Here is a 144179-nt window from a genome sequence, read left to right as displayed (position 1 = left end):
CGTTTCCACTGTAAGCTTTGCCATCGTGTTTCAGGCTCGTAGTAGTGGCACAAAGGTTCGCCCCCATCACAATTTCAAACAAGAAGTCCTCATCCTCATTGTGATACCCGATCAGATGAGTCAAGGCAGCGCGAAACTTCGCCGTCTTCTCGCGATGGATCAAAATCTTGGGGATCCATTGCGCGCCAAACAGCCGATAACCGAGAAGCTCATGAATTATGGCGTGAACCGAACCGTGACTGATGTTCAGACGATCTGCCAGTTCATCGATGTTTATCCTCCGTTCTTGTTTCATCAGCTCATGAACCTTTGAAATTGTGTGGGGGGTGATTGCACGATGGTTTTGGCCCGGTCTTGGAATGTTTTTGCAACGTCCTTTGAACCGTTTGCTCCAACGCTTCACAGTGGTCAATGAAATACAGTGTTCAACGTACAAGGCAGCCATACGGCGATTAATTTCTGTTTTGGAAACACCTTCAGCTGTCAAAAACTTCGCGACACCAAGCTGTTCAATTTTCGAAGTGTCCATTATGTGACGCAACCATATTCAACCCAGTGTATGAGAGCCTTAAAGAACATTTATCTTCACACCTGCGTTCACTTTTGTAAATGAGACATGCCGTTCTCCTACGCGCATGCCTCGCAGATAATGAACCGAACCATTATTGCGCGGTTAGAGTAGGCTCACTTTCATTTGACTCGCCCTCGTACATTAGAAATGCAAAGATACAATGGGATATACAAATGCGAAAATACGGCTTGATAAAGCACAAAAAAGTGTCACTGGAAACAAAGTTCACTGCATGTATACACAAAACCTCGCAACAAGATATTTAAGTATAAGTATAAGTCTCCAATGAGTCTGTGTATGTAAGAAAAAGTAACTGTGTATAATGCGTCAAACAAGGCAAATAAAGATGTTGCACAATCATAGATTCACAGAATCCTAGATTCCGCCCCCATTCAATCCACTCTCCCCGATGTATTGCGCGCGACGGAAGGCTGCACGCTTGCTCCCCGCTTTTCTTCTTTGCGCACACAAGACTGAGCCACCATCGTCGGCTCACCCATTCCACCTCCCCTCCTACGCTTTCACTCGCACATACAGCATGCAGCGCGTGGTCACGATGTTATTACCCTTGGACTTTATACGAAACATGAGGGCGACGGTGACGGTTGGAATGCGGCTGGAGTGTCCATATAATTGTTCTCGCAATAATACAATAAACGTATCCGGCAACTGAAGCGTCCCGTCGCCCATTACGTTCCGCAAAAGAAGTATCAAAATCGAACTTTCACCATGCGACAATTCGCTGCGCCGTAACAGTGTATTTTTTTTTTTTCTGTGGGGCGGAGGCACCGAAATGAAAAAAAAAAAAAGAAACGCATAGGAAAGTATGTTGGTCAGAATCGAATGCCTACTTCGGGCACTTAATGGGGCTACGGAAGGAATGCCGAAGAAAACATGAGACGCTTGGTCCACTGAGAACCATACGCATACTGCTCAGTATCCTACACCGGCGAAACAAGACTTTCCGGAAAGGTTCCGCTCAAGGAACGCGGTGCAATCCTTCGATTCCCCACAGTGATGGCGGCGAGCGACCATTGTTTTTTTTTTCTCGTCTGCTAGCCAGAAAGCGTCCAGAATTCTGTCAGGTGAAAATCCACTCGGCCAGAGCAAACCGAACGCGCACCGTAGTGCACCGCGCGGTGGTCGGGGCCATACGAGAAAAACGTATGCGCTCTGGCTGGCTCTGGCAGCCCGCGGGTAGGGTAGCGAGAACAAAAAGAAATTGAAGCGGCTCAATGTGAGCTCGCGAATAAAAGTCAAAGTAGAAAAAATAAATAAGAACGTAGTTACTTCGGCTGGCTTTAGTGTCTTGACATGGATGTTCTGGCGTAGGTTAAAAAAAAATGTTGATATTTTTTTATGTGACATGACGGCACAAATGAACCACCCCAACGCTTCGTCTCATTGGACCTCACTGCGTGCTTTGTCAACTCGTCTGCCATTGCTTTGATTTGGCTTGTCTCATTGTATGTTCCGATGTAAGACTTTAGAAAAGTCAATGAACCTTTGGCGTCAAATGTTTATAACAACATTAAACCCCCAAAGTTCCGCAATTGAAAATCTAAAGCACAACTTTGGAAATGTCAATGCACCTTTCACATCAAGAGCTTATGAGATTTATACCCATAAAGTTTCGCAATTGATATCCATGCGCTCCATAGATTCCGTGGCCTCAGTGAGATTCCGCGGCGAGCCCGCTCACCATCAAAGCGCCCTTGAAACTTTGTGCTCGGATGGGACTGCTTGGCGTTATGTGACTCCCGGTGTATGGGCGTGGCCACGAAATCCAGCCCGAGTTCGCAATCTTCGCGGTCAGATGTCTTTTCGAGCGCCAAAAGGCATGCTAGACAACATCCAGTGTGATTTCCGGCGCCGGGGGTCGCTTTGGTTGGCGGTCCATGGACAGCCCGAAAAAATTTCGGGGGGGGGGGGGGGGGCTGAAGCCCCATAAGCCCCCCCCCTGGCTACGCCCCTGCTGATCCGGTTATCTACTCGCACTCATTTCGACATGGCTCGGACCCAACAAAACCCTCTGGCCTTATTCATTCTCCTTCCTTTGGCAGCCAATTAGATCAGAAAAACGTGTCAAGGTAGGCAATGCTACTTCCTTCCAGAGCAAAAAAAAAGAAGAGAGAGAGACCTCGTATAAACGAACAGACTGTCTTATTGGGCTCTTCAGAGAAGGCTGCGGGTCACCGCCCGATGAATAAATTAAATTATGGGGTTTTACGTGCCAAAACCACTTTCTGATTACGAGGCACGCCGTAGGGGGGGACTCCGGAAATTTCGACCACCTGGGGTTCTTTAACGTGCACCTAAATCTACACGGTGGTTTTCGCCCCCATCGAAATGCGGCCTCCGTGGCCGGGATTCCATCCCGCGACCTCGTGCTCAGCAGCCCAACGCCATAGCCACTTAGCAACCACGGCGGGTCCGCCCGATGATTGCGTAGGCGGTTACATAAGTTTGACGTCAGAAGATTGAAATGAAGTCAGAAAGGAGTAGTCCTACTTTATACTGCACCTGGTACGACACTGGTAAGGCACAAAGTAGGCTACGCAGTTCTTTTAGCACGGATATTCCATATACGCTTACATTTTCCACATCGGTGGGTTCTTGCGATATGGAAAATGGAATATGAGATATGGAGCAGGACACACGAAGGTACTCTTAATATCCCTGCCGTATTCCCCGACTCGATCCTCTTTTTGCGCATGAGAAAACGCCGATAAGAATTTGATAGCAACTCACCCAAACCAGTATTCTGCTTGGTTATTTTTCGTCATGCCTCGTTGCCCTTCCGCCAAACAACCAACTCTACCACTTATCACTTTCAGATGGCTTCGTTCGTAGCTCGAGGAATCTATCACGGCTATCTAAAGCGGCCCGTGATTTTATCCGTGCGTGACTGTAACTCATCCACTCCAACGAGCCCAAAAAGGACGTAATATTAAGTAACCACTCTCGTAAAAAAAAAAGAAAGAAACAGTGTTCCAAATGCATTAGCTGGAATATTCTTTTCGCGGGTCCATTGGGTCAGCGTGTTGGCACACACAGACGCTGAAAAGCAGCTAGTCGGTTACAAAAGCAAGCTCTGCTTGTGATTCCATCTTGCACGCTAGAAGACCGATATAGTGAATGCAGGTGCGACGAGGTCGTCTCTCATCTCGTCGTAATTCGAGACGATTCGACTGACAGCGAGATTTATATCCGTATGTATACATAGCTGGCCAAACCTGGTGGTCTGACTAGCAATGCTGAAGTAGTTATATACCGAAGTTTACTGTTGAAGTCGCGCTATGCATAATACTTGCACAGTACTATGCAAGTACTACGTCGAAGGTGGGTAGGGTAATGTGTCCAACGGCGCGAGCTGCTTTATTATTTCTTATTTATGTTCACCTTGGCATACAAATGTGGCGTACGCGCGACTCTAATTAAAACACCAAGAAAACGCGCTTCGCTGGCTCCACAAGGTCAAAGACCGCGCGTACTCGCTCCATCCACCAGACGACTTCTGCGGAACGCGTACAACGCGAAGCTCACATTTCGCGGTGCAATCCAGATGCAGACAAAACGAATCACTTGCGCCACTCTGGTCCCGCATTCGGGTGCCGAGTGCGCCCTGAATCTTGGCTTGAACGCTTAGGGCGCGAAATATTTGAAACATTTCTTTTGTATTTTCGGTGCCAACGATTTTTCGGAACATATATTAGGAAATTACGTACATTTACTCTTACTTCTGGCACACAGCCTGGATTTAGCAGGCGCATTGAACGCTCGGCTTACACATCTACTGACAACAATGCACCAGAGTTCTCACACGTGTCGTATCAGCTGCCTGAAAAAAATTACGAGATACTTTGCGCAGAATCCGTGTCCCACGACGTTTTAGCAGCAGTAGTGTATTTAGAAATGTGGTGGCGCAGAAATGACCAAATGAAGCGATTACCAAGCAATGCTTCACTCACCAACCCTTTCCATCGGAATGCACAGCCACTCCCCACCGAGGTGACGCCGTGCCTATGGCGTTCTGCTGCGTAAACGCTCGGGAACTCATATTTCGGCTCATTTTAAAACACAGTAAAATTTATCCAGAGCCATCTACTCGTAACGTCCTCCCAAAGCCAAGTGTTGCTTGGGGACGTTAAACCAAATAAATAAATAAATAAATAAATAAATAAATAAATAAATAAATAAATGTAGCCACTGCGTCAGAAAATTTAACATCAACCACGTGCTCAGCAGTATAACGCCATTCTGTCGACACAGCGTGCGTACGGGCTTTGGAAAAGTGATACAGATGCAGATAAGCCATCAGCTGTAAAACTCTCGCGCTCCTGTACAAAACACCTTTCGCGATATGCGTCATTCGACGCCCGTACATTTATCTCCGTGTTCCTTCATGCAGCTTCGTCATCCTGCAATAGACACTTCTTGGACTTCTACCCGCAATATTCAAAAACCAAACCACTGATCCATGCGCTATAATGATGTGAGTTTGGTATCAATGCGCGCGTAGATCCCAAGTCGGTGATCTGGTGGTGACCGCACTTATGTGAAATTTTTCGCCAGGCCGTTGGGTCACTTTGAGCAGATCCACCTTGTCTGGGGTCAGACTAAATCAGATTCCTGGAATCCTGGGGTAGAACGTTCATTTTTTTTTTTTTCTGAAAACGCGTTTATGACCTCTGAGGCGTTCCGACAGGTAGAAAATAGCTGCGCTTCCACGACACGTCATCGTGTTTTCATAGGACCGAGCAAATGACTTGCGGTTACAGCTATTAATTACATTTTTATCCTTACTAGGGGCGCTATAACGTGAAGCTATTCCAAACTGTTTCTATTTCATTTCTGCAATCAGCCCTCCACGATTGGTCAAACACTTTTCGGGCTTCCCTCGACGTCACAAGAACCACGAAAACTCGTCTTATAAGACGTGTTCACACTGACTATATGCATGACTAAACCGAACGAAAGAAAAATAATTATTTTTGATTGCAGACTTTCTTCGCCCTAAGCCCTCCCCCTATTGGTCAAAATGTTTCGGGCCGTGCCCACTTCGTCTTTTTGCCACGCCACATTACAAAACCACGAAAGCTCGCCATGTCAAAGGGATGTGTACGCATTGAAAATGCATTAATATGCCTAACAAGGAACACAAATGCACTTTTTTTCGGTATAGCTGGAGACTGCCCAGTTTCGAAAGAAATAGAAGGCGTCTGCCCACCGATGGCCCAGGCACTGGCTGCTCGGAGTTGTCGGGAAGTAGGGATTTATTTGCGTATAATAAAAAGAGAAAATAAATTGGCTGGGGCTTATAGCTAAGGTTAAGTCTGGATATCTCGAAGCGAAAAGGTTCGGTGATGCTTACGGTTTAGCTTATGGTTATGCTTTATGATTTAGCCTATGGCTATGCTTACGGTTTCACTTATGAATATGCTTTGGTTAGCTCATGGTTATGCTATACGTGTGCCTTGTGTAGTTATGCAAATTGCTTATCAGTGATATATACCATAAGTTAAGCAGGATTATAACCTTCTTTATTCATCATTGTTGGGCACGTTGCCTTGCGATTTATGTACAGCCATAAACACAGCTCTCTGTATCGGTACTATCACTCTCTTCTCCTTCCATGTTGAATGCGCACGCCTATTCTCTGGCAAGCGGTTATACAGTCGGCCTCCGGGATAAACACGGGCTTGCGGCGAACGTCAAACGATGACGCATAGCGCGCAGCAGTGGCCACCTGCGCCGACTTCGAACACGCTTACGGAGCCAATTCCGACATACGCCGGCTCGCGCGAAGCGTGTTGTTGACTAGCGTAGTGAAGCTTTTCGCTTCAAAAACGCGGTAGTATTACGTCGTCGAACACTTTTGGCACGATTACGACATCACTCTGCGAACTCTTGTTCTCTGAGGTTCCGTTTTAGCGGCATCTTTAACCTTCCTTTGCACGCCGCCGCCATTTTCGATCAGCCATCGCAAGTTAAGCAAGGGGAAGCGGGCCAATCCCAGACGCCGACACCCCACTCCTCATCCGGTTATCTACTTTCAGTGTGGTAGCCTGGCCCCACCGAAGCGCTCTGCGCTTTTGCGTGCTCCTCGCTCCTTTTGAGCCAATTAGGCAAGAAAAACGTGTGAAAATTGGCACTGCTATTTGCTTTGAAAGCAAACAAAAGCAGCCTCTTATAAACGCAAGGGGAAGCGGGCCAATCCCAGACGCCGACACCCCACTCCTCATCCGGTTATCTACTTTCAGTGTGGTAGCCTGGCCCCACCGAAGCGCTCTGCGCTTTTGCGTGCTCCTCGCTCCTTTTGAGCCAATTAGGCAAGAAAAACGTGTGAAAATTGGCACTGCTATTTGCTTTGAAAGCAAACAAGCCTCTTATAAACGAGGAGCGGATCTGATTGGGCGGTTGAAGCAGCGCTGCGGATCGCCGCCTGGTGCTTGCGTCGGCGGTTACGTTAGTTTGACGTCAGGAGATTCGAATATTTTTTACGTTATGGGTTCCTAGAATTTGAAAGTGGAGGAATGAGGACACTCATATGGCAATGATGAAGTTATGCCGCGGAAGCAGTAATATGACTAGCAAATCTATTTCGATAGAAAGCGTTTCCATTTTTTCTTTCTGCACATTTCATACGAAAAGACTATTTCAAACGCCGGGAGTTCTACGTCTGCTCCAAAGCACACGCACCACGTGACGCTAGCGTTTAAAATGATGCTCCACGTCCCCGTCTTGGCTGTTAGCGGCGCCGGCTAACCCGCACAGGGCTTGTATACACTTACCACTAGAACTCCCCGAATTGGGGGGAAGGGTCGCGCTATATACCGCAGAACAGTTGGTAGAGCACCGCAAGCATAAAGCGGAAGATGTGGGTTCGGTCCAGGGGTTTCGATCCAAACTTTTCTCAGGTTCGGTTCGGGTTTGCTTTGGTTCAGTTCGATTTCAGCTCCGAAGCGAAAAGTATTGCGGGTAGAACCGGTTAGGAGATTAAATGCGGGCTCAAACGGGTTCGACGAAAAAGAAAAAAAGAATTCGCGTGCCTCCGGCTTTCGGGAAAATGCGCAGCGCACTTGAACAAATATCGAAATTCGCTTGGGTATATTGTAGAACTTCTGTGAAGTATTTTCCCTTGCAAAAGCATTAACTCGAAACAAATCAGAAACATGAGGCGCCGTGCACTGTCGTTCATGTGCATGTCGCAACTTGCGCAATCAGGACACTTAGCGGCACCCTGTGAGAGTTTCCAATACGCTACCCACTTCCTCGCCCAAGTTTATATAATGAATTTAGAAAAGAGCACTGACAGAAAATTTTCGCATGTTTTTTTTTCTTTTTTCTTGGTTTGTTAGACACCTGCAGGCTCCTTCATCACGATATATCTGACTTCTTCGAAGGTGTATTAACTCATGAATTATATTTCATCTGAGGGATTCAAAACGCGCGCCAAATAAAGCGCTGTTGTCGCAGGATTTGTTCGCAAAGGCTCTCCGCGATGTCACGCAAATTGGAGATCGGTGGTTATGTGGTACATCACTGATGCGGGGTCTCTGATAGGGTATCTGATGGGGACAGGTTTTCCTAACTTTGAGACAATAAATAATCATGAAGGATGCTTAACAATGATACATTATTACTGAATCACTGCACATTTTTTAGCAGAAATTATCTGCTCCATGCGTTCGCTCAGAAACTGGGGCTGAATTCACAAAGCTTTTCGTTTCTTAAGCGCCCTTTGCACGTCGGCCGTGCGGTCTCGAGGGTGGACGGGTTATTACATGCCCACCCTCAGGATTGGTTCGAATTTGCTCTCGCGAACAATTCCAGTGCAAGAGGTTTCTTGGGAACACGGGCCCTGCACTGGTCGTTCTGTAGCAGAACAATTCGGAACAGTCCTATCTTTTAGTCGGTTTCTCTCCGTCAAGACTCCAGTAACTGTTTTTATCCGCCGCTCGAACAGAAGTGAATATTCGGCAATAATAGAATGGTGAATTCTCGAATTGAATACGCGTCGAATAGCAAGGACCTGTTTGACTCGTATTCGAAATTTTCAATATTCGCACAACCCCAATTTTTTGTCGTTCCATAACGATACAGGTTCCGTCCTGGCTCTATCCATAGCACTCGCGCAAGCTGCCTCACAAATAGTAATGCTGCCTAAATGTTCTACAGGGAGCTTACAATTACATAAATTCGCGATCCGCTTACTAGTAGCCGAACACCGCGAAAAAAGTAACTCCATTTTCACTTTTTATTCGAGTAGTCGCCGTCTGCGCTTTTCCGTGGAGAATCTCCATGACGTTACAACGCCGGATTAATAGAGCTGCAGAAGCAGCAGCATTTACCGATGACATGGCACGAACTGAAGCACACTTATGGATCAGCGCAGCTAGGGCACTACTACTGTGGAACACAATAAATACCTTGAGCCAGAAGCCGTATCATCCACAATGACGCTGCACCGGTGACACTGTCTAGAACAACGCGCGCAGACCATGTCCAGGAATTTTGGACAGGGTCGGCAATCTGTTGTACTTCACCACAATATACCAGCGTAACTCAATGGGTAGAAGTTAAAAAAACTATGTTTCAGAACATTAGGCGAGTTTCAACAAATTTCAAATTGTAACGCCGAGAGGGTACTTCTATTTAATACCATACGAATTCACGCATTTAGTGGCCAATTGGTGCGGCATTAGAACAGGGTTTTGGTCAGAAACAAAACACTGTTATAACGCGATACCATGCAAATGCCCAATATGCGCCGTAAACGCGCATCTTATTAGAGGGAAGTACGCCCTCGACGTTGTTAATGAAAACGTGTTCAAACTGAACGATTTCCTCGAAATATAATTTTTTTTAAAATACTGTCCATTGAGTTAATTTGGTGTATCACGGTGAAGCTCAACAAATTTCCGAAGGAGAAATGACCGAAATTGCTGCGCATGTATGTATGCGCACAGTGTAAAGCTGAGGTGACCATGCCTGCAGTTCAGGGGGACGCAGCAGGCCGCACACTTCACCGAATAGACGCAAGAGACTCCGTCTGCTCTCGTAAGATTTGAGCAACGATGACCCTGCGCTGTACCTCAAACCCTGCAGCGATTTTCTTTCCTCGCAGATCACGATACTGAGCGATATTTATTTATTTATTTACTTATTAATTTATTTATAGATGCTGCGATATTTTAGAAGATCTTAGCGAGGTATGAAGAAACAAGTGCACTCATACAGACATACATAATAAGCAATCTTGCCGACGCTTGAATCCAACATGGCAAAAAGGACAGAATACAAGCAACAAGGAGCAAATAATGTGCGATAGAGTAAAGAATGCAGGTGCGCCTGAAAGCGGGAGAGAATTTAATGGAACGACTTCACCAGGAAGTTTATTCCAATCAACTATTGTTCTTGTAAAATAAGAGCATTTGAAGCAGTTGTTATGCGACGTTTCTGCTAGGGAGTTTTTAGGACGAGTAGCATAACCAGTTATAGGTGTTAAGATGTGCGAGGTATCAATATGGTCGTGGGCATTCACAAGCTTGAAAAAAGAATTTCAATTGGAAAACACGATTTTGTTCTGTAATCGAAGAGAAGCCACTACGTCTACGGAGATCTGTTATAGAAGTTCGACCGTAAGAATTGTAAATAAGCCGGGCAGCTTTCTTTTGAGTACTTTCTAATTTTTCAGTATATTTGTTTTTCTGTAGGGCTCCGAAATGATTATTGCATATTGTGAAGTAGGAGGAACTGTTGCACTATGTGCCAGAAGGCGGAAAGCTGGTGTCGACAATTCCAACGACCGTTTTGGGGTGAACAATTTGCGAAGATAATATTACGAGAATATTATGATGAATGCAACTTTCTCATTTCTTGCACGAGACGGGTTTAAAAAAGTTACACATGAAAACATGATAGATAATCTGCATGGCGATTTGCATTGTCTCTGTGACGCAAGGACGACACCTTATTAATTCTACCGAATCAATAATTGAATATTTCATCAAATCGCTGATAGTGTATTCGAGACTATTATAATACTACCAAATCTGCCCGTTTACATATAATTAAAATCATCTTTAATTCAGTTTCTTGCAAGTAAGATTGTTTCCTAACTATTAAACATTTCTACCTTACCCGTACTTACCTTCTATTTTAAGTTTTCACTCTCCCTCTTGCCTATAACCGCCGGCTTCTTGGCCAATCCCCCGCAGTGGGTAAGCACCACGAGATGTGGAGCAAGCAAGCTGCCGCTCGTGGGCGCGAGAGGATTACGTGTGAATAAAAGGCAAAGAAGAAGCTCGGCACCCTGTTCGATCCCGCACGAGACGCCAGCGCACAAGACAGGTTATGTCTCGTCCAACCACACTGACGTCCTTCGAGCCTTCCGGAATGAGTGTAGGCAGCGTCGCCGAAGGCGTCATCGGCGACTCGACTTCGTCCAGCGTCCTGAACCCCTTCCCGTCCTCTTTGGAGGTGACAGCGCCCGCGACCCGCCGTCTGGCCAACAGCATTCAACCCTGTCTCGACCTCACGAGGGCTGCAGCAGGTCTCGCCACGTCTTCCACCGCAAGTGTCAGCATGACGTCATCTCAGGTGGCCTTTTTCGGATCAGCAGCAGTGTCAGCGCCTGGCATTCCGCTACGCGTTACCGGAGGCAGGAGCGATGCGAGCCTCGCGTGGGTCCTTCGTCCTGGCACCTCCAAGGTCCCACCGCTCTCCGGGCTCCGGAACAAACGGCTGCGCCACTGCGAAAGCTTGCGTCGTTGGAAGGTAGGTTGGCAGTTTCGTCGCACGTCAGCAGTGAAAACGGTGGCTCTGGCGTCACAATAATTTGATAGGCACAGATCGTGCCATGCGTCACCCGTAATATTTCAATTCATTTTGAGCTGGATCTCGATTACTTACTTTTTGTAGTTCGAAATACCTGAGGTTCACATTATTCGCAATTATATACGTAGTGGCTTACCACAAGTTTCCATTCATTACCTTTTCATTTTTTTTAATCCCCCGTGTGAATGCAAAAAAGAACTATCAAAACTGCCCCTTAGGTGCTTGATCCAACAGGCCAAGCATATACGAGCTGAATCTATTTTGCCGTTTTATAACAAGCTCTTAACGGTGCCAAAGGCAAGGAAACGGACTCTAATTAGCCAATAGTCGAATCACTGCACATTTCTCGACGTCAAGTGAGCTGCATGGTTCAAGAGTGTCGGGCGAACATTGCTGGAGCTTCACGGTGAGGCATGGATATCTCTAAATTAAGAGGAAAGTACATTGCAAGTATTGCCCCTCACAATCTACGAGACAATAAATCCACGTTACCAAACGATTCTCTCAAGTGTCGGAAATGGCAATGTCCTTAAGAACATTGTAGTAATTTTAATTCAGCAGAGTCTACAAGCAGCCCTTCACCAATATTCAAAGGCGACGCACCAAACCGAAATATCATTTAATAAACAAAAGGCAAACTCAGCTTGATACAAATACAGTGCTCAAGATTTGAAACGTGAACGAGTTCTAAACTATCCCAATGCGTTGTTTCGTTTCCAGATTCACATGCATTTGTAACGGCGGCCTGTACACATACGCAAACACACACTAGGGATTAGTTCACTCTTAGAAATCGGCTGCAGAGTGACTGCTCGTTGCAGTTCGATGTAACGACCCGTGAAATGCGCTGGTTGCAGTTCGTTGCTGTTCGGGCTCCAAATTTTGAGCACTTTGCCAAACTGAAGGTTTTTATTAAAGAAAAGTGGCATCCTGGCGAAGTGGCTATCCCTGGCCCCGCTCGACTATTCCCGAGCGACTGGCCCCTCGAGGCACTTTGTGTGTATTCGCGGGCTTCTTTCACGCTCGGAAAAACACTCTTATGTAACACGTATTGAGCAAATGAAAGGTGTATGGGGATTTTTTCATGTCGCTATACAATTTTCTCATTCACACATTTACTATAATTGAAATGTTTGAGAAGGTGCATACTTAATTCAGGCTAATATCTAATTAGGCGGAACGCAAAAGATCTGAGTGTCTCCAAGCGACGACAAACAACATTGCCTCGATTTTGCCAGGCTACGTGGTATTTGCATATTTTTAATCTTGGTGCAAGATAGTTGGGACACCCTGTATATAGCGAACGCCAGTCAACTCTCCAGCTCATCCCCAGCTCAATTCTCGTACCGGTGAATCATCACCACGGCTTGTAGCGACCAGAAAGTGATGGTGTCCGCAGTAACTGGTATAGCGACCTCTGTATATAGGAAACAGTCATCGACTCCGCACATTAGATTAAGCAATGCATGGAGTATACGTGTCCGCATGCGCAAATGTTACGCAAGATGACGCGTAATTGGCGCTCAGTGATGCCTTCAGTCGACGTTCCAGCAGTATACAGACGTTCCAGACGTTCCAGCAGTATTCGATGGCATTTAGGTCCAACAAATGGGTTCAAAGCAAGCAGGAAAATGGTGCGTGTTGCTCCGTATTCGCTAGCTCCGTATACGCTGCGAGCAAGTAGCTCGCAGCGTAAGAGTGGTCAAACTGCGACTTGGAAGCTGCATATTCTGGAGGGCACGAAGGCTAATAGCAGTAAGTGTCGCAAGACTCGGGGTCACCATTCAGAAGTGTATAGCACGTTTTATATTGCCTGTTACCGTGAGTGTCTCCCTGCTAAAAATCGATCAATACCCCGGGAATAATTGGGCCATCAGCCTGCTTACTTCGAGACCCGTATCCATGCATTTAAGAAATTTTCATTCGGCATGCGTTCGGCATTCGCTCAATTCAAGCGCCAGGGTTACGGCTGTGCTTCTGTTGACTGTCGCAGTGTCCCGAGCTGCCGTCGCGCTGCACTGTCGGCGACGTTGCGGTGGCTGCTCAATGCGGATGAAACACAGGCAGCAGCGCAGGATCACGGGCCGCGTCCATCACCAAGGGCTTCGGCTGCGGTAGCTGCGTCATCACCGGCGGCTCAGCTGTGCCGATGCGCTGTCGTAGACTACTGCGCCAGGGAAGAGTGCGCGCGCCCGTGACGCGTACTTTTTTCTGGACGCTTTCGTTTTTATGTACTGTCACCTCCCGCGGATCAAGTTCGCGCGGTTCTTTATCTACCTGCGTTATCTTTTTGATTAAATAAGGATTTGATTGTTCATTGCTGTGGTTTCTTTGCTGGAACATTCTCGCTATGCTACGTGGGGTATAATTTTTAGCTGTGCCACCAAAATATCCTATCAAATACGCAGTACAAGAATAAAAAAAGTATAGGAAAAACTGCTGCACTAACTCCATTGTGCCTTGCGGTCGTATGCGTGAAGGTCGGCGGACCACAATAGAGGGCATAGAATGTCAGGTGGTAGCTCTCAGAGCGAATTGCCAAGCGGCCCTTGAAAAGGATCTTGTTGCAAAAGGCAAGCATTTCGCACATCTCACGAGTGCTTTCAAAAGTGAAGCACTCGAGCGCATCTCTCCGTGCTTACATTTCTCGCTTTAACTGAAAAATTAATATGTGTCGCGATAAAAAGAAATATGGCTGTTTACGTTTAAAAATATCTAATCGCACATAAATGTCTGATTCCATTGCAGTTTTGAATTAAATGCGAGTGCGCTTAACACTTTAGCACTACACTTTTGTAATGCACGTAGAAACGAGAGTTGCCCGCCACGAAGTTTGCTTTCTACTGCACTACCCCGATTTACTCCGATGAAAGTGCAAGCGCAGTATCAGGTTGGGCGCACAGTAAAAGCGAGGGCGTTGTGGAGCATGCCTCATGTTTCAGCAACACGGCGATATGTGAACACGCGTGTTCGGCTATCGGCGGCTCAGAGGAAATTATGCTTAGTCTTTCCCTCAAGTGCGCGCAACAATAGATAAGGCCTGCGTGAGGTCTTTCCTTTATTGCATTGATAATGATGATGATGGTGACGATTCCTTCAACAATGGCGCATCACGGAAATAGTGTTTCACGTCGCAGGAGCTACCTCATAGGCAGCTCGATCGTCAGTTCACTGTTTTGAACATGGAGTCTACAAAACTGAGTGCATGCACCAAGCTTCACCTAAACTTTTCTCATGTTGCTTTGTTAATTTATACACTTAATGATTTTTATAAACTGCTCCATAAACGCGGCTGTGCAGCGGCTCTGTCATTCGTGAAACACTTCATTACACGTCCCGATAACAGACTCAGGCGTGCATGGACCGTCTTTTGTGACTCTATATACCAGCCTCTGCGCTTAGACGAGGACTTTACATTAGTGGCTTGTTCACGAAGTGGCCGAACTGTACCAGCCTCGCCTTGCGAAATGAGTATTGCTGCATACCATTCCAGTGGGTTCCCGGACACTGCTGTGCTGATGGAAATTTGCTCGCTCACGAGAAGGCTAAGTTGGCTCTCACTAATAATCCCTCCATGTCGGCCCTGAAGATACCTTGCTGCGTTTCAATTAAACACGATTACACTTTGAAAAGGTACACTTTGACCGGTGGGTATTCGCTACATTTGGCATCAACGCATCGATTCGTGCGTTTTAATTACCTGCATATGCACATATAATCACTCACGTTTGACAGGCTATTGTATACGTATTCACTTATTATACATCATTGAACGCCGAATCACTGCGATGGCGAGGAATGGTCGGTCAAAAAAGCAGGTCACCTCCGCGTGAGCTGTTAGCAAAATCTGAGGTGCTCTTTTAGGTCGCTACCGTCGTGTCTAAGCGTTGCACGGAAGTGAACACCACTATTGATTTCTGCGGTTGCTCATTTGGAAATATGAAACAGCCGCTGTCCGCATGACTCTGGTTTATGCTAACGAGGTAACATGGGCAGCCTTCTCAAACCGCTCGTGTTTCGCATTGGAAGAGCGTGTCCTGGATCAAGCGCGTGTATTTTACACGAACTGGCACTTGCTCTACAGGAAAGAAAAAAGCCAACAGAACAAAGCAAGGACCAGTTTTAAGGCGGGATCTTTCTCCGGGCACGCGCTGTAGGTGCAGCGCAAATCAGTTGCGGCTCGGGTTGGTGTAAGCAGCGTCTGCCGTCATCGCCTCCCACCGTAGTCTCAATTTACTGCCATGTCGGCATCCATCTTCCTCCGCGTGTTCATCTGGATTGGCTGCCTGGTCGGCTTCCTGTACCAGACCAGCTCCATGCTGTCGCTCTTCTTCGATTACCCGTTCTCCGTGACGCTTGTCGAAGATGTCCGCAGGAACCTACTCTTCCCAGCGGCCACGGTGTGCCTGCATCGATGGTCAGTGGTGGACCCCGCCTGCTTGCGATATTTACTGTCCAAGGCGCCAAGCTTATTTGAATGGGTTGGCACTCGTACAATATGGCCGCAGGGGTCTCGTCTTGGGGTTCTGAGTAAATTTTGTCCAGGTTATTCGTGTACATTGCCACATTCAAGCAAGACAGAGTGATTAGCCCCCAACCATTCTCCCGCAATGCTGTTAACACGGGTGAATCCGCTAATGCCGTGCGGCCGGCAAAATTGGGACATTCTTGAGAACATCGCCGAGATACGTGGCTTTAGTGAAACCAAGAGAAATAGTTCTCTCAGCAGCTGAGAACGAGATGTCGAAAGCTTGGCTGTTATCGGGATAAGCGGCGGGGAAATCTCCATGGGGGTCGTCAGCGCATAGTTACGGCGCTACAAAAGGGCAGCCATGTCGCTTTGTACGAGCAACGCTAAACGTACGCACGTGCATAAGTGAACATATGTTTTTTAACTCTCACTTTCACTTTATTATCTTAAAGACGCCTTTAGAGGGTACTAAACAAGAAGTGGGGTTACCGGATTGCACCCGATTGAGTACACAGTGATCAAATTTACGGAATAATGATAAGCTAGCAATGAAACGGTGACGGGAAAGGGTTCTCGTACCAGAATATGCTTTTGAAGATGTTAAGCTGATATAATATAATAAAGCGGAGTTAATAAACCAGGTGGCATGATTCTGAACGGCTTCAAGGGCTTTTGGGAGGTAAATATACCGAGGGTTCCAAAATGATGGAGCGTATTCTAGTTCTGGTCGTATTCGTGTCTTCTAAGCTAGTAGTTTCACGTGCTGTGGGGCCTTTCGTAGGTGACGACTTAAAAGACCGAATGATTTGTAAGTCGATGAGATCAGGTTAGTCACGTGGTCACACAAGTGGAGATCATTTGAAATGGCAACATCTAAGTACTTAGTAAGTGTCCCAATAGGCACGTTAGAAATTTCATACGGGAAGACTAAGGCGTTGACATTGCTTAGTATTTAGTAAGATTAAGCATCATTAACTAGCACTGGCACCAATTTTGAATGTTGCGTAAGTCCTTCTGAAGAGCGAGCCGGTCATTATTGTTAATGACTGAATGGCAAATAACACAATCATCAGCAAACATGCAGATTTTGCAGGAGTCATGCAATGGTAGATCGTTAATATATATTACCAACAGGAGGGGGCTAATACAGATTCATGGGCACCTGATGTTACGGGAAGAGAATCTGAGGTATTCTTATTGATATGTAATGAAATTCGTGCGATTAGTAAAAAAAATTATATCCACGTTAAAACTGCAGGTTGAAAATTTAACCGTGAAAGTTTTAGTAGTAGGCGTTCATGACAAACTTTATCAAATGCTTTACCGAAATCAAGGAAAACTGCTTTGGTCTGTTCGCTAAAACCAAGATTTGAATGCAGGTTGTGAAGAAACATGGCCGACTATGTTTCGCAAGACATCTGCGACTTCGCGAGGCTTCGCAAAAACTTCTGCGTCATCACTCATCACAACACGTGTTCCTTGCGTAATACGTGTTTTGATGGGTGATTAAGGCTGTGATAGGTGTTATTAAGGAAATTGATCTTTAGGTTCGTGGATGACTTTCTTGTAATTTTTGACAAAAGCTCCCTGGCACACAACCTGGTGTTGATGGCAGATTGACAACTTTAGGCAAATTTTAGAACTATTGCAAGTGATTCATGAACTTCCATCGAGTGGACCCGTTAAGTTTTTAGAATTATGAATCACGTTTCAGAATGACCAAGCGTGCTGGGGTTACCAGCTAATATCAAGATAGCCGGTACTGCCTTATGGATAGGCTCATTCTAAGCTTGTCAAAAGAAGCGTTACCAACTTGTGTTTTAAAAAAATCTTCCCTTCACCTTGTACAGCAGCGTTTTTCGGAGCAAGTATACGTCACCTGAAGGCGTCTGGCTACCCTGACGACGCGTTTGCTTCAGTAACTGAGGCGGAACGTAAAGGCATCGGAAAGCAATTTCTCTGTCAGCAGAGAAGCGATGAGACAAAAGAAGAGAGAAAAGGTAGCGGTAATTCTCCACATTCATCGCCTGTCACACAATCTTAAGAAAGTAGCATAAAGTTCGAGTGTTAAGGTAGTATTTCCCGCTCCCTTGAAGTTGTCCAGGTTGTGCAAGTTAACAGAGCCATAGACAAAGATGATAACTGTTCCCATTCCCCTCTTGGCTGGCGAAATCAAGATATGACAGCGCGGTGTGCCATGAAGTTCTTGCTCTTGATTTGAATAAAACTTACAGTACCTGGAAATCAGCAGTCACTTTATTTGCGTAGCCCAGGCAAGGACCATGCCCGCTCGTCCAGTCACCAGTAGGCACGCGCACTGCCCTCTGGCTTCTCTGCTCGCGCCATTATCTCGGCATAGCAGCTGCCGCCATCGCTAAAGGCTGCGCGGTCGCGTGTTACGGCAGTGGTTCCGGTTTCTCCGATTTTTTATTTCGCCAGCCGAGAAGGGAAGCGGGACAGTTATCTTTTCCAAGGCTTCCGGCCCGTTGTCAGCCTAAATGCCGCACGCAACAGCCGCGTCAAATCAGGGAGGAGCTTTGCGCCGATCCTAACTCTCTTGCATGCGTAATCATGCGAACGACAATTAAAATTTGGAGTTCGATATCTCGGAGTACAGACACGCTAGAAGAATTCCTCCAACTAATACTCTTGTAGAAACACGACTACATCTAACTTTTCAGTACAAACATAACCACTTACTGCAGTCAACAAAAAATTAATTATTCCGTTTTAGTTAAGTGGGCTGCTCACAGCGATAATTATCGTCTCGCTTTGTGCCCCCCGGCCACATAACTTATTTGCACAGATGGTCTTCGCGTGCCTCCCAGTGCCTCACTTTAAGAGAACCGTAAGGCTTAGTTTTGAACAAGCTGTATATCGGGCAAAGTGGTCGCTGCCTAAATGACGACTTACTGCAATAATGTCAAAAGCGGGCGCAACGGGCATCTCGCCGCCTACTGCACAATGTGCACCTGCACTCCAAAACTTGATAGCTGCCCCCTTATAGCCCGGAATCTTAATCAATGGGCGAGGCTTATTATCGAAGAGAAGTCGGCATGTGATGTAATAGGAAAATGTGTCAGTGGAGTGTCCCTGACGTTGACAGAAAAAGAACTTTGTTTTTTGGATGTCTAATGAGTGCACTGCACATGACAAGTGTCACGTGTACATGCGTATAGAAGTGACAACCGGATTTCCCGAATAAACGAGTTTTAAGTGGCGCTGTGTGTGCTTCTCGTCTTCACCTATCGTCCACGTCATTTAAGCTCATTTACAACACCGTCACGCTAAACCAACTTGTTCAACTAGGTGCAGTGACCGGCAATTCGGGTTTTGCTTAGCTTCACGAAGAGGTGCTTCTTTCTTTTCGAGCGTTTCCACACCTTTCGGAACAATGCTTTATAGTGGTGAGCACGAATCGATGTTATGGGTGTGTATTTTTCAGTTAAGTAAGTCAATTTTCCCTGAAAACGTGGCCAACTTTCCTGCACAGAGCGGGACCGAAAGCAGGCATTTATTTGATCGTATACGCTTTTTCTAAATATTGATTCATTGCCCAGTAGTTACCTTTATTGTAAACGCGAATTTTTTTCTTATGCGAATGACGTAGGGAAGGAGCTAGGGTAAAGATGGCGAGAACTACTTTGTGATCGCTTATACCACGGTTGTAATTGATAGAAGAGAGAGCTTCATGATGGGAACATAATACAAGATCTAGAATGTTAGCAGTGACCTGTGTGACACGAGTTGTTTGAGTTACCAATTGCGTAAGGTTAAAATTCAGACCAACAGTAATGAACGCTTTAGATTCTGTACTTCCGATAGCTATATGAGGGTTAAATTAATCGATGCTTGAGCAGTTAAAATCGCCGAAGAATAGGATGCACGTGATAGTGTATTTTCTGAATAGTTGACTTAGAATATTAAAAATGCTTGAGGGCAATTAGAAGTGCTCTTAAGTGTTGTTTTTTTTGGGGGGGGTGGGGAGGGTGGAGGGCTGGCGTCATACATCAACGATGAGTAGTTGTGGTTTAGCTACGACTATAGAAGCCGTAAAATCTCTAAATATGAACGTATGTCAACGGCAGGACACGACAGTTGCTCAGTATCAGGAAGAGCATAGGTAAACCATGTTTCCGTTAGTATGAGCAGATTACAGCGCAATGATGAAACAAGGGTCGCTATACCGTAAAATCATTCCAGCCTGTCTTTATTTCAATCGCCCCACGTCAAATTTTGGCACTGCCGACGTAAGCATCAGGCGGTGACCCGCAGCCGTTGTTTGAACAGCCCAATCAAACGCTCTGCTCGTTGATAGGCGGCCACTATTGTTTGCTTTCAAAGCGAAAAGCATTGAAATAGGTTGACAGCTTTCTCATATCTAATTGGCTGACAAGAGGCAAGGAACGCGCAGAAGTGAAGAGAGTGTCGGCCGAACTAGCGCCGTATAAGTGGATGACCTAACGTGGAGGGTGATGCCGGAGCCCGCGATTGGCACGCTTCCCCTTGTTTATCTTCCGGTGGCTTATGGAAAATCGCGGTGGCGTGCAACCGGAGGTTAAAAATACCGCTAAAAAGGATCCTCAGCAAAAGAGAATTGGCTGAGTAATGTCGTACACCTGTCTAAATGGCTCGGCGACGTAAAAGTACCACGCTAAAATTTATATTATAGGCAAATAAATACGTTCTCCCACGCAGCCCCGAGTAGCCAGTGACAGAGTAATGGACGGGTAACGATCTTGTTTTCCACTCGGAACGGGGCCGTCTTTGGCACCTCCGAAAGACGTTCAGTTTTGTTCGGCATAATAATTAACGCATCTTTAATGCGTACACGTCAGTTTTACGCGTGAGTTTTTGCCGTTTTGTGACGTCACGAGACAGGCAGGCGAAGTGAGCGCAGCCCGAAAACGTTTGGCCAATATACCGCAGGGATTATGGCAAAAAGCCGTAGAATGAGAAAAAAAAATGTTATGTTCAGTCTATTTACGCATAATCGGTGTGTGCACGTCACAGCGAATGGGGAGTTCTCGCGGTTTTCCTGACGTCGCGTGACAGACAGGAGAAGTGGGGTTGCTCGACAAGTTTTCGACGAATTGTGGAGGGCTGATTGCGAAAATGGAATAGAGACTGTTTGGAATAGCTTTACGGTATAGCGCCCGACATTTGATACGAGTTGCCGTTTGGAAAGGACACTTCATGCATTAGTAAAGATAACTAAAAAAGGAACAGCTGCATAAGTGGTAAGTATGGCAATGTAGGCCGTTTGACGTCGCGATAGCTATGTTAGTTCCTGGACACACTTGGATGATTCATCAAAGAGATATCGTTTCGAGTTCATCTGCAAAGTTTTGCAGTGAAGCACAAATGGCATACTATTTGTTTTTCGCAAAGGCGACAAGCTGCTTGCGCGCAATCTAGAAGCGGCGGGGGAGCAGTTTTCATCAATGCTGAATAGGGATTAATGGAACAACTGTGGCATTATGGAACAGGAACGGAAATATGAGCCTATCACAATTTCTCCTAATTTCCTGCCGGCTGTCGCAACGCCCACGTACACTTGCGGAGTCGACCGTATGCCTACACCACACGGGCGTAGAGCGGTAGTTGAAGTAGCAAGCTGGCTTAGTTCATTGTTTGAATTGTGCGACATGTTCTCAGAGTATGATAGAGAACAAAACGTGAAATGAAGAGGACTGTTTCGCTGCGCCTTTAGCGCTGTGAATATGTCGCACGTGTAGAGGGCAGACGTTACGAGGAGTGCACTGCTTCTTTTCTCACTTCGTTTTACGCGGAACCAGATGAACGGATTTTCGATGATCTACTGCTCTGAGGGCGCACGAAGTGCCCCGCCCTCTCACGTGGTCCTATGGCTGCCGCGCACACCTGGCTCTCACCATAACTAATCCCATCACACCAAGCCCACCATTATCAATATTGACTTCAAACGCCGAAGAAAACTGACGGCGTATTTATCGGGATTCCTGACAGATAAAATCTTGTCCTTGACGTGAATTGTTACGGCAACGGATCTTTTTCGTCGTCCAGTACTCGTATGATTTTGCGTTTCATTTAATACGAAGAGTTGCCGCGAGGCATCCCTATACTAAAACGTTCCATGCGCACTTCAGTAATTCCAGTCGATCGTTTTTGGTACGATTCTTATGGAAATGACACGGAATTAATATGAAATCCACATCGATTTCATAATAATTACACGGAAAGCGTGCAAAAAACACACAGGCCTATTGGACTGGCATACGAAACGTTTCAGTAGGGATATAAGTAAAACAAAAGAAATTTGAGAAAGGAGAAAGCTTGTAGCTCTGCATTGTGCAAGGGTTTACCGAACTAAGATGAATATTATACGCCTAAGTATACGATCGCGTGGTAGAGGCTTAGGCCTAAATTCGTTTCCGTATACTGCGCTATTGCTTCATGAGGGTACGTGCCACGCACGGAATAATTGCGCTTAATGTCGGAAGCCAATTACAGCGCCGAATTTCATTTTCTTTTTTTTTTTCAGGATTGACATATCCAAGCTGTGTCATCAATACATCAGCCAGTGTGCAGGAGAGGAGGACGTAAGTGCGACGTAACGTTGAGCGGTTCACTTTTTGATCGCCGTATTGCTTTGATCTCATTTCCTTCGTTCAGTGTGAGCGGTCTCGATATCGAAAGCCCTACACGCCTGGCGTGACAAGCCTGATTACCGGAACCCGCCGTAGTTGCTTAGTGGCTGCGGTGTTGGGGTTGCTAAGCACGAGGCCGCGGGATTGAATCCCGGCCACGCATCGGCCGCATTTCGATGGAGGCGAAAAGTAAATACGCTCGTGTACCGCTTTTGACCGCCTGTAAAGAACCACAGGTGGTCAAAATTAATCCGGAGCCAGCCACTACGGCGTTGCTCGTAATCAGATCGTGGATTTGGGGCGCAAACCGCCAGCATTTGATTCAGTGTTTATTGCATACAATAGCCGTATCTTGGCTGATGTTCAAGAGCTCCGGAATTCCTGTCGACCGATGGTCTTCGCACAATCTCCTGCTGAATCATTCGGTATACTGCGCTGAGGTTTGTCGAGGAAAACTAGACAAAGTCATCTTTGTCACAGAAAGAAAATCATGGCAATCCCAGAATCAGAAAGAAAAGAACTGAAACATTATGCTTAGGATTACTCAAAAAAAAAACAATTCTGTGAACTCCAACAGATACAAAACTATTTCAGAAGGCAGTGTGTTGATTCTGGGCACCTCAGTAAACCTTATTAAGGGGGACAAAGTCAATACGTAAATATGTAGCAGAATACGTCAGAACACACGGTCGGTTCGATTTCATTAACAATGTTTCAGTGACATATTCTATTATTTATTTATTTATTTATTTATTTATTTATTTATTTATTTCGTACGAATTGGAAATGTTCGCAAGAAGTATAATATGTTGGCTTCTCCACTACGCTAAATTGTTAGACGATTGAAGAATGATGGTAGCTGAAAAGAAACCGTGCGACTAAGCATATATATATTTCTCTATGAAATATCAAACATGGGGGTCCAATAACTTGCAAGTAATTAAAAAGACCAAAAAATATACCGCAATCCTCGTTGTCTTATAGGTGTTCATACCTGCATGCAGTATATTCTGGAGCTACATATGATGCTAGTTTTTGTCCTTTTTGAAGCTTTTAACAGATGTAGTCTGCATGACCGATATCTTTGCTGTCGGTAACGATATTTCAGTAGTGTTCTTTTTTTGCGGCTTTATTGAGCCACAGTGGTATAGGAAGGTGCAGCTTATAAAGACAACGTACGGTTTTGTTCAAGACCGAAGCCAGTTTGCCCACGTGCACGTTCCACGGCATGTTCTCCTGAAACCAGATACCAAGAAAAGTGTGTTTTTGTACGCTGAAAAACTGTTTTCATAGGTTAGAACTATTTCTGCGTCGTCTTGTTTATTTATTTGTTTAAGTACAACGTATTTTGTTTTGCATAGATCAAGCTATATTTATTCTCCCGTAATCATATGGTTCTAACTGAAGTAGGGAAGCATTCCCATCGTGTTTCATATCAGTAAGGTTCTTGCAAGAAAAATATTTATTTGTGTCATTTGCGTACCCAATAACCTCAGGCGAGTCCGCAGTGTTGCAAATGTCATTGATACGTATTATTAATAATAGAGGGCCCAAAATTGAACCTTGCGGCACGCCGTATTTAAGACGTATTGCAGCGGACTATAATTTGTCAATCTTTACATATTGAGTTATCTTAGAAAGGCAATCTTCTATTAGGTTAAGGGCGGTGCCGCGCACCCCATAGTCAGAAAACTCAGCTACCTTCGTCATTGATGAGGGCGCCACCACATGTGCCACCACTATATCGCTGGGACGGGCCACTCGGCGCATCCGGTGATAAGCAAACACGGAGAAAATGAACTTTAGTCCTTTAGTACGAAGGGGATGGCTGAGGGGCTTAAACATGGGTGAGGGTCAATGATGGGCATCCTAAAATAACCAATATAAAAGAAAGAGCCCGTTCATAACATGTTGTTCAAGCTGGCCTCGCGCACAATATCCCATAGAGAGTTGATAGTTCGCCGGGCAATGCCCTGAATGGGTGACGTAGTCCATTCCTTAAGCAAGATAATGGCGTGTCCACTGGGTTTCTCTCTTGCTATCGCGAGACTTGGACAGTTCCACAATAGGCGCCTGTCTGACGATCGCCGCTGGTATACAAGTATTGCGCGTCACTGGCAAAGACGTCACGTTCGGCTCGGTCTTTTCCTCTTCCACGTTGCAGAGGCGTTGCCCTTGATGAGCTCGCGTCCTGCTGACGCCCCGTAGCCAGGACGTCCAGGCTAAAGCCCCTTTATGTGCGGTGCCTTCGCATTGAGCTTCCGCTTTGCTTGGAGTTCGACTCGCTCGATCTCCTCCCCTGGGTGCGAGCGCACAGGAGCGAAAGACACTGGGTCCAAGGAAACTGAGCGGGAAAATAACAGCTCGCTCGCTGCACCGGGGGCCACACCGATGCCGATGCTGCATGCCCGAGCGCTCGGGACCCAGTCCACTCTGTGCCGTAATCCCGACGAAGGAATGCGCATCCCATCGTGTCCCATCGACGCCTTTGGGGCGTCGAAGGATATCTTGTGGGACACGTGGAACCAGCTTACATTAGGTGGGCATCGAGAATGGCAAGCAGCACGTCGACTTGTTCAAGGTACGGAACAATACAGCGCAGGCGCGTCGTTGGTGCTAACGAACTTGACCGAGAACAATTGCGCCTCGTTTGATGAACGGAGGGGGCCCGCGGAAGCTGTGGTCCACTTCCAAAGGCACGTCTCGAAACAGATTATAATGATTCCTGGATTTTATTGGCTCACGAAAGGGCCAAATATGGCCAAGGAGCGCCAGTCTGACAACAGAAAGAAGCCCAATACCTCCAGGATACTAATTCTGGCTACGGGCTGTTTGCCCCTTACCATTTCGAGCTGAAGGCAGCGCGGGCTTTCTTCCCTCAGCCAGACGTATACCTTCTGATGCCAAATTTTACCAGTACGGGGTTTCCACGTTGGGCAGACATCTAATCGCCTTTTACTGTGCGAGAACCCACCGTGGCTCTCGATTCTGTTAACAGAATAGGAAATTCTACAAAAGTGAATCCGAAATTAATTTAGAAAAGCACAGTACCAGTAACAAGCATAATTGATTTAGACTTAGTTATAGAGATTACTGATTCTCCTTAGGCTTTATAAGAAGTTCATACGTTTAAGTATGCTAAAATTAGGCGCCTCAGCTGCACCTTTGGAACTCATCCACGGAAAGCGCTTAAAATTTCTTTGCCGTTGTATGGAAAGAATTTTCGAATCATTCGCGACCATTCTGCTGCACACACTTGTGATCCAACTTTAAAATCTGCAAGCTTCATGAGTTCACAAAAGCATACTGAATTTGTGACAGATGGCGTTCGCATATAGTGGAAAAATATGCTGCGCAAATTCTGTTGGCTTACTCAGTTGCGTGAAATATAAATGCAGTATACTTTAAAAGCAAAATTCGAACCAGAAGGTGTTAAAAGAAGAAAAAAAGAAAAGTTATGCACATCCAACGCACATTTCGGAAACGATGTGAAGCGAAGCTTTCGTGAAGATGTTAATTAAATGCTCTAATTTTGCCCGTTTCATCCCTGCATATTAGGCATAAAAATAAAAAGGAGGCGTACGTGCGTGTGCTCTTGCACACCCGCGCTACCCAATGTGACAACTCTTGTATGGTCTTGTATTTCTACGCGTCTTTTTATTTATTTTAAATGTGCGACCCGATTACACGCATTCCCTATACTTAAGCTGTGAATACCAAGGTGTCTTTAAGCCTGTCCGCCGAACGTACATACTTAATGCCACCAGGTGTTAAAATTTTTTTTTCTTTTTAATGCACACAGCAACCCTCCAAGTTAAAACACAGTTGCAGGCAAGAGGTTGTTACGTGCCATGGACAACAAATTTCCGCTTACGTCTACGTGAAGACACAATCAACTTCTGCTTCATAGACTGCAGTGATTTCATTCTTTTCCTCTATCCGTCCACGTGAAGACACAATCAAATACGGACTGCAGGCTTGTCATTTTTTTCCCTGGGACATCATTCGTAGAACCCCGAAGAAGGATGTCGACGAAAGGCAATTCTCATTTATATTCTTGCCTTTCAAAAATTGCGAAGGTCACCCAGATGAGATTCTCGTATTAATTCATCTACATATGGTCTCTGGAAAATTAGGATGTGCGACAGACATGCAGAAGCCCCGCGACCAATGAAATAGTTTTTTTTTTTTTTAATCCGCTGCATATGTACGCAGTATATATATATGTACGCAGCTCAAGAGGCCGCAACCAGAATGGATGTTTTTCTTTGTATTTGCCTGCCTGTCTATTTATTGTGTCTGTACCAGAACTTTTATAGGATGTAGAGAGCTACTATCCTTTTTTCCAATAAATAAAAAAGAAAAGAAAAAAGAAACGTCGATTGAGGCCTAATGGTTAGAGCATCAGGCTGATGGGCTTAGAAGGACGAGGTTGGATTCCAGTATCGGGAAGGTAAATTCCGTTTTCTTTCTTCTTCCCTCTTTTTTTTTTTTTTTTTTTTTTAGGCTATTCGGCATGACAGAAGCAAGCACCCAGGTGCACGTTAAATAACTTCAGGGGCTGGAAACTGATCACGAGTCCACAGCTACGGCGTATACCTCATAATGAAGCCTTGTTTAGGGCACGTAAAACTACACCATTCATTTTTTCTTTTGTCGAGATCTAACATTCGGTATACCGCGTTGGTTGTCGCAGACGCTGATGGACCCTGAGCGGTGGCACTTCCTGAGGAAGGAGGTGACGGCGCGGGTGGCAGTGGCGCATCTGCCGAAGGAACTCTTCCAGTGCAACATGCGCTCCAAGGTCACCGAGTGCGCCACCTTCGAGTGCAACTCGGCGTGAGTGCGCGCTTTTCGTCGGCAACCGGGGCATCGCTGTGTTTGCCGTGCGCTCTGCAATGATCGCAACACTTTTCACTGCAGGGAGCTCCTAAAGTCAGGATGGCGCCCAACTTTTAGTCAAAATATCTCAACACGCACTAGGGTGGGCACGGTTACCTTGCATGCGAATGCGAGGCAGTAATCGTGTGGCGAAGTTAATCGAGGTGCTAGCACGAACCGTGGCATGAAGTTGCTCAACGCCGTTCTAACGAAGCGACATGCAAACGTAAACTGGCCGGTTGGACGGATCCGGAACGCTGCACAATAGCGTTTAAACTGAATATGCGAGAATAAAAAAAAGAAAGAATACATGGAAAATCTACGTAACGTTCGTGACTTTTGTCGGACATATATGACCAAGCTTCATTTCGTTGAGATTCGTAGACTTATAATTAAACTAGCCGGAGTTGCCCAGCTGAAAACGGCAGGTTCTTATGTTATTGTTAAACTTAGTGTAAAAACCAGATTGCATGGAGCAGCGGGAGGGAAACTAGCGCCTTATTCACACAGTAAAGGCGCCTGACAGTTTTCGCGGATGTTTCTTTCTATAACACCACCATTATGACCTATATACTAGTGTTCCTGTATATGCTGGAACACTACTATATACAGACCGGGTGCGCCATCTGTTAGTGATACACAGCACGAATGCTCCGACACGCGCTGTACAGCGATCCAGCTGTTACACTTTCTTGCGACGCAAATTAGGCTGACGCATTCTATGCAATGCTAGCAATTACAGCATAGTAATTACTAGTTTTGCACGACTTGCGGGCACCGTCGATGCTATGGAGTCCAGGGACCCCTAAATATGTTGTAGCGCGTTTTACTGTTACTAATTTTTTTTTGCGTTCTGGTTCTCCTTTTTCGTGCAACGGGAATAAAATGAAACTATGACTTCAACTGCGTCTGACGCTCCGGCTAGCTGTGCCGCTGGGGTAGGACGGCAAAATGCCAGTTTGCAGAGCCGCCATGACTCACGGGACAACAGCTTCGATGGACGCCACGATGCACGAGACAGTGATCAGCTATAGTACCGGCGCTGACACGCAATAAGTTTAGCGAAGCCGGCGGCAAGAAGTGAAAGGCGCAGTTTTCTGCAGCGCTCTGCATTTGCGAGCAGCTGCAAAATGTTTACCGCAACCTGAACTGACACGTAACGCAGCTGCAAGGCTTATACAGCATGCGCGCATAATAATGCGCTGGCAATCGCTGTCGCCGATCCGCACTTTGGATGAAACTGAAACGTTCCTTTGTTTCTGTGTCTCTCCTTCCATTGAATAAAACCCCTCCTCGGACCATCAGGATTCGGCTGACCTACTACAGGTACCCGAACGAAATGTGCTACACAATCGACAACTACCAGTGGACAAACTCACAGCACCCGCTTCAGCAGTGCGAGTCTCCTTGGAACTACGGTGTGTATTCCTTTGTCCCTTTCGAGGTCACGCACCTGCGAACAGAATGTATTGATCGCGCTGGCAAGGTAACATCGCCGTTTCCTGCCTCCCGTCTTGAACCCCACCTCCCCGTTCGTTTTCTTACTTCTCGCCTGTGCTGTTTAATGTTCCCAGCGAATAGGCCGGAATTCACGAAGCTTTTCGTTTGTAAGAGGCTAACTTCATTGGACGGTCGCTTCAGGTAAACGTTCGCTATAGAACACGACAGGCCGATGCCTTTTCTTACGAACCGCTCTAGCGTACCATCTGCTTCGTGCACACGTGCCGAGCTTACGTTAGCAGGTACTGCTGCGACACGGGAGGGTCTGCATGTTCGTGGACTTTGCTAATGCGAAAAAGGCCAGAGCGCTAATAGATACGCAAACGACGCGGAATAGTGACGAGGACAGGATTAGCGGCACATATAAAACGCACACAGATGAGTGCCGCGGTTTCTAAAGTTGTTTCTAAAATGCTGTTGTTTCTGAAAAGTCGTTTCTAAAACTTTGTTTCTAAACATGCTTTTTCTTGCATGTATATATCTTCTGTAGAATAAGAAAAGAATGGTCAATTCTTCTTTTTCGCCACAGAACGGACATCGCGGGGAGGGAGCCAGACTTTTTAGCTGTTTTTTTTCTTCGACACTACACGCTTAGCACAACGAGAAAGCACTCAACAACCGGCCTTAATTGGAAACGTTATGCGTGAAGAAAAAAAAATGACTCATATTTGACTTAGAGCGCGGACAAGGACACAACAAATGAAGACCAGGCAGGACGAGCGCTATTTCAAACTAAAGTTTATTCTCGGAAAAACACGTCTACTTACCAGTTGACACTGTTACGGTTCACTTCGTGCGGCAATGACTGCAACGGATGCCAAACGCGTGAGACATGACGTGCCTAACAGTCACGCTCGTCAACATGAAAAGACTTGTCCGTCGGGTGAGTGCGACGGGATTGAGCGCCAATGCAAATACTTTCCTCTGTCCTCCGTTCTCCGCCTCTACGCAAGAGAGTGGTTTCTCTCCGAATTCCTCTGTGTGGGTTGACCAGTGGGCTGACAAGGCACCTCTACCAGGGAGCAAAAGAGAATAAGGCTGGCCGCATGGTGTAGTGTATAAGAAGGCCAGCGGGACGTCACGGACAGATCTTCTCTGTTCTTGCGCGCAGAAACACGCACGCCGAACGTTTCTGCACTTTCTGTCTTGGAGCGCACTGCTCATCCGCAAGGATCTAATAAACTTCTGTTATTTATTTTAATATCGTCTCGTCTTCCCTTCCGTACCCCCTCCGATGGTCAATCTGGTTCGAGCTCCAAGCAGACGCTGGTGAAGGTCTCGAAACCCCATCCCCGTAACAACTGGTGGCAGCCTTAACAACACAGATCAAAAGCAATGTACCTCATTGCGCAAGTGTTCTCTTTGGTCTTTTGTGGTGTTGTGAACATAGTCGCCTCTAGGATTAAATTTTGCAGCTTTCGTAAACATCTTTTTTTGGGGGGGAGGGGGGAGGAGGGCGCTTGCGCAATGACCCACATTGCTTGTGATCTGCGTCGACTAATAAAGACGCGTGTTTTTCCGTGAATAAACTTTAGTTGGAGCTGTCTTGTGTGCTTGTGTTGTTTGCGCTCTAAGTCAAAAATGGATTCTTACAAACTCGCCCGAATTTCAGTTCTTGTAAAATAGTGACGGTGACTGCCGCACGAATATTCTCAATTAAAGCAGCCACGTTCTGCGGATGTCCAGAATGTGGGTAGATTCATGAAATAGAGAGGGTGTCGTGCAAGAAACCACAAAGGAAACGAAACGGAAAAGCTCCGCAGTTGAAGAAACAATTCGTCCTGGTCGAGCATTCAGCCCGAGGGTACCATTCGACCAAGGCAACCTGTAGCTATGGTAGGAGTGTGGTGTAGTGTTGTAGCTGCAGGTGCATTTAGCCGGCCAATCGAGGCTGGCAATCACTCTGCCTGGGCGTCTCTTGCAGTGTCACTGCGGTATGTTACCACGAGTTGATTACGAGGTACACCGTAGAGGGCGACTCCGGATTAATTATGACCACCAGGGGATCTTTAACGTGCCCCCGATATACGGGACACGGGCGTTTTGGCATTTCGCCCTAATCGAAATGTGGCCGCCGCGGCCGGGATTTGATCCCGCTGCCTCGTCCTTAACAGCGCAACACCATAGCCGCCAGGCCACCACGGCGGGTGTGTTACCGCCTGTCGAACCTGTTAGAAAGTCGCAATTTCGTCCAAAAGGCGAAGCAGCGATTGCGATAGCAAACTATTAAGACAGCTATATGATTTAAGGATAATAGTTTTATTGGCCGTATAAACTTGTAAACATCCGCTTACTAACTAAATCAACTAGCGTGGGGCCACGCGTGCACAAGCAAACATGAACACCTCTCACTCGATGACCGCGGAAACTCGCTGTCAAAAATGTTCGCGAGAGGAAACGCGACAGCAGCAGCGAGAGAATTGACCTTCGTGCTGTCTCTTGCTTTAACGCGAGAGGCAGCATGCGGCGAGAACACAGCGCACACTAAACTAGCAGCACTCGGGCACTTTCTCCCCATCGCAGATCGCTTTCATGAAAGCGCTCGCCAGCGCGGCTCTTCACCTTTCTATCCCCCCGCCCCCTAATGCAGCGCGGTTGAGGTGTCCTCCTCTGAGAGGCAGTTACTGCGCAGCACATTATCCTACCTTTCACCTTCCACAAACTAAGAATCACTCACCGCCCGCGTACCGGCGCTCGGCCGCGCCACATACGCAGCCGCTGCTGGAGTGGAAGGCTCCCCAGTGCCTTGCGCGCAATGGAACACGAGGCGCTTCCTCTCCGCCTTCCTCCCATGCGCGCGCGAGGTTGAGCCACCATCCTCGGTACAGCTTCGCATGCTTTCACTTGCACCTACCGCGTAAGGCGCGCGGCCAGTATGTTATCGCACTTGGACTTTATGTAGCACATCACGACGACGCCGACGGCGATGGCGGAAATGCACCTCCAGTGCCCATATAATTGCTGTCGCAATAAAATATAAGAAGGCGTGAACTTTATTTGCCGGCTATGGAAACACAAGATATGGACTCATCATTATGGAAACGCAAGATGCTGCAGGGACGGATGTGGAAGGCGTTTCTTTTTTTTTTCTTTAAGCTCTTTCACGACGGTAGCTGGGCACGACGTTTGAAGCTAATACCTGTAGCTTAAGCGTATATCGACTTGTCTTTTTCGGGTGAACGCTTTTCACCGTCTAGCAAATGTGATCGCTCAGTGCGGGACGCGCCTGCATGTATCGGAAGTTTCTGAAATGTTATCGATGGTTCTATCCACTGTCTGTTGTCACCGAACCTTGTGTAATCTGATTGCATGTATGCGCGACGCGAATGGTGTAGAACTTTCTGGAAGACACGTGGGTACCAGCGATTAGTCTGGAATGTTCGACTGCTCGTGGATAAAAGCCGACGCTCTTGACAGGCAGATCAGGTTTCGATGATCGCCGACTGTGTTCGCCCCTATCGTTGTGCTTTAAGTGTAGCCTGTTCTTTTTTTTTTTGGGGGGGGGGGGGGGCACAGGTTCGCCCGATAAAAGCTAGTTTCGTCATTCGCAGTATTTCTACTGTGTTCTTTAGCGTCACTACTACGTGGCAATATACACTGCATTCAAAGAACTTTACCTCACGTAGAGAAGAAAAATCCCTCCCACTGGAGAACTTGACCACGAATTACCAGAATCCCCTCAAAGTGTACTACACAGATGGGTCCGCATAGCGAACGAGTACCGCTGCGCAGGTGCTTACGGTGTACTGTCTTTGAGAGCTACGTATGGTCTGGACGGCTGAACCGTCTGGCCTCATCAACAGTTATTGAGGGCGTGACAATAGCTGCTGCCCTACGCAAGCTAAAGACTTCGCCTACACAACATGTCGTGACCCTCACACAGACTCGAAGTCTGGCATCGTGACAACTTCGTCGCGGTTTACCATTCAGCGTGTTCCCGCGAAAGTCACTATCGTGCATGAAAGGCTTCAACAACAAAGTACTCACATTGAAGTTTCAGGGGATCCCCTCTCACTGTCTCGCATTGGGATCGCTGGAAATGACGAAGCTGGTGGTCTTGCATACACAGCACTCTCACAACACCCTAAAGTCGACCAAAAAGCAAGCAAGTCATGAAGTCGGGCATATCTACTTAATTTCTGTTGCCTTGCACCGACACAGTCACTCTGTGCCAACACAGTCGAACGCTATAACATCCTGCTCTAGTGCAAATTATTCCATGACACGTAGGGATGGGGAAATGATTGATTAAATGAAATCAGTTTTATTGCTTCCATAGACTTACATTTGGGTCCCTCGCACATCCATGCTCTCCCTGTACGCTGGTGGCCGCAGAGCTGATGCTTCGGGCCTCCTGGGATCGAAACGCGACTGTGGCGCTGGCGGAGCCCGAGGCACTACCGCTGGTATTGCACAGCCCGTACTCGTGCCCACCCGACAAGCTCTCTTCGGTCATGATCAAGCCGGGCATGATGTACACCATCGCCATCTCGCAGGTAAGTTAAGGGTCCGCACCACTCTTATGTCTACGAACATGAGCCAGTGAAATGACTCGATCGGTAACAGCGCGCGTGTCTCTTCGCTGCATAATCTCGCTTACTGTGGCGACTTACTGTATGACCCGCACGCAGACTCTTGACAGTGACTGCACTCAGTACGCAGATTAGAGTCAATGGCATTATTTGGTCGAAGTCGCCTGGGGTCGCTTCAGTCGCTGTATTACGTCGATTACTGCCGTATTCTTCTTTCCTTGTCAAAGTGAGTTCCATGCATACCATCGATGTTTGCTTTGCCTATGAAGAGCAGGGCCGCGTAATGCTCGAGAGACAGAGAGAGAGAAAGAGAAAAGTTTAATGATACGAAATGCAGAGAGGCCGGCCTGAGGTACGTTCCTCTACGTCAGCTACTCTGCGCTGGGGGAACAGAAAGAGGGAAAGAAAGAGGGAAGGAAGAGGCGCGTGATGGATGACGATGACGAGAGAAGCAGGATGTAAAACATATAGCAAGTAATTTGGCCTACTCAAAGCCTACAGACCAGGCCCGTACTCTTTAAAAGGTCAAGTGAGGCCCGGATGGCCTTAAATCTCGATTTAACGTCTGTTAAACGGCATGAAATGACGTCCTCCGACAGCGGCGGGCTGTCGAGGCGCGTAAGGTCATTACTCAACGTTTGTCGCTGATCTGTACGTACTGCGGGAAGTCACACAGCACGTGACCAATGGTCTCATTCACAGTTCACAGTCTGGAGGCTGGGTGCGTCGCACGAGGTGTGCGTACCCGCACGTAAACGCCACCCCCAGTCTTAGTCTGTGCAGAAGACTGGCACAGCTGCGGTTAATTTTTGGTGGTAGCCTAAATTTCATGGTAGGGTCCAATCTTTGGAGTCATCTGTGGCGATTATCCGGATTGTCCCAGAGCTTTTCTGTCGCTTTTTGCATGACACTTGAGAAAAGGCAGTTGGATTCCGCTCTTGAAAAAGGAATTGCAAGCAGTGGCTCTGGTTCTTCGAGTGCCTTCTTTGCTTCGGCATCGGCCAGTTCGTTGCCGTGTACAGCACAATGACTTGGAATCCATTGAAATGTTATGTGGTAGCTGTTCTTTTCCGCTAGAGTGTATAGCTCGGCAGTTTGAAGAGACAACACTCCGTAAGAGCTTCCTTTCATTAGAACTCTAAGTAGCTGCAAAGCCGATTTCGCGTCACTGATGGCTGTCCATACATGAGGAGGCTGTCGTGAAATATGGTGAACTGCCTCTATGATTGCCACTGGTTCCGTGGATGTTGGTGTCGTCTTGTTACGCAGGCGAAATCGTCGTTTTGCTTGATGTGCAGGCACAACGAAAGCCGCACCTGACGCATGCGACGAGACCGATCCATCTGTAGAAACCTTCACCGATGAGCCATATTCTTGCGACGTATATTTAAGTGTTAGGTGTCTGAGGCCCACGGTATCTATTCGCGATATTTTAGAAATTCCGGGAATAGAGAGACGTACCCGTATTTTGGACATTACCCATGGGGGCCATACGTGGAAGGTTAGCAGGTGCAAATTATGATGGTCTGGCGGATTCTTGACATTTGATGGCTCTAGAACAAGTAGAGTCCGGCCTTATGTCGGGAAGTGTCGATAAGAAGTGGCGTCGGTGCCGGCGCAGCAGCCGCAGGAATATTCGAAGAGGTTTGCATTGTAGAAAGGCATGTACAGGGGTGACGCAAGCTTCCTCAATTGTCTCAGTACCTGCAGTGCCAGTTACTGCAACTGGCCAGAGACAAATGCGCTGCGATAGCGTTCACACGGAAGCTTATGTGCCGGTGTCGGATTATTATCAGCGGTAATGTCGCTCCCTATATCACCCACCTCAGATACCTGAGCGTTGTCACTGACCGCTATGTTTCATGGTCGAAGCATGTGGCAATGTTAAAGAAAAAATTAACTGGACTTTCTGGCCGGTATGAAGTGGGGCCCATCTCAGCATTCGCCACTCCGAATGTACCAGGCTCTATGTATACGTCGGCTAAATTTTGTATAGTCTGCCAGTTTTATCAAGTATGAGCCTATCACGTTTGCGACAGCTGTAAAGTGCCCATGCACAGATGCTGAGAACATGTCTAGGGGCTCCACGTTGTGCCTCATGTTGTGGTACAATTGCGTACGCTCGAGAATATGTTGGCTACCACTGAATGCGTGAAAGCCGAAAGTACTGTTAGCTTTCCTGTGTCCGCCTTGTAATAACGGTCAGTTGTAGGAATGTGAAGTTGTCCGAATGGAAGAACATGCCTTTCATGTACAATCAAAAAGCTTTACATTGAGTACTCGCTTCATAGTGATACTGTACAAAGGAGGAAATTTACCTGAAAATGGTTTAACGCAATGTTGATTATGTGACACAGGTGGCGTACCACTGGTGATATCAGTGAGCATTACAGATTAAAGATAACTTGCTTTGGCTACCACGGCTGTTTTTGGGATCTGATTGAATGAGTTCGCCACTCGTGGAAAAGTCGGGGATGTCGCCTCCGCATCCGCGCATGTGACGTGCTGCGGCGCGGAGACGGTTTAACGGATTCATTTTTCTTTGCGGCACTCTCTCTGCAGTTGGTGCGCGCGCGATGTCGCCTGGTTTAGCGCCCGAGTGAGAGGGAACGATCGTCGGATTTCTCGCACCCGCTATGCATCGCTCTGGTGTGTTTTCTCGGCGCGGGAAGACCGGCGTTCTTCCGATTCTTCTAGGGTAAGGGACGCGTTTTGGTGGCATTTTCAAGAACCTTTCATTTACAACAGCGGACAGCAACGCATCACTCTTTCCTGGCAAGAAGTGGGCATGCCAGTGCTGAACATAGGACGCGCGAGGATGCAGATCCGGCTATTCGCTTACTTCGATAATAATGTCCGATTGCTTCCGCAATGTTCTTTTTTCTGCTACAAAAAAGCACGAATATGACCGATATAGTTAAACACACGCGAGTGCGCGTACTTGTCGATCAGACAGATTCAATTCCCGACCACGGCAGCCGCACTGTGACGCAGGTGATATGAAAAGTCCCCAGTGTTAAGATATTATCATCATCATCAGCCTATTTTATGTCCATTGCAGGACGAAGGCTGCTCCCCGCGATCTCCAATTACCCCTGTCCTGCGCCAACCGATTCCAACTACCACCCGCAAATTTCCTAATTTCGTCGCACCACCCGGTCTTCTTTCGTCCTCTACTGCACTTCCCTTCTCTTCGTACCCGTTCTGTCACCATAATGGTCCAATGGGTACCTACTCTACGCATTAGATGACCTGCCCAGCGCCATTTTTTTTCTCTTCATGTCGATTAGAACGTCGTCTATAACCATTTGCTCTCTGATCCAAACCGGTCTCTTTCTGTTTCTTAAAGTTATGCCTTGCATTCTTCGTTCCATCACTCTTGGTGCAGTCCTTACCTTGTTCTCAAGCTTCTTTGTCAGTCTCCAAGTCTCTGCCCCATATGTCATCACCGGTAAAATGCACTGATTGTATACCTTCCTTTTCAATGATAACGGTAAGCTTCCAGTCAGGAGCTCACGATGTCTGCCGTATGCGATCCAACCCATTTTTATTCTTCTGTGAATTTCCTTCTCATGGTCAGGGTTCCCTGTAATTAGTTGACCTAGGTAAACGTACTCCTTCACAGACTCTAGAGGCTGACTGGCGATCCTGAATTCTTGTTCCCTTGCCCGGTTATTTATCATTATCTTTGTATTCTTCATATCAGTCTTCCAGCCCCACTCTTATACTCGCTCTGTTAAGGTCCTCAATCATTTGTTGTAACTCGCCTGCAGTGTTGCTGAATAGAACAATGTCATCGGCAAACCAAAGGTTGCTGAGGTATTCGCCGTCGATCGTTACTCCTAAGCCTTCCCAGTTTAATGGCTTGAGTATTTCTTCCAAGCACGCAGTGAATAGCATTGGAGAGATTGTGTCTCCTTGTATGACTACTTTCTTTATAGGTATGTTCCTACTTTTCTTGTGTAGAATTAAGGTGGCTGTGGAATCTCTGTAGATATTTTCCGGGGTATTTACATAAGCGGTCTGTACTCCTTGATTACGCAATGCCTCTATGACTGCTGGTGTCTCTACTGAATCAAATGCTTTTTCATAAGCTATGAAAGCCACATAGAGAGGCTTATTGCACTCTCCGAATTTCTCGATAACCTGATTAATGACATGGATGTGATCCATTGTAGAGAATCTCTTCCTGAAGCCCGCCTGTTCCCTTGGTTGACTAAAGTCCAGTGTTGTGCTTATCCTATTCGATATTATTTTGGTAAATAGTTTGTACAATACTGGGAGTAAGCTAATAGGCCTATAATTTTTCAGTTCTTTAATGTCTCCCTTTTTGGGGATTAGTACAATGTTTGCATTCTTCCAGTTTTCTGGGACCCTTGCAGTTGACAGACATTTCGTATAGAGAGCTGCAAGTTTTTCAAGTATTATGTCTCTCCATCTTTGTTTAAATCGACTCTTATTCCATCTTCTCCTGCCGCTTTTCCCCGTTTCATGTCTTGCAAGGCCCTTCTGACCTCATCTCTAGATATAGGAGGAGTTTCTGTATCCTGTTCATTATCGTTTCGAATGGAGCTCTCCCGAGTCCTCTGGGTACTGTTACAAGTCAGTATAGAATTCTTCCGCTGCATATCTTATACCTTCAAGATTGCTGATGATATTACCCTGCTTATCTTTCAGCGCATACATCTTGGTTTGTCCTATGTCAAGTTTACTTCTCACTGATTTCAGGCTGCGTCCATTTTTTTACGGCTTCCTCAATCTTTCTCACGTTATAATTTCGAATAACACTTATTTTCGCCTTGTTGATCAGTTTTGACAGTTCCGCGAATTCTATCTTATCTCTTGAGTTGGACACTTTCATTCTTTGTCGTTTCTTTATTAGTTCCTTTGTTATTTGGAAGAGCTTGCCTATTAGTTGCCTTGGTACCTTGCCTCCCACTTCAGTTGCTGCCTTTGAAGCCAGCCTCGTTACGGTTTCATTCATTACCTCTTTGTCACCATCATCATCTCTCTGTTCTAAGGCTGCAAAATTGTTTGCAAGTAGCAGCCTAAATTTGTCTGCTTTTACCCTTACTGCCCCTAGGTTGACCTGTTTCTTCTTGACCAATTTAACTCTTTCTCTCTTCAAATTGAGGTGAATCCGAGCCCTCACTAACCTATGACCACTGCACTTCACCCTACCTATCACTTCTACATCCTGCACAATGCTGGGATCGGCAGAAAGTATGAAATCAATTTCATTCTTTGTTTCACAATTAGGCGTTTTCCAGGTCCACTTTCTGTTACTACGCTTCCTGAAAAGGTGTTCATTAGTCTCAGTTTATTCCTTCCTGCGAATTCTACCAGCACCCCTCTTCTAGCGTTTCTAGAATCGACGCCATAGTTTCCAATTGCCCGTTCACCCGTCTGCTTTTTCCCCACTTTTGCATTTAAGTCACCCATTACTACTGTATACCGAGTTTGCACTTTTCTCATCGCTAATTTAACATCTTCATAAAACTGATCTACTTCCTCGCCGTCGTGGCTGGATGTTGGAGCGTAGGCTTGTACTACCTTTAATATATACCTCTTATTAAGTTTGATTACGACTGCTGCTACCCTCTCATTAATGCTGTAGAATTCGTCAATGTTGCCCGCTATGTCATTATGGATTAAGAATCCTACTCCGTATTGCTTCTTGTCAGGGAGACCTCTATAGCAGAGGACATGGCTGTTATTCAGCAACGTATAAACCTCACCAGTTCTTCTAATCTCACTAAGGCCGGTGACATCCCAAACAATGTCTGATTGTTCCTCAAACAGTACTGCTAAGCTAGCCTCACTTGACAGAGTTCGGCAATTAAAGGTTGACAGGGCTACTTTCCATTGGCGGCCTGTCCGGACCCAGAGATTCTTAGCACCCTATGCTGCGTTACAGGTCTGACCGCCGCCTTGGACAGGTGCTCCGCAGCTGCTGGGGACTGAGGGCCGTGAGTTAACTGTAGATATCATTGGGGAGGTTTTGTCTGAATACTGCATCTGGGAGGCCAATTCCTGTTCTGGTGCGGGAGTGTCTTTGTTCAAGCTTAGTGGGCCTTCCTAATTTGGTTGTACTTGGATAAGTATAGCCCCACTCGCTCTCGGCAGCATTCGCCGGTGTCAGGCGCCACTCCAAGCCTGCAGATGTAGTGCACTGGAGAATGTCATATGCAGATACACCATCGTAGATTTAAAAAAAAAAAAAAGGGGGGGGGGGTGGGATTTGAACTACCGACTACCGTAATCGAGCATACGACATAGCTCAGTAAGATAATCCCGCAGGCGGCTAGACTACCTTGACGCCGAAAAGTGCGGCCCAGAGGGCCCTACGTGCCTAAGATATCCACTGATTGTCATAGGTCGCACAATATATTATCAATTATTCCTGGTCCTAACATCTTGTTTCCAGAATCTCACGCACGCACGCAGTCTTGAACGCGCCCAGGTATACACAAAATATTTTCGCTGAAATTGAACAGCACTTAAAACACTTGCGTGTAAAAATAAAAAAGGGAAAAGTTTTTCAGCGCTTACCGGGAGGCCCCGGGCCACGTATCATTCGTTCGTCGCGTCTGCGTGTCTCTTGGCGTCCGAAAGCTAGCGCTCACGGGTATCCAGAATGGTGAGTCCTGTCGCCGTATCGATACCGCTCTGAGCCTCGCGCAAAGGAAGCGACCTTGAGAGCTCCCTGTGGTGTCTCCACCCTTTTTTTCAGCTTTGGACAGCGGTTATAATAGAGCTAATGAGAAGGAGGAAATGGGGGGGGGGGGGGGTAACTGAACCCGTAGTTTTTCTGGGAACGCTGCGGCCCTAAACGCTAGAAAGTTGGGAATTGTATGGCTCCTTTAATCTACAGTGGTGCCTCCTTCGATCAGTCAGACATGGTTTGGACATTTCACGCTTTTAAACAATTGGCGGAATCTGTTGCCGCCGCGGCCTCAATACAGTTATCGGGATTACAAACGAAAATAAGCAAGAAAGAATCACTGAAGATCCAGACGAAAGGAATGGATGCATATACGATCGTTCTGAGGTGCTGAAAATCTGTGTGTTCTGTGTGTTAACTTTACAGCTAGGTGTTGTTGCTACATGCGTTTCCTTCTTGTTTGCGTGAATATTGTAAACAAAAACCTTCCCGTCATTTCTCTCTATTCCTCTTGAGCGGAAATTTTGCATCCTCATAGAAAGCCCGTTTTGGCGGCGCGCCTCGTAAGTTGCTGCGGATAAGTTCTAGAAGATTTGTAGGGTTAAGGAGTGTGTAGTGCCAACACCTATACGCGTATTAGGTTCACCCAATACGCCTTCAAGATCTGTATAAGCTAGCTTCTAAGGATGCGTTTAAAAGATCCCCCGCTAGCTTGAGTCTTCTAGCAGTACGGTGTCTCTTATTGTCCAGGTGTATAGCTTTGCGATGCCAACTCATCTATTTTTCTTTTTTTTCGGCTTCACGTTACAATTTTCTATCACTTGGTAGAACAACGCAAAACTTCCTAATTACCTAAGCGACACTTCAATGACGCTTATGTTCGGGATGCATTCATTTGCGCGCGCGCGCGCCCAACTGAAGCGCTTGCACAGTTGCAGGAACGGGAGCGTAAACCGGACCCAACGTTACTTGTCTAGTAACAGTGGGAAGACCCACATGCGAAACAGCCATCATGTTTGTGGTTTCTGTCGTACACAGGAGAAAGTGGAGCGATTGCCTTCTCCTTACAAGTCAAGCTGTAACGACTACATCTCCATGGGCATCCAAAAAAAGTACTTTGGGTACTACACTCAGGACGTAAGTATGATGATGTTTCTAACACCCTTCTGTACTTCTTTTTCATTCGTGCATGCCTTAAACTACATAAACTTCGTTGAAAGACACATTAACAGAGATGTTTCTTTTTTCTTGTTGGCCAGGACAGCCGGCTCATGTTTGTACGGCACGCCGGCAACATGGGTATACTTCAGCGAGAACGCAGCTTTTTAATTAACCACATTACCTGTATGCCTTCAAGGAATACTCGTAAATCGACCTGTTCTATACTCGCGGACAACTTTCTGTGGCTATGAAGCGAAAGCTAGGGGCGCGTGGCTGTTGCACGTGTGTTACCGCGCCAAGTAGTCCGGTAGTCCGGCAGCGTTTGACAGTGCTTTTTGTTACTCGCAACAAACGCTGAAGCTGCGCAGCTTCCACGTGCGACGGTTTCGCGTTTGTCCCGACGCGGAAGGGAAAATCCGCAATATAAGTAAACCTTTACACTCCGTGGTGTGTTCTGTCTTATTAAACTGTTGCCGATAAGGTGCTTTTGTTTTCTCTTCCTCGTCCTAACTTCGCGTGGATTAAAACGCGGGATCCTTTTTAGAAGCGCTGTGACTTGTGCGCGCTTTACCTCCGCTGCTTTCCCTTTCCACAGAAAATTGTCCGCGAGTATAGAGACTCCGCTGGTTCAAGTATCTTTGTATTTTTCATGGAGCCGATCACACTAATAGGACCGTTCGCGAATGGAAGTCAATTATTTTTTTTCTTTTTTGCGCTCGCATAAAATTTATCTGGGCCACTAATAACAAAAATTCTCATTCCTAAGTGCATTCTGCAAATGACCATCACCGCGGTGATTGTCTTGTTACGATGCCAGTCGCTGTCATGGCCATCGTGCGACGAAAACGTCGGAACGCTGGCCGACGAAGGAGGGCCCTTACGTGAAAGGATTTTCCTCAATATGGGGCTGAATGAGAGTGATTTTTCAGTATATACATGCACAAGTTCCTGCTGCAGTGTTAGAAACGGAGTGACAATAACTTTTGCAGCGCGGAATGTTTAGGCATTTGTTAAGTGTAGTGTTCATAACGTAAGTTGTAATATCTAATGTAATTTAACGCAACGTGCATTTCCACCATATCGCACGTGGTGGTCGGGGCACGGAATAAAAGCTGTCGCAATGACATGCTGACAAGGCAATAGAACCCGCATGGCAAACAGAGCGGACGTAGTAGCCACATATTTAGGTAGCAAACCATGAACGATAATGAATAGAGACTGCGGAATGAAAAGCTGTGCATCATGAAACTAGCGCTGCCGCAACAAAAATGAGTTTAAGATTTAGGTTGCGAAGACGGAGTCATTCAGTTCAGAAAAATAATTGCGCAGTGCGAATACTGGCTATAGTTATTGCGTACCGTACACACAGAGTACGTCTAAGCGGCTGGTGCCGAGACTCGAGTGTGCTTACGAGATCCTCTCTAAACGCGGTTTTCACTCTCAAGCCCCGTCGCTTCTGAGCGTCTCGAGAGGTCGGCGGAGTATATACAACATCGTATACGCCGACAAATGGCTCAGCACAAATGCAGCGCGCTCATACTACGCTGCCGGTTCCTTTTTTGCCCGCCAGTGGCGCGTCGACACGCGAGAGAGCAATGCCAGCCGGAATAAGGAGTGACGCGTGTTTGCAGTTTTACATGGGCGATGCAGTGCGAGCCGAACTACTAAGGGAAGCCGAGCTGCGTGGCAATGCATGCTGAAGCCGCAACCTCCTTCGCGGTCCATCGCGTCGTCACGTGACGACGCGATCATTTCTGATCAAGCATCGATCACGATCGATTTCTCATCACGATCAAATGATCACGCGTCACGTGATCATTTCTGAGTTTTCCGAAATTTTAAATGATCGCCTGCGGCAGGTAGCATAATTCTTGTCCTTGAGTTGGACTATTCGAAGAGGCGGACATTACAAGAACGATAAATGGAAGCACATATTCAACTAAACCGCAAAAATGTACTGATTATTTTCTTAATTAATCACTTTACCACGCATACTGCAATTTGCGAATTCTAGCCGGTGAGTTTGCAAGACGTATCCACTTGAATCTCCAGGATGACACCAGTTTCCAGATATTATTTCCCAAAAAGCGCGGGACGAAATACATGGGCATTCCACTTACTTTTGTGGTTCAATGCATGAAAGAGCGTTTTTTTTTTCTTTTTTTTTCTTTTTTTAAGGTAAGTGGAAAAACAGTGCATCTTTATGGAGAGTTTGATAGTGCACATCTCCAAACTGGTATCATTCTGGAAGTTCATTGCAAGTGAATGCGCCTTGTAATCTCATCGGTTACAATTAGTAAATTGCAATATGTTCCGTAAAATAATCCTCTAAGAAGTTCATTAGTCAATTCATTTAATTAGTTGAATAAGTGTTTCGATTTCTCGTGAAAGTAAGTCCGCCTGTCTGAATAATTCAGCTGAAGGACTAGAATTATGACATCTGCAACAGGCGTTCTTATTTTTTAAATTCCAGAAAACTTAAATGTCATAACCCATATACTACGGGGCAAGCCAACAACGAGGTGAGCCTATAACCGCAAATCTATAACTAACCGTAACTAGCAAATGACGCTTCGTTCTTGGCATTTATCGTGCCTGTACTTCCTGTATGAAGTCTGGCACATCGTTCCTCCTACGACACCATAGCGCTCGCCCGTCACGCAGTTCACAGGCCCATGGAAACCAGTGTTGAGAGCCCAGAACTGATAACAACTGCCTAAGGCGTTGGTAACGTTATTGAACTGTGTATGTACGCATAGAGCATCACTTACGAGCAATGACAAATTTTAGCCAGTGTTCGTGCTACATCTAGAAACTTTGGTTCACGCTATAGTATAACTTAACCTCGTGCGCCTATAGTGCGTACTGACGGAGACCATTTTGCGCGCTTGACGCTTCCTCCTCGCCCGCCTCTGCCTGTGCTCCTCTTCTTCTTTCTTTTTTTTTTCTCCCGCCTCACCAGATATGCGTCCAGGACTGCGAAATGAACCTGGAGATGAAGCACTGCCAGTGTGTCCGCACCCACCACGAGTTCGCGGCCACTTTCGGAGGCATAGTCTGCGATATCATCAGAGACGGTAAACAGCCGCGTACATTACATGGGCATATGTGCAGCGTCGATCGAAGCCGATTTCTCGCTCGTGTCAGCTTTTTTTTTTTTTTTTTTTTTCTGAGTTACCCGTCACGGTCGGTGGCCAATGCTCGAGCGTAAAGAATGGGAAAAAGTATAATTGCGCGTGTACGACTTTTGATTGCTGTGATGCAGCTGTCAGCTTTTGTTTCAGCGCAACAATTCGTTCATCCAGACCAGTTTAAATACCAGCGAATAGTTCAACGGCTGAAGTTTGCGAATGTGCTACTTCGTGTCGCCCATAGCCGAATCAACGTTAAGTTATATTTCATTTTATTCTAATTATTTTTATTTTGTTTTGGAAGTGCAATTCAAACAATATTGTTCTCATAATGGCTTTTTGTTAAATCGTGGTATGGGTTTTAGCGCTATGCTGTGACGCGTTAAGCCAAAGTATAGTTGAGTAAAACTCTTTTTTTTTTCAGTTTAAACTGCTCAAGCGGTGGTCCTGTATTCTTGCCTCGTCTTAGTCCGTTCGTGCTTGCTTTTTTGAACATTTTTTGTAGTGCCTTATATTAGTCGCCCTAACTGGAGACCCCCGTGACAAAATTAACATCCTGATCTGCGGTTTAATAAATTATTATAACGATAAATGGCGATGTTGTGTGCTGGTGACGGCAGTAATTGCAGTGGCTGCGGGGCTGAGAGGTCGGCAGGTTTATTTGTGTAGTGTGGCCGAAATTCGCTCCGACAGAGCTCTCCTATTCGGCGCACATATAGTTTGCGCATAATTATCGCGCATTCATAAACACGCCGACATGCGAGCAGCCATTCTCCCCATATCCTCGAGTCTTGTGTAGATATTAGCTGCTGCTCTTGCACACATTAGGGTGCGCGTTCGAAACGGTGGTCGCTGGTCCTCGGGTCCACAGACGGAACAAAGTGAACGACGCAAAGCGTGATAATCTGGTCTTGCTGTTGATTCTGCGTCGAACGGCCGAGTATACTTGGCGACTTGTGGTGCAGGGGGTTTGCTACCGAGTTCAACATGTGTTTTTCTCTCATGCTGGCTGGTCTCTGAATTGAATTGAATTATATAAAGTTTCGAATGAAGCGCACATTTTGGACGGACGAGGGCGAAAACATATTGCTGGAAGTTGTGTTCAGCAACTCGGATTATTTCTTTGTTGGTGTATTCTTTTTTTCTTCTTTTATTTGCTATGCGTATCGTTAGCTAATTAGTCGCGTCTACTTATGCAATAAGATATACATGTACATGGTGCTTTTTTTTAAAGATTATACAGATTTTTATAAAACGGCTATGAGTGTAGCGAGTGTGCCTTTTTTGGAGAGGAGTTGTATAACAAGGCGCGGACATACTTTGCGGTAATAATATGAATTTAAGAGGGATATTGACCAAAAATTCGTTAATTAATTGTTGTATTAGAACTGTGGGACAGTTTAGCTATTTTTCTTTCTGTTTGCGATACTGCTACTCTCTTTCGAGAGCATAGGAGTTGGGCAATATAGTATATCATCATAAATGTCAGTACACAAGGGGAAGGTTGGCGGGGAGGAGGGGGTTAAGCATAAAGCGTGGTTAAACAACATTTAGTCAATATAGTTAACGGAAAGAAGCGAAAACAAGAAAGAAGCAACGATATACCAAGGACGGTAATATAATATAGTTAGACGCTGAGTTTAGGAATATAAATGTAAATCTTTCTACATGATAATTAACGCACGTCATATTCAAAACCATAAAAAGAGATTTTAAAAAACGAACATTTAAACACACGTACCTAATCAGTTATACATATAATAAGGAGCGGGAAAATACCGCTTAACGCGTCAAAAAAATTAAACAATTGTGTGAATAGGTAGTCTGGTAGATATATAACACGTAAAAGAAAGAAGAAAAAAAAAAAGACGGAAGAAAAGAAAACGTGAGAAGAAAATTTACCCGAGGAATAATATAGAATATTCAGAGGCGGTAATGTTTCACCCTCATTTTTTTTAATGATGATAATCGCACCTAACCTGAGGTTATTTATATATAATCGACTTTTCACGCTGATTCCAGGCACTATCGAAGCCGGGCGGGCCGGAAGCATAGAAAAGGCATCTCCGCTATACCAGATCAGATGGAATACGTCCTGTAACGCCGCAGTATGTGGGGAAGTTTAAATGATGGAATGTGGCGGCAGATACAGCTACGGCACGTCGCGGCAGCTGCTTGACAAGAAAAACATGCCGTATCAGTATCTGCCCCGACTGGCCTCGACTCGCCGCCACGGCGCGTTTCCGTCTGATCTGATATCGGAGATGCCTTTGCTAGGCTCCCGGCACGCTCGGTTTCGTTGCTGCCACTGGATTGACCATTGAATTTTGATTATGCATATATCGAGTCAGGTGCGATCTTCAAGATTAAAAAAAAAAAGTGAGGTTGGAATAAAGCACTGAAGTGAGACTGCCTCCAAATGTGTTATATAAACTGCCCCCGAGGTTCTAATAAAAAAGTTCGTTAACATTTGTTTTTATTTATACTTCTCAAACTTACGTTATTCGTGGCAAACGTACATCTGGCGTGCCTGTAGGAAACCCTGTGTAAAAGCGCCACCTTCCCTATACGCTCATAGACTTTCGATTAACAAAAATGTATATAGTCTAAAACAAAGCTCTGCATAACAGGACCCAAGCGTCAATCAGAAGTGTGTAGAGCGCGTTGATGAACTCTCGATGAGTGCACTTTTGGAGTTCATGATTCTATAACTCACTGAATCCCACCTCCCCCTGCTTTATTTTTTTATTGCTGTAGAAATCTCGCGAAATAGAAAAGGATGACATCACTAAGCACTTGCGCACCTAGGGCCATGTTGACGAAGCTTTTCGTTTGTATCGTCCGTTAGAGCGGTTTGTATAAGAACAGGAGCCGGTCAGTCGTGATAGCCGCAGCATATCAAGAACGAAATGAGCGGGTCAACAAGAGGCGGTTATCTTTAACAAAAGGCTTCCTGTATTTGTGCGCTCAAAAAATTTATCGGGCGTAATAAGGTTTGCATAGGCCAGTTTCAACAAACGACCGGTCCTGCTAAAACCAGCCAGATAGCCTACGTCAGCCACTACATATCCAGCTTATCGCTTGCCATCTGCAGTCGGAAATGGCAAGCGATAAGCTGGAGGCCAAAACTTATCGAAACTTTATCAATCAAAATTTAATTCTAAGGTATTACGTGCCACAACCACTATCTCACTATGAGGCACGCCGTAGTGGAGGACCCCAGGTTTGTGCATTTAGCCCCTTTCGAAATGCGGCCGCCGCGGCCGTGATTTGATCCCGCGACCTCGTGCTTAGCAGCGAAGCACCATAGCCGCCGCTAATCCACTGCGGATGGTTGAAACTCTTTAAATCGCTTCTTTGTAGCCAGCCTGCGGGCCTTGATCGTTGAAACCTTGCTTGAGAGCGCCTTAATTTCATGCGCGGAGGCAGTCAGTAGCATAAGTTTTTCGCATGTTGCTAGCTTTCTTCAGAGTTCCGGAGAAAGAACGCGCTCCACAATGTTTCATTCAACACTCGATTCCTTAGGGAAATATCCGGAAAATTTCACAATTAACCGCAGTTATTCATTATGCAATTGGCACATTATAAAAAAATGTTTGCTCCAGTTGCTGAATGCATCTTCCAACAAGATGCCCCCTGTCTCACCCGTGTTCGCGACGTGACACTTAAATATGTTAGTTCGAGCTATTATAGTATAACGTCGACAATTAGAGACCCTTGACTAATTAGCGTTGGGAAGCCACCTCCCAAGCGACTGAGCGATAGCGATTCTCCAACGATTTTATTCTTAGAAAGCTCTCCTGCGAAGCTTTTCGTGAGACTATCAGATATTTAGTCACCAACAATTGTATCGATTGTCTTAACGCAAAGCTGGCAGGATCCCGCAACCCCTTCCATTATTCCGTTGATCAAGCGGGTCTTGTCGCATTAATACTACATTGGAGGAATAGCGACCTTTGCAGTAGCCGTCAATGCGTCGAGGAAGCAGGCACACCGACTCGGACCACGTGAGATATCTGACCTCTTGGTTGAAAGTTGTTGCCACGAGCATTACATAACTTAGTCCAGCAGAACCACATAAAGAGCAGACGCAAACTATCATGCTAGTTTTTGCCTTTAAGCCGTATTGCCCGACGCGACGCACCAATTTTCGTTGCGTAGGAGATGGGCTGCGGACGAGGGTACGTATATAGGCACGGTGAAGAGGAACACCACAAACGCGGGGGCCCCTTGAAGGTGGTCTCCGGTATACATTTTTCTCCAGATGTGTGTTTGCCGAGGGATCCTTGCAAACACGATCACCGGTCAGCCGACTGGCCTGCACATTTGCCAGTCCTTTGCACCATCAAAAGTACTGTTTACTACGGTTCACGAAATAATAGGCTCGGCTGAAGAAATGAGACCGAGTGGTCCTTTATTTATTTGGGTCTGCCCCGTTCGGTACGAAAGATGGCCGCCCTACTTGCCCATGTTCACTAACTAACCTTTAGCATGCATCCCTCTCGAAAGGCCTTTACTCTACCATCAGCTTGAAATGGGAATAGCCAATTTTTTAAGGACAGCACAGCGGAAATAGTTCTCTTTCTTTTTTTTTCTTCCTAATAAAACCTTTACTTTTTTGTGGCACAGGTTGCAGTTGCATAATTGAAGCCAATCAGTACCCCGGCATGTCTACTTAGGAGACAACCTGAGACTGGAACCACTATTGAGACATTGGTCCTCAAAGTATGAGGTTGTTCCGCCTGGCGTTGTCCAGTGTCATACGAGGAAGGTCTTTTGTGAATAAATAAACTGGGCACCAATGGATTCATATGCGTGTATATGAATGATATATCGCCACTGGTGCTAGTGTAAGCGGTGTTAGCGCTAAATTTTCAACAGGATTCCTTTGTGCTTTCTGCAACAACGGGCTCCAATTCCGCTATTTCATCGTGTGTACTAAATTAATTAGTTTAAATATTCATCAACTTTCAAGTTTATCTAAAGGTAAATTTAAATCTAAAGTTGAATCCATCGAAAACTTTCTTAGCACCTAATTTTGCAATTTATGTTGTGGCTTTTACTGTACCTTTCGCCTTTGTATAAGTTTTTTAATCTGCTATATGGCATTTGTGTAACGCCATGTCAGTGGTACTGATACATAGAATTGCACATTTTACAAGCTTCTGAGCTAAAACAGTGCCTTGCGGTGTCTCATTGTATAAATTAATTATTAAATAATTAATTACGTTGTAAGACACAGCTGCAGTGAAGCGCCACGGAAATCACCATTACACGCCCAGCTCTTTGAAGACACCACAATGGGCTGATTGTATTTTTAACCTTAGCCCACCGTTACTATGAGTAGCTGGCTTAAGAGGAAGCTTTAGCTCGGGCCCAACTCCGACGCGGCCTATTCAAATACATGTAAAACGCAAAAACGTTTTTATGAGATAACCCCTGGACTGATTTTGATGAAATTTGTGGCATTTGAAAGAGAAAGTTAAATTCTAGTGACTGTTGGAAGCGGAATTTCGATTTAGGGCTTGAATTTTCTTAAATCGATTTTCAAATATTTGACCGTTTGAAAAAAATGGAAGCACGAAGTTCACAAATTCATAGCTCTGCATCAAGAACTAATATCGCGGTTCTGTAAACGGCATCCATTAGATCATTCAAAGCGGACAAATTCAATATGTCATTTTACATCTTACGTGAATTTGTTACGTTGGTTACAACGGTTTTGCAAAAGTTGTATTTCCCTGTGATTAAATTTTTTTATATTCATGTGTAACATATCAATTTTGTCCGCTTTAGATGTACTACTAGATGCAATTCACAGAATTGTATTATCATTTTTAGTAGTTGAGTTACAGAGTTGTAAACTTGATAGTTTCGTTTTTGAAAATTTTCGATTTTTGCCAATTTTTAATAAAAAATTGACGACCTAACTTAAAAATTCGAAACGAACAGTCACTAGATTTTAAGTTTTTCTTTTAAATGCAACAAACCTCGTCAAATTTGGTGCAGTGGTTGCCGAGAAAAACGAATTCTGCTTTTACATGTATTTAGATAGGAGCACCCGAGCTAAAGCTTCCTCTTAATGACTCTTGTTGGTTAGGTCTACCGATTCCAAAAGGAAAAATGCCCACGGCTGTGCTGATCTTTGTTTTCCCGGGCACCGAGTTTCAGTACCGTTTCCGTAGTGTTCGTGCTCTTACGCGGTGTCGGGGTATAGGTGTACTTTTTTTTTCTTCCCCCACGCAATATTCCCGTATACTACCTTTATTGACGCGATAACGAGTGCTCTTTCCTCGTCCCCCCCCCCTTTTTTTTTTCTCTAGCCTCTGCTTCGGGATGGCGTTTGTGGGGTTCTTGCGCACGTTAACTAAGATAACCGCAGCTGTTCACACTATTCAAACCTTCCTTCTACGACAGACATATGTACGAGAAAAGTTGAGAACCTGGGCGCCTACCAGCTGTGCCTGACCCGCTGCCGCGTGGCCTGCCAGTGAGTACGGAACTCTCGTCCTGTGTGCCAGCTTCTCGGCGCTCCGTTATAGCAGTGAGCTATCACGAGAACCTAGCGAACTGTTGTTTTGGTGGCCAGGTGCTCTGTAGACCGGAAGTCTAATGCTCTCCACACGCCCGTTTAGACCTAGCGCCCTTAAGCTCAGCCCTCCGCTGCCTGATGTCAGCGAAGCCTGCGCAAGGGGTCGCGGTTCGATTACGGTGCAGTCGGCGACAAAGTCACCAACCACTGGGCAGCAAGCGTTATGGCGGTTGCTCTTTCGTTCTCTCTGCCAGTACCCGCAGTCCCCGGAAAAAGATGGCTGCTCCCTAGAATCGCTGCAAACGCTCCGATCTCTAAGGATAAAATGGTTCTTCCTTCGTCAAAGTTTCTCGCACCCGCTATTGGGCGACTCGATGGCCATTGCGTTCGACCTCTGAGCACAGATCGCGAGTCAAGTTTCAGTTTCAGTGCGATTCAGTGGCATCATGCAAGTGCGAAAATGTTCGAATCCGGGCCGCTGAGAGCGCATTTCGACGAACGCGGAGCGCAAGAACGTATATCCGCTGAAATTTGGGTGGAAAAACCCATAGTCGGAAAGTCTCTCTACTACGGCCATCTCTCACAGGCGCGGTGGAATTGTATTTCAAATCCGAACGATCAGTATAGGTCAACGAGTCCTTCTCCTATTGTGTCTAAATAAGCATTGAGGGAAAATTCTTGTATCGTTAGCGCGATATACCACCTCATTTATTTTATTTTTTAATTCTTTTCTTAATTCGAAGATATCTTTTTATTTGCCAGTCGCAGATAGCGTGGTTCCGCCACTTGAGGTGCATTTACGGAAGAGGCATTGCATTAGCATCTATACAATGCCTGAATAAATTCTTCTGTGTCCCTTTGTGCGGACATTCAATGAACGCAAACTCATGTTTTCACTCACTCACGTAAGGCTTCGCTGTATATGGATTCCAAATCGCTCGGTCTGCCGCACTTTTTTTTTTTGGTTCGCGGTGGTTGAACATTTTTTACAATTTAAATATATTTTATTCGGATGTTCATAATACATGTTGCTTATTTTTGTTTGTTTTATTTGACAGTCACATTTCTTTGTTTTTCACAGCCCAGTAGGAGACAACGTCCACGCACTTACATGCTTGACGTGAGTGTAACGTGGTATTTCAGGTGACCTTCAAATTCGAAGTCTCTTTGCACAATTTTTCGCGTTCCATTATTGTGTATATCAATATTTAGGCCGCAAGTGAGTGGACAGTTGCTCTGCTAAATGCTTCTGGCTTTTAACACGATCACTCGTTCGGGCGACCCGCCTGTAGCTTTCTAAAACTTATACAACTGATAGCACGAGTGAAATGACGCACTGCCACATAGAAGATTTGAGCGATTTCATTTTCTCTGTACATTTTCAGTACTAATATATAGGCACTTGGCACCTGTGAATACTGCGAGCTACTATGCAAACTACGCGGGCATTGTCGTTGTGACGTTGCGGTTGGCATTGACGTTGAGTGGTCGTCGTGTCAAGAACAATTTCTATGCGACGCACATACCGTATTCCACGTCCAGTAAAGAGTGGCTCCTTATGGACTCAGAGATACGCGCACAGTTGCAACTGCGCTCAGAGTCCACCATCATTGCGTGATAGATCGCGGGACTAGGGCTCTCGTCTCTGAAATGTATATTGCTTCACTGGCATGTGTTCAAATCCCAGCGGAGCCGGTTGTGGAGAAGTTTTATCTTAAACTCCACGTTATATCTGAAACATTTGATCGGACATAAACACGCGCACACACATGCACGCACATGCACCCTCTTCCCCTCCCCCCACCTCCCCGTCCCTTCCCTTTCGTTGAGCCTCTGGGAAGTCAGAGATTGCGAAGCGGACGCCCCGTGTTTAAGGAAGCGCTGCAGTGGAAAACTTCATGCGAAGCCATCTTGCCCACGTTTTAAACCGTACAGGGGCATCAAACCAAATCGTGGGTTTCAATGTCATAAAGCAACGCGCACGCCACAGGAGGGACGCCGTTTTTGGGGGCTCCGGATCAACTTCGTCCACCCGAGATTCCGTGAAAAGAGTGTTTACATTATGGCCCCATCGGAATGCGGCCGCCGCGGCTGGGGAGTCGAACCCGCGCGACCTCGTGCTGGGCAGTAGAACGTCGTATCCACTGAACCACCGTGCGGCGGAGGCATGGCGCGCATCGTCATGATGTAATGTGTTTGTTGCTCGGTTAAAAGGATTGACACAGTTTCACCTCTTTGTTCCACGTTGCCCCCCTGCGACTGTCGTTCGAAGGGAGACGAAGTACGACGTGAGACTCAGCAGCCTCGCCGTGGACAAGGTACGTTCAAGCTGTGCTAACGCTGCCCGTGTCATCGGTGCCCTGTGCCGTTGACCGGGAAATATCTCGTGCAGTTAGTGACACGAACCAATGACTGGTGGTTTGTAGCTGACATTGTTCTGCTATAATGAATCTGCTGAATTTTCTTCTGCGGTCAATAGCGAAATGTCGCAAGTTCGTTTTTGTTTAGACTGACATTTTTGACGCTGCTATCCAATCTGCGGTTTGTCAGTAGTGGTGTGTCAGTATAACCCTCCATTACTGCAGCTAAGAAACAAATATTTTGTTTAAGGAGAAGGTAACGCGCATATTCTATCTACATATAATAAAGAATACCAAAAAAACAACACTGAATGGGTTTAGACTGGTATTCTTTCTAAACATTATTTTCAATTCTTGATTATATTATTTAATGGGAAAAAGTTGATTAGCGCCGTTGCGCGTTAATGTAACGTCGCGGATTTGAGAGTATATTCTCATGTTTGAGCCGACATTGCCACTGAATATAAGTTCTTTAAACCTGCTGGGTTAAAGGGGTGGAGACATGAAAATTTTCGTTCATGCGTTCTTCAATTCAAGCGTTGCGTACTGCTTCAGGAAGCACGATACACACCGAGGGATTCATATATACCCGATAAATAATTTAATGATAGCATTATTATACCGAGCGCTTTCGGTCTCCGGGCTCCGGGTGATGCTATGACGTCATAGGAGAGGAAACGCAACACGGATTGGTCACGTGGGTCACAAAAGAGTGTGACGTAGAACTATGCTGCGTCGTCTGCTCACGCATGCGCGTGCTCTGCCAGCAGAGGTAAACAACTGGCGATTCGAAGTGCATGTCGCGATTATTATAATTGTCGCGAAGAGCGACAACAACGGTGAGAAAATATTGCGGCTTGTGAGAGTCGGTGATTCATTCCGAAGCGCCGTAAGCTTTAGCTTTGAAGTGAACCGGAAAAGGCCTAGCGACGATATCGGCGGCGCCGAACGATCAGAGGCGGTGAGGCTGCCGTCGGTGCCAGAGTAACCACTCCTCGGTCGCTGATTGGCCGCTTCGCCGTACGGCTGCCGTACAAATAGGTCCCGGGCCTGTCCTCTCTACGGCAAGGAAATCTCGCCGTTCGCGAACAAAACCGCCGTCGCACGGGGGCCCGCTAACGGCAAACGGCGAGTTTTCGTGCCGGTAACGTGGACGGGCCTTCACATTGAGAGAGGCCAAGCGAACGAGAGACTGCTCCGAGCTGCCGAACTATGCGACGCGGAGAGCAGTTGACGTAGCATCTGCCGATGCTACGTCAACTGCTCTCCGCGACAGCGCTGTGCATGTCTCGGTTATCCAGGGGCCAGGGTTAGCTCGGTTACAGTGTTCTAGAAGCCTGTAGCATAGAGAAAGGATATTTAGAATGACAGGAAGCTGAGCTAGTTGGTTAGGATTCATAATGAAAAGAAGGTATAAGTCGTTCAGACACGGACACAGGAGGAGAGAAGCGGACAACACGAACGCCGCATATCCTGGTCCCTTTCGGAGTTGGCCGGTTAGTTTTACACTCAACGTGTAAAGGCCCGTCCACATTACCGGCACGGCAACTCGCCGCATGCAGTTTGCCGTTCGCGGGCCGCCGTGCAGCGTTCGTGTTGTCCACTTCTCTCCTCCTGTGTCCGTGTCTGCACGCCTTACCCCTTCTTTGCATTAAGAAAGGATTTCTATATGCCTGTAGCTCGGTCATGGTGTAGGCTATGCTCGGTCGCTCGGCTCAGCAGGCTCCGTAATCTGCATTTCATCGCTGCTCATCATACGTCATGTTTTTGTGCTAGTGTGCTATGACGTCAATATTTTCGTTCCTCCGCTGTGACGTCATAACTGCCGCGCTAGCGATGGGTCTTGACCACGAGAAGGAGCTTTTAATGACTTTTTGGAGCTGAATTAAAATTATTTTGAAATGTTTGCAGCGTCCAATACCTCGTTGTGGGTGTGTCCTTGCATATGGAAGCAGCCTACAACAGACTTTTTATAGCCTCAAAATTTGGGATCCCAACCCCTTTAAGCATTTGGTTCCTTTGAGTATACTGTGTTCCCCTTCTTTAATTAACGATAACACCAATCAGACGCTATCAAAATCTATGACGTCACGGCGAGATTGTGCGGAAACTTTGGAGAGTCGTTGGCGCCCGTCTTTCGTCTTTCTCCATGGACTCCTTAACGAGATTCCATACCTCGATGCAAGAAGGACCGCTTTGATAATGCAGAAGTATTATTTATTAAAACAGTTTGACTTTCCCGGTGATAGTGTCTCTATGTCACATACCTGCGTGGCTTCACTGTTTTGAATTATCTTATTCAATTTCGTCCTATTTATTACCCCCTCCGTGCATCCTTAATTATCTTAATGTTAATATGCTCAATATTATCGGGCCACCTTTCCTTAGGATCATCCCATTTCCTCTTGCCACCGGAGTGTCACTGCGCTTATATGTCGTATTAAATATAATTATTATTTAGAACTTAATTTGCTGCTCCTAGAATTTTTTCTTTTTTTTTTTTTTGCAAGTGAAGAAGTAATGCACTAATCTATCAAGTAAGTCTAGCTTTAAGAGGAAGCTTTAGCTCGGGCCCAACTCCGACGCGGCCTATTCAAATACATGTAAAACGCAATAACATTCTTCTGAGATAGCCCCTGGACCGATTTTAATGAGATGTGTTGCATTTGAGAGACAGAGGTAAATTCTAGTGACTGCCGGAAGCGGAATTTTTATTTAGGGCCTCAATTTTGTTAAAATAATTTTCAAAAATTCTAAAGTTCGAAAAATATAGAAGCACGAAGTTTACGAATTAATATATCTGCATCAAAAACAGATCTCGCGGTTCTGTAAAGGGCATCCGCTAGATCATTCAAAGCGGACAAATTCGATAAGTCAATTTATATTTTAGGTGAACTCGTTACATTGTGTACAAGGGTTCTGCAAAAGCTGTATTTCCAAATTACTACATATTTTTCTATATTCATGTGTAACATATCAATTTTGTCCGCTTTAGATGTACTATTAGATTCAATTCAAATAATTATGATATCTTATTTCATTGCTGAGTTACGGAGTTGTAAACTTGATAGTTTCGCTTTTCGAAAATTTGCGATTTTTGACAATATTTAATAAAAAAATGACGACCTAAATCAAAAATTCGAAACCAACGGTCACAATATTTTAAGCTTTTCTTTTAAATGCAAGGAATCTCGTCAAATTTGGTGCAGTGGTTGCCGAGAAAAACGAATTCTCCTTTTACACGTATTTTACACGTAGCTAAAGCTTCCTCTAATGTAGTTCTTAATCATCTTCCAAATTGTAGCCAGCGGTAAGAAAAACACGTTATTTGCTGTGCCGCTTGGTCCAATACCGCTGAACAAAAAGAAAGATAACAAGGTAGACATGAACATAATGTAGCCCCGTGTATATTTTTTTTTTTCCAGTCTATGCCCGGAAAAGGAACGTGAGTATGACCAACTTGTTATTCAATTTTGTAGATGTAGGCAGCTGCTTCTCTTGTCTCATGCGTTTTCTTTTTTCTTCATTTATTTACTGATGTTGAAGGTTTAATGGCGTCGCGGCAACCTTAAAGAGCCAAATGCATCAAAATTTTCGACGGCGTAAAAAGGCTAATCTCAGATACTGTTGCTATAGAGCTGCGTAAAATTATAAGGTTGAAAGACCGGGTTGAAGTACGTAAAAATAAGCATTATTGGTACTGAAACTGAAAAAAAAAAATTACTCGCCGAAAATGACGCAGAACATGGAACTTTGAAAACAGGCACGACATCTCGACATAACCTCCGAGATTTGGCGACGCTCGTGGCGCGTGCTTAATATCCCGGAGGCCATATTACGCATCATCCGCTTCGGTCTTATTTAAAGGCGGTTAAAAACAGTGTAAGACAATTACCAGCCGTGCAACATTGCCAAGATTGGTTCAGTGGTATGCAAATAGTACCACTCACTGACGGCCAGTTTAGCCAAAGTGAACTTTAATTTCCGTCGGCCTTTAAAAAAATCTTACAATGCACCAAATGCCGGGCGCAAGCGACATCATGTATAACGTGCAACTCACAAGTCTCATGCAACCACATGACACCAGACATTGCAACTTCGACAGAAAATTAAAAAAAAAACTTAAATTTATTTCTCTTCCCATAAAAGAAAAAAGAGCGGCGCACCAGGACCAATACGGCTACATATAGCTACACGGCAAACCAGAAAACATCAATCGGAATGTTTAACTCCTTACCACGCAAGCAAAAATTATAGTAACTTTTTCAAATTTTCTTTTACCCCTGCACAATGGGCGAATAGAACACTCTACTATTGCCACTGCTAAGCGGTACTGATTCTTTAGAATGCATTAGTTACTTATGTTACACTTTTACGGTTGGAATGTGATTTGTTTGTTTTCTCAATGCTTCGGTGCATTTTTTTTGTTGTTGTTGTTTCGTATTTTTACGACCTCCTGGGTGGCCCCAAGAGAGCGCGCAGTACATTTTATTTATTTATTGAGTGATTCATAAACAGATAATAAGTATTTACATTATTTATTGATTTGAGGGTTAAAGTGAGCGCCCGCGAAGTTCATCCGTCGGCAGGCACCAACACTGGTCAGAGGTTCAGAACGTGTCCTAAATCACTGCGAATGTCTACCTTCTTCCCGCAATTAGGGGTTCGACACACTGCAGTTCACAGCTTTTACCCACTGCCATTAGAAGGTCCAGTTTGTTCACGTAGTAATAGGTTAGTAGTATAGAGATGCGAGGAAATAAAAAAAAGGCGTTTGTGGTTGCTTTTCTTGGACATCAAAACCGGCAAAAAAAAAAAAAATCATTCCATACAACGAGGCCCATTAGCAATGTTAAGCCGGTACTATCGACAGTTTTTGAGTACAAATGCTCAAGGCAACCAGCATTTCATGCAATAGTATATACTTAGTGTCAAGTTGTGTGTCGTAGCCACAAAGTTCGTCCCCCTAATTAGCAAATTCGACAAGCGCATCGCTTGGCATGAGATACGGGATCCGACCTTATACGGGGAAAAAACAAGATAACAATAGATAACCGAAAAGGAATTGAAAAATAAATGGTAGTAGTTCGAAGGATGCGCGCTTAAAATATTGTCCGCGTCTCTGCGTGATTCGCTGAATATAACGCCTAAGCGCGGAAGCGTGGTTGTGCCATGAGTCAGTGCACGGCATAGGCATCAGGTGTCGGCCTTATAGCAACAGTTTCATCTGAGCTGCCTCCCATAGTTTTGCCACTTGTCTATCTTTTCTCGGCAAAATGTCCGCAGTATATAGCCAAGAAGGGAAGCGTTGCAGGGGGCGGCAGAAAGTTACGTGGGCGGATGAGATTAAGTCTGCAAGGACAACATGGCCACAATTAGCACATGACCGGGGTAGTTGGAGAAGTATGGGAGAGGCCTTTGCCCTGCAGTGGGCGTAATCAGGCTGCTGCTGCTGCTGCTGCTGATGATGATGATGATGCTGCTGCTGCTGATGATGATGACGATGATGATGATGATGATGATGTGATGATGATGATGATGATATAGCCAAATGAGCGCTCACAAAATTACTTAGTCACAACGGTCGGCCCCAACATCCCCACGAATAATTTGCTATATCTGCAGCCGTTTATGCAGGAACGCTAACTTAAATACATTAAAGGGACACTAAAGGTTACTATTAAGTCAACGTGGACTGTTGAAATACCATCCCAAAAGCCTCGAAACGCTTGTTTCGTGCCAAGGAGAGACTTATTTTAAGAGAAAATGCGTTCTGAAGCGTCCGCGTACCTCTAGCGCAGTTCAAATCACCCGCCCTCCGATCGAGGAGTACTGACATCATGGTCTCATAGTGACGTTGCGCCATCGGTGAGTAGAACGGCGTCCGCAGACGGCGCTACGGCTTTTCTGCGCAAAACGCAAACGCGCGGCCAGAAACAGAGCCAAGACAGAGCCGACAGCAGGGCGAAAATGGGACTATGGTGGCTAGCGGAAGGAGAAACGCGCGACCATGAGCTGGTACTTCATTCTATGACGCAAACTTCGACGCTCGTCGCAATGGACCCTGACAACGACAGATTGACTCGCGATGCTGCGCTCAACTTCAGCGATTTGAGCACTGACGAGCGCGACCTGCTGCTGAGGGCTCGCGCTGCCGGCGTCGTTGCGTACTACGACGGCGGCCTCGACACCGGCTCTCCGGAGCGGGAAAGCAACGAGGGCTTCCCACGACATCACATGGACGTGACATTCTCGCTGCTTGTTCCAAATGAAAGTTTCGCGAGCCAGCAGAACCTGCACAGCACGACGCGATAACGAAACTATTGAAACTCCAAAGCGTGCGCGGCGCAGAGTCGAGCGTGCAGTGTCGAGCGAAAACGAAACCTTTCGACCACCCATACTACTGAAGGGCAACGTCAAAATGTTATTTTTTCTTAGAATCGAACAGACGTAGACAAGCAACATTTTCTTCCGTCTTATAATCGAATGAAATGATATTTTTAATACGAGTAGTTGAGTATTAGTAACACAAATTATGAGGAGTGCTTTCGTCATCGGGCTAGTACCGGAATGTCGCTGGGGGTTCTCAAATCGTGTCATGCATTTACCTCAATTTCTCGGTTACTAAAGCTCTGTTCACGATTATATTGACGCCTTAGACGTTCTAGAACATTGCTCTACCACTTTAACTTGAATTTCTGGTAACCTTTAGTGTCCCTTTAATCAGCCTTTATGACTGAGAAAGCTCGCAACCTCATCATTTTGGTTGGAAAGAGTCCTACGTGAACTTGCCAGAACGACATCGCAGAATCAGGGATCTTCTCCCGCACTTTTGGCATACATCCAGTGAGGTGCGATCATATTACACTTGGTGTACTGTCAAACAATAAAGGGTCGAATTTTTTTATTTTTTTTAAGAGAGCACTTCGCTTAGGTAAGCTGACCTTGATGTCGCTTATAGCTGATAGAAAACTGTGGTGCAGGCGTGTGGGAGAAAACAATGGGACAATCTGCCGCGCCCATTCGACAGCGAGTGCGTTCTTTTCCAGTATAGGCTCAAGAACGCACGCAGCCTTTTTGCAGGCTTGGTTCTTCACGCGAGGCCAGCACGTGAGGCAGCAGATGCTAAGCGTGCGAGGGCGTAGCCTCATGGATGGCGACGAAAGCTCGCATATATATACCGGCTTATCGCATTAAATGTATAGTGCGAGGGAGCGCATGTGTGCTCTTCGTAATAAAGGAATTCGTGGAATAATACTTGTGCAGATACAGCACGCCCTTAGGTTTCTCTAAAGCACACATACCTGTGAGTGTTAACGTAAAACCACACGATATTCAACATTTTCGCTATAGTAGTGTAACATTTCAGCTGTTGCAATACCTTAGATGTTACATAAGAACTCGCCAAACTCGCTGAATGGCATCCAAACAAGTGCTTACACGCTCACAAAAAAAAAAAAAAAAAATTACGCGGAAACTCCTGCAGGAGTTGTGTAATAATGCGTAAGCATTGTGCAACTTGCTCATCACTCCACCGCCCGGTGTCATTATCAATGTTATGAAACTTAATCTGGCCAGTACAAACGACAGCGCTGCGGCGACTCGAACTGAAGCGCACAGCGGAGCAAGGTACATTGATAACGCAAGCAAAGTACTGCAGGTGGCAGCGCCTGGTGCGCTGATGACGTTCCGATCATTATAAGCCGTTATCGCTCTTTAGCGCCTTATCCATCCGCGTCGAACTATTATGAACCGTGAGCAAACGCACTCCGGCGGCGGCTGCGTATGGCACGGCCACGCGGAACGTATTTTGAAAGCGATCTGCGATGCGGAGACAGAGTATCGACTGCTGATAGCTTCGTGAGCGCTGTGTTTTCGCCGCGCGGGCCCATATCTTAACGGGCAAGGTGCATATCTAAAGGGGCAGGGTGCGGCGAAGTGCTGAGCTAGAGCTTCGTGAGCGCTGTGTTCTAGCCGCTTCGCTCGCGTTGCAGCAACAGGCAGCACGGAGGTATATATTGGAAGCGATAGTCTAACCTGACGGGCGGATGGTTTTCCTCGTTGGCTAAGCAGAGGAATGCTTACGCATTTAAAAATTACGCAGGTACAACTCAGACCTTGGAATCCGGGAAATGAAGCTTTCGTGAAGGGGTAAAATAAATGCAAACCAACTGATCATATTGCCATAAAGATTACGTGCCTGCAACGACGACAAGACGCGGAGACCCCCCCACCATATGACTCACGTGACCCCGCGCTATATAGTGTCTCCGGTACTGGCCGCCTTTGCAGTGACACTGTATTCAGGGTCGGCACGCCGACTACAGCCCCCGATCCTGGAGATAATGCAACAGTAAAGTACATTTTATTCGCCGAAGGACCAATCAAGCAGATGGACAAACCCCAACCCTGCAAAGTAAGCATAGAAAGATTCGCTTTATTAAAGTTATCTTGCATGATGACGTATATTTTGTTGCGATGAGCACATTTAGCTTTCATCTTTTAATCACTGCGTAATTGCGTAGAAAACATGCAAAAATCAGTTCTTCGCACACAATGGCGTGCGCTCAGGAGAAGGAAGAAGTGAGTATACCGTCACGTGCACGCAACCGAACGTGAGCGCGCGAGCGCAGCCGCGGAACGAGCGAGGCAGCGCGAGAACCCGGCAGCACAAGGGCACACGCAGACTGGGAGCACACCATCAAATGCGTGAGCTGAGCGAGTGTATAAAAGGCGCACGGCATAGCCGGGAGCCTCCATGGTTTCACTGCCTGATGATGGCGATGACCATGAATGAGCCGGTTCATGCACTGGACCCAGGCCACTTTCACGAGGCGCATCTCGAGCGCCGCCCACACGATGGGTACCATACAATGCGGGGTGGGTCGTGTGACCGAACACACTCACCCCCACGACACACCCTGGTGGTAGGCTGGTGACGGCCTTCACCATTCGCCCCGGCATAAGGCGCATCTCGAGCGCCGCCCACACGGTGGGTACCATAAGATGCCGGGGTGGTCCTTGGACCGTTGCGCACACACTTACACAGCATAAGACACGGTCCCACATGACGCACACCTCCCGCATAAACATCACAATACACAACACCAACATCGTAATGAATCAAAAAGGAGACTCGTGTAACAAGCTGCCGGTTGCATGCAACCGGCACCTTGCCGACGGTGGTGGCGTTGCCGTTCACCGGGGCCAAGCCTGTGACATTCCCATAGGTGGCACGCGACGCTAGCGCTGCCTGGATTCTAACGGTAGTGCAGAAAATTTTTTTACTTACTAATAACAGATAATGTTTCGAATATTATTCACTTACAATCTAAATTTAGAAATGACAGGCGACGTCTGAATAATTTCTAGTAGCTTAGAAAGTTAAATGTGTGTATTGAAAGCGCAATGACGCTTTGAAGACTACCGCACAGCAGACGACCGACGCCGGCGTCGTCTGTTTCTGCTATTGCTCTTGCGCTGCCCGCTTGCTTTGGCCCGGTATATATATATATATATATATATATATATATATATATATATATATATATATATATGTATTCTTATTTAGGACTCAGAATTAGCTTGTACATTTACCTTTAAAGGTTGGCGCTGCTGCATAGGCCGGGCGAAATCGCGACGCTAATCACACTAACTTGCAGCCAATAGACAGCTTTATCATAACATCATCGATGTTTACATGCAATAAAAAGCACGTGAATAGCGTTTCAGAATATATGCTGGTGCGTAACATGCATAGTTTTTTATGTGCAAGAAGATACAACGTACATTCTTGCCACACATTTCTGGTGAACACAAGCTGTCCGCCGCTGAATTAAGAAATACATCCGACCACATAAAGCCGTCACACGCTGGCATGTTGATAAAGTTCCTCCACTTTTGGCTGAAGATGTCCACGCCACTTCGTTCACAATATTCATAAACTGCAACTTGATTTGAGCCAGTGCCTCCTTTTTGAGCAGAAACGCCTAGCTTTCACAAGCGCGAATTCTTTCGCGACTGTTGGTCGTCTGGTCCAGAATGCCTGCTCTCTCTCTTGCAGTTAACCATTCGAGAAGTCACGTTATAAAAATTTTCAGCGTTTAAGCTGAATTTGCTTCGAAAAGTTTATAATTTCAGATAGAAGTGTTTTTCTGTGCGTGCAGGTTTGATGCGTTGCAAATAAAGTTTACATAATAAAGGCTTAGCTGGCGTTTAGATTACCGCTGCCGGCGGTGCGCTGTCGTCGTTTCGATGTTGGTGCCACCCCAAGGCTTGGACGCGAAACACGCCACACGCCAGTACAGGCTAGCCGGGGCAATCTATTCGCAAAAAAAAAAAAAATTCTTACGCTAGAACTGAGCTGTCAGTCACTCGTGATGTTGGAAATATATGATTAGCGAAGGCGGACAGTCAATGAAAAATACCATTTAAGAAGGGAAAGGTTTGTGAATTCAGTTCCTGTTCCCGAAACTTTTAAAGCGAAGCTTTCTTTGAGAACCCTCTTGGGCTTTGCTGATCGTGGCTGCGCTTGCAGTAGCGCTGAATAGCTCAGACATACAAAAAATTACGGCCGGTTTATCACTTTTCCTTTCGTTCCAGTTAAATGCTGTGCAAAGAGACGCATGATGTATGAAACTTTAGTTTACTTCCCAACGACGCCCCCCCCCCCCCCCTCCCGAAAGAAAACAAAAAAACTTCGCGCTTTACCATTTAGTCGCAGTAGTATTTTGTCATTTGTCTTCGCGATAACACGCATGTAACTGTTCTTGTTTTTCACCGAGTCTAGCAGCATAGCGAATGCGTGCCTACCCTTGCAAGGCGCCAAGAACGCGGTTACAAAAATCACTAGACTCAAGTGACCCACGGGCCCGCGGATTTAACTGTCTCTGAGATCGTCCCACTTTTCGTTACATCATCTCCGGCATCGGCCTATACGTGTAGCCTTTGCACCATCTCTGGGTTTGGCCCACTTTAATCGGTGTGAAAACGGCCGAGCAGACACGCCAAACACCCTGTATACGATGGCACATGCAACATCGCTTAATATTAAGACGCATACACGGCGCTGGATATGTATCTTTACGTTCATCCTTTGTTTTTTACGCGCTGGTATTTGGCGATTATGACAAACCAACTAGCACGAATTTCAGCTTTAATGAAGAGGAACCTTTAGCTCCATCGCCAACTCCAATTTCCTTGCTCAAACAGATGTGAAACGTACAGATGCTTTTTTTAGACATCCACTGGAACCATTTAAGTGAAATGTGTTCTACTTCAGGTAGCTAAAAAATGTAAGTCCTATTGACTCTAGCCTGGAAAATTTTGATTTAGGGGTTGAAAGGGTTCGCGAAAGTTGCTAAACTTCGGTAAGCTGTAAAAAATAAAAGAAACTGAAGCACGAAATTTACAAAGCTGTAACTTTGTACCGAGAAATTGATTTGGCAGTTCGATAAACAGCATCTGTTAAACAATCTCAAGAGGAAAAATTTATACCTGAATTTTCAGCGTTCCTAAAACTGTTACAATGTTTAGGAGGGTTTTGCAAAAGTTCCGCTAACAAATTAGTGGCATATCCCAGAGCAGCCTGTAATACATCAATCTTGTGCGCTTCACAGCTAGTATTAAGTGCAGTTGATAGAATTGGGACATCGCTTTTATTGCTTATTTAGACTTGTAAACTCCATACGCTATCTTTTTTTTCAATTTCGCGATTTGGAACAATTCTTGTGAAAAAAAAAAAAAAAAAGCTCGATGGCTTAAATTAAGGAATGCGTTTCCTACAGTAACTTGATTTTAACTTTTGCGTTTAAATGCTAGACACCTCATCAAATTCGGAGCAGTGGTTGCCGATAAAAACGACTTCTCCGTTCCCGTGTATTTAGATAGGAACCCCCGAGCCAACGCTTCCTCTGAAATGAATGATGCGCTTCGAGGCGTACACTTGCTGCACTGATGACCTGCCCCTTTCGAAGAAAAAAAAATATCATTCATCGAACCCTAAATTCATATTTGTTTGAGGCAGTTCACAAAACAAGAACGATAATGACTGCAATTTAAAGCGCGCGCCTTTAGGGAGTCCCGTCACGGGGTGTCACGGTTGGTGAGCTGTCGGATCGGCGCAAGGAAATCCCAAGCTACATCTCGGTGCAGCCATCTTGCGTCCTGGCTCTTGTTCAACAGTACAAATCAGCGCTCACTTGAGGCTCGACAACGAGCGCTGCCGCTTTAAAAAAGCGTCAGGTCAACGGCGCATGCGTTGACTGCGCAATTTACGCCAGTGATGTGCTTCGCTCGCAGCGGTTCGTAACAGCGACGATAAGCAGATCGGGCAGCGCATGTACCAGGATGAATGCGGTGTTCGTTCATACGCATGCACGTTTGAGAGCGCTGCATTCGATGCGCGCAATCCGCGCACGTACGGCACGTGCTTTGTTTTATTTTAGTTTTTTTTAATATTTGGCGGGCTTTCTTTACGACGCAGAAGAAATTAATACTTAACAGGCAGGACGGTAGCAGCTTCTCAATTGGATAATTTCAAAACGCTGCACGACTGTATCGTTGAAAGGTTGACCCTAACGTTAATATTTGCCAAGTGGCCTGATTTTGCTTGATTATTTATTCAATTAGGCAAAATACCAAAAATAGCGTGACTTGCTACGTACAATATAGCTAACAACGTGGTCGCATCCTCCTAGAATGCTTCGGCGTACTTTTTGGCCGCATTCTTGTCGGCGCGATGTTGTAAAGGCTGTCATCGAATTCTGGCACCAGAGCGGACTAGACTTGAGAGTGTGAAGAGTATTGAATGCTCAAGTTCACCCTATCACCCCCATCTTCGCCCTCATCATTAACAGCTCTCTCTCTCTCTCTCTCGCTATATATATATATATATATATATATATATATATATATATATATATATTTATGTTACTCAAGGCTTCCTTCTCCCATGCTGAGTAGCAGGTCAGAACTTTGATTCAGGCCGACGTCTAGATCTGCTTTTCAATCATAAGAAATGTTTCTCTCTCCGTTTTGTACCTCAGCTAAAGTTATCTGCCCCCCCCCCCCTCCCGTATATATCATCATAGTTCCGAGTCGCTGTGCGGCGCCTTTGAAAACACATGTGAGCGCGAGGAAGAGGCATAAACATTTTAGTCTTATAACTCGGCTCTGATTAAGCCGTATCAGGTGCTTAGATTCATGTTGCCAGAGGTGTGATGGCGGCAGGGGGCCAGCGGAGCTGAACGCTGTGTTGCTGCACCTATTTTCTGTCGTCTCCCCGACTGTTCGTGCAATTCACATGCAATTCGTGCCGACTTGCTGCGAACCAATTCTCATTACAGCTTTTCTTCTGTCCTTCCAGAGACAAGTTCACCTTCGTAGTAAAATTTTCCTCCGATACGCAACGAGTCCTGCAGTATCAGCCTAATCTTTCGGTAAGAACGGAACAAAACCTCTGACGTAAGGCACGCAGCTAAACCGCGCAAGTGTGTTCTGTTATGTTGCCCGCTATATGCACCAGGAGCAATGGTTCGCGTGATTTTTTTTGCTCCTCATTTCATCACGAGCCGTGGCTGGCCACGTCGGCTCGTCGGTGCGGTGTAAATTCTGTCGCTTGAAAGTCCCAAAACTGCACAGTGTGTTGCGAGGGACGCTGTAGTGGAGGCCTGTCCGAATTGATTTTAACCACTCGTGGTTCTATCACGTGCACCCAAAGCACGCTGTACGAGCGTTTTCCTCTTTTTTTTTTTTCTTTTTTTGCATTCCGCCTCTATGTGAACGCGGCCACCGCAACCTCGACTTCAGCAGCGGAGCCACGGCGCCACCGCGGCGGGTATTGGGCAGTTCTGAAAGGTGTGCGCGTTTCTTTTTTTCCGCTAAAGCCAAGAAAAAGAAAAAGTCAACGTATAGGGACTGGCTCTGCAATCATCAACACTGGGCCCGTATGACATGCCAAAATAGTTCGTTCGAGGTATTTAGATATGCTGACGTCCAGCATCTGTGTATGTTGTATCTCTGAACTACGTACCTGTAGTACATACTTTGGAGACAGAAATACACTTATATTTAGGTGTGTCCCTCGTCGACTGGTTCGCGAACTGCACAATGGAGAAGGTCGAGGTTCAAATGGAACCCATTTGGATACCCATGCGGTGCTTGCTTACCACGGCCGCTATTTCTCCTTAGTAATAGCTTAGTGGCATCCATTGCGCTGCTGAGGTCGCGGGTGTTCTTCCGAGCGCGCAGCTGCCTCGTTAGACGGGGATGAAATCCAAAGATATGCCGAAATACTGAGAACTGTCTACAAATGCGTAAGCATTCTTTTGCTCGCGGCTGTCGCTTTTGCTTTTGTTTCCCAAATTTCAGTTGGCCCAACCCCAAATGTCAAGTTGGCCCACCCCTACTATAGGCTTCCCCATCCATATTCTATGGAGCTCTATGTATCCCTATGAGTAAGGTGTCACGCTTCTCACGTTATGGACACAATTTTGTTAACAAAATTCTCTTTGATCAATTCATTTTTAGTTTTCAATTGTTACTTATCGCTTATAAAGCTACCGATCATTTACATTTACACTATTATAGCGATTAAATGTCTTCGTAAATTACGCATGTTCTGCGGACACTTCTCGCGTGACATACAGATTTTTCTGGGGTACACGCGAATGAATATTTATACGTATTAAAAAATACTCGTCTAAGTTAGATTAAGGTGCCCGTTAAATATCCCCTGCTGGTAAAAATGAATCCGGTGTCCCCCACTACGGCGTGCCTCGTGATCAGATCGTGGTTCCGACCTGTAAGGCTGCAGAATTGAATTTTAATTTCTGCTTCCTAACGTAAGAATACAAAACAAACGGACAACATCAAACCGCGTGTATTCTTGCCTGCCGCTTGATCTTTTGAACGTTGGGACTGCGGCTTGAAAATTGCGTATATAAACGACTGTAATGAAGTGGAAGTATGCTCGCTTCGCGGTATATAGGTCATATGCGAATTACGGGTTTTGACGCCCCAAAGCAACATCCGGTACATGAGAGACGTCGTAGTACAGAAGGAAATAAGTCTTTACCAACTGGTGCCTCTTTGAGGAGCACCTCAACTGACGCTCACATAGGCGTCTTCGCATTTCTCTCGCATCGAAACGCAGCCGTCGCGACAGGGAGCCGAACCCTCGACCAGAGCAGCAGACCGCCTTAGCCACAAGCCACCGCGCCGCCGGAAATCGGTGTATATGCGAGGCACGACGAACTGCCCGAAGCGCGATGATGCTCGCATCCGGATACAGGCTCAGACACGCGCACTAGTAGCTCGAGCAGCTAATTAATAATTTAATTATGAGGTTTTACGTGCCAGAACCACTTTCTGATTATGAGGCACGCCGTAGTGGAGGACTCCGGAAATTTCGACCACCTGGGGTTCTTTAACGTGCACCTAAATCTAAGTACACGGGTGTTTTCGCATTTCGCCCCCATCGAAATGCGGCCGCCGAGGCCGGGATTCGATCCCGCGACCTCGTGCTCAGCAGCCTAACACCATAGCCACTGAGCAACCACGGCGGGTCTCGAGCAGATATGCAGGCAGCTATAGGCAACTGCGCGGGCAAACGTGCCCATAGCCGCTGAAATGCAGGCGCGTGCGTAATTCGCACGTTTTACAGAATAGACGAACCTCTGCGTGCGCGCGCGCGCGCACACGCGGATCAAGTCACGCTGAAAAAAAAAAGCTTAGGCTAGCGAAGCGTCAAATTACGCCCCTTTGGCGCTCGTCGGCTGCCTACGTAGAAAACGGGAGCGATCGTTCGACACCTATGCGAGCGAGTCACGTACTGGGCGCATGGTGTTTCTGCGCGTGCGCTGATCCGGCACAGTTAGCGTCCACATCATGCCGAATAATATATGGGACTCCCTTGGTTTCGCAGAGTGCCTCCTACGACAAGGAAATGCCATTTATAAAATTCGGCGGTTTCTGGCGAAGATGTGGCAGCAGATGTGGCAGATGTGGCAGCAGATTCATTCATATGCTTTGCGCATATGAATGAATGAATCAGTCAATCAATCTTTTATTTTTGTGTTCAAGCACATCCAGAGGTCTGAATATACTGATGCACAGAGAAATAAAGAAAAAAGGCAAAAAAGCTATGTGACAAAACTATGGAATAAGGAAAGAGAGTAAAAAGTGAGGGAGAATGAACTTGAATGGGAAGGATGGCTCCGATCAGAACGAAGACAAACCGTTTCGACAGATATAAAGAGGGACAATATTACCGTTGTACAGACTTCGCAGTCTCTGGAACGGCGAGTGCCTCCCGAAAGATGCAGGAGCGTGAAATAGCGTAATCAATTAACCGATAGATTGAATTAAAGTATGAGGTTTTACGTGCCAAAACCACGATTTGACTATGAACCGTGCCGTGGTGGAAGTCTCTAGATTAATTTTGATCACCAGGGCACCTTTAATGTGTCCCCAATGCATGGGACACGGCCGTTTTAGCATTTCGCCCACATCAAAATGCGGCCACCGCGGCCGGGATTTGATACTGTTACGTCGGCGATGAGCATTCCTTGGACATTTCCCCCGATGCAGTGCCAGACCCCGACTGTGACGAGAAACAAGCGCCGCGAGTCGTCAGTGCGCATTCTTTGGGTGCTTCCCTCGCGGATTCATCATCGCCCGCCTACGCGGAGACGGGGCCCAACAACGACTGTGATGCACAGGCAAAGAAGCTCACTTATAAGCGACAACATTCGCCGCCCTCCGTGGAAGCGGTGTCGTGCGTGAAGACCAGTCTCCTGACCCTGACAAGAGCGTCACGGAGAGCAAGGAACCAGCATCACGACTTTCGTGGTAGGAGCACGAACACCTGTTTCCAGGCTGCCTCGTCCTTGCTTCGAAGTTTGGATATCAGAGGCAGAGTTCTGTGAACAGTGCGACCCTTCTGATTGGCCACAGCAAGGTCATCGAATTCCCTTGTGTAGGGAACTAGGAAAGAAGAACTGCTTAAAAGAAGACACCTTTGAGGTGTGCTGACGGGCCCTGAAGTCTGCAGGCGTGTGCATGATGATATCTGCAGACATGTGTGTCCTGACTAGAATCTGACTGCATGTCTCAATATGTGAATAATGTAAAATAAATCCCTTATCTTTCACTCTTACTCCCGGACGTAGTCACCCCTATGGCATGGAGGATCCCTAGCCTAAGCGCTACCCCGAGTGCCAACAATACCACGACCTCATGCTTAGCAGAGCAATACCATAGCCGCTAATTAAGCCACCGCGGTGCGTGGCGACATCGATCGCTCGATGGGTCAACTTATTTGTGTGCCAACGAACAACACTAAAGTCTGAGTGCTGGGACGCAGTGAAACAAAAACAAAAGAAGGCAGCAATTAAGGCAACTCCAACAAAATTTAAGGGGTAAGAAAAATTTGACGAAGCACAAACGTAAAAAACAACATGATAAACAGCTACATAATTAATCAACAATGCACCAATAACCTACAATTTCTGGATGGAGTACACATACGGAAGAAGAGAGAAACTATGTGAAGACAGGAGAGCAGTGCAGCTAGAAAGAAGGCTCAAGAGAAAGGGTGAAGCTCGGAACAGAAAGAAGATAACGCGTTTTGAAATACATCAAGATGGAGAAAATGAGTTATACAGACTTCCAATTCTGTGGAAAGTGCAAATGCCTGCTGAAAGAGTCAGGAACGTGCAAGGGTCAATGTTTCCTGATAGTCTTCTGTGGAACCCGCAGTGAAACAGAAGCTAGTAGATCCGAACATTAAACAACAACAACAACAACAACAATAATAATAATAATAATAATAATAATAATAATAATAATAATAATAATAATAATATTTCCTAAAGCGCATAATGAACCTACGCGCGTGCGCATGCCCAGATCCACCGCGGGGGCTCCGCGGCTGTAGAATTCTCCTGCTGTACGCGAGGTCGCGGGTTCGTTTCCCGTGCACGGGCGCATTTCAAGGGGGGCATAAGAGATTTCATTTTAAAAAAAAGTTATGCTATATGACCTTCTCTTGAAGTTTCATAAATATATTTGTGCAATGTCGGTGTACGTTGTGTATAAAATCTACTCGCAGTCTGGTATGTGTGCTCTGAGCTTTCTTATGCCCTGTGCAATCTTGTAAAACGTTACAGGGAACAAGTTAACTCAGTACAATTACAATTAGTTCGTTCAACTTGAAATGCAACTGCTCACCGTCACCTGTTACGGCCATAAATATAGCTGAATAATTCTTAAAAATGTAAATCGATAACTTATCCATTACATTACAAAAATGGCAGTTTCACCCCGATGGCGAAGCACTGAAAGCAGTAGCAAGGTGTAGCGACCGTCTGTCACTGATTTGTCCCCTGCCAGCCACGTTGTACGGGCGTCGCGTCTCGACGATGCACGAGACGAGACCGAAGGAAAACTGCTGGCCTTGGTCAGCGCCCAAAGAAAAGATTCGATAGATTTAGCTCGACGTTCATACTACTCTCTGTTCCGCTCAGACTAATGTGTGTAGCACCAGTGTGGTGCGTGCACAACTGTTCAGCAGCAACGATAATGTCACGTGTGCGTCCAGCATCGGAAGCCAGAACGCTGCCCTGGCTCGGGTATAGAGTCGATTCAGCGGAGCGTATAGAATGGTGCGCCGCATTTGCAGCCGTGTCTCTGGAGGCCTAATTCGCCACGCGCGGGTCACGCATGCGCTTTGATACCGTGAAAGCAAGACGGTGCGATTGCCTCTCGAGCACTCGTATAGTTCCTATCGCAGACAGACAGACAGACAGACAGACAGACAGACAACGAACTTTATTTGATCCTGAGGAATTCCTATGCAATAATTTTTTTTTACGCGCAAGTGTACACGCCCGTGTGTGAAATCGGCGAAATTATGCGCGTTGCCGCGAGGGAAGTTAGCGCTACAGCAGGAAGGTGCCTGGGCGTGGAGGAGGGAATGGCGCACCGGGTTCTACCGGGTTTGTCTCGTCATCAAGACGCCGAGCGAGAAAGGCGGATTTTTTTTTTTTTAAAGAAGAAAAAAAGTGAAAGAAAGGCGGAGTAGCGACGCAAGCGGCGGCTGGCCGAGCGCCAGCGTACCGACCCTGAAGTGGTCGCCTATCGCAGAGCACGAGCTGAACAAGTCCGGCATTGGGCGCGTGCTTGGCGTTCCCAGGAGACTCCAGAAGAGGAAGAAGGATAATAAGGGAAAATTAATAGTGCGAATAGTACAAATTGCTAATAATAAAGACTGTGCTTTTTTTTTTACAGTGCCTCATCTTTCCTAATGCTACTTTACACTTCATAAAGATTGAAAAACGGAAATAAAACAAACAAAGAATAAGCCTTGAAGAAAACCACCACACTTACACACAATCAAAGCATTTTTAAAACATTCTACGCACAATACAGAAAAAGGGATTATCAAGCGTACGCTTGGGCGCATCCTGCTCTCGGGAAGTGAAAGATCACGGTAACTTTCTTTTTTAAAGTCCGTCACATTCATAAAGCTCTTAGTCTGAGCACACGATTCCGTGATTGTGAGTTAGCCCACGAGTGCGAGTGATCCAGCTGCCTGAGTCCGGTTTCCGGTACATTTTAGTCTGAGGCAGTGCGGCTGTTTATTTTGCCAATTTATACAGCTCATCTATTTTACATCCTTTTTTTCTTTTATCCCCCTTTCTCTTGTAAACTGCAGATAGTAGAAGCGTTCGGCTATTTCGGAGGATACATCGGAATATGGCTGGGATTCTCGTTGCTATCGGTGCTCCTTAATCTTGAAGCGCACATGGCCAAAATATTAGCGAAGCGAATGCAGAGGTGAGTGGTATCCTTACTATTTGCTGCAGGACATCTCGGCTGGCGGTCATTGTGATGTGAAGCACAGAAATTATCTTGTATCCTGTGGTTGCAAGTGTAGTGTGCATCTATACACCCCCTTCTTGTGGAAATGTTTCCACTGGGCGAAGAGCGTGTTGCCTAAATGAGCGGCTGGCGCGAACATTACAACAAATTGAAAGTATAATACCCTGTTCGCATCTCTGCGCCGATTGTACGTCGTTTTGTTTGTCCACACATGCGTGTTAACTACATATAGAGACGAAAAATAAGTGGGCGTGGCAACGAGATCGTGCGAGTGTTTCCACATTGGAAAGAAACTCTGATAATTTGGCATCAGTGTCAATTATTCCGAATGGGAAACAGATTTTCGGAGCAAGCTTTTCTCTGAATGTGTATGTGTACGCATGCTCTGGTTTTGTATTTGCTTTCCGTTATTCATTTTTAAAAAAATGTCAGTTAGCGTCTGTCCCCTTTCCTCATGTGTTTGCTTATGTCCCCGTTTCGCGGCCAAAGAGAAACGGATGACAACCGAATGGCCCAACTGCCGACATTGCTGAGGTAGAAGGCCGTCTCAGGCGTCATTGCACAGCTGAGCCGTAACTAAGCAGCAGTACAACAGCGTTCTCTCCATAATAAAACAGTTCCCAATCTTTTTACTAGCAAATGCGTACTGCTCGACTAAAAAGAAATTAAATATGGCGCTATATTATGTCTTTGTCTATATATAGACCCCATACATAACTTTCACCTTTCTTTCTTTTCTTCCCGGTAAAGCGGAATGGAATCTTTGAAGTATAAACTTTTTTAACGAGAAAATATTGACATAAATATTTAAAATTATCTTTAATGCCTGCTTTATACGGTACGCATTTCTGTGCCAGTGAAAAATCGGTGCGAAAATTGTCGCGCACGCTGCGCATTATATTAGATTCTACGTCAAAATAAATCAACTTGATTGGCTAATCAGCGCCGTTGATCAGTACATTAGCTGTTGTCACCTTTTTTTACTGCCTGTTTTACATTTATGGATGGTTCCGTACGTTAATATGCATTGAAAACGGAAGAGAACAACGAAGGGAGACCGAGATCGAGAGAGAGAAAGAGAGAAATAAAAATGACACTTGTTATGATAGCGTGACAAAAAGAGAAGCATAAAAAGTTTCAGTACTGGGCCTGTGCGCGCCTCAGTTAAAACATTCGTTTCGAGTATACATGTAAGCGTATGTACGTTTGGCCTGCAGATGCGTCCGTTTGCCCCCTTTCCGTTTGTGCAGAGGGAAGACAGCTGACCAAGCCGTGATGGTCTTCCGGCTGAAGCAACGCTTCTGAGGCCTTCGCACGCAGCCGACGTCGGCTGGAGGACGGCGGAACCCTATATCCGCTCGCATAGATCAAGCGACGCGCACGCTCGCGCTTGTACGCCTCAAACGCTCGGCTGTGTGACTAGCAAGAATGCACTTTGTGAAACAGCTGCCGCGAGTGCTTTTTTTTTTTTTTTTTGCGAAACTGAACGAGCTTTTCTGAGCAAGCGAGCAGCGCTGTCTCACGCTTCTACACCTGCTGATACCACATAATAAACTGATGGATATCCACACTGAAACGTTTTACTACGGAGTTATATACCGCCCAACCAACGGCCGGAATTTTTGTACGGCCCGAGCTACAGATAGAAGTTCCTGCTCTGTTAATCGAGTACTTCTGTTCTGCAGTAGTTAGTGTGCGAATGGTCCTCTGGTTCCGGGATATTACTTCTCTCCACCTTGAGGGCTTCCGCAGAACTATTACGTCAAACTCCTGCCTTTGCTTCTGAGTGGTTGATAAATTAGACTTCGACTGCTATCTGCTAGCCGCCTGGTTAGCTCAGATGGGCTGCCCCGGAAAGGCGGTGGTCCCGGGTCCCGGACCAGGACTAATTTTTCTTCAACTGCGAAGCTTTTCTTTCGAGGAACCCGTATGGGTTTCCTTTGTAGCACTTAGCTACGGTTAGGTGGATGTCTCATTTTCCCTTTATTAGAAACGACGTTTTGTTAACAAATTAACTGAAACGCCAATGCATTTCGCCGCAAAGTTCGGGAATTTATATCTCGTAGCTTTTGTCTTCTTGAAAATTCGTTCTAAGTTGGTTCGCCTTGCGAACTCCACGGCTATAATTTGAAAATTGCAATATGGGCCATAATGTAATTAGTATTAAAATGTGATTAGTGAATGCTTATTAATTAGTCAATTTCTCATCTAAATTTTTTGTGCAAGTATCGTCCGCCGCTTCGAGTAGACCAGCTCATGAACTGGAATTGTGATACCTGCCACAGGCAACTTTTATTGAAGATTTTTGAAAGTGTTTGCTGAAACACCCTGTGTATATTTTTATATATATATATATATATATATATATATATATATATATATATATATATATATATATATATATATATATATATATATACGTGTGTGCGTGTGTGTAAAGACCGAGAAAAGCAGAAAAAATTTAAAAAAAACGAAGAAGAAAGCACCTGAGGGAGAGAGTCGCGAGCTAAAAAGATTACACTACGTAAATATAAAACTGCGCGTGAGCTAATGTCTAATAGCTAATAAGATAATAAGATAATAAGTGAGCTAATAAGATAATTGCCCTCGGCAGTGGTAGGTGCGCCTGCGTGTGGGAAAGAGAATATGTACTCTTCTCGCTGTCCTTCAAATAAAGTTAGTAGCGCCTGTGACGTGTTCTGTGTCTTCTGTGTAATTGTGTCTTCGCGCTACATTATCTCGGTAATACGGGATGGCTTTCTTGCAATGTTGTCGATGGCTGCTTTTGAAATGAAGGTAATGTTCGCGGTCTGTTGGCTGTTTACATAAGGTTGTGAATATTCAATTATCTATAATTTGTACAGCGACGTCAAGAAAGTTTAGAGTTGATTTATAACAACTGTGTGTGAAAGAAATTGATGGATGAGCTTAATTATTATGTCCTACGAATCTAACGAGAATTTCTTCGCCGTGGTGCCACATAAGGAGTATGTTGCCTAAGAACCTTTTGTATATGAGCGCCTTCGAAGATCTGGCCGCAAGAAAGGGCTCTTCGGGCGATGCAATAAATATATTCGGATAATTAGAAGCCGTCTTTGTTTCCATTGTCATTCCGCTTATCTGTAGAAGCTGTTTCTCCTCAAATTCGAAGTAATTGTCATCATCATCATCATCATCAGCCTGGTTAAGCCCACTGCAGGGCAAAGGCCTCTCCCATACTTCTCCAACTACCCCGGTCATGTACAAATTGTGGCCATGTCGTCCCTGCAAACTTATTAATCTCATCTGCCCACCTAACTTTCTGCCGCCCCCTGCTGCGCTTCCCTTCCCTTGCAATCCAGTCCGTATAACCCTTAATGACCATCGGTTATCTTCCCTCCTCATTACATGTCCTGCCCATATGCCCATTTCCTTTTCTTGATTTCAACTAAGATGCGATTAACTCGCGTTTGCTCCCTTACCCAATCTGCTCTTTTCTTATCCCTTAACGTTACACCCACCATTCTTCTTTCCATAGCTCGTTGCGTCGTCCTCAATTTAAGTAGAACCCTTTTCGTAAGCCTCCAGGTTTCTGCCCCGTACGTGAGTACTGGTAAGACACAGCTGTTATACACTTTTCTCTTGAGGGATAATGGCAACCTGCTGTTCATGATCTGAGAATGCCTGCCAAACGCACCCCAGCCCATTCTTATTCTTCTGATTATTTCAGTCTCATGATCCGGATCCGCGGTCACTACCTGCCTTAAGTAGATGTATTCCCTTACCACTTCCAGTGCCTCGCTACCTATCGTAAACTGCTGTTCTCTTCGGTGACTGTTAAACATTACTTTACAGTTTTTGTCACCTAGTAATTGTACCCTAGTACTAACCGCAGTAGTGTTGACAGCGTGTCCTCGTCTAAACTTTCAGGCGTGTTTGCCTTCACTCTCGCGTCAATGCCATCTGCTTGTAGTAGGTTTGTGTATAGAGATACAGCGTCCATTGTAACTAGGAAGCTATCTTTGGGGATCTCTAGTCCACTTATTATGCAAAGAAATTTGTTAGTGTCCTTAATGTAAAACTGAATGATCGGAACTATTTCCTTAATTATGAAATCCAAGGCACTTGAAATTGTTTCGGTTACTGTGCCGTTGCTTGAGACAGTGGCGCGACCGGGGTTGTTAGTATTGTGGATTTTAGGAAGCAAATCAAAACGACCTGGGCTGGCTGGATCGGCTCCATTGCTATATAGCTCTATATATTTTTCCTTCCTCATGCAGTGAACTTAATTCGCTGCCTATTTCTGATTCAAACAATTTAGTGGGGACATCTGCGAGTTCTATATAGAAGGCCTTATTTTCTAATTGTCGGTATCCTTCTTTAAGCTAGTCAACTTTATCCAATATTGCTATTGCGCCACCTTTATCCGCAGGTTATTCTACCACATCTGATCGGCGGCTCACAACTCCAATGACTCGCTCTTCATGCGACAAGTTGTGTCGAAAGAGTTTTAATTTTGAGCATGCCACTATGATATCTTTTTGGATGGCAGATATATACATTTCCAAATATCTGACCCTCTGATTAGACAGCGACCACGTTTTTCCTTGTGCTCCGGGGAAGGCTGTTATTATTGAAATCCTGATATTACTGAAATTCATTACATTTACCACTTGCCGGAAAGAATGTGAGGCCTTTAGACAGTAGAATAACTTCGGAAACAGATAACGGGGCAGACGAAAGATTAGCCACCGTTGTTTCTACGCCATTGTTTATATTTGCGATAGTGGCTGGCACATTCGCACTGATGGAAATTGTCTGAGGTACGCCAACCCACTCTAATTTTCGACTCTTACGCTCTTTTGCCTCTCTTACTTTTTTTTCATGCTTAACTAAGTCGTTACCCTCATATTAGGGAGTGGTCAGCTCGTTCTAGTTCGTGACATTTGCGTCTACGGTGGTCAATAATGATTTTCATGTGATTTAGCGGCGCATCTAGAAGTGTTTTGTTCCACTTTGCCTCTGCATCCCGATCTATAAATATAATAGTGTTGTCATTGCCGGATTTAGCTTGAAGCACAAGCCCGTCGGTACCAAATTAGAGGCTGCGTATCTGAACCGTACCTGAACCCTGCAAGTGTCAGTTACCAAGCGGCTGCCTCGGTCGCCGAGAGACGTCGGCATTGCTGCGAAGGTTCTAGGCCGTATGCGGCAGTGCTGGAGGGGAGACCGGCTTCTGGGACTGGGGAGGTGGCGCGCGCGGTGAGTCGGTATCCGTGGCGGTCGCGTTCCCGGTAGGATGTGGAGTCTGCTGGCGTGGGTGCCAGCGGCTTGGGCTGGTGGTCAGCAGGCGCCTGCAATGAAGCGCCAGCATCGTCACGCCTTCAATGCTGGGATGAAGACCGTCGGCGGACAGGACCCTCCAAGGCGGCGTCTCTTGGAAGACGTGGTCTATGTCCCAGCTCTGTCCAATGGCAGAAGCGGAGCACCTGGCTCAGGAATCGGGACGCTTCTCTGTTGAACCAGTTGGACGAAGCGTTTGCCCGCTCCTCGGTGGCGGGGGTTCAGACCTCGGGGCAGTGGCAGAGGCTCAAGTAGATTCTCCGCTTGTGGTCGCTGTTGGCGAATATTCTTGATGAGTTGTTTTAACTCTTCCAGAACCTGGGTCCCTCCATTGTCCGCGATGTCTAAGGTTCCCTCACGGAGCAGCAGTTTAGGCACTGTCGGTGCCGCATGCTTAAGTAGACCGGGAACATCGCGGAACCTTGCGGCGCTGTAGCAGAGGAAAGCGGGAGTTCGCGGGTTCCATATAGGATGCCTTATCTTCTAATTGTCGGTATCATTATTTCAGCTAGTAGACTTTATCCATTATTGCTATTGCGCAACCTTTATCCGCAGGTTTAATTACCACGTCTGATCGGCGGATCAGCAAATCCAATGACTTGCGCTAATCATTCGTAGTTCGTCATTGCTTATCATTATTTAGCATCATTGCTTATGATTCGTAATATATATATTAGCCGTCTTGAATGTACATCACCTTCCTCACGTATTACCACCACATATTAGGTCCAGTGATGGAATTTTAGGTCTTGTGGAATGTGTTTCGTGCAAGTTAATTCAAGTTTTCCTAAGAGGTAGCGGCAATTAAAATTTTGCGATGGGGAAACTTCTTAGCGTGCCGTTACTAAGCTCTTAACTGTGATATAGCCGCAATATTTAAAGGAAATGGGCCTAAAGGCGATGCCACAGCGCTGCTCGCGATCGGAATCGGAGGAGAGTCAAGTCTGAACATTGTCGATACGTAACATACGTGCAACTTGTCGATATTTGTATGCCTATAGCATAGCACACTACTATGTTATGACTCGGGTAACAATTAACAATCGGAGTTGTCTCTGTGCCATTCGGTGTGCCGCACAAGCGTAAACATCCCAATCCACTTAACTGGCGAAGCTCCGAGGAAACAAGTTTTAGTAGCTTTCGTGCTCCTAAAACTTTTGCAGTACGATTTTCCAAGCATTGTATACCTGATACCCCAGCACCAAGCTTTATAAAGTAAAGACTTATAAAATAATTCGAAATGAATTATCATTAACAAAAAGTACACGACAGAACGACCTGGTTACAGTGGTAGCGAATATGGCGAGATCAACCAGACGCGTGCGACGCGTTGAAAAAACATGCGCACTCCTATAGGTCTGGTATGGTGCCTGTGCAAAGGCACCTCCCCGACTCGAGAGAGCGGAAAAACGAACAACTGCTCTCTGCAACAGCAACTTTATTTGCCGAAGTAATACAGCGCGCAATGCGCGACATCGGCCAGACTGCTTCCCGGCGAGATTCGGTAACGCGGGAGAGCCATGTCAACTATAGCTAGGAGCGGACGGCACGTGGTAGACATGGCTTTGGTTACAGAGCGAAAAAGAACACAGCTTCACTTTCTTCGTCGGCACGTACTGTTTCCATATTACGTCCCCACTCAACTTCCGCCAGTACTTTTGTCGCCAAGCATAATAATCTTAGAACACATTTGAACAGAAAAATTTTTAATGTGCGCGTACGAATAAACAGTTGACTTCGTCCATTCGCACAAGTTCACCGACTCGAACACGCAGCTTTCGTTCACGTCCTAGTTTGGTCATAGGTGCCGAGTTTGTCGTAGTTACTTCACCGAAAGCAAAATCTTCTCAACGTATACGTGACGAAGCTGATGACTTCAAGTGCTTTCTGTTTATGATAGCAATCCAGAGCCGACGCTTGTCTCCAACCTCAGTGGCGGAGTCCACCGAGCCAGCGCGGCTGAAGATGCACTTCACAATCGCTTCCGAAAGTTAATTATCGAGCCAAATGCAGCATACAGGTTTGTCTGTAGATACAAAATGCAGGTATTGCCTGTATTTTCCTTATCGGACCTTCAACCAGCCTTTGGCTACAGGTCCGACAAGCGTTTGCTTGCCGGTATTTTGTGATATGGAAATGAATAGTTCTTATTCTTCTTATTCTTCTTCACCTTGGTAGCCATCGCAGCAATCACAGACGAAACACGTTAGAATTTCACTAATTTCCAGTGACACCGCTACCTTTCTAAGCTGCCGCTGGGAGAAACGGCCGTCCGCGCATACCAGTGCGAGGAGGAGAACGAGGCGCCGCGCTGGTTCCAAGCTGCGTTCCTCCTCGCCGATAAAACGGTCCATAGGGGAATGAAACGATCTACCACTCTCATTGCTAAGCGATACTGATTCTTCAGAGCGCATTAATTATTGAATTTTTTTGAATTATGGGGTTTTACGTGCCAAAACCACTTTCTCATTATGAGGCACGCCGTAGTGGGGGACTCCGGAAATTTGGACCACCTGGGGATCTTTAACGTGCACCTAAATCTAAGTACACGGGTGTTTTCGCATTTCGCCCCCATCGAAATGCGGCCGCCGTGGCCGGGATTCGATCCCGCGACCTCGTGCTCAGCAGCCCAACACCATAGCCACTGAGCAACCACGGCGGGTGCATTAATTATTGATGATACACTTTTTCAATTAGAATGTGACTTGTTTGTTCTCTGAATGCTCCTCTGCATTTTTCTTGTTGTGTACTTTTACAGCCTTATGGTTGGGCCCAGTTGAACTTGCAGTATTTTGTATTTATTTATTCATCGCTGGATAAATAATTCTAATAAGCTAAATCATAAATTTGATATGCGGGTTAAAGTGGGCGCCCGTGAAGATCTTCCATCGGTCGGCGCCAACACTGGTCAGAGTTTGAGAACGTGTTCTCAATCACGGCGAAAATCTGCCTTCTTCGCGCAGTTAGGGGCTCGACACACTGAAGTTAACGGCTTTTACCCACTGACATTGGAAGGTCCGGTTTGTACACGTAGTAATAGGTTAGTGGTAGAGATGCGAGGTCCGGGTGAAATAAAAAAAAAAGCGGTTTCTGGTTGCTTTTCATGGACATTGAAAGCGGCAAAAAAAAAAAAAATATCAATTCATTCCATGCAACGATGCCCATCAGCAATGTGAAGCCGGTACTATCGACACTTTTTGAGTATAAATGCTCGAGGCAACCAGCATTTCATGCAATAGTATATACTTAGTCTCAAGTTGTGTGTCATAGCCACGAAGTTCGTCCCCCTAATCAACAAGTTCAACAAACGCATCGTTTGTCCTGAGATACGATATCCGACTTGATGGGGGGCGGGGGAGGGGGGGGGGGGGAAGAGAACAATACACAACCGAAAAGGAAGTGAAAAAAAAAAACGTAGTAGCATGAAAGATGCGCCCTTAAAAATTTTCCGCGTCTCTGCCTAATTCGCTGAATATAACGCCTAAGCGCGGAAGCGTGGTTGTGCCATGAGTCAGTGCACGGCATAGGCATCAGGCGTCAGCCTTACAGCAACCGTTTCAGTTGAGTTGCCTCCCATAGTTTTGTCAAATAACTATCCCTTCGCGATAAAGCGTACGGAGTATATAGCCAAATTAGCGCTTACGAAATTAGTCATACACAACAGTTGGCCTCAACGTCCAGCAGTTTATGCAGGAAAGCTAACTTAAATACATCAATCATCCTTTATGACTGAGAAAGCTAGCGACCTCATGATTTTGGTTGGAAAGAGTCCTACTTGGATTCGTGAGATCGATATCGCGGAAACAGTGATCTCCTCCCGCACTTTTGGCGTCCATGCAGTGAGGTGCGTTGATATTGCACTTAGCGTACTATCACACATTAATGATTTTAATTGTTTCAGAGCGCATTTATTAGGCGCCCGTTCCTCCATGGGTTGAGCGTCGCCGTCCCTCGGCGTGAACACGCTTACACGGTCATGCCAATTCTCGCGCGTTCGTCGTCGCCTTCTTCCACCGCTGGCTCCGATGCCGCTCATCATGCCAGCGTTCCCATACTGCCCCTCTCTCTGCGAAGGCGCGGACGGCAATGGCCCACTGCCAGTCGGTGCGGCGATTTCGGTCTCAAATTTTTTGCCTCAATATATTGCGAAATGAAAACACGCATCACCCGCCGTGGTTGCTTAGTGGCTATGGTGTTGGGCTGCTAAGCACGAGGTCGCGGGTTCGAATCCCGGCCACGACGACCGCAATTCGATGGGGGCGAAAACACCCGTTTACTCCCGGCACGTTAAAGAACCCCAGGTGGTCCAAACTTACGGAGTCCCCCCACTACGGCATGCCTCCTAACCAGAAAGCTGTTTTAGCATGTAGAACCCGATAATTTAATTCATTTAAAAGACGTGTCAAACTCCGACCAAGTTTCGCATTAGGGAGTATCATCGAAACTTTTTTTAAAGCGAGCAATTCGCTTAGGTATTTTGACCTTAACCTCACTGATACCTGAAATAACACTGTGGTGCGGGCGCGCGTCAGAAAACAATGCGATAATCTGCCGTGTCAATTCGACCGCGAGTGTTTGCTTTTCCACAAAGGTCGAGCACATATCCGTAGCCTTCTTGCCGACTTGGTTGTTCACGTGAGCCAAGCACGTGAGGGAGCAGATGTGAAACGTGCGAGGGCTGCTCGAATACGCCGACTTTTCGCATTACAAGTATAGAGAGCGCGTGAGGGCATGTTTGCTCTTCGTTATGAAGCAATTCGTGCATAATAGCTGCTTACAACGAAGGCGCCAAATAAAACGACGGACGAAAGAAGACGACACGGGACAACCACGTAGGCGCACGAGCGAATGAGCGTTTTATTTCTTGACACGGGAATAAATAGCTGCTGCCAGGAATCAAAACATCAGGGGAAAAAACAGTGCCGTCATCAGCATCACGCAACGAAAACACGTTACACAACAGCTTCTTAAGCGCCGCTCCCAAGATACGCCAGTTCCTTTGTGGATACAGAAACTGAGGGTTCACTGATACAAGCATCACCACGCTTCTTGATCTCAAGCGCTTCCAATATCTCCCTTGTCAGTTGATCATCTGCTCTGTTCAAAACACAGCTTCTATCAAAATCTGGAGTGCACTTGTGAGCCTTACAATGAGCACTAATGTGACCCGATAGCTGGATTTCCATCTTATATTGATGCCCATACAATCTGTCATTCAGACATCTGGCCGTTTGGCTAACATATGATGAACCACACGACAAGAGACCAGAATAAACTACTTTCTTTACACATCCGACCTGCTTCTGCCCATGTTTTTTTGCACACACCTGTTTATTTTCATGATGTCCTGCATTCATCTGGGCACACATCAAACCAAGACGTTTCCGAGGGGAAAATAAAACCCGAACAGCTGTTCATTTGCCTACTTTTTTCAGATTGTGAGATATGCCACGAACATATGAGATGATAGCAAACCTGGTTCCAGAAGTGTCTGCTCGACCCTGGTCTACAATGTTAGGTTCCTTGAGTTGCCTGGCCATTTTTACTGCAACAGATATGATCACATGGTGAGGTTATGCGCCCCTTTGAGGCGGCTGACCTGATAATGAAAACTTCTTTGCAGCCGATGGGCACATGACTTGTTAAGTGCGTTGGTTAGACATAATTGAATTATGCTTCTTTTTATTACTTTTGAGTGAGCTGAATTGAGGAAGGGGATGGGTTGCTAGCCCTTGGCTTGAACTGCCAGCAAACAAGACACGATGATAAAGTAATTTCCAAATCTAAAAAACTTTAAACAGTTATCGGCCGGAAGCTCGTGAGTCAGGATTAGAGGATGCAAGGCTGTTTTAAACTCTGACAGTGCTAATGATGACTGGTTTTCCCAATTCTGGACTGTTACAATCTAAGAACACTAAAAAATCTAACTAAACTAAAAAAGAACACCACAAATCTAAAGGTCTGCATCACATTTGTCCCTGATAAGCACTGATTTAACACCTTGTCTTTTGAAGCTAAAAAGCTGTCGCTTAAAACAGGCGCTATACACGAACCTATACACACACTCTCTTTCTGTAGAAAGATGTCATCATTACATTGTATGTGTGTAGACTTCAGGCGCATGGACAAAGGTTCCAAAAAAGAACCTTCTGCTATGCCAGAAGCGTTCTGGAAAGCAACTGCTCCAAATTTATCGATACAGTCAGTGACGCATTCCATCAATTCATTTTGTGGTATCGAGTAATACAAGTCTTTTGGCGGATAACGTTTTGTTTTCATTCCGTGCGAGATATATTACGTCGTGTTCAGAATTCTTCCCGCGAAACGGGTCGTCAACGGGTAGTTTACTGAAATATTGCTGGAGAAACAAGGAAACCTAATAATATATGTATAGATATAGTCAGTCCATAGGTACACCTAAGGCACACATACATGTCAGTATTAACGTACAAGCGCGTGATATTGAACGGTTTCATTATCTAAGAGCAACATTTCAGCTGTTGCGAAACCTTAGGTATTACACAGGAACTCGTCAAAGTCGCTGAATGGCTTCCAAAGAGGCATACAAAAATTCTGCACATCCCACTAAGATGTTGGAATCCGAGAAGCGAAGCTTTCGTAAAGCGGTAAAATAAGTGCCATGCAACTGATTATATTTTCCACCGCCTATTTAACCATAACGATTACCTGCCTATACCTGTGAAGACGGCAAGACATGGAGAACCCCACCAGCTGAACCATGTGACCGCGCTTTGTAGTGTCACCGGGATTGCCGTATCCAGAGTCGGTGTGCCGACTACAGCCAGACGATCCTGGAGATTATGCAACAGTTAAGTACACTCTATTCTGCAAAATACCCATCGAGCAGATGCGCCATACCATAAAACCTAGGAAAGTAGGCATAGAGAGGTTCGCTTTATTAAAGAAATTGTGCTCTTGATGACGTATATTTTGTAGCGATGAGCACATTTAGCTTCCATCTTTCAATCACTACGTAATTCCGTAGGAAACATGCAAAAATCAGTTCTTCGCACACAGTGGTGTGCGCTCAGGAGAAGGAAGAAGTGAGTATACCGTCACGTGCACGCAACCGAACGTGAGCGCGCGAGCGCAGCCGCGGAACGAGCGAGGCAGCGCGAGAACCCGGCAGCACAAGGGCACACGCAGACTGGGAGCACACCATCAAATGCGTGAGCTGAGCGAGTATATAAAAGGCGCACGGCATATCCGGGAGCCTCCATGGTTTCACTGCCTGATGATGGCGATGACCATGAATGAGCCGGTTCATGCACTGGACCCAGGCCACTTTCACGAGGCGCATCTCGAGCGCCGCCCACACGATGGGTACCATACAATGCGGGGTGGGTCGTGTGACCGAACACACTCACCCCCACGACACACCCTGGTGCTAGGCTAGCGACGGCCTTCACCATTCCCCCCGGCATCAGGCGCGTCTCGAGCGCCGCCCACACGGTGGGTACCATAAGATGCCGGGGTGGTCCTTGGACCGTTGCGCCCACACTCACACAGCATAAGACACGGTCCCACATGACGCACACCTCCCGCATAAACATCACAATACACAACACCAACATCGTAATGAATCAAAAAGGAGACTCGTGTAACAAGCTGCCGGTTGCATGCAACCGCCACCTTGCCGACAGTGGTGGCGTTGCCGTTCACCGGGGCCAAGCCTGTGACATTCCCATAGGTGGCAGCTTCTAAGCAGACATTAGGGGAGGGTCTCCGGAGGCGAATTTCGGAATGCGCCGAGGGCGCATCGTGCAATAAACGAATTGCATTCACTCCAGTCTGAGTCTCCTCTCATCAGCGACCCATACAAGAGCCGGCTTTCTCAGTAGCGGTCAGTCCTGGAGAAAGGTGTTCGCGAACGTCACTGGGAGCTCCATCAATTCTACCTGAATCAACGTTAAGCGAAGCGGTTGAAATTTTTCCTTTTTTTTTTTTTACATACGGGCAAGTGCAAAAGAAAGAATTGAACCACGAAGTTTACAAAGCTGTAACTGTGCACCAAAAAGTGATATCACAGTTTCGGAAACAGCATCTGATAGATAATCTAAAGAGAACTAATTTGATATATGAATTTCCATCTTACCTAAAACGGTTACTACGTTTACGAGGGTTTTGCAAAGGTTCAGCTCAAATATAGTGGCTGATCTGAGAACAGGGCATACTACATCAATCTTGTGCGCTTGAGATTTAGTATTAGGTGGAGTTTATAGAATTGTGATATCGATTTTATTGGTGAGTTAGACTTGTAATACGAGTTTTTTTGTTCTTCAATTTTGTGATTTTCAGATATTTTAGTAAAAAAAGTTGATAGCCTAAATGAAAAAATTCACTGTCCATGGTCACTGGACTCACTTTCTTTTCCTTTTAAATGCAACAAACCTAATCTAGTTCGCTGCAGTGGTTGCCAACAAAAACGATTTCTCCGTTCCCATGTATTTAGATAGGAACGCCCGAGCCAACGCTTCGTCTGAAATGAATGATGCGCTTCGGGATGCACGCTTGCTGCAGTGATGACCCGCTCATTTCGAAAAAAAAAATTATTGTTCATTGAACACATTGAACACGTGCATTTCTTTTTTCATATCTCGCGGGTTTTCTTGACGAAGCAGAAAAAAATTAATACATAACAAGTAGGAAGATAGAAGCTGCTAAATTAGATGTTTTCTAGAACACCCCACAACTTTCTCATTGATAGATGTACCCTAAAGTTAATATTTACGAAATTGGTCAGTTAATCTTGACTTTTCAATCAATTAAGCAAAGTAGCAAAACTAATGTGTCTCGGTCCATACAATAGCTAACGACATGTATGCGATCGCATCCCCCTATAGAGTGCTTCGGCATATTTTTAAACCTTAACTAAAGTTAGCCGGGACACCCCCTGTATATCGCGATAGTTTCGGGTCGTCGTGTGGCACCTTTCAAAATAAGTGTGCGTGCAAGGGAGAGGCTGAAACACTGCAATCTTATCGACTCGGTTCAGTGATGCGGAAAGTTGGGCTAGTTGGTGATTAATCATCATACCTCGCTGGTGAAGCAGCGCACGGACACGGTAAAGACACAAGAAAAGACGACACTCGCTGCTGCGAGTGTCGTCTTTTCTTGGGTTTCTTCACCGTGTCCGTATCAGTGCGCTGCTTCACCAGCAAGGTAGGATGATTATCGACTCGGGTCTGATTGAGCTGCATCACCAATTTAGATGGTGTCACGTTAAGATAAACATGCGCAGACAGACGCACTAGCAGCTCGAGCAGCCATGCAGGCAGCTATATAGGCAACTGCGCGCACACGCGCGTGTATCGCCGCTGAAACGCAGGTGCGGGCGTAATTCGCACGTTTTCCAGAATATACGAACCTTTGCAGGCGCGCCCGCACGCGCGCAAAGGCGGATCAAGTCACGCGGAAAAAAGGCTTAGGCTAGCAACGCGTCAAATTACGCCCCTTTGCCGCTCGTCGGGTGCCTACACAGGAAACGGCAGCGATCGTTCAACACCCATATATATAAGCGAGTAACGAGCTGCTCGCATCGCGTATCTGCGCGTGCGCGTGAGATGATCCGGCGCAGTCGCCGTCCACATCATGCCGAATAATATATCGGACTCCCATGCAATCACAGAGTGCCTCATACGACAAGGAAACGCATTTTATCAAATTCGGTGGTTTCTGGCGAAGGTGTGCCAGCCGATGCAGCTGCCCATACGCTTTTGCGTATATCAACGAATCAGTCAATCCGTCAATCAATCGATCTCTTATTTTTCTGCTCAAGAACATCCGGAGGTCCGAATATACCGATGCACAGAGAAATAAAGAAAGAAGGTAAAAATGGTACGCGACGAAAAGATATAGGATAAAAAAAAATAGAGTGAAAAGAGAGAGAGAATGAACTTAAAATGACAAGGATGACTCAGTGGCCTAAGAAGGGGTGAGGGTCAGTGGTGGACATCATAAAATAAAGAAAATAAGAAAAGTTATAAAAGGAAGAACGCATTCATAACGTGCCGGTATATAAGGCCAGACTTGTGCAGAATCTCTGGGAGAGAATTCTACCCGGGTGTCGGCACGAGGAGGTGGCGTAGTCCATGCCTCCAGCGAGGCAATGCCCACGTGTGTTCTTACTGTTTCTATCTTACTATCTTAAGACGAGTGGTATAACGGTTATAAACAGGGATAAAGTGCCTCAGAAAGGCTGGCCAACGTCTCGATGGGGGTACCTATCTTCGTCAAAAGCGGCCTCGTCATCCTCGGCACGTTAGTTTTAACGGGTTAGTATAGAGACGTCGCGTGCGGTTGTTATTGGTGGCGGCTGGTTGTAAAGAGAGAGACTTCAAATAAAATGAGCGCTGTCGCCTGGCGTCTGTAAGCGCGGTTTCTAAGACGAGGGGACAAGAGCGGGAGAGTGGGAAGGCCGGGAGAAAAATATAAGGAAAAGGGAAAAAAAGGACCAAGAGGGGAAGGGGGGGGAGAAGTTAATAGGAGTAGTTTGGGGGAGCGAGAGGTTAGGGAGCATTCAGAGGTGTCATTGGCGGCATGCTTTTGTGGCTTCAGAAGAGCCGGTCAGTGCGCGAGTACCAAACAAGACCAAAAAAGACATCACTTGAAATAATGACTTGAGTAGCGTAGCAGCAATGCGCCAGGTAATTTTGAAGATGGCGACAAGGAGTCTTGGGTGCAATACATGGGGCAGCTGGAAGGCAGCGGCTTGGTCTTTCAAGGGACGTTAGCCTCAGCAGCTCAACGTGGGCGTCGTCACTTCGGTATACAGAAGTGGAGATACCCTGTGTGACTGAGGCGCCGAAAAAGGTATCCTGGCGTCTGGGACTTTCGAATGTGTTGGTGAGGGTGGTTCACATAAAATAAAATAAAATAAAATAAAATGAAAACAGACAAAGAAGAAAGGGGGGAGAACCGAAACTGGAATAACATATAGGAGGGTGACATGAGTAAAAGCGGGACGGGGCAGATGTATATGGCAAAAAGGGGTCGTACATTTGATATATGCGTACAAACGTGGAAGAGTATGTTAAATTGAGTACTAGGTAATCTATTTTGTGCCTTGGTTGATGAGATGAGAATTTCGGATTTAAGTTACAGCTGTTAGCAATTCTTAGTCGCCACGCGCTAAAATAATTCCCATCGGGTGCAGGCATTTAAACTTGTGTATGAGGTATGATTCCGTATGCTTCCTTTCGCGAGGTGAACGGAAATTTGTAGTATATAGAGCCTTGCTTTGTCGAATATATGACCGTGTTCACTGAAGTGGCTGGCTACTGCTTTAGGTATATTATGTTTTGATTCTACGCGATGACCGTTGAGTCTTGTATGAATTTGTTGTCCAGTCTCATCTAAGTATTGTTTGCTGCAAGCGCCGCATTCTAGACAGTAGACTATGTTGCTGGATGTGCAGGTGAAACTCGAAGTTACCTTGTAGGAGTAATTCGACGCTGTACTTTTTGCTGTAGTAGTAAATTGAATATGTTTGCATGTAGATGCAAACATATTCAAAGATGCCTTGCTTTAAAGATGCCTTGCTTGCAACTTTTGGAATGGTGGCTCGTATATTCTGAGTACTGTTGTTTGCCTAAGAGATTCCTATACAGCGTTGTCTTTGGTGTCCTATTGTCAATGTATATTGTTGCGTCCAGAAAGTTTAAGCACTCCATCGAAGATTATGATGTGAATTTTATTGTTGCGTGAAAAGCATTTAGAAGTGCTACACATTTATCTAGGCTGTCTTGACCGTGTCCCCATATTATGAATATGTCATCTATGTAGCGTAGGTATGTGTGGGGCTTGTCTGTGCAGCGCGATAGCAAATATGTTTCTACAATTCCCATAAATATGTTCGCGTAGGTTGGTACAAAAGGCATACCCATACTTGTCGCATGTATTTGTAGGCAGTAACTCTCCTGAAATTCGAAGTAGTCATGTGTTAGAACTAATTCAAGGAGAGAGAAGTAGACTTCAATAGAGTGTTGTGCATTGTGTTGAGACAGCGTTTCTTTTATCGAAGATAAGCCATCGTGGATTGGAATGTTGGTGTACAGGGCCGTGATGTCTAGTGTTGAGAGAATTATGTTTTGGGGTAGTGTGCATTTAGTATTAATGTCCTCTGTAAGTCTCAGTAGGTGGGGCGTATCTTGTACAAATGGCGGTAGTGTTTTCGGAAAGTCACCAAGGAAGTAGTTAAGGAATGTGGAGACGCTCTGTCGGGGTGTTGTTGTTTGATACTATCGGGCGCCCTGGGATATTAGCGGTGTATAGTTCTGTGGATGAAATTTTATGCATTTTTGGAAGGAGGTAGAAGCGCCCGACAGTTCTGTTCCTTGGTTTAAGAAATGTGCATTCTGACGGTGTTATCAATTCATCAGCAAAAAGTGATTTCAGCCTGTCGGTAATTGTCAGTGTGTAGGATAATGTCGCATCGTTACATAGCCTACTTAGTTGTCTGTAAGCCTCGTGCTTGTACTTTTCTGCTGGCCAAATAACCATACTTCCACCCTTATCTGCTTCCTTGATAACAATGTCATTCCAGCAACTAAGATTTGACTAAATTCTTTTCACCTTTTCACCTTTTGGCGATATCAGCTGCCGCTGATATCACCATCACCGAGCTTATTCGAGCGCTTGGAGGCAACAGCAGAGACGGCTTCAAACAAGAAGGTTAATAATGAAGCGGAGTCTCTTCCAATCCACATTTTGGCATCTCAGGCATTGCTGATGCAGCTTTCAAGGCTGGGCGAGTCCCCCCAGGCGCGGCGCTTCTCCGGTGGCTAAGAGCAATAACTCGTTCTCATTTCCATGCGGCGCTGAACACCTTTCGATGTTTAGGATTGGAGTGGCCTAAACGGAGTCGCCTCGACCCGCCATTGTCTTTATCGGACGTTACGTGCAGCCTCAGTGTACCCCATCTACCGGCTAAACGCACCATTCCAACTGCCGAAGCAAAGTTTCTTGTGCTAGACCACTTCAGCACATGTAGTGTTTCAAAGCCACCTACAAGTGTACACAGACGGGTCGCTGTGTGCACAGACAGCTGCGCAGCGGAATGCTGCATACCCTCCCTTAATGTGTCCTGACCTGGCCGCCTGGATCGCGTGTCGTAGTGACACCGTGGCCTACCTCGAGATAAGTTTACAAGGCAATCTCTGGCACTGATCAAAGTTTTAATGAGAAAGGAATTTACCGTAAAATTTCAATGGATCCTATCCCACGTAGGAATTGAAGGAAATGAAAAAGCTGGCGCTCTTGCACGCAGGGCACTGACATGTGTCCCAAAAGTAAGAGCGCCAAAGATTTTTCAGAACTCTAAGAATGTAATCCGCAATCACTTTAGGGCGATCTACCAGGCTCCGCACTCAGCCTGTGTGATCCATGGACTTACTCGGGAAGAAGCAACGCTGTTGTACCGCATCTGCATGAACCAACTCCGCGTTCACCCTGGCTTGGTTATTCAAGACTGGACGATGCGCTTCCGCGTCCTGTGCCTTCTGTGGTGAGATCGCCGACATCGAATATTACATTTGGATACGCCCGCAGTTCGACACAAAAAGGAAAGGGATGGTCGACAGCCTGCAAAAGAATGGTATTGCGCACAGGACCTTTGAAGACGTCGTTTTCCCCGGAGGGTACCTGCCGTGGTTGCTCAGTAGCTATGGTGTTGGGCTGCTGAGCACGAGGTCGCGGGATAGAATTCTGGCCACGGCGGCCGCATTTCGACGGGGGCGAAATGCGAAAACACCCGTATACTTAGATTTAGGTGCCCGTTAAAGAACCCCAGGTGGTCGAAATTTCCGGAGTCCTCCACTACGGCGTGCCTCCTAATCAGAAAGTGGTTTTGGCACGTAAAACCCCGTAATTTTTTTTCCCGGAGAGCCTGCGGCAATCAGGAAGAGGGCGCAACGACTGCAGATTGCCTTCATTCGAGGCACAGGGATCTTCGACACCTGGTGACACACACTGTGACACTCATAGGAGGCTCAGGCGGAACAATTGCCGGCTATGTATGGCAGGCTAACCCCGCCTCCTGCAACACCACTACCTTAGGCTTCTCCAAAGCAGGCATACCTTGCCATTTGTTGGGCGTGTTGGTGAACTGACTTGGTAAGCATATTTAGCGCCAGCGAACAAGGACAGAAGGGAGACGACGCCACAATGCGTTACTTGGGGCCAAGTTCAAGAACAGTGCATTGTGGTGTCGTCTCCCTTCTGTCTTGTTCGCCGGCGTTAAATATGCTTTCCAAGGCATACCTGTCGGTGTAAACGTAAAACCGCATGATATTCAACATTTTCGTTATAGCAGTGTAACATTTTAGCTGTTGCAATACCTTAGGTGTTACATGGGAGCTCTCCAAACTCGCTAAATGGCATTCAAATAAGCGTTTACACGCTTGCAAAAACATTATGCATATCTAACCAAGGTGTTGAAATAAATATTTCGCTAAGCGGTAACATAAATGCCATGCGACTAATTGTATTGTATCCCGGCCACTGCGGACGCATTTAAGAAGGGGGTGGGAAATGCGACAACATCTGTGTATTTAGATTTAGGTGCACCTACAAGAACTCCAGGTGGTCCAAATTATTTCGGAGTCCCCCATTACGGCGTTCCTCCTAATCAGATGGTCGTTTTGGCATGTAAAACCCCATAACGTATTTTATTTTTTGATTATATTGCACACAGCGTATTGACCCATAACGACTACCTACCTGCCAGTGAAGATGGCAAGACGCGGAGATCCCTCGCCACGTGAGTCACGTGATCACGCGCTATATAGTGTCTCCGGTAGTGGCCGCCTTTGCTATGACAGCGTATCCAGGATCGGCGCGCCGACTAGAGACCCGATCCTGGAGACAGAGCAACAGTAAAGTGCACTTTATTCGCCGAAAGACCGATCAAGCAGATGGACAAACCCCAAACCCTGCAAAGTAGGCACACAAAGGTTCGCTTTATTAAAGGAATCGTGCTCTTGATCACATATATTTTGTTGCGATGAGGAGATTTAGCTTTCAACTATTAATCACTGCGTAATTCCGTAGAAAACATGCAAAAATCAGTTCTTCGCACACAGTGGTGTGCGCTCAGGAGAAGGAAGAAGTGAGTATACCGTCACATGCACGCAACCGAACGTGAGCGCGCGAGCGCAGCCGCGGAACGAGCGAGGTAGCGCGAGAAGCCGGCAGCACAAGGGCACACGCAGACTGGGAGAACACCATCAAATGCGTGAGCTGAGCGAGTATATAAAAGGCGCACGGCATAGCCGGGAGCCTCCATGGTTTCACTGCCTGATGATGGCGATGACCATGAATGAGCCGGTTCATGCATTGGACCCAGGCCACTTGCACGAGGCGCATCTCGAGCGCCGCCCACACGATGGGTACCATACAATGCGGGGTGGGTCGTGTGACCGAACACACTCACCCCCACGACACACCCTGGTGGTAGGCTGGTGACGGCCTTCACCATTCGCCCCGGCATAAGGCGCATCTCGAGCGCCGCCCACACGGTGGGTACCATAAGATGCCGGGGTGGTCCTTGGACCGTTGCGCACACACTTACACAGCATAAGACATGGTCCCACATGACGCACACCTCCCGCATAAACATCACAATACACAACACCAACACCGTAATGAATCAAAAAGGAGACTCGTGGTTGCATGCAACCCACACCTTGCCGACGGTGGTGACGTTGCTGTTCACCGTCGTTAGCCGCGTGATGTTGCACGTGTGGGCCAGTGTAACGAAATACTATTCCAATCTGTTTTAATGCGAAAGCACTATATTATATATAAGCACACCGCGTTCTGCTCTGTCTCTGCCTCCTCCTCGATGCGCTCGCATCTTTCTTGAATCGGCGTAAGCACTTCACTCACCCAGGACGTCTTCTCTGAGGGCTGCGCCCGTCGTGACCTTGCACACCAGGACATGTGCTCCCCGAAGAAGCCCATTGGCGGAATGGCGGGCATGGTGCGATACCTTCGCATTGAGATCTCGTTTTGATTGGAGCTTGAGTCGCTCGCGCTCCTACTCCGAGTCCAGGCGCACAGGAGTGAGACGGACTCGGTCTAGGGGAGATGAGTGGCAAAATAACAAGAATGTCAGGAGAAACAGGTACATAATCAGCACGATTTCAGCAAGGAGACAAAACTGAGAGACGGAGAAGATACATGCATAATATAAGGCACAGTGAATAATGGTGCTTGAACACCAGTCGATAGCTAATAATGCACCTTCTGCGAGATGACATACAAAAGGAGAGATCAACTGAGAGGACCGGCGAGGAGTGCAACTATAGAAAGAAGGCCCGAAAGAAACCACGAAGCTGGGAACAGGACGAAGACAACCCGTTTCGCCAGATGTAAATGAATTCTGTGGAATGCCGAGTGTCTACCGAGAGATACGACAGCGTGAAATAGCATAATCAATCAATCAACCAATCAATCGATCGATCGGTAGCTTATTTATGTGCCCTAGAACAACATTAAAGTCCTAGTGCAGGGACACAGTGAAACAAAAACAAAATATGTCGAAGTGTAAGACAACTGCAACAAGATATGAGAGATAAGAAAATTTCACGAAACAAAAAGGCACAAAAGAACAACTGGATAAACAACTACATTTTAAGCAACAATGAACCAATAACACATAATTTCTGGATGGAGTAGACATGCGGAAGGGGAGAGAAACTATGTGAAGACAGAACAGGGGAGTGCAGCTAGAAAGAAGGCTCAAGAAAAAGTGCGAAGCTCGGAACAGAAAGAAGAGCACGCGTTTTGAAATACATGAAAGTGGAGAAAATGAGTTATACAGGCTTTCAATCACGTGGAGAGACAAGTGCCTGCTGAAAGAGGCAGGAACGAGGAAAGGTCAATGTTACCTGGTAGCTTTCTGTGGAACTCGCAGTTAAACAGATGCTAGTAGAGTCGGACATTTACTACTACTACTACTACTACTACTACTACTAATAATAATAATAATAATAATAATAATAATAATAATAATAATAAATTTTTAAAGCGCATAATGAAACCACACATGCGCGCATGCGCCGGCCCACCGCGGTGGCTCAGCGGCTGAGGCGTTCTGCTGCTGAACACGAGGTCGCGGGTTCGTCTCACGACCACGGCGGCCGCACTTTAATGGGGGCGTAATGCAAGCACGCTCGTGCCATACTTTACATGCAGTGCAATTAACATCGGGTGGTTGAATTTGATTCGTCTCTACATACGCCTGCATAAACATGTATGCACATCGGCATACACCTACAAGTAATGCATGGGACTTGGTCACACGTAGACTCGATTCACTAAGACTCCCAGCCAACTGCTAGCCCGAGTGCGACGTCTGAGCCCCCTTGAATTCGAGGGGGCGTGAGCCCAAGTCTGTCGCAGTGAATTGGTGCTTGTGCAAGCTTCAGTGAGTTCAAGTAAACCTGGATCACACGTGATTCCAATTGTTTTCGAGTCCGCAAGACAGCATGCATTGCCATATTATAAGCTCATTCCACGTGAACCCCCGTGAACCTCATTATGTGCATCTAAGTGCACAGAGCTTTTTTATTTTCTGTAGATGTAAAGACAACAATGGTTTCTTTCATCGAACAAAAGCGCACAATATCTATTGTGTTATTCCACATACATATAATTTTTTTTTATTGCTGCGATGCTGTCATCGGAAAATGGTGACCTGGATCTAGTCAAGCTGCTGTAATGCAGCTTTCACTCCCGTCCCAACCGCTAATGTTCGGCTGTATACACGTAGTAGATAAACTCAACTGAACTCAACTCACACACACGCACACAAGTCGTGTTGCGGGTTGTCCAACTAAAATGCCATCCTCCGCAACACAGAGTGCTACAACGAATGCAATCAACTGCGACGATGTCCGCCACACGTGAAATGCACGCTTTTAAAGAAAGCGTCGTGTAAAACGTTTCTGGGTCGCCAAAATACCCACTGCCTCCTCCATCTCAGCATAGATAAATACGTGCTATGAACGGCGATTGCAGTTTTAGATAAGAGTTTTTTTTTTTAAAAAAAAGCTATGTTATATGGTTTTCTCGTGAAGTCTCAGCAAAATGTTGCGTGCAATTGTCGGCGTGCGTTGTGTATAAAATGTCCTCGCGGTCTGGGTATGTGTCCTCGAAGCGTTCTGCATGCCCCGTGCAGTCTCGTATGCGTGTTGCAGAGAAGAAGAAATTGGCTACAATCACAATAAGTTCTCCCAACTTGAAATGTAATTTATTTCCGTCACCTTTTACGGCCTTGAATATAGCTGAGTAATTAAATGCAACCGACAACTTATCCGTTACGTAAAAAAAAAAAGAATGACAGTTTCACCCCGATGGCGAAGCACTGAAAGTGATAGCAAGGTTTGGCGTTGTTCTGAAGGCGTCTATATATGGGCGTCGCGTCTCGACGATGCACGAGACGAGACCGAAGGAAAACTGCCGGCCTTGGTCAGCGCCCACAGAAAAGATTAGATGGATTTAGCTCGTCGTTCACACTACTCTCTGTTCCGCTCAGACGAATGTGTGTAGCACCGGTGTGGTACGCGCTCAACTGTTCAGCAGCAACGATAATGTCACGTGTGCGCCCAGCAGTGGAAGCCAGAACGCTGCCCTGGCTCTGGTAGAGCCGATTCAGCGGAGTTATAGTGTCCACTTGGCTTCGCGCCTTTTGCAGCCAAAAGCACTGCGCGTCTCTGGAGGCCTTCTAATTCGCCACGCGCCGGTCGCGCATGCGCGTTGATACCTTGAAAGCACGACGATGCGATTGCCCCTCGAGCATCCGTGCAACTGCTATCTCAATCAGTTTTTAATCATTTTTTAAAATTTCGATCACGCTCGTAAAGTTCCGAGTCTGAACACATGATTCCGTGAATGTGAGTTAGCCCACGAGTGTGAGTGATCCTGCCTGAGCCCGATTTCTGGTAAATTTTAGTCTGAGGGAGTGCGGCTGTTTATTTTTCGCAATGTATACAGCGCATCTAGTATTTTACAGCTTAGTTTCGTTTTCGCCCTTTCCTCTTCTAAACTGCAGACAGTAGAAGCGTTCGGCTATTTCGGGGGATACATCGGAATATGGCTGGGATTCTCGTTGCCATCGGTGATCCTTAATCTTGAAGCGCAGATGGGCAAAATATTAGCCAAGCGAATGCAGAGGTGAGTGGTGTCCTTACTATTTGCTGCAGGACGTCTTGGCTCGTCGTCATTGTGATGTGGAGCGCCAAAATTGTTTCGTATCCTGTTGTTGCATGCATGTGTCGTGCACGCCTTTCTCGCGGAAATGTTTTTGCATTGGGCGAACAGCACGTTTTTAAATGAGCGACTGCGACAACGTTGCAATTAACAATTTGAAAGTAATGCCCTGCTCGAGTTGGTCCGCCGATTGCATGTCGTTTTATTTGAGCGCACATCTGTGTTAACTTTACATAGACCCAAAATATCCCTGTGCATGGAATCGAGATTGCGCGAATGTTTCCACATTGGAAAGAATTAAACTCATAATTTGGCAACAGTGTCATTCATTCTGAGTGTGAAATAGATTTTTAAAGCAAGCTTTACTTTGAATGTATATGTGCGCGCACGCTATCGTTTTGTATTTGTTTTCTGTTATTAACAAAAGAATGTCAGTTAGCGTCTGTCCCCTTTCCTTATGTTTGCTTATGTCCCCGTTTCGCGGCCAAAGCGAAACGGATGTCAACCGAATGGCCCAACTGCCGACCTTGCTGAGGTAGAAGGTCGTCTCAGGCGTCATTGCACAGCTGAGCCGTAACTCAGCAGCATGACTGCGTCGTTCTCTCCATAATAAAATAGTTTGCAATTCTCTTATTAGCTAAATGAGTATTGTTCGATTAATACTTTTTTAATCTATTGTTATATTACATCTTTCTCTATATATAAACATTACATAACCCATTATAGCTTTTTGTATCTTTATCACAGTAAAACGAAATGGCATCTGTAAGGTAAAAGCTTATTTCTTCGAGAAAATATTTACATAGATAATTAAAATACATTTTACGCACCTACCTTTACGGTACGCATTTCTGTGCCAGTGAAAAATCGGCGCAAAATTATCTCGCATCATGCGCATTATATGAGATTCTACGTCAAAATTAATCAATTAGATTGGTTAATCAGCGCCGTTCATCAGTAAATTAACCCTTAGTACCGCCCACCCCCCCTCCTCAGCCCGTTATTTAATACTTTTGCTAGATTTTTCCGTACATTGAAATGCATTGAAAGCCGAAAAGAATGAGAAAAGGAGCGCGCCAGAGAGAGGGAGAAAATAAAGTAAGAATAACCCCTGTTATGGCAGTGTGGCAAATATATATATATATATATATATATATATAAGAAGGTCCCGTGTGGGGCTTGTGCGATCCTCAGGTAAAACATTTGTTTCAAGTACATGTAAGCGTATATACATTTGACCTGCAGATGCGTCCGTTTGCCCCCTTTCCGTTTGTGCAGAGGGAAGACTGCTGACCAAGCCGTGATGGTCTTCCGGCTGAAGCAACGCTTCTGAGGCCTTCGCACGCAGCCGACGTCGGCTGGAGGACGGCGAAACGCTATATCCGCTCGCATAGATCAAGCGGCGCGCACGCTCGCACTTGTACGCCTCAAACGCTCGGCTGTGTGAGTAGGAAGAATGCACTTTGTGAAACAGCTGCCGCGAGTGTTTTTATTTTTTTTTATTTTTTGGCGAAACTGAACGAGCTTCTCTGAGCAAGCGAGCAGCGCTGTCTCACGCTTCTACGCCTGCTGATACCACGTAATAAACTGATGGATATGCACATTGAAACGCCGTATAGTGCAGAGCTATACCGCCTCACCGACAATATGCATATGCCGTCACCACCCGCGCCACGCAGCGCATATGCACCCGCTGCATGCGCGGTCGATGACACGGCGAAGTGCTCGCGCGATTCGCCACACTATTAGCAGGGAACTTACCGATAAGACGGTTTTAGCAGGCGATCCAACTCCATCTGAGTGTGCGCGTAATTTTGAAGAGGATTTTTTCGGCGCTATATTGTTTCCCTGGCGAACCACGAATCGCTTCCAAGTTCCAGAAGCTGTTCGTTCGTAAGAAAATGTTGTCATCGGTCGGTCACCTTCGAGAAACGTGGGACTCGCCGGCGTCTGTTATTACGAAGACAGCGTGTACTAAGTGCTTTGCAAATAGGTACAGAATATGAGGGGCTCCAATTTGCGATGCGAAAGGTTCGTTCGTTTAAGAATGGGTTGAGAGATCGGCCACTTTCTCTTATAATGTGTTCTCCGGCCGTCACCGATTGTCCGGTGCCCTATATGTATACTCTAATCAACCATTCCACAGTGCGAACTGCGTCGGGAGTATTGGCGGTATTGGCCGGCCAGAATTCACCTAAAGCCCCTGCATCTTACAAATGTAGCGAAACGCTTTGATTCTCGCCGCCAAGCTAAGCGACTGGAAGATACCTTCTCCGATTAGAAGATAACTGCTGATGGCCCACTGTTTCGGGCCGGCGGTGGACGACACGCCCCTCGCGCGCGTCGTCCTCCGTTCTCAACCGGAGCGCACGCTTGCTCCCGAGCGTTTCGTTCGGTGTGACATATGGAAGCATCGCTAAGTCGGAGCGCGAACTAGTATGTAGAACAGAAGCAAAGGCACGTGAAGCGACAAGACACAGCGCTGTGTCTTGTCTCTTCTCGTGCCTTTGCTTTTGGCCTATATAGTAGTTCGCGCTCCGACTTAGCCGTGCTTCCATACCACCTCGCCCATTTTTTACAGCAGTGCTGTCTAGTTTCTGCAGCGTTTCCTGATGTGCGTAGGCAAAAACGATGGTGGCGTCTATAGAGCTAAAATAGCTTAAGCATAAGGCAAAATCGTATCAGCGTATGTGTCCCAGTTGCGTTTGAGGCCAGATGTGTCAAAACCAGCGACGGATGATGGTTTGATGCGTTGCGATCTACGCAGACAACGACAGCGCGGCCGTTGCGCCTTATGCCTTACCGACGACGGGCGAGAGCCTTGCCGTGGAATGTACCGACGCGTGCGCCGTACAGACTGGGGACGGAATCGTTGTCGCCACCGTATACGTTCATCGCGGAACGTCAAAGAGGGACCTTGAAGACTTTAGGACCGACACATTTGGGTGCATGCTCCCGGTGGACCCCTATCCCATCGTCATTGTGGTTGACTTTAACGTCGATATGTCTCGTCCAACGAAAAGTGGTTCTTGGCGTTTCTCTTGAAAAGGTTCGGCCTCCAATGTTACACCAAGAGCAATGACTCCACAACGCGCCATCAGTCGCTCATATACGTAAGATTCGCTAAGAACGTCTCCAGTGTCGTCACAGAGCCCATGGCCGTCTGTCACAGCGTCCATAAAGCCGTAATTATCACGAGATAAACGTAAATACAAACAAACATAACGGCCATATTTGTGTTATATTGTTTTGTTGTTTTATTTTATTTTATTTACAGTTACATACAGCTCCGCTAGTCATCCACCTTGACAGAGTTGAATGGCTCTGAACTTTTTCCCTTCTGAAGATATGCGGCTTTGATACGAAGATAAGTGCCTTCGGAGTTGCCGGGGTCCTCCCAGTTTGTTCACGCAAAGGGAAACAGAAAGGCGCGACCGGCTTTAAAAGAGACGCCGAACTCCCTGACTGGCCGCCTAGTGTCACACAGCCGCCTAATGTAACCGGCTCATATATGGCAAGTCCCAATAAATATGTTTATCTTGGTACAAACCACGAGGCGCTGCCGACAGTTATCGCTACCTTTAGAAGATTTACATTCACCCACGTATATAGGAGTGGCTCACAAGGACATGACGGATGTTTAGCAAAGTTCGTGAGTCAGGACGATGGGATGATATATATATATATATATATATATATACATTGAGACAGCGATTACGCCGCAGGACTCCCCTCTGTTTTAACGAGCGAGCCACCCACTATTATGCATGGCCTCAAGTGGTGATGAAGAGTTTCTACATATGAGGAAGGTGAAATCCACACGTAGTGCCCACACCAATTTCCCCAGCGCATTGAAGCGGGTAGCCCGGCCGCAGCTTACAGTGGCCAGAAAGGCCGAACAAATTGTTTTTTGAGATGCGAAAAGTGAACAATCTCGGAACCACGGCAACGACGGTCAGGAGGAACTTCAGCGGGAATGACGCGGTAGTTCACAGAGGAAGTTTGTTCTGTAATGATGCAGGGGCCTAGGAAACGCGAGAGGAACTTCTTGCACAAGCCAAGGGTATACGAACGGGTATCCAAAGCAGCACCTCATTTCCGGGGCGAAAGGAAATGTCACGGTGAGAGCTGTCGTAACGCTGCTTGCGGTCTCGTCGGCTGGCTTCTGTATTGAGTCGACCACGTTGTCGACAATTCGTCGAGTCTTGAGATGAACTGTGCCGACACAGACGCCGAGGAGCTAGCAGGGACATTGAAGAAAGAGGCGTTGAGGATATAAATGTCGAGGAACAGCCGTAAGCAAAGCAGAAAGGAGAGTAACCAGTAGTTCGTGGTAAAGGGGTGCAAATGTCACAAATGGAAGCATTATGTTCCAGCTGTTGTGGTCAGACGTCTCAGGGCAAACACCATACGAAACGGTATACGGGAAGCTGCCCCAGCTGAAAGCGGTCCTGAACCTAGACACTCCCGTTACCATCTCCAGCTCCGACAACCCAGCGTCCGTCTTTAAAACGCTCAGAACAGCAGCGATCAGAAGAGCTACACGAGCGCAAGAAACGCAGAAGCGCTACTATGACCGCCGACACCGACCTACTCCGGTGTATCACGTCGGTGGCGAGGTGCGGGTACAAAGGGGAATCAGCTCACTAGGCAAAAAGTTACTAGCAAGGTTTGAAAGACCGTTATCAATTACTGAGCGCGTAGGAGAGAACAGTTTCTTCGACGACGCCATATTGACAGCATCGTCTCAAGAACTCTCAGCACAACGCGAAGAAACTTTCAGAAATGGCATTGAAGGCGCGCCGCGCATGCGTATAGCCCTGGTTGAACTCACGAGTGCTTCGCGCATGCGTTTTGTACCATATGCGGCGTGATCATATTCGTTTTACGGATTTCTTCTTTTTTAATTAATCTATGGCAGATAGCATGATTCTTGTCGTTGAGTTGGATTAATCGAAGCGGAAGACATGCACGAGAAATCGAAACACATATTCAATGAGGTAAAAAAAAAACAACTAACTTATCATTTAATTGATTTACGGCCCATTTGCAACTTATGAATTGTAGCCGCTGAGTTTGCAAGACGTATCCACTTGAAGTGAATTTCCAGGATGATCAGCAGTTTCGAGATATTATTTCCCAAAGTGCGGGACGAAATACATGGGCATTCAAGTTACTTTTGTGCTTCAATGCATAAAAGAGTCTTTTATTAAAAAAAAAAAAAGTGGAATAACGGTGCAGTTTTAGGGCGAGTTTGATGGCGCATATCTCCAAATTGGCGTGGCTCTGGAGATTCATTCCAAGTGGAAAATGCCTCGCTAATTCACCGGCTATAATATCTACCGTAAAGAAATTAATGAATAAGTTAACTAGTGATCTTTTGTTAAATAGTTGAATATGTGTTTCGGTTTCTCCTGAAAGTCCGCCTCTCTGTATAATCCAGCTCAAGAACCAGATTTATGTCACCTGCAGCGGACGAGTTTTTGTTTTTTTAATTCCATAAAGCTTACATATGATCACCCCGTCACCCGCCGTGGTTGCTCAGTGGCTATGGTGTTAGGCTGCTGAGCACGAGGTCGCGGGATCGAATCCCGGCCTCGGCGGCCGCAATTCGATGGGGGCGAAATGCGAAAACACCCGTGTACTTAGATTTAGGTGCACGTTAAAGAACCTCCAGGTGGTCGAAATTTCCGGAGTCCTCCACTACGGCGTGCCTCATAATCAGAAAGTGGTTTTGGCAGGTAAAAACCCCATAATTTAGTCACCCCGTATACACAAACATTCATATTCTGCATACTGCTTTACTCGGACTCTGTGATTCCACTTGACAGAATGAAGCCACCAATGAGAGACCATGCTCAAGGGTCAAGCCAGTAACGCTTTGTACAGCCGTCTTACGAGTAAGCATCATTGCGATAATGTCGCAGTTCCCCGTTCGCGCGAGGTGTTCCGAAGCCCATATATCGCTTGAGCGCATTCGCCATTGGTTGCAAAAGCCATTGCGTGGAGGCCGCATTTATTTTGATTGTATTTTTCTTGCGCTAAGGTTCCTTGCAGTTTTTGCTTTACCATACATGCTGAAGCGTGTGACCCACCAGTTTTCTTTAGGTGATATACTGAATCTTCGTGAAGAATTCGTTCTCAGCGACCCTAACAAGGTCTAAAAGCTCGCTGCTTGCGCATCTCCAAGTCTTTATTTACATCATTAAGATTCCCAGAGCGTGGTACACGCATTAGAATCATTTGGGTGTCTATATTCACTCGGTGTCCTTTACTATGACCGTTAAAAAGCAAAGGATTATAATAGTCCTCCGATGCATCAGATACGACTTTCCCTACCTACTCAAAATTTATGGGCTGCCATTATCTCCATGCTCATTAGCCCCTGGGAAAATTCCGCACGCCTTTAGCACCATCGTGGCCCCTGTGCTATTTTTGCCACCTCCCCGTCCCACCCCATGCACAGATGTGCTGAGCGACGTCTAGCTAGCACGATCAGATTTTCTTTCTTCCTTTCTTCTTTCTTTTACTAACTCACAATCATCAGCAGCGGCGCTGCTCTTCGACTGCCCCTATAGCTATTTACCTTTCGTGGTTTATAGCTGGAGCTGAAGGCAATGACACACCCCGCATCTGCTAATTCATAGCCGCATGCGCTCGCACACCAAACACAACATGCACAAAATAATATAAGCCGCCGCGAACAGCCCATGTGATGAAGATGCTGATGATGATGGTCCTCTGTGCAAATGTCACACGCTCACCGTGGGGCATCGGCCAATGTGCGGTGTAGACTTTCTCCTCGTCGTCGTCATCACCATCGATCCCTGCGGTCAGCGCTGCAGGCTCTGGCATGGCAGTTGCAGCACGCCATGGGAAGCAAGATCGACGCGTGGTGTGGAATTCTCGACGTAGTGCCTCCGGCAGCTGAGCAACCGATAGGGATTCGTCCGAAGGCATCCGTAGTAGGTCCAGTTTGAATATGAAAACAAAGTCTCTCTTCCGCCAACCCTTCCCGACATAGACAACAAGAGCCATTACGTGGTGGCAAATTTATTTCCACGCCTCATGACTAATCGTTCGTGAGGGCGCAAATCAACAGCCCAGCGCAGCCGAATACGACATTCAGCAGCTGCGTGGGCTAAGCTGACCGGGTCGCACGCAAACGCTAGCGGCGCCAGGGCGATCACGCGACAGGATCGGAGCAAATACGTTGTAAAGTTGCGAGAGGATAGCAGCGCACGTGCGCAGCATCTAAACAATTCAAAAGCAGCAAATGTGTTGGCACTTGTAATGCTCTCCTATATTGTCGGATAACGATAAACGTCGTAAAATTTCAGTGGGTGCACGCATGTCTGATTTGGAAAATTTCGACACAAGGTGGCTATACAGACGCTTTAATTAGGTTTTAAGAAATACGGCGAAAGTAAACCGCTTCCATGTCAAGGAAAATAAAACGCCATTGCGCATGGTATCACTGCACAGCTGCAGATACTGACTCTAAGCAAACTCATAATAGAGACTATCTAGTGCTACTAATATTACGGAGCACTTCCGCTGCGGCTATAAACAGCTGCGCGAGAAAGAAATTGCTACTTCGGCCCCACTGACGTGATGAAGCACACGTACGGCGAGTGTTGCCGTGCGAACCCTTTGACGGTAAACTCGAACAAAAACAATGCACCAACCGCGAAGCGAACATTTAGGTCCGCCTTGACGGACATCTTTAGGGCCCGTTCACACTTGCGAGTGGCAGAGGTCATGCGACCGTTCTGGTCGCAAAGCGACAGCCGCAAATGGTCGCATTGGTCGAAAAGCGGCGGTCGCAGGCCAGTTGCACGCTGCTCGATTTTTCAGCCTTGCGACTGCGAGTCGCAAACCCAGGTGTCACAAACCGCTAAACCAACCAGCGATGCCCCGGAAGTAGCGATACTTTATGCATCCGGTTGTCATTACCGGCGGCAAAAACGAAACTACACTGTAACGAAACGCCCGCAAGCGTGGGAACGGCGTCCTTCGCGAGAGTTCTCGGTTCGAGCGAGAAGGCGACCCGCAGGTCACTGAGGTAGCCCCACAGAACACCTATAGTAGCCCTTGCAAGTGTGAACGTCGGGGTTGTCGAGCCGCTGCCTGATCGCAGGCGACTGACGGTCGCACGGCCTCTGCAGTTTACAAGACACGCCTCAAATGTTGTAAAGCGCATCTGCGTACACACTTAAAAAATTCACGCAGAAACTCCCCTGGGAGATGTCTAAGTATGCGTAAGCATTGTGCCACTTGCTCATCTCCGCGCAGCCCGGGTCATTATCATTATGAAACTTGATCAGACCAGTATAAACGACAGCGGTGCGGCGACACGAACTGCTGCGGACGGCGGCACAAGGCAAATTGATGACGCAAGCAAGCTACTGCAGGTGGCGGCGCCAGGTGCGCTGATGATGTTCCGATTATAAGCCATTATCGCTCTGTAGTGCCTTATCCGTCCGCGTGGAACCATTATCAACCGTGATCAAGCGCACCCCGACTGCCTATGGCGCGGCCGAATGGGCCCTATCTTGAAAGCCATCTCCGATGGGGACACAGTGCGCCGAGTGCTGGTAGCTTCGTGCGCGCTTTGTTCTCGCCGCTCAGTTAACTCTTAAAACGGTTGCACCCTCTGGGGTGTATATTTGTCCCACAACGATAACTGTCATCTGCCTTGCTTGCGTTTCCTTATCTGAAAACTCAGCGCTCGCTACTTTCCTGTCGAGAATGCTGCGTCACACTGATAACGCGCATGCCGTCCGTGACTGGGAAGTACCGGGCTCGCAGCGTTAAAGAAAGGAAACGCGGGCAAGACAGACGTTACTTTCCAGTAACGAACGGCATGCGCGTTATCAGCATGATAGCATTCCCGACAGGAAAGCAGCGAGCGCGGTGTTTTCAAGAAAGGAAACGCATCAAGGCAGATGGCGATTATCGTTGTGTGGCAGAAGGGGCACTCCAAAGGGTGTAAACTTTTCTTAGAGTGCACTCTAAAAACAGTTGCACCCTTTGGGGTGTATATTTGCCACAGAACAATAATCGTGATCTGTCTTGTCCGCATTTCCTTCCTTTAACGCGGCGAGCCCAGTACTTTCCAGTAACGAACGGCATGCGCGTTATTAGCATGACATAGCATTCCCGACAGGAAAGTAGCGAGCGCAGCGTTTTCAAGACAGGAAATGCGGGCAAGACAGATGACGATTATCGTTGTGTGGTAAATATACACTCCAAAGGGTGTAAACTTTTCTTAGAGCGTTTGGGGCGTATGCACTCTAAGAAAAGTTTACACCCTTTTAAGTGCCCTTTCTGCCACACAACGATATATAATCGTCATCTGCTTTGATGCGTTTCCTTTCTTGAAAACGCCGCGCCCGCTACTTTCCTGTCGGGAATGCTATCATGCTGATAACGCGCATGCCGTTCGTTACTGGAAAGTACCGGGCTCGCAGCGTTAAAGAAAGGAAACGCTTCAAGGCAGATGACGATTATCGTTGTGTGGCAGAAGGGGCACTCCAAAGGGTGTGAATTTTTCTTAGAGTATTTGTCCTACAACGATAATCGTCATCTGCCTTGCTTCCGTTTCCTTTATTGTAAACTCGGCGCTCGCTACTTTCCTGTAGAGAATGCTGCGTCACACTGATAACGCGCATGCCGTTCCTGACTGGGAAGTACCGGGCTCGCAGCGTTAAAGAAAGGAAACGCGGGCAAGACAGATGACGATCATCGTTGTGGGACAAGATATGCCCCAAAGGGTGTAAATTTTTATAAGAGTGCATGCACTCTACACTCTAAAAACAGTTGGCACCCTTTGGGGTGTATATTTGTCCCACAACAATAATCGTCATCTGCCTTGCTTGCGTTTCCTTTCTTGAAAACTCGGCGCTCGCTACTTTCCTGTCAAGAATGCTGCGTCACACTGATAACGCTCATCCCGTTCGTTACTGGAAAGTACCGGGCTCACCCCGTTAAAGAAAGGAAATGCGGACAAGACAGCTGACGATTATCGTTGTGTGGCAAATATACACCCCAAAGGGTGCAACTGTATTAAGAGTAAAAAATAAAAGTTATGGTCTTACACTCTAAAAACAGTTGCACCCTTTGGGGTGTTTATTTGTCCCACAACGATAATCGTCATCTGTCTTGCCCGCGTTTCCTTTCTTTAACGCTGCGAGCCCGGTACTTCCCAGTCACGAACGGCATGCGCGTTATCAGTGTGACGCAGCATTCTCGGCAGGAAAGTAGCGAGCGCCGTGTTTTCAAGAAAGGAAACGCAAGCAAGGCAGATGACGATTATTGTTGTGGGACAAATATACACCCCAAAGGGTGCAAACTGTTTTTAGAGTGTACGTGTCAAACCCACTTCCTGATTATGAAGCACGTCGTAGAGGGGGGGGGGGGGGGGGGGCTCCGGAAATTTTTACGACCTGGGCTTCTTTAACGTGCATCTAAATGTAAGTAAACGGGTGTTTTCGCCCCCATCGAAGTGCGGCCGCAGTGGCCGGGATTCGATCCCGCGACCTTGCGCTTAACAGCCGAACACCATAGCCACTAAGCAACCACGGCGGGTGTTTTAAGAGTGTACGTGACGGACGGACGAGTTTCCTCGTTGGGTAGGCATAAAAATGCTTGCGCATTTAAAAATTTCACACCCCTTGGGGCGTATCTTGTTCCCGAACAATAATCGCGTCATTGGTATGACTTGCATTTCTTTTTTTTGAAAACTCGGCGCTCGCTTTTTTCTTGTCGTACCGTGCATTTGGGTGCACCTTAAAGAAACCCAGGTGACCAAATTAACCCGGAGTCCTTCCACTACGGTGTGCCTCATAATCAAATCGTTGTTTTGGCACGTAAAACCACAGACTTCATTTCTTCTTTCCTGTCAACAATGCTGTCGCGCTAATGATGCACATGTCGTTCGTGACCGTGCGCGCAGATTTAAAGAAAGGAAAAGCAAGCAATATAAAGTACGATTATTGTTTGAGGACAAGATGAGTCCGAAAGGGTGCTAACATATTTTACTGTATTAAGGCTCCTTAATGTAAGTCAGCAGGCACCACCAGTCGCTTGACACAATCAACGTTGGGCAGAATCCCCTTGATCGGCATGTACGTACATTGGGAGTACCGCGCTTCCATCACACGTCTCCTGTTATTTCCGGAACAGCTGTGCTAGATCGGCGGCTGCGGCACGGAGATGCTACTTTGACCGCGTTGGCGATGTTAGCAAGCAACAATGATTCACTGACGCAGGCAACGCTGGGCATCGCGTCATGAGGTTTGTTTTTTGTTTAAACGAGGACGTCATCGGCGCTTGTCGCTTACTGCCAAGGGATCTTACCAAAGGTTGATAACTACGTGTGTAGCTCTCCTGTGCAATATCTGTTGTTTTTCGATAGCGGGGGACTTGTCACAAGAGCCCCACATGCCACTACGGACGCCAGGACTGTTATGAGTGGATCGCAGAGGCCATGAGTCTTGAGGATCCATTTTTTGTCGTTAAAGAGTAAGTTCCCTGTATGCATGTTACCTTCAACGTTTTGCCGATTCTATTCTCTCTGGCTTGTATAACTTGATTTGTAAAATAAAGAACAGTTAGAGGAATTTAAATATAAATGGCATGCTAATGCTTTTCATTCTTTTAGTAAATATTGGATAATTAGTATCGAGATGCAATTTAAACTGAGCTGTTTCACTGCAAAGGAATTCCGCTCTACGCATCTGCTGCGCAAGTTTTGCTTGTTAACTTTTTTCGTTTTATGGCGTTGCTTTATTCTTGATTTACTGCGGAATACCGCAGCTGCTGCGACTTGCATTTTGCATGATCAGGAGACAAATCCAATAAATGAAATCCAATAGATGGTGTCAGCTGACGAAAGGGACGACCGAATGTACGAAGCATTTGCTCGCAACAGTGAATTCATAACTTCCTTAGTGCAGCTTTTCTGTGCTGTTAAGCGCTACGCTTCACTGTTGGAACACGGAAAGACTACGCTGCTATCGTTCACCTTTTGTTTCCGAGCGCCTACGTTTCAAAAGGTCGCGATAAGGACACAAGCGTCCTTGCAGATCGCCTCATAAAGCAAAAGATTAAGCAGAATCTGACGCAGCTGCTCAGACAGTACGACCTATTGCCATTGTGTTATGTTATCTTTTTGGGCGGATGCTTTGCCAACTTAGGCCGCAAGGAGCAGCAAAATAAAGTCTCATGTTTTTCATGTCCGTACTGAATAGTGAACCAAACATGATTGCGTCTTGCAGACATGACCTGTTGCATTACATTGTTACATTAGCTGAATATGGTTCATTTAGAAATTCAACAAAGCTCTACAGACGGACTGTCATTTAGAAAACTGCTGGTCTACTTCATGTACCATAGGTTTGCCTAATTTCTGCAGCTGGGCTCCTGAAATGTACACACTGCAGACTGTTATCCAAATTGCCTGCTGCTTGCAATCATGCGACTATGCTTGAAATTGTGAATGTGTTACGTGTTCTGATTAAGGCAATTTTTTTTTCAGTGAAATTGTTAAGGCCATAGCCAATAACAAAACACTTTTTGAGAGGTGGAACCAGTACCAAGACCCATCAAGCTTGCCAAGCAAAGAAGACATTGACTGGACCACAAGTGAACTCCGGAAGGGTCTGCGCAGCATAGAATGGGACTTAGAAGACCTTGAGGAAACTGTCGGTATCCTTTTGCTTATGCCTCTCATCATGGGCAGTTTAACAGGTGTAGCCCTTGAAAACTACTCGCTTCCTTCTGTATGCATTACATGGAGCCTTGTCCATTTGAATTATGTGTTTGGTGGAAAGATTCATGGTTTTATTCTTGATCTAGGTTCAGTATAAAGTTGTGTCATGCGACATTGCGATCAGTCATGTATGCTATCTTGCAGAGAATTCACACATTGCTTTCGTGTCGTACTTAGCTGTCATAGTTAAACTTTCATTTTTGTAATTTAAAATTCTATGCATGCCAAGCTAATATGGCTTTCACAGGTGCTTTATGCTCCTTGGTGGATACCTGATGTGTGGGGGATTAAGACAGAGAATACAGTCAACTAAGTCTTATTGAATAAAGCTCCATGTTTTTGTAATTACAGTATACATTTATATTGTAAACTGGAAGACATTTGTATGCTGTGGCAAGTTTGTTTTGTTTAATTTCATGTTTAATTATATGCAACCAGACAATTGTCCTCAGTCCCGTTAATTTCCCATTCCGAAATGAGAGTCTCAGTGCAACTCTGCAGTGATGCAGATCATCGTACGTTGCATGTTAGTTTGAAAGCAGGCCGGATCTGATAACAATTGTGCTAATGCTTTTATTTGGCGAAAATGAGAAATGACTATGTGACAAGCTCTGTCACTGTGGGGTGCGTCTTTGCGCTGAGATTGTAGCCTCTGGATGTGAAATTAGCTGCAGTGACTGACAAATTTCAGGATGCATATATCAAAACACAAGCCTTTTAGGTAAAGCAAACATAACAAAGTTGCTTTAGAATACAATTGTCAGAGTCTTCAATATAGATGTATGCTGCAAATGCAAAATTTTCTTAATGGTATGAATTTTGGTTGTCTATAGTCTCTCTGTCGGTAATTTCCTGTGCACAATGTGTCCACCAAGAAGCCTAAAGCACAAGCCACATTTGGATAGCTTGCATGGCTTGTTATATTATGTTAGGGAAAGTTGAACATTAAGAGGCGTGGCATAGATCTACAGGTGGGACATCTGTGTTAAAAGTGTGTTCAAAAGATTTTGTCTGACTCTATGTGCACGTAAAAATGGTTTTGTCTGTTTTCACCATGTCGCAAGAAAAATAAGCATAACTGCCATTGGGGGAAGTTCACCTTCCTTTGATGCAAGGTTAGACAATGTCTTTCTTGTATATTTGCTTGTCATTGCATCTTTAAAGAGTTGCTGAACATGGCATTATCAACTTTTGCAGCGACCCACCATGGTGGCACAGTTTCTATGGCATTCTGTTGCTGAGCACGAGGTCATTGGTTTGATTCCCTGCCACATTTCAATGGTGGAGGAATGTAAAGTGCTCATGTACTTATATTTAAGTGCACGTAACATGACTCCAGGGGGCAAAAATTATTCTGCAGTCCTTCATTACAGCGTCTCTCATAGCCCACTGTGCGATATCAGATGTTAAACCCCACAATTTAATAATTAAACTTTTGCAATGTCTGCCATTCATAATACGGTTTTCTATATATCCGATATCTAGGATGAACACTGAATGAAATCCAGAAGAAATTATTAAGCAAGGCCATCTTTTCATTTCTTGTCCTGCCCTCTCTTATGCTGTTTCATTGTCCATAGCAACAGACCCTGAGTAGCACATTAGCGTGGGGTCGCGTCTTGCTGAGCTTTAGCTGCACTGTCTGTACAAAGCGATCCTAGACACGAAATGTCTGCTCAGTAGCCCAGTGCATATCCATGGTACCCAACCGTGTTACGTTCGAGCCGATAGCCAGTGTTTTCTTTTTGCAGATGAACCAGTTACACTGTCATGGCTTGTTTCAACTGTTCATTTAAATTAATGATGGGTGCCTTTTGGGTAATCGTCAAAAAACAAAAGGAAGTAATGTATTATTTGACTGTTGGCTGGAGCAAAAAACGGTCGGTCACCATGGGTATGCACTGGGTCATTGAGCAGGCATTTTGTGCCTTTAGTCACTTTTTTGCATTGACAGTAATTTGGTAATTATCAGTGATCCAAGGAAGGTGAGCGCAGCCTACAAATTAGCCAATATACGCAGTAAGACGTTTTTTCCACTGAAGTTTTTAAAAGGGTATTGATACGGAAATTTCATCATTTTTTCCTTTTTTCATTTTCTAGAAGGGTGCAGATGTAAGCACAGTTTGTACATGTAAAATTCTTTGTAGGACATTGCTCTTCCATAACTTGCACTAGGTTCAACAGTTTAAGAAACGAACCATATTGTAGACAAATCCTGTTATAAAATTATTAGTGTGTGTTGGCATGTGCAGATGCATTTAGATGGTTGTATTGCATCACTCTGAAGATCAAAGTGTGATAAAAAAATTTATTGCTCTTTTCAATGGTACACTAGAATGTGAAAGGGACATCACTATTTCAAGGGACACATGAATGCTAAAGAGACGCTAAGGACAAATTACTCTTCTACAATACCGAAAAAGCTACTTTTTCCATGAAAGGAGGCTTGATAAGCGAGAAAACATACAAAATACAGCTGGGGGCACCACATGTTTGTGCACCAGCTTGCCTGTGATATCATGAATTTTGATGGCATCTGCTTGGGCGTAGTTAATTCCTTATCAGTAAAGTTTGATTGTATTGTATTCTAATAAGAGGTGAAGACGGAATTTATTAAGTTTGAAGAACTTTTACTGAACTACGACGACTGAAACACAATCAAATACTCTGAAAATAATTTTCTGTTTATTATTATTATAATCAACCTATGACCACTAAATTAGAATAAATGGAGTTTTGAAACCAACACTTTATTAGTCTAAACTTATCTTGTGTTTCTCTGTTGTATTGTTTAAAGTTAAGCTAGACTGGTAAATTGCACTTCCTGAATGCCAGAGACGCCAGTCTTACTGTGAGCAGAGTCGTGGCAAGCCAGAAAAGGCACAAAAATGATAGACTGGGCTTGAGAGTCCCTGCACCAGCTTAACGTGACATCATGAGGTTTGGACAAAGCCTGCTTGTGACCAGTTGACAGTTTGTTGATGAACATGGATTACATTGCATTCTGAAGCTACTGAAGACTCAACCTAGTTGGTTTTGATAAGTTTTCATGAACTAAAATGGCTGAAACATGCGAAAATACTTTGATATCTGTTATGTCATGCCATCATACCGGCGCTGTGGTTTGGGTGCAAAATGGAAAAAGCCGAGATATTGCCCTTTATTTGCTCCATTTAATTACTAGCTTTCTTCTTTTGAGAAAGGAATACAAGTCGAGTATTGAAAAAAAAAAAAAAGTTTTCACCCGACTAAACTAGCTTATTGTTGCTCTTCACAGTCCTCTTAACTACAAATGTGCTCTCTGAATTAGGTGGTGCATGATAAGTGCGCATGTTGCGGCAAAAAAAAAAAAAGGAAAAAAAACTCAAGACATGGAGGAGACGAAGGCAAGAAAGAAGTACAAAACTGTGGTGCCTTCTTGGAGCCATGTCACAATTGCACCATTTGTTATTTGCATTTCTTTTGTATACTATTTTTTTTATTGCACATCATATTGACCGCAAATAAAGACTGGGACAGCGGAAGAGAACTCAAAATTGACACGCCTGTGTCGTCTGAAAGTTATCGCCTGTGTCGTGTTTGTGTTCTCTTCAGCTGTCCCCGTCTTTAGTTGCGGTCACTATGATATGCAGTAAACACCAACTAGTCCAACCTGAAGTTCTTCTGAAGCATACATTTTTTTTTATTGTTGCATCTCCTCTGCCTTGATTCATAACCTTTATTACACAAGCATCCAAACCTCCTTTACATACAAGTGGGCCATTGAGTCTAGCTGTGAATAGGCGGCTGACATAAAACTGCAGTGACTGTATTAATGGGGAGCTCATATTTGTAGAATGAGCAGAAAGCAAGATTCAAGCAGTTGCAAAAAAGCTGTACTGGTTTTAAAGGCCCAACCACACATACGGTGTCCCGGTCAGTTCGTGCTGCCTGATTGAGGAAAAACAGAGTGGAAAGGTAAACAGGGACTATTTGCTACATTTATATTATAGCATTTACAATAGCAAATATTAATGTAATTTACTCTGAACATGTGCAAGGCGTATCATGAGTGCGTGCCAGGTAATGGACAGCATAGGCCACTGTGGTGACAGGCCATGTCGATAGAGTGCGACACAAAAATTTGCAGAGTTTCAATGTTTATTCATAAGCCAGTGTGGAGGCATTTTTGAAGTTGACACGCAACTTGCCCCCCCCCCCCCTGCTAACCGTGATCTAGGTGCACATGCCAACATCTGTCATGTACCAATCTGGGTGTCAATTGCGCGCCTTTTCTTGAAGCGTGTCGACGGAGGAAAGAGAGGGAAACTTTATTTTATGAAGTGGTGTAGTTCCAGAACCTTTTTCTGGAAATAATAGTAGTTTTTTCCACAATCAGATGCGAGCTGATGCCAATGCCCTGTGGTCGAGCGTCATGTTCTTTCTGTATCCTATATTTACACCCCTTTTTTTCCCTATCACCTGTCAAGTCTTGATGCTAGTTCAAGGAGTCTATGCTGGGTATTTTGGCCAGCAGGTGGCAGTAACAGTGCTGCCAGCTGTATATAGCTCTGTACTTTATAAAAGCTGTGTACAGCTGTATAAAGTTTGCTATGTGTGATGTTGACAGTTTGGTATTTGTTCATTTTTTTTCTTCCTTTTTTCCTTAACTGCTGTTTTTTCAGCTATTGTTGAAAAAAATCCCAAGAAGTTTAAGATTGATGAGAAGGAAATCAAAAGCCGAAAAGCCTTCATAGAGCAGTCCAAGAATGAAGTCAAGGTTAGTCATAGATGAATTGAAGCAGAGTGCACATGTGAGCTAGTTGAAGTATTCTGGTGAAAGAAACAGCACAAGCATGGGACAAAAGCTGAAGGATACAGGAGGTGCTGCTGCGTCCTGCCCTTTAGCTGTCGTCTGTGTTTGCACTGTTTCTGCGGTATCTGTGAATGTTCTTTTCATTCTTATTTGCCCTGGAAGTGTTGCATTTGATACAGTCTAGCCCCTTGATATTGAATCCATGGACGGTTGCCAATCAGCCCGATAATCATGCAGTCAATGTTGGTGGAACAACATGATGGTGTGCTAGATAGATGCTGTGGTGAAATCGCTGTATACTTGCAAAAACATGTTTATGTGAGCATGAAGAAGACCGATTCTCTGTGTACCTGTTTCAATGTAAACAGGTTTTTTTAGCACATGAAACACGAAGTGCTGAAGTTGTTTGTGTGATGGCTGACTTTGGCTTCATGCACTTCATTTTCCTATTATCTCATATGGATTTTCTGTAGATGCTCTACTAACAGCATCGTAACACATCGTGATCTGTTGTCACTAAAAGGTTAAGGCAGTAGGGCAGGCCTTTTTGAGGCAGAATGTTGTAGCACATTGGTGTCTTTAAAGAAATGGACGCTTTGTGGTCTGTCTACTGAAGAAAGATGAAACCAAACTGATAACTTTTTGGAAGACATTTGTCCCTTAGTCGCATAAGGACAAACTCAAAAGATTTATCTACGTAAAATTTGGCGCAGTGTGTGCTTTTCCAATTTGCTGCAGCTGTATTTTTTATGCTGTATTATTATCACAACACAAAAATGTTTCAAAAATTTTTATTGTGTGGGAAGTCCGTGGTGGTTTGGTGCGATTTAGTGTGTCTAAGAGGTTGCAACATTTGGGTTTGAATCATGTCTCATTGTCCAGTGGTTGCCCCACCAATAGAGTTGGTCATATTATAGTGCATAGTATAATTCAGTGGAGCAAACAGAGATGAAACAATTATGTTGAAATGTGTTAAACTCAAATCATTGTGTGCCATGTATTTCTTTGTGCACGCCCATCGTCCCATGAACGTACCTAAGCAAACACTGAGACATGCACTGCTAGCTTTGATGGCCTACAGGTCTCCTTGGTTGTTGTCTAAAGGCATTCGATGCAGCAGCATCGAATACCAACAGGGATGCATTGAGCATGACCAGGGTACTTCCTTACAAGTTTTAGGAGGTCCTCTCATGGTTTTCTTGCATTGATCTCAAACAAAATTTGCAAAACAAGCACAATACATGCTGTTACCTTTATACAAAACAATTTTAGCAGCCTCTTTAATTGCTTGGGAATGGTCGGTCTTTCTGCATATTTGTGGTGCACTATCTGCTTGAGACACTCACCAGCACCTAAAGAAAAACAAATATTTATTTAAGGGTCACATAGGCTCTTGGTGACCAAAGGCTGCTGCTGGCTTTCATGCTTCTGGCCTCATCATGTTAGCCATTGCAGACTATGGTCCAGCATCAGCATACTAAAAGCTAATTGTAAATTAGCACACATCTATATGCATTATGCACAAAGCTTGCACCCCATTTCTCATGTTATGTGGCATTGTCTCATATTAACTTGAGCCCTGTGGCTTCTGTACACCTTAGCAAACAAGTTATTTTGCAGTTTGTTATTTAGCACCTAAAACATTGTGCCCTCATCCTTCTCTCCCACGCGTACAGTGCATGAAAGAAGCAATTCTTGAAAGCAAAGCTAAAAATAAGAAAATGAGACCGTCCAGCATGGTAAGGAATTTTTTGCCATCTCCTTGTGGATATTTAGGTAATGTCTTTGCCGTGGTTGTTTGGGACCTTGCTTACATTTGAAGTGACTAGATGAATACCAGTCATGCATTAACAGGAGTTCCATTAAAGTTAGGCTTATGCATTTTTATTTGTGAGGTTCTTGTTGAGCGTGATAGACAAGTCACTACCTTGTGTGTGGTGGTGTATAAACCAGGTTCTGCGGTGTGCTTCCAGGAGCTGTTCAACTCGTCACGAACAGCCAAGTACACAAGCCTACGAAATGAGGTCGAGAGTCCCGTTCGTCGGCTACTGGATCATACCCAGCAGCAGCAGCAGGTTTGCAAATTGTCCACTTGCCTTTTCATAAAAGAAATCCTTCATGTGCTGCGTCACTAGTAGATATGGCACTGGTGAAAGGCATTACAATCTTTACATGTTTATAGCTTTTATTGGTACATTGAGATAGAACTCGGTGTACCAGTAAAACTCAGTGGTTGTTACCTATAAGTGGATAAAGAAGGTGTTTTCCTGCTTTATTTAGCTCTTTCATCTTTGATTTAAGGTTTAGTTTTGGACATTTGCAAGAAATGTGGTGTCTTGCAGAAGTATAGTTCAGCACCTTTTTCTTCTTGCATTTTGCTGCAGAAGCTGTGGTTTATGGCTAGGTCTTTTGACCTCCTGTGCCACCTTTTTTCTCCCTTTTTGATAAAGTTGCATTGTCATTAGCTTCCAGAGATCTGTGTATAAATGTTAGCGCATAAAAAATAAAGAACCGGCCTTTTGGTAAGTTTCTAGAAATAATTGTATGTAGCAGCATATTGAAACAAATCGCACATCGCTATGCAGAATCCTACTTGGCTTCAGCACGTGAGCAATGAGCACATTCTTAGGCAGAAGGTTCAATTTAATGGAGGTATTGCATTGAGAGAGATATACAGTGGTACGAATTGGAGCACATGCATGTATAAATGATATTTTAGTTGGGAATAAGGGGAAGAAATGGAGCTTGGTGGGTCATGCAATCTGTAAAGTAGATAACCGGTGGGCTATTGAGCATAGCAGAATAGGGGTTAAAGGAGAGGAAACACAGTCGAGAGCAACAGAGGATAAGAAAGAACGATGAGATGAGGAAGTAGGCAGGCATACAAATGGGGAGAGGAGTCAGCTGAAGAAAGTTGGAGATAACTGGAGATATGTAGGAGAGGCCTTTGTACGGTGGTGGAATTAAACAGGATGATGATCATGAAATTAGTGCAAAGCAACATTGGGTAGAAAAGAGAAATACAAAAGGGACAACTGCCATTAGTTTCTCTCCTGTCTTGTGTTGTCTTCTGTACACATAATTCCCTGTGGACTAACTTAGCATAAGCTCTCCCCGGGATGCTACGCCGCTTTGAAGTGCTGACGTCAGCTAAATGCATCACTGTCATTGTGATTGGTGCAGACACTCCTCGTTTGCATGTTCCCTTGTATGCAAAAGCAACAATGGACTCTCTTCCATTCTTTACCGGAATTTTTGCATAAGCTAGCAAAGATGTCATTGTTTCTACTCGAGGATGTTCTTTAGGTGCATGAGTACACTGAAACAGGAATTAACAGTAACTGTTTCAAGTGTTGCCCAATTGCAGTTCGAAAAATACTGAGGGGTCTGGTACTTTTACACACAACTGAATATATGCTATTGCCATTTGTGCTTCTTAAACTGATCGCGAAGTTCCTTGAGCAAAAGCTGATTTTATGTTCTTTGAAGAGTGTGTCTCAGTGATAAATTCCTGACTTGAAGCAGTCTGTTATAAAATTGTGTGCTTTGAGAATGAGAAGAAGTAGAAGACACATTGATTATTGCAATTTTGTGGCATGACACCAGGCTACATATCACACTCGTAGTGATTGCCGGTAGCTTCATCACTGACTTTTCGAAACTGGAAGATGTGATTGAAATTCGTTGTCTTGGCTGAGACGCTGGGTTTTTTACTAATTTGTCTTGTTTATTGAAATCGAAACTGGATACAGCGTTACAGCTTGCAAGTGGGTTGTGCCATGTCATAAAGGTCCGTTCGATTCACTTGCACCATCTGAATCTGAACCAGTTCACCGAGGTACTGCACCCTGCCGTTCATTTCAGCGGTGCAGCAATGGTGTCCTCTGAACCCTGCCATTCGTTTCAAAAGGTGCAGGGCTGGTTCACGATTTTTCTACCCCTTCCCTACTGGTGGTGCCGACTTGTTGCAGATGAGAAGGTGCGAAGCAGCAGCGCAGACACGGGCATAAGCCGTGTCGAAACCCCGTTCGCGTGTGTCTGTTGTGTCTATGCAGTGCTGCATTTGTTTACATGTATTTGTATGCACACCCTAGCATCATTGTGTATTGCCACAGCCTGCAATTCAGCTGTCTCTGCTGGTTAAGCCAATGCTACATTGGGTCAAACAAGCAATATGGCTCTGTCAATGTGTCAGCACTGGTGCTTTATATGTGTCTTTATTGCCCTGTAAAATCAAGAAAAGAAAATAAGAAAATCCTCTACATGTTCGCCAGGGAAAGCTTCACCAATTTAGTCTATCGTACTGCTGTTCTGTAGCATGCTTTGCTTTTAGAAATATGCTATTTGCTTGCATATGGCATAAGAATTTTTATCCGTTAACAGAACAGATATCATGTATTTACTCCTACTTCTGCCAATGGCAGAACCGACCTCGCATTTCCAGGCTTTTATGCATGTCCCTACATTATTTTTTTGCTTCCGGCACAGATGGGATATGTTGCTTTATGCTGTTTTAAAGGGGCCCCGAAACACTTTTCTAACTAATAATAAAATAGCCTTTCTATATTAAATGACGTTGCCTCACAAATCTGCTGCAAAGTTTTTAGAATCCTTCAAGTATGAGCGGAGTTAGAGAGTTATCACACCGATGCGCGGCTTTCTCACCTTTCATCTCCACTAGTGCTACATGGGGGGATGGCAAGGCCCCATCCAGAAATTGGGAATTTTCTTTTTTTTTTTCCCTTGATGACACTACTTCTGGTTCAGGCGTGTGCGTTGCTCTCTTGACGTGAGGTGGACGCTCGGGCTGCCTTGCACTGCCACGTCTCTGGAGCTATGTCTTTCACAGAGACCAATCAGATCATGCGGTTGTCAGCGGCCAGAAGGTTCATGGCGCCCCATGGTGGCTGCACTATCTATACTGCACAGCACGACGGTGCGATCCCTGAGGCCCTCTGTCGACAGCAGACACAGATATGCACAACTGTCATGTGTAGACCAGAAGTGCAAAGACAAAGTACTTCTGTGGTCTTTTTGAGATCACAGACATACGAGGTGTGTTCAAAAGGTATTGAACCTTCTTCTTTTTCACATTAGCCAATGAAGTGCGGGAGGTTTTCTTCTTTGGGGATATTGGACATGTGCGAATTTTTTTCCGCCCGCAGAAAGCTTCAGTTGCTGGCAGTTGGCCTATGAGTGAGGGCGTATAGTGAGCGCTTGTCAAATTCCAGTAAGTTGTAAAATGATGGAACAACATGAGCAGCGATATTGCATCAAATTTTGCCAAAAGCTTGTTGACACCCAAACGGAAACCATTCGCAAGATTCAACAGGCTTTCGGGGACTATACCATGATCACAGTCACGGATAAAGGTGTGTCACAACCGCTTCCAAGATGGCTGCACATTACTGGACAGCGAACCGCATTCAGGCAGACTCTCAACAAGTCGAAATGAGAATGTCATTGAGCAAGTGCAGACTTTGGTCTTGGAGGACCATCGCATCATAGTCCAAAAACTTCCGAACGAGATAGGGGAAAGCATTGCATCAGTACATTCAATTTTGACTGAGGATTTGGGCATGAGGAGAGTGTCCGCTAAATTCGTACTGAAACTGCTAACAATGGAGCAGAAGCAAATCCGCCTAGAAATTGAATAGTACCTGCTGCACGATGCAAACAGTAACTCCAACTTTCTCAACACCGTGATCACAGGCGATGAGTCATGGGTTTATTGCTGCGACCCAGAAACCAAGATGCAGTCGTCACAGTGGAAACGTCCGACATCCCCAAGGGCAAAAAAAGCACGGCAGGGCGGCTGCAATATCAAGGTCATGTTGACAGTTTTTGACTCCCGGGGGGTGGTGCATCATGAGTACATACCGCAAGGCCAAACCATCACAAAGGAATGCAGTCGAACCCATTTATAATCAAGTTTCGCGAAAAGTGATCGTTATATCAGTAGTTCATTATATATAGATTTGCCCTTGAAAACTAAAAAATTAACCACACTGAAGCTGGCGTCGGCTGTTAAATTTTGCAGCACTTTGATCTGAAAACCAGATTTTCATTTTTGTGCACGGCGCGATCCCGCACCTCCCTGCAAAGTTCCGTTAAAAACGTCCATCTAAAGAATGAAATGCGGCGTCGTATAGCTCTTTCAAAACAGCACCTGGTTCTAGTCACCTGTCATTTCGAAACTGCAAGTGCAGCCGCCATTTTTTATTCAAGGGCTCCTAATATATTTTACTACCAGCAGGACATGATTATTCTCCACAAGAGAGCTGAGCATTCTAGTTGGCCGGAAGCGCAAACTTCAGAAATTGCTGTGGCATGCTGCCATTCTGCGACTGGTCTCGAACATCACGGTCTGAGCATTACGATTGTGCGTCAGCTGCACAAGAGCCACAAAATTATCTTCGTCACTTCCGGCAAAAAAAAACAATGTTTGAAAGGTAAAACGCACATCACTGCGAACTGTTATCAGCAGTCGGCTACCCATAAATGAAGCGCCGCCGAACCTTGATCTGATAATGGTGTGGTAACTGCCGATCCTTTCCAACAGTGTGTGAGGGCAGGGCGTGATGCATTGTTCTCGTCCACTCTGGCCGCGTTGACAGGAACGCTTGAGCAGCCATTGTTTTCATGGGGGAAGGACATTGATAGTCATTCCAAATAATTGAAACAGGCTTATTGCACGGATGACTGTGCTAGAACGAAAGTGATGCTGTCATGACATCCGATATCGCACGGGTACATGCGCCAGTGCACACCCTGCGCCAAGCTGTTTATGCTGTTCGCTGTACCCGAGGTGTGCCTTGAAAGCGAGCGACCTCCTTCGCGGCTTCCGAAATCAATGCTCGGTGGTAGCTCGCTGGCTCATCTCAAAGGCTCTATCATTGTCAAAGTTGGACAGCAGCGGTGTGTGCTGTAGGGGTTGAGGGACGGACTTCGGGATGAAACAAAACTTGGGGGATTTATTTTACATTATATACAGAGAGGTGAGAGTCAAGTAACAGTCGTACAGTCATTACAGGCCGGCAGCAACTCGGACGCTGCGGCCCGCGGCAAGAAGTTCGAGAGAGGTGAATCAGGGAATGCTCTGGTCTCTCTGGAATGCTTCTTTTAAACCCTTCGAGGACTGGAAGTCGCGTCATGTTCGGCCAATGGGAGAGTCCGCTCAGATGACGCCATTTTCGGCCAATGGTTGGCGCCCGTGTCGCGGTGTCACACCCGGCGGCTCTCTGCGGTCTTGCCTTGCAGACTTGCAATGCGCTCTTCAAAGGCGGAGAAGGGGGACGCTTGGGCTCCGTTGTCCGAGGGCCCACCTACTCCCGGCGGTACGGCCCCGCTGTGGTGGCAAATGCCTTCTTCAAAGGCGAAGAAGGGGGACGCTTGGGCTCCATTGTCCGAGGGCCCACCTACTCCCAACAGTGCCGGGCTATCCCCTCGCCTTCTGGAAGAGTCAAGCAGTGAATAGCTACCGGCGGTGAACTTGTGGCCTTCAACTTATTTGCTCGAGCGCTCCTGTGGAATGTGCTTTCCGTGTTTCTGCACTTCTCAATTAGTTGTGCTGCGATTCGATGTGGTCTGGGGGAACTCGAAGTAGGCGCAGGAAACAGCTCCATATCTAACAGCTCGTCCTCGCCCCGGTTGTTCTGAATGGCCGGTGAACTCAATTCGCTGGCCATGAGGAACGCTGAAAGAACCTGCAGGGTATTGGTGTCGAGCCTCGTTTGTCGAACTTCGGGATCCTGGGCCCTGGAGAACATACGTCAAACAAACAAAACAACACAGCGCTGCACCACGCGTAAGCGCAGGCTCTTCACCCCTGACTCGCCAGGCTATTACTGAGTCAAAATGAACCCTGATCTTTTATTTCCCCAATTTTGACTAAACAGTTCCAACCACCCTTCCAAACAGCTATCCATTTCTCCTTGAATGCCGACAAGACCAGAGTACTATTGTTGTTGCAAAACAAAGGGTCGTTGACGTTGCAAACAACAAATGAAAACAGCCGAACATAACTTAAGTGGCCTAACTACACGAACAGCATGTTTCCAATCTATCGCAGTGGCGTACTTATCGCACGTATTGGTGCCACTGAACAATCTGGTCAACCTCACAAGTACGTAATCACAAGCGCACTAGCCTTGTGGTCACTAAACAGAACGCGTACTTGCATTGTAGGCAAACTTTTCATTTACGCTTACTCACGTTTCTTCCCTGAAAGTCCTACAGGACACGTGACTTAAACGAACAATTAAACTTGCGGGATTTACACACTCCGCAGAACCCTTAAAATAATGCGTCTTCTAATAACTCGTTCCACGCATACTTTTCAGAGAAGTCAGAATACGGCTGCCCTCAACCCACGAGCAACCCAGTCATAAATCTGCTTCCTTCCGTCCACACAGGACACGCGCTAAAGGAACTAAGAACGCTTCTCAGTGCAAATCATGCACTCACTGAAAACCTACGCGGTTAACCTTAGAAAATAAAAAAAATGCTTATAAAAAAAAAGAAGGTTAGCTAAAACACACGCGCGTTACGATAGGCCTCTCACCGATAACCTTGACCCTCAGGCTACTCACACACACACACACACACAAAAAAAGAAAGCCTATCTACTTATTAATGAACACCTCGCGATACTACATGTTTACAAAAAAACGCGTCTTTCAAATCTCGAGCTTCTCAAACAAAACATAAACAGAGCTCATACCTAGCATATTGAAAGAAAATTAAGTCGCGAAAATTATCCGAGTGCTCAAAAATAAAACAAGTTTCACTTCGTTTCTACGGAAGGGCTCTTGGCCTCCCTTCCAAACGCTTACGTCTGACTCATCCTTTGAGCCATACCCGAGGGGGTCGTGGTTTGAAAGCTACTCTGGCTGCCGAGGAACAACAAAAGGGCTGACTCACTATCAGCTCCCCCAAGACGTTACGGTCTCCTGCCAATTTGCGTCCTGGCGCCCCGCTTTCCTCACAAACTAGATTGACCGCGTCGCTACTCCCCACCTGGTCTCGTCCTGCCACCTTGCGCTTCTTCGTACTGCACGCTTTGCTTTGAAAAGAACTACGGAACGACGAGGAGTTTAAGTGCCCCGTGCCCTTTGTCCGCGTCTGTGCAGAGCATGCTTCGCGGTCCCCTTTTGACTGGTGGCTCGAACGTTTCGGATGCGTCAACATCGTCCGTGACGACCGCACCTTTTTCCTCGCGCCCTGCCCTTTTGGGTTTCTCGCCATCTTTGGCGGCGCTACTTTAGTTACCGTCTTTCGGTCTTTGCCGCGCTTCTTTTTACGGCGCTTTCTCTTTGCACTCGCTTTCATGTCGCCTTCTCGTGCCTCGTGCTGGCCGGTACACATTTCGTCGGCCCGGATCGGTCTCTTACCCGCACAGTCTGAGTGATTTACATTTATATCAACGCTCTCTCTGCCTCGACTGGCGGACAGCTCAACCGACTCTGGCACAATGCAGCAGGCTTTACTCGAGTTACGCAACTCGCACTCTCGCGAACTGCCCTCTACTGCATTGCCCAGCTCACGCTGTGCATCGACACACAGCCCGTCGGTCTCGATCGCTGTCTCACGCGCACAGTCCGAATGATTAATAACTGAATCATCCCTATCTAGGCTATCTAGACTGGCGGAGAGCCGCACCGATCCCTGAACAATGCAGTTGTTCTCTCGTGAACTACGGAGCTCGCCATCCCGAGAACTACTCTCAACTGCATCGTCCAGTTCGCACTTCACTTCTGCACGCAGATCTGGCTCTACATGGGTGCTCGCGTCTGTCGGGTCAGCAGTACCCTTTTCTTCCCTAGCAACCTCACTAACATTACAAGCGACGCACACGTGCGGTAACTGTGCCAATTTGTTCGCAGCTGGCCTAGCTGTCTCTACAGTCATCTGTTGGCACAGCACCTCGTCGCTCTCCTTGCAGCCTTTAACGGCCTCTGTTGCCACTAAGGCATCGTTAGCAGCTAGCCTTTCCCCTTCACTTATGAATCTGCAGCCAATCTCACAGGCACTTCTCTTCTCGTCGGCTTTTGGCGAAAACCCGCTCGATGCTGCCTCATTCTTTCGCTCTGTACTCCCTACAGAATTCTCAGACAGCCGTTGTCTCTGTGCCATTAACTGATCACAATACTGTATCTCTTTGATCAGTGCTGCCTTCGCTCTCTCATACTTTTGCTCACGCTCACGCTTACGTTCCTGATACTCACGTTCGCGTTCATTCTCACGTTCGTGACGCTCACACTTAAGAGTAAGTTCTTGAAGCTCACGCTTCCGTTTATTCTCGCGTTCTTCACGCTTACGCTCACTCTTACGTTCACGACGCTCACGCTCATGTTTACGACGCTCACGCTCCCGTGGTTCCTGTATCACTTCCCAAGCAAGCTCAATGCTTTTATCATCATTGCCACTATCGGTAATCGCCTTTACGATAGCTGGCGTTTTCATCCATTCGTCCGCCTCAACTCCCAAATCGTCGCACACCAACAAGTCTAACCTCGTCAACCTTCTAAGATCCATGGCAGCTGCCCCGACAGGTGGTTAGAACTGTTTTCCCTAATTAATTTGTGCAAACACACAATGCAACAAACTCCCGATTCCCAGAACTATCAAAATGAACACACAACATTTGAGTCTGGCGAATCAAAAGGAAAAAAACCACGCGCTCACTTATGGTTGCAGCACTCTGCCATCCGGTTCATTTGTCCGCTGTTCCCGGTTCCTCCGGACTCCCTGGGTCGAAGGCTTGCTCTTCTTCGCTACTCCCAGTTTCTTTGGACCTCTTTCGACGAAGGCTCTCTCTTCTTCGCTCTTCCCGGTTCCTTAGGATCTCTCTCGACGAAGGTTGATCCGTAGCGCTGCCACCAGCTGTTGCATTTGGAGGCGATCTCACCGCTGCCAACCAGTTGTAGGAGTTGGAGGCGATCCCACCGCTGGCGCCAGTTGAAGGAGTTGAGGACGGACTTCGCGATGAAAGAACTTGGGAAGGTTTATTTTACATTATATACAGAGAGGTGAGAGTCAAGTAACAGTCGTACAGTCATTACGGGCCGGCAGCAACTCGGACGCTGCGGCCCGCGGCAAGAAGTTCGAGAGAGGTGAATCAGGGAATGGTCTGGTCTCTCTGGAATGCTTCTTTTAAACCCTTCGAGGACTGGAAGTCGCGTCATGTTCGGCCAATGGGAGAGTCCGCTCAGATGACACAATTTTCGGCCAATGGTTGGCGCCCGTGTCGCGATGTCACACCCGGCGGCTCTCTGCGGTCTTGCCTTGCAGACTTGCAATGCGCTCTTCAAAGGCGGAGAAGGGGGACGCTTGGGCTCCGTTGTCCGAGGGCCCACCTACTCCCGGCGGTACGGCCCCGCTGTGGTGGCAAATGCCTTCTTCAAAGGCGAAGAAGGGGGACGCTTGGGCTCCATTGTCCGAGGGCCCACCTACTCCCAACAGTGCCGGGCTATCCCCTCGCCTTCTGGAAGAGTCAAGCAGTGAATAGCTACCGGCGGTGAACTTGTGGCCTTCAACTTGTTTGCTCGAGCGCTCCTCTGGAATGTGCTTTCCGTGTTTCTGCGCTTCTCAATTAGTTGTGCTGCGATTCGATGTGGTCTGGGGGAACTCGAAGTAGGCGCAGGAAACAGCTCCATATCTAACAGTGCGCTGTTGTGCATCCAGTTTGGTTGCGCTTTCGTGATTTGGTACATTGTGTGCGCCCTCTTTTTACCTTGACCAGGTCCAAAGCATTCATTGTAACAGTATGGCGATTTGAAGAACATTTGTTGTATCTGGAAGCAGTTTCAGTAGGCAGGGTTGGAAAATCATAAGTGCTCTAAAATGTGGTGATTATATCTAGGGTCATTATAATTGGGTTCGACTGTACTACCAAGAGGTCCTTCGTTGCCTTTGTGATGCTGTGCAGCATAAACGACCAGATCTGTGGGCAGCAAAAACTTGGCAGCTCCATCATGATAACACGCCCGCCTATTATGCGCATCTGATTCAGAATTTCTTTGCCAAACAAACATTCCTCTGGTTCGTCAGGTCCCTACTCCTTGGACATGGCTCCGTGTGACTTTTGGCTATTTCCCAAACTAAAAATGCTGCTGAAAGGAACTCGATTTGAGTCGGAAGGAGACATCATGTGGAATGCGACGGCCCGGCTGATTATCATTCCAAAAGACCCATTCCAGAAGTCTTTCCAGCAATGGCGGGAGCGCTGGGAGAAGTGTGTGCATTACCAAGGAGACTACTCTGAAGGGGATTAGGTTATTGTAGCTCCCAATAAGTAAATGTATTTCTGCTGACCAAAGGTTTGATACATTTTGAACACACCTCTTGCATATTTTTCATTTATATAACTCAAAATGAGCAATAATAGTATAGCTGAGAATGTTCCCGTGATCACAAAATCTGCCAAAACTGGTTGGGCCTGCTTGGCTGCTGGCAAGGTAGCTGTTGACAACATTACAAAGGAGATAGCAAGCAATCTTTTACTGTATTTGACACGAGATTGTAAATTCCCAGCTGCATGCAGGGCAATAATATTTGGCTCACGTGTTCAAGGCTAAACCCCATGAGCGCGATTTTGTGTGCGACAGCGACGAGCGACGGCTTCGAGGAACGGATCGGGCCGTTGCTTGAACAGATCGCTCGATCTTGTCGCGCGATCGCTTGGTTCTGCAAATCTAGAATTCGTCGCTCATCGCCCAGAAGTGCTATGAGCGACTAGCCAATAACACGAAGCCGAAACTGGATTTACGTAACTCAAGTACTTCCGATTGTCGCACGGAACGAGCAGACGATTGAATTTTTATACGTGCAGGGATAAGAACCTACTGCAAGACTTTCAGAAATATCTTATGCTGCTTTTTGCACTAAAACACATCAACTTAAGTTAATAAAGCACGCATCACGCTAGTTTCGGCGCCTATATTGTTGCCCTCATACCAGCAACACTGAGGAGACGCCACTCGAAGTCATCGCTCGCATGGGGTACGACTTGTAGGCGACGAGCGAACGCGACAGCCATCTCCATCGTGTCGCTTGTCGCTGTCGCGTGCAAGATCGCTTGCATGGGATTTATACTTCACAGGAGCCTTGTCTACAGAACGGCAACATTTTCTTACCATGTTCTAAAAGTGTTTCAGGAACCCTTTAAGTACAAAATACCTGAAAAGCCGACCATACCTGTTTTGGTGCAAACTGCGTGTCAAGGTGGCACAGAAGGTACGAAAAGGAACAGACAAGCGTAGACTTACAACTTGGCTGATTGTAAAAACAAACAAAAAACTTATATTGTATACAGCCAGTGTGCCCTGATAGTATCATGGCTACAGAGATACAAGCATACGTAAACAGCATGATTCACATTCTTGTTTTACACATGGAGCATAAATAAACATATTCCTTGTCTGAAAGATCTATTGAAGGATGGCAAGCGTCCCCTCTCCCTTCCTCCTGATAGGAATGCCTTGATGATCCCATGCTCTACGAATCTTCTCTGTTTTGAAAGAACTAATGCGTCCATGAAATGTGGATCGCCCCCACAGTCGCACCAATAAACTCGGTTGTAAGATTGCGCTCATCTGTTTCTTTCCTTACTTTGTGTCCCGTCTTGTTGCACAGTTTGTATCAATGCATTTGTACGAGCCAGCCCAGCTGTCAACCCCATATCTGTGGTTTGGAACCCATCACTGTGCTATACCCCATCTGTCAAACTTGCACAGATGGCTCACTTTAGGCAGACAAGCACAAGGCCTGCACCACATGTGCACCTCGGCATTCGTTTTTAGTGTTGCATTGTGCCTGCATCGCTAAACTAGAGCTGCACAATTCCTTAATTTCTCATGTTCCACCATCAACTGGTTCACAGTGGTACAGGCGAAATGAACGGACCTTATGATTAAGGGCAGTGTGGACATAGACAGAGAAGAGTGAGGACACAGGACTGTGATTATCCTGTCAGAACTCTTCTTTGTCAGGTTGTTTGTAGTACTACCCTTAATCCTGAATCAACACAAACTTGCCCAATTTGTGATTGTGCATTGTCTGGCAGCTTTTCGACATGGTGGGTGGTTTGTGTAAAGTAATGCCAGACTTGCTTTGTCAGTAGGGGCAGTGGTGCTGCCACTGCTATCGTTTTCGAGTGTCACATTCATGAAAAATACATTTGGCATGTCCTTGACCTGAAGTAGTTGACAAATAGGCATAGCATGTGCATCAATGTAATCTTTGACAGATACATACCGTAAAAACCGGACTATAGGTCGGACCGGAATATAGGTCGATCCCCCAACTAACGAATTCTAAAAATGAAAAAAATCTTTTGCAATGGCAAAAGTACCGAGACACCCTTACCTTGAAACAAATGCGACTCATGCACAATAGTGACAGTATTTATTTAAATGCTGCTCGCATGTGCACCCGGCCAATTTTTAACAGTATCGCCCGACCATCGACCCGCGTGCTTGTCAGCACTTTATTAACGGCGCTGAGCGGCGAAACAAACGAGATACGCGCAGGTGTACACGTGCGCTTACTTTCGCTATTTCTCCGCTCTGTGCAGTGATAAGGTGCTGACAAACACGTGGGTCGATGGTCGTGCGATACTGTTAAAAATTAGCCGGGTGTACAGTACACAGAAGGGCATGAAGGGCGCAAGCGCTACTCCGAATCAGAGCAACGCCTTTGATCAGAGTCGTCCGAACTAGAGTCGGATGACGAGTGCTTCTCGCTGCCCAGTCCAGAGGCGTGCGCGATCTCTACTGCTTTCAAATGTATGCATTCGGCAGTCACAGGCAGCGATCTTGCACGCAGCTCTCTGACGAACTTCGCAACCTTGTCTTCCAGTTCTGTGGTCCGCCCACGAAATGACGTTTTCTGTTGGTTTGCTGCTTCTGCCTCTGCCAGTATCAAATGCTCTTCTCGGATACTCCAAATTCGCGCTGTGCCGCGAAGTTGCCGTGGGCTTCCGCACACTCAGTCGCCTTTTTCTTGAAGGCGACGGTGAATTGCCGTCGGCTTCCGCTCATTTTGAAACAAAATGTGAAAAAGCAGCCTTTAACCAATATAACTTTGTGACAATGTAAACGCAAATTGGCGGTGCCACAATGTTGCCATGCTGCGCTACTGCTGATGGCGATGGCGAAGGCGGCTCTTTACTTCATCCGCCCATTGTTGCAAGACTTCCGTAGTTTTCCCGCCAATGTCCGGTATATAAGACGAGGGTCGACTTTTCGCAATGGTTTTTTGAAAAAAAGTTCGACTTATATTCCGGTTTTTACGGTAGGTGATGTGTACTGTGAAATGTAAGTGTATGACCACTTTAGCTGCCCTAATGTCCCCTTAGCAGTAGCTTACAAGTGTGTACACCTCCTGGAGGATGAGGTGGATGATGGCGAATGCAGTCGAACTTCGATTTAACGAAATTTGTGATGTAACAAACTTAATTTCTCGGTTTTGGTTCCATTGAAAACCGCACATTTTTTTTTTTCGTGATTTAGCAAAGTAATTTTGTGAAACAATTTCCATTTAACGAAGTTTTTGGCCATTTCAATCATGTACTTGTAGCCTGTATAGCTGGTAAGTCTAGCAAAAAATTATGCAGATCCCACGCACTGTGGGAACTGATGTAAGCGAAGCTTTCTATGCTGTTTGATTGACAATAATTAGCAGTGATGTTGACGGCGAATGTTTAATTTCTTCAACGTTTTGTCAACACGAGAGTGGTGAGTTGATGTTAAACGTTACCTTGTGTGCACCACTGCTGTTTGTCTGCGTAGTACAGAAAACACAAAGCGAGAGGTGTTCGTTTGAGGCGTTGTTGTGCGCCATATTTCATAACTGCTGAGAGGGTTGAGCATTGTCATTGCCTCACATAGCACATCGCATCGTGGCAAAAGCATTAAACTTGAATTGGATTATGGGGCTGTACGTGCCACAACCACAATCGGACTATGAGGCAGGCCGTAGTGGCGTACTCCAGATTAATTTTGGCCCCGTGGTGTCCTTTAATGTGTCCCTAAATCAAAGTGCACTCGAAGAAATTCGTGAGCTGACGATTCCTTCAGTGCAAGGGTGATGGGAAAGAGGTAAGGTTACAGTAACGTGATCGAGCACGCACTAGAAGGAGGAGATGGGGAGGCAGAAAGCGCACGCCTATCGGCTCTCTCCCCCTAACACGCACGTCTCCTCTCCTCTACCCCTGTTGTAGCTGCACATGGCTGTCCACATGGGAGCCACGTGCCATATCTTGGAGTTAATCTTTGGCAAGTGCACAGGGTGAACTGAGATGGTTGGTGCCTTGATGTACATTTTGTTCCCGTGCTTCTAGTGTTGGCAGTCGCGTAACCTCAAATTTCTGAAGCACGGTGTGAAGCGTTCGCTCGCGTTGCAACAGCAAATGTTATGGTGATCAAGTGAAATCTTTGCCTGAGCACGCGTGAAACCCATAAAACTACAAACCTTACTTTTGCTGTTGTCTCTTTGCTATCTCCATCAATGCTGCGCCTTTCTGGCAAAACTGCAACATTTCTTTTTTTCTCTGGACAAATATTCATATCTTCTTGCACTTTTACTTTTAATTTGAGGGCACCATCTGATGACAGCTGCGGTCAGGACTAAGCGCGTTCAGCCATGGCATCAAATATTTACAGTGCCCTGCAACGCAACATGCTAATCTCTGACACTGTGAGCCACACTGATACATTGCTCTTGGTGTGATCTGCGCACGCAGACTCCCATAACCATGCTATTAGCGCCCACCCTTCTTGCATTTTGTTTATAAGTGATTGCTGACAACATACAGTCTATTAGGAATGTTCTGAAAATTTGTGAAACGACTTTTACTCTTGAAAATTTGAAACCTTGAATTAATGAAATTCATGATTTAATGGAAGTTTTTCGCTGGAAGTACAACTTTGTTATATCGAGGTTTGACTCTATCATGCTACTCCAGATAGCATGCATAATTTCAAGCTAAAGCTTTATTTGGCTATCATCTGATGGCTGTGTTGCTGTGACTGTGCGCACGTGAATAACTTAAAGTGGTCCTTACAGATCCATCGGCCATATCTTTTGCATTGCCTCCTCTGGCTAAAAACTCAAATAGCATCCAAACCTACTTTTTGGATGTGTCTGTGAGGGCCATATAAAGTACAAGGTGTGATTGGCTCAGTATAACTGCATTTATCTCTTCGAATGTTCTTGACCACTTGAAAACTTCAGCGACTTTGCCAGCAACTGCAGCAATAGGACATTTTAAAATTGTCTTATATAAGAATGAGCTAAAAAAGGAGCAGAGGAATTGATTAGCGCAACTTATATGTTGGTTAGTGTGAGGAAAGAGAACAGGTGGAATAGCTAGCTGCCTTGCTAATGGGTCGCTCGAGTTCTGAGAAAACAAAAGACGTCACACTGCAGCTGGTTGTGCGAGGTTATGTTTGAGTCATGCGGACATTTAAGAGGCCACTGAGCTAGTAGATTAACGGATCAGTGGTTAAATGTGCACAACAAACTTCCAAGGTCTTGCAGGCCTGTTGAGTCATACTGAATTCTCGAAAAGGCCATTTTATCGGTGATGGCGCGTGCCCTTTTCTGCACCATGCTCACGTGAATACACCATAAGGAAAGCATATGAAGAAAGATAATTGTAATTGCACTGTACTGTACTATACACTGCAGCCTGTACTGCACTGTACTGTAGCCAACAGCCTCATTGTTGTCAGAGCACTTAAGAGAAATCTATCCGATTGTACAAAAAAATTGCACGAGTGCAAACACATCAAAAAGTTCAAAATTCTGTTAACATATAATTCCAAATAACACAAAAGTTCATAGGGAGATTGAGACTTGAAGTGATCAACAGTGCCCAAACAAGGGATGTCGCTGCCGCCAACGTTTCTACAAGGAGATCTGATGAAGACCAGTCTCCCTGCCGAAACACTTGATGTCCAGACATATCTCTTGTTCATCCACTACTATATTTGTTAACGTCGAAGCCACTTTGCATCAGCAAGGAATGTTTTCCCAGTTTTGAGTTATACGGTACTGATTGTTCTTGGGTGGGCAGAATTGTCATTAGGGATGGCGGGAATGCTGCTTTGTGTAAAATTATTGAAGCACCTTCATGGGTCATTGGCTCTCCTGTGCAGTAATATTATGCACCTCCTCCGAGTTTGATGGCATTGTGGAGCGTTGAAGACCACCAAATAGATAGCTATTAAAAGTGCCTGTGTGATGTGGACGTAGAACATCAAGAGAGAATTACATCATGAAGAAATGCCACTTGTGTGCTGAACCTGACCGCTGAGTTCAGCAGAATAGTTTAGCATTGTTGCGCACCTTGGGCAACAATGCTTGAGTGCCACCTACCGGCATTCAAAAAGTATATTTATCGATGTTAGTTGGCTGGCGTGTTCTTTGTGTTGGTTTAGTGCGATGGCAATAAGATATGGCCGATTCCCGCCCTCGTGATGCAACCCACACGATTTAACATCATCATTAAAATGTTGAACATTACTGGGCTCTGCATTAAGAGAATTGAGGCAACTTTGTTGAATGAATTGATCTATGAAAGAGCTCACTAGCCATTAAAACAAAGGAAAACACAGATGAACTAAGTATAGGGGCAATTAGTTTAATCATTGTGTTCATGTTCATGGCACAAAAAAAGTGCAAGAAAGAATAAAAGGCCTTGTGGGATGAAAACTCCTCATTCCCCTGTGCGTTCCTGGGTTTCAGTGACTGTTGGCCCCTTTTTTGACTGACTGGATTGTGCATTGCGATCGATAATCAGTGACTGCTTACACAGCATCTTAATCGCTTCAGGCACTGTCTGCGCAATTGTTCACCCAAAGGTAGTGCATCAATATCAAAGGAACTGATTAAAATTATGATATATAAGCTTTGTCGCATACAACTTGAAGGCTTTCTGATCGTACCTGTAATGCAAATTTGAATATTAAGTGTAAATTATTTTATTAACATGAGTTAAGGTAGATGGCTGGATGTTGGCCCTTGGTATCAGTCTTCATGTAGCAGGTTCACTTCTTTCATTGTTTTCAAACTGCTTTACATGAGGCATATCTTTCAAGTCTCTGGATAGGTGCTTTCCAAGTATGCTAGGCATGATATAGTTGATATCCTCATCTCTGGTGTTCCTGTAAAGAGTTGTTGCATGGAATCCGCATTCTGTAAACTTGAAAAAACTCACTGAAGAATTAAAAATTCCTAGTTTCTTCTGCAGCTGTACCGTTTTCATGTTTCTGTAGGTGCAAGAGAGGTCATAAAACTAAATTTTTAATGGACAGAATTGGTGCCTGAAAGGGTTAAGAAAGAATACGCAGACAAAATTTCCGTGACTGTGTGGTTCTTGAATGAAGTTTCAATGTGGGCTTTGAAGTACAGCTTAGGCATTCTGTGAGGATGAGCTGTGATGCCCTGAAGTGCTATGTTATACTTCAGAGCACTATGATTGATGTCTTGATGCTTGACATAGTGAATTTTTGCTGGATCCTACACTACATTGACTAATATTGGCTGCAATAACAAACAGAACTGTGATTATTGGATGTGAATTCATATAAAGAAATAAGGTGGATTCACAATGCACTGCACATAGGTGGATAGTTAGTCATCTTCCAACTAACGGTCTAGTGACACAGCCTAATTGCAGACAGTTTTTCCAGAAACCTTTGTTCGCTGTAGCACAGCATCACAAGACGTGTCACTAATGCAAAGCCTCCTCAATTGTTATTGTATAGAATGCTTCACTGTATATTTCGAGCTTGGTTGGTCAGCATGCATGCACTTTACTTCAATGGTGAACCCTCAGTCATAACTTCAACAGTTGGAGCATCCGTCTTGTGGTGCCAGAAGACAGTGAATGCATAAAATGCATATTCTCTCTTTCCAAAAATGATCATTTCTGGCCCACATTTGGCACATTTCCAAGCAAAAATGGTGGCTACAATTAGTGGTTATTTACCCAATTCTATCGCTTGCATTGTTTCCAAGAAGATTGGTATGAAAATTGCTTGTGCGTTAAATCAGATTCGATACCATGTTCGCAGCATTAGCAGCTGCCTGCCATCGGAACCAGTGCTGTTGTCATTGTCAAGTTTCAAGATGGTGGCAAAACAAGTTTTCATGTAGGATGGTGGATGGTGACAACGATGTGCTGCTGCTGTATCGCTTACCAGCCTTCCAAGGGCGCTTCCAGGCATAGAAGAAGAGGTAGAATCAGTGTATTGTGTTTACTTGATGGGGAGTACTTTGAAAGTGATCACATTTGACGTATCACAAGCAGCGAAAATAATTTTTTTTTGTACTGTACAATCTTTGGAGACAGACCTTATATGTTCAGCTATATTGGTGTGCTTACGTGTGTGTGAAACGAAACATTTAGACTGTAAGTGTAAGCACTGCTTACAGGGTTTGACAGTTGTAATAATCCCATATTGATTATAAAAAATTGCATGAGGTTCATCTATTTTTGAAGGTTAAAATCTGCATGTACATGTTGTGTGTCTGTAACGTCTGGCTGAAACTGCTGTTCTCCTTTTTCTTTTTATCTGCAGGAGCTGATGGTTACCCAAGATGAAGAACTGGAGGGCATCCAAACATCTGTGGGCACGCTGAAATCCATGAGCAAACAGATTGGCAGTGAACTAGATGAGCAGTCTGTAATGCTGGATGACCTAGGGCATGATATGGACAATGCAGAATCCAAGATTGACGGGGCTCTCAAAAAGATGGCTAAAGTTCTCCATATGTCCAATGGTGAGAGCAATTACTTGTGTGTTACTCCAAAATCCTTTCTTGTTGTTTCTGCTTTTATCGGGTGACACATGCAAGGTGGGATCCAACAGTAACAATTTTTTTTTTACTGACGCAGAAGGGGACTTAATACACTCGAACCTCGGTATAACGAAGTCATACTTTCAGCGAAAAACTTCGTTAAATCAGGAATTTCGTTTAGGTCAAGGTATCAGATGAGGCCCACAGATTAAAAACAAAAGCTTACACGGAGTTTCGTCCTCCCTGAGAAAAAAAAAAAAGAAAGTCACAGTTTCACCCAAAAGGTGAAGCAGTGATAGCAGTAACAACGTCACGGCCGCTGGATAAAAAGGAAAGTGCGGCCTCCACGTCAGGCGGGCTGCAGTGGGATCGAATTTGGCAGCCATAGTTTCATTCTGGGCCGCTTGACTGGGCCAAATGGTGCTAGCTGTCGGTGATGGGACATGTTGGCTTCCACAGGTGACGGCGTTCCAAACGCGTTGCTGGCACATTTTCTGTGCTGATCACAGACAACAGTCTCTGACTGGTGGCGCTGCGGTGGATTGCATCATTTTCGATGCACGCGGCAGGCTGCACCTTTTTTTTATCGAGCGGCAGTGGCAAAGTAATAGACATCAACACGAAGTGTAGTTTGTAGCTTTATCAGCCGTATAAATTACAGTAAATGTTCACTTGCTATATACAATAAAACCCTGTTATCTTGAGATGAGTAGAGTTTTGAGATAACAGAATTTACTAAAATACCGGGTGTTTTGGCGAACACTTTAAAAAGTTCTTAAAAATTGATAGCACAATTCTAGTCCAAGAGGTGGGCATTACTCGTGCAAAAAATTGAAATGCATAATCGACTAATTAAAGAAAATTCACAAATTATGTTTTTGACCTTATGGCACATATTGCAATTTACAAATTCTGGCCGGGGAGTTTGCAAGGCGGATTAACTTTAAATGGATGACACCAGTTTTCAGATAATATTTCCTGAACGTTGTGGAAAAATGCATTGGCGTCCCAGTTACTTTAGGGCTTCAATGCATAAAACAACATTTTGTTAAAAAATTAAGTGGAACGATAATGCATTCTTACCGCAAGTTTGACGGTGCATACCTCGGAAGCGGTGCCTTCCGTACAGTTCTTTTAAGTGGGTATACCTTGCAGTTTCGCCTGCTAGAATTTGCGAATTGCAATATGTGTCATCAATTAATTACTAAAACATAATTAGTGAAATTTTGTTAATTAGTTGATTATTCTTTCCAATTTGTTGCACATGTAATGTCCGCCTATTCGAGTAGACCAGCTCATGGATTAGAATTGTGCTATCTGCCACAGGCAATTTCTTTAATTTTTTGAAAGCGTTCACTGAAACATCCTGTATAAGCCTCTGGCCATGCATACACCACATAGAGCCTTTCGAAATAAGTGCCAGTAGCCACTAAATTTCTTTGGAAATCTAAATATAGCTGGAGCAGTATTTTCGGCAGATCACTTTTGCGAGATACAGTCAATGTTCGATTTTTTCTGACTCCCTGGGAACTGCGAGAATGTCAGAAAAATCAGGCAGTCTCAAAAAAATGAATGCATACCATTAACTGCCCGCAAGGGCTAAAATTATGACCAACATGTCTGGATTAGCTCTGAAGGCCTGCCAGCACGTTTATTAGGCATATCGGTGCTTCTACTGCAACAGGAGACAGCGGGTGCACGCATTTATAATTAAAGGGGCCCTGAACCACTTTTTATCGAAGTGGAGAAAGGCATTTGAAGTGAAAATGGGCTATTTCACAAATACTTTGCCGCAAAAAGTACTTCAATGCGTTCAGCAGAAGTGGAGTTAGTATTGCAGGGTGTCTACCAACTGGGAAACCGGGAATTCTCAGGTATTTTGAATAGTCTGGAAATACTCAGGGAAAATGCAGGAAATTTGTGCTTCTATCAGGGAAAATGATATAATTTTTTTTTAAAGGGAACGAAAGTCGTGGTAGTGGTGGTTCGAGTAACAGAGGAATCGTAACGAATCCTTTTTAACGCTGTGTCGTTGGCTGGAATTGCCAGTGTGCAGTCAACGAACGACTTTCCAGACGCTGGATAATTTGGACTGCTTCGTGGCACCACCATGTACCCCATAGAGTTAATGTTTAAGAACGTCTGAAATTTCGGGCACAAGAACCCTTCCCAGACCAATTTTACGGATTCTTCCCGTGACCACAGATCCGAAACGGCAATCACAGCCACCACCACCGCCATTTCGATTACCTCGAAGCGGCACTCTCGCTGGTAGTCCCGCTGGCAGCCGCAGCCAACACGCCGGAAAAGCTAGGGCTGGCAATGGCACCGACTCCGCGTTTGTGGTCCTCGCGATTGGCTTCGAAGCTCGGAAAGCACGGCGCTTTGCATAATGTTAGTTCCCAAAAGTCAGCTTCGCCTCAATGCAGCAATGTTAGGCGGTGAAGCTTAACAAGCGTGGGAAGGGGCAATTGCCGCAGGACACAGTATGTATTCCTTAATTATACGCGCATGCACTCGCCATCTCATGTGACAGTGCGAGCACCGATATGCATAATAAGTGTACTGGCAGGCCTTCAAAGCTTTTTCAGATGTGCCTGTGGCGATTTGAGCCCTTAAGGGCAATAAAAGACATGCATTCATTTTTTTGAACTGACCGATTTTTGGACGTTCTCACGGCCCATAGGAAGTCCGAAGAATCGGACATTGACTGTACAACTAAGAGGGCTCTTCAAATGGCCTGCGGGGCGAACGCGCGGCTGAAGGACCACGACAACAGAAAGGACCTACGCATCGAGAAATACATGAAAGGAAGTGTGTCGCCGCTTCTTTGAAGGAGCTTGAGCTCAAAAAAAAAGTTTTGGCTGATGTAGAGATGCAGGTGTCCCTCATCCAAACCAAAATAAGCTCTTTAAAGCAGTGAAACGCAACACTGAGGCGTTGTGCGAAAGCTGAGAGTATGTCAGGACAGTTGAGGTTGGCAATTACCAGCTGTTATGAGAGAATCTCACTTTTGACAAAGTTCGGGCCTCATACCTATGAGCTTGCTATCAGTTGATAGAAATAGCTCATATTCTGAAAGATTTGCTTCAATATGCATCTCCTTTTTATTAGCATTTGAGAATGTTCAACTCTATTTGCAATGAGTTTTACCATCTTTTTCGAAGATGTCTTATTTGCTGTGCATTTTACTAACCCCTCACTTCTTTATTCTTTGTGAATAATGTAAACACTACTCCTTACTATTCAAACTGGATTAAGTCACTATTTGAACATGATTAGGTTTTTTTTTTTTAACATGCTTACTAGGGAGTGTCAGCCCGTCTTGACATAAAACAAAGTTCTGCGTCACTCAGGAAATTTTGCGAAGGCACTCACGGAAAACCTGCAAAACTCAGGGAATTTGAAAATGTCAACTGGGTAGACATTCTGGTATAGTGCTGACAACCGACTTGCGAGGGTAAGCCAACAATCGAGGCTTGATATCGCGCGCTAGGGAGGAAGGCGGGGCGCAAGCGCACCATCTTTTGCGCACGAGGGTAGGAGGCGAGGGAGAGGAGGTTCTACTCTGGCGCCTACTGCCTATGGTGCGGCTGCCGTATCTTGAAAGCGATCTGCGATGCGGTCAAAGTGCTTGCGCCGAGTGCAGGTAGCTTTGTATGCACTGTGCTTTCGATGTTTAGTTCACGTTGGGGTGAGAGACAACGCGATGGTCAATTCGCTTGCTGATGCTGCATTGTGCGGTCATCGAGCAAGATGGGTTCAAGTTTACCTGTGCGTGCGTGACACCATGCTTGTTAATTTAGTTAGTAAGCAAATGTTTACAACTTTATACGGCTAATAAAACTACTATTCCTACTTTGCATAGCTGTCTACTAATTTGCTATTGCAATTGATTCTTTGCCTCTCGGGCAAAACTGCTATTTTGTTTGTTTTTTACATCATGGCTAAAGTTTCAGTGGTGAGACATTTCGATATTATGTACTTTGGATAAAACGGACATATTTTGTCGGACTATCAGGGTCCGTTGTAACGAAAGTCGGCTGTAATTGCTATCACAATAAAAAGACCAAAATACACTGCTGATTTCTTTGGCAGTATTTCCCCCTATTCTAACATGTGCCTGAATATGTGTTCAAAGTTGAAAACTAATGTCAAAATGATATTAAGGGCTAGGATTGACAAGCACCTTGCTCTCCGAACATTTGTTTACGCTGTCGTCATTTGGCGGCAGTGCGCCTTCGTCAGCAATCGTATGCTCGGCGAGGCAGAAGCGCCAATTGAACACTGCCTACATAATGCCGTAGGAGGCAAAGTGGATGTTCGGTAAGCAACATGCTTGCGTGATCTCAGCCTAGAGTGCCTAAACGTAAAAAAAATATTGAATGCACACCTGACTTTTTAAAAAAAGCAAGGCAAATGTAGCATATGCATCTGATTCTTGCAATAAGAAAAGGACAAAACCATCCCAGTTTACCTTCACAGAGTGGAAATTTATTTACTTCGTTTATATTGTCATCACTCTCAGACAGCATTTCATCGCTATCTATGAAAAACCAAAGCATGTCATTATTTGTAAAGTCCATAGCACGTTTGATATTCTACATTTATCAAATGCCTCGGCAACAATCACAAATGCTACATTGTAGCCCATACCTAGGATAACCTGCAGTTCATCCTGCAACACATGTAATTCTCTGTGACAAGACTTGTTTTGACTAGCTTAACATGTAAAATAAGTTATCGTTTGAATGTGCTTTTGTAATCGGATTGAAAGCAGTACGTTGTCGTCGTCATGCTATCTGTATAGGCACTATGCTTTGCTAGAATGTGTCTTCTCGTGACCCATGGGTGTCATCTTGTGATGGAAATGACACTGGCTAGGCTGACTTAGACAGTAGGCTGTTGCGAAAACAGTGAATGGGGTTTTCGTTTCATATCGCATTGCATAGGCCAAGCAAAGTTCAAACAAAATTTATTGGGAAAAAGGGCCCGCACTGAAATGGGTATATTGTAAGAATTCCTTGTGAGCTACTGTTCTCGCTTTGAAATCTTCCTTGTGCAGGCCAAAATAGGTGTTTTCGAAAGGAGATGACTGATGTATTCACTGTGCGCTAAGCGCCGCCAGGACGGACACTGCCTCTATTGCAGTCATCACTGCATCACCATTTGGGTCGGGTGCATGCGTGATGGCCAGCGAAGGCTTATTTTAGGATTGAAATAACGAAAGTTTGGTCCCATAAAAATGTATGGGTGCCATCTGGTACCTTCGGTCTGTATCAAATTGGAAGTCAAATCAAATGGATCAACTGGAAGTCGTATACCATCATGAGGCAGCTTTTGGGATGTGCGTGTTAGCCCACTGCAAATCACCTCTGAAGAATATGATGAGGTTCAGCATTGCATGATTGCTGCATCACGAATCAGTAGACCGATTTCATAACGAGTTTCACTACCCTATACCGCATAGTGGGCTGAAGGGCAGCTATGGTAAGAAGCACACCGTTTTTGTCCCATGGCGAACTTGCTCACCCCTCGAGATAGATCAAAAAGCAGGTGAGAATTAAAAAAAAAAAGATCCTACAATACTAATGTGGTTGAGCAGACACATGACCCCCGAACTTCCCCCTAAAATTCTCTGGAAAAATTTGCAATGGCTTTGTTCTTGGCATTCCCCTCAATGTTGCCTCGAACCCAAGTACAGTGGGAAAGCGCCAAGGACTGCTGTCATCATGATGCCGACAGAGCCACTGTGCAAGCACCCTAAACACAGTGAAATCGGTCCTAGTTGCATTGTGTGCAAGTTATTGACCCATGGGCACATGAAGCGAGCACTCTTCATAGTTTCATTTCTCTTTCAGATCGTCGCCAGTGGATGGCCATCGGAGCACTATCAGGTGTTATGGTGGTTGTTGTGGCACTCTTTTTCCTCCTCTAGAGCTAGTGCATTTGCCTTGCAGCTTAAATGAATTTTGCAGCTTGGAGGACACTTGCAGTTACCAGAGGCATAGAGGAAGCACCACACTGAACCATAATACTATTACGCAGTTCTGAGAGGGTGCCCGCTCTTTTGAGCATGTACATAACTCCCCCGTGCACATGGCTTCCATGTGCACCATACTGTGCAGTTAAACACATTGTACTCTCGCATGTCATTATATTTTACATTATGTTACACTTTTCATGTGCCATAGGGTAAGCTGCATTTGTTTTCTCTTTGTCCCCTCCTATATCTGTCTTTCAAAATACGGCTTGGTCTACATTTCTGAATAAAAAAAAATTGAAATGAGACTTGTATTGTGTTAATAGCAGAAATTCTCATTTTCATTCTGCTACAACACCAAAACAACATTCACTACGTAAATTAAAGTGTCTTGTCTGCGCTGTTATCCTGTAAAATTTAGACTTTCATTGAAAAGTGTGCTTATCTAATTCAATTATGTACAGTGCATCTGACAACATAACTCTCCTCAAACTTGTCTTTTGGGCAGTATTTTGGTAGACCGTGGACCCCTTGACTTCTCTGGGAGAGGCGAGAAGGGTCTGCGGGGACAAATATATAGAGCCACTTTTGAAAAAAGTATTGACAGAATACTTGAGTTCAAAGTCTAGCAATGCATTTGCATAATTGCATCTCTGCAAATCTCTTGTCTAAAAGTCTAATCTATATCGATTATTAAGCAAGGAACCAGGTTCACGTTGAACTAAGCTTTCGAGTGCTCTTTTAATTGAACCTGGCAGCGGCATCTTCATTTCCAGCATTTAAAGGCCCAACCACATGCACACGATTTTCGAGCGACGACAACACACGACAAGTTTTGCCATCGCTGAAGACGATTCATTGCTGCCACTTGTCACGTCGCCAGTTTTTTGGCCAGCCAGAAAATTTTGCCTGTCGCCCTGAGGTCTGCATGGCGACTGCGTGATTGCGCAACAACAGAGCAGCAACCAGTCCGCCCGCTTTAATCTAAATTCACTCTTGCAACTTGCTTGCTGCCGTGACAGCAAAAAGTACAGTTAAATCAGTCATTGCTCTGTCTCATCTCAAGATGATGACAAAGTATTGGTGTTGTTTTATTGTTATTATTGAGATAAGTTGTTTGTTTTGAGGCTGTCAGGCCCGAGATGCCACCAACAGCTGTGAAAGTGCGAGTTTTCTTCACCAGATGGCGCCACGACATTTCACGCTGTCTGCATGGAACTGATTTTCACTGGTGATGCCAGTATATTGAAGGTAGCACTAATACACCTTTGTTAAAGCATTGGTCTCATAGTAAGTTTGCAATTTCTTTATGGGCGCACTATTGTATTTATTCGAACAACAATGCAAGTTTGTGGCTACATTATTCCACACTCTCGTGTCCATGTGGTTGCTCGTTGAGACGCGACAGCACCACAGGGTCTGCCTGTTGCGTCACTTGAATATTGCATGCATGTGGTTGCCGCTTTACACCTCTCTTCTCATTGATTGCAGATGGCAAGTAATATGAAACTATACATGCAAGTTTGGCACCTGCGAATATTTATTTAGTCGACTGCAAGCCTAACTTGGTGTCCGTTATTCTTAGCATACCTCAATGCTTTTAATAGAAAATAGATACTTGTGGGCAACTTTCTGTGGAAACGAAGGGGAGGCTACAGAGGTGCAGCTCTTGCACTGCATTAGCCAGGAAGTTTGGCCGAGTTTGACAGACCTTTCTCATATGCTGACTGAGCATTACTTGCAATGGTTTCACATTTTCCAAGACATGAAAAGGCAATGCAAGAAAATAAAATGTATATTCAACGAGTGGTGTAATTTGTCTTAAGTGCTTTTGTAAATGAGATGTTTGTTTTCTATTCCCCACCTTAAACAAATGCGAATGTGACTTTCAGGAACACTGTCACATGTGCACGGTTTTGCCTCTGTAGCTTTCCTTTCATAGGCACAGAAACTTGTTCGTGGGCATAGACAAACCTGCAAACTCCTGAATTTGCCATAAGTTTATCAATTGCAGCCCCTTCTACAATTTTACAAATGTTGTGTGAACTTTCATGAAAAATAAATTTTGGGTGTAAATGAGGTTTTAAAAGGTACTAAAATACGGG

The 144179-nt window shown here is 45.7% G+C and overlaps 2 protein-coding genes across 4 annotated transcripts; both read left to right on the top strand.

Annotated features, from left to right (window-relative positions):
• The first annotated feature begins 28595 nt into the window (after positions 1-28595).
• Positions 28596-99640, top strand: LOC126548495 (epithelial sodium channel subunit beta-like). 3 transcript variants are annotated; one of them, XM_072285259.1, is made up of 10 exons: positions 28596-28812; positions 33230-33390; positions 41129-41227; positions 44214-44328; positions 50800-50872; positions 53187-53232; positions 56700-56719; positions 66641-66713; positions 72992-73113; positions 98992-99640. In XM_072285259.1, exons 1-10 carry the CDS (start codon positions 28629-28631, stop codon positions 99044-99046), a joined length of 948 nt encoding a protein of 315 aa, XP_072141360.1. In that variant the 5' UTR covers positions 28596-28628; the 3' UTR covers positions 99047-99640. The 3 variants fall into 3 exon arrangements, with proteins under 3 accessions (XP_072141360.1, XP_050052662.1, XP_054919349.1); XM_050196705.3 differs by lacking the exon at positions 98992-99640 and adding an exon at positions 74409-74728; XM_055063374.2 differs by lacking the exons at positions 66641-66713; positions 98992-99640 and having other exon boundaries at positions 72992-73081.
• A 9376-nt stretch (positions 99641-109016) lies between these two features.
• On the top strand, positions 109017-142380 carry Syx6 (Syntaxin 6). Its single transcript, XM_050196291.2, has 7 exons — positions 109017-109239; positions 110255-110424; positions 115153-115247; positions 116960-117022; positions 117257-117358; positions 135872-136073; positions 141953-142380. The coding sequence occupies exons 1-7, from the start codon at positions 109205-109207 to the stop codon at positions 142027-142029; spliced, it is 744 nt and encodes a 247-aa protein (XP_050052248.1). The 5' UTR covers positions 109017-109204; the 3' UTR covers positions 142030-142380.
• Positions 142381-144179: the final 1799 nt, after the last annotated feature.

The sequence above is a fragment of the Dermacentor andersoni genome, chromosome 1 (genome assembly GCF_023375885.2).
Source record: "Dermacentor andersoni chromosome 1, qqDerAnde1_hic_scaffold, whole genome shotgun sequence".
In the NCBI taxonomy this organism is placed as follows: domain Eukaryota; kingdom Metazoa; phylum Arthropoda; class Arachnida; order Ixodida; family Ixodidae; genus Dermacentor; species Dermacentor andersoni.
The sequence above is the reverse complement of the archived record's forward strand: the minus strand, read 5'-3'. Positions and strand labels throughout refer to the sequence as shown.

Coding starts and splice junctions, on each gene's coding strand:
- Syx6 (XM_050196291.2), top strand. CDS start 109,205: ATGAGTCTTGAGGATCCATTTTTTGTCGTTAAAGA. Junction 109,240..110,254: donor CCATTTTTTGTCGTTAAAGA/GTAAGTTCCCTG, acceptor TTTTTTTTTCAG/TGAAATTGTTAAGGCCATAG. Junction 110,425..115,152: donor AGACCTTGAGGAAACTGTCG/GTATCCTTTTGC, acceptor CTGTTTTTTCAG/CTATTGTTGAAAAAAATCCC.
- LOC126548495 (XM_072285259.1), top strand. CDS start 28,629: ATGAAACTGAAACGTTCCTTTGTTTCTGTGTCTCTCCTTCCATTGAAT. Junction 33,391..41,128: donor ACACCATCGCCATCTCGCAG/GTAAGTTAAGGG, acceptor TGTCGTACACAG/GAGAAAGTGGAGCGATTGCC. Junction 66,714..72,991: donor AGTATCAGCCTAATCTTTCG/GTAAGAACGGAA, acceptor TGTAAACTGCAG/ATAGTAGAAGCGTTCGGCTA.